Here is a 121,896-nt window from a genome sequence, read left to right as displayed (position 1 = left end):
GACTTAAGGAAATTCGCTACTCAGTTTCAAAATAACTAGCTTTTCATAACACCAGTATATATTGATGGGGGATTAATAAAGGAACCAAAAGAGCGAGAAAAAAAAATATAGGTCCATGTGCTTGTTTTCGAGATATTAGCCATTGAAATTTTGACAAGTTTAAGTTCTCAAAAACTATTAAAAAATAAAAAAGATTTTATAAGACTTTTACATATGGCTTATAATTATATATGTAAAAGATTTATAAAAAGAAAACTGGGGGTTAGTGTGCAAAATTTTTTAAGGCATTCAAATGGATAAACCAGAGGATTCTGAAATCTGACAAAAATTCCAAAAACATGACAGGCGAACATCCTTAAATTGATTTTGAACAAATGTGTGTCTCTTAAAAGCAAGACTTGTTTTGCCTACAAAATTGGTAAAGTTCATGTTTAGGAATGAGAAACACCAAAAATCATTCAGATCAAAAATTAATATAGCAGTTGCACAATTTAATTTTTCATGAATTGAGGTAGTTTGGTGGAATTCTGTGAAAGCCTTTTTCAAAGACTTGATGATTAGCAGAGTATGATCAGACGACACAAGACAACAAAGGTGATCTGTATGTGTCGATACAGCTTTGACAGTTGACTGAGTAATGAAATAATAATCTTACACAAATTATATCTTTATTTAACTTAAACCTCTTAAATTCAGTCTTGTATAAGATTGACATACATAAGAGATAAAATTCATAACTAAAATAATTGAAACTTGAAAGTTTCCAAATTTGGCATTCTACAATACAACAATCCTTCTGCCTGAAGCAATGTCCAAAACTGGAATATCAGATAAATCTAAAGTCATGTTTTTCCAAAACTAGAATATCAGATAAATCTAAAGTCATGTTTGTCCAAAACTGGAATATTAGATAAATCTTAATAGTCATGTTTGTCCAAAACTAGAATATCAGATAAATCTAAATAGTCATGTTTGTCCAAAACTGGAATATCAGATAAATCTAAATAGTCATGTTTTTCCAAAACTAGAATATCAGATAAATCTAAATAGTCATGTTTGTCCAAAACTAGAATATCAGATAAATCTAAATAGTCATGTTTGTCCAAAACTAGAATATCAGATAAATCTAAATACTGTAGAAACATTAATTTTTTGTGGGGTCAAAATTTCGTGGTTTTGTCTCTATATAAGATTTCATGGGGATTTAATTTCGTGGTTTCCAGTATTTGGAAGTGATCTTATATTTAGGTTAAATTTTCGAGGGGGTTTTAATTTCGTGGATATATTCTTTCCACGAAATAAACGAAATTATATCCTCCACAAAAATTTCTGCTTTTACAGTAGTCATGTTTGTCCAAAACTGGAATATCAGATAAATCTTAATCGTTATGTTGAAATTTTGAATTTCATAAAGGTATTTCTCTTATCTGTTTTTACTTGGCCATTTTATTTTCTGGTAAAGTATATGGCTAACATGACACATGTCTTTGAAAAATCCAGGTTTGTTTTTCCTAAACTATACCTTTTTCATAGGATGTTATACATAAATAGAAAATCACTAGAACAGAAAATAAACTTGCAAAAGCAGAAGGAGTGTTGCATTACAATAACTAATTAGATTTATTAAATGTCTCAATTACTGTGAATATCTAAAAACCTTTTACTGGTTCAGTTGCAAATATCCATTACATAAACTTTCCTACATTCTCATTCAGATTTATAAAACAAAACTGATTAATGTGGAATTCATTACATTTTACTGATTTTTTATGAACTGTGTCTATGCTGAAAAAAAAGGAAAATGTGATAACAATTGATAAGGCTAAAAAATCAATCATCCTTCTGCGAGTTTGTAATGGTCTATTCTTCATACAAAACTGTCCTTTCAGTTTCAACAAAAAATTTGTGACAGATTAGGTTTAATAGACAATACAAATTTTAGTCTGAAATAGATTTTAAGCAAATTTGACTTTAAGTATTAAAAAGGTTTCTGGGTATGGACAGTAAAAGAAATACAGACTATTATTTCTTGTGCTTATCTAATATAAAATGGGGTACAAATCTGACAATTTTATGAAGATACCTTAAATTGATGCTAAAATAAATGGCACTACATAAAATTAAGAATTTATTAGGATTTTCTGAGTACAGAACATGATTCATTAACCATACAATGACAACATGTGAAATCAGTAACATGTTTTAATGATCACTCATCACGGAATCTCTCGGAAGCTAAAGCTAGCACTTAATTATCCCCCTTTACGGTGGTAGCACTGTAGCAATCACATGGTCCTGAGTCCAATGTTTATCACAGAAACATTTATTTGACACATTTCTCAATTTCTTGCAGAGGATGCTGAACCTGGTGCTATTGACATCTCTCCACCTTGGCCTCCATCTCTGGGCGGACTCTGAATTAAAAAAATCTGTAAAGTTGTTGATATATAATTATTCAAAAAAATCTGCATCTCATATGACCCCAGTCTTCTACTTCTATATACATATGCTGGGTGATGTGGTAACTGATTTTCATATTGTAGGACAACAATTTACCTTTTTGATGCACATGTTCTCAAAGCTTTTCAGGAAAGTAGGATATCATTTGAGTCAAAATTCATGTCAACATTATTTATGATTCATCATAGGTTTGCACCTAAATGTGCATTTAATCTTAATTTAAACTGATTACTATCAAACTGTACATCACATTCTGCAGAAAAAAAACTTCTTTGAACATAGAAAATGGTTGTTACTATGTGTTTCTTAAAAGAAATCTTTATGCAAAATACGGGGTTATGGCCTGCTCCAAAATTTGTGAGAACAAATTTGAAACTCTAGTGACTAAGCATATTTATCCAGCGTGTTACTGACTTCTTTTTAAAGGATGAGGTATGATAAAGGCAATTATTTGGCACCTGAAGTTGCAAAAAAAGTCTAATTATTCAAGCCTTTCAAAACTATGTTAATTTTAATGATAAATGAACAGGCCCATGTAATCTGGACATTTTAGTGCAGATTGTCACCTGTGATGTCACTATGACAAAATAAACATGTAGATGTTGACATATTTGACCTAAAATGGCCATTATACATTTAGTGTTTGGTCAAAATATATACGAGACAATGCCTTATCTAAAAAGATATATTACACACATTAAGATGTTTTGTAGCAAAATATGTTTTTGGGTAAAGCCTTGGCTCATATCTAAATATTAATGACAAGATCTCAAAATGATTCTATGTTGACAATTTTAGCAGTTTTGCACAACACAAAACAATTTGAAGCCCAATTGCTAATTGGAAAGACAAACTGTAAATATTTGTGAGTTGTGTTTGTAATGTAAAATAGTATAAAAGACAAAAGAAAATTAGCAAAACTGTACTTTCTGTCAGCTTTCCATCATTTCACTCAACTTTCTAACTGCTCAGCATTGTATAGTTGTACTTACTTTAACATGAACCTGGTTTTTCAGTATAGCTGATCGTAAAATCAAAGCCTGAAAAAAAATTAAAACAGAAATACAGTGTATCAGCATCACTTGATGTCCATATGCAACTGATAAATTGTCCTTGACACAAATCACTGGACAAAATAAAACCTAGGAAAAAGTAGCAAGAATACCTTATTGAAATTTTACAGACTAAACTTATTTGGCCTCTCATTACTTCTAAAAATGAGAATAATCAAAGTGCTTTTGAGTGCTTGTGAGCACTGAAGGATAAAGATTGCTTTCATTTTGCAATTTTGGGAAATTAAAATAAAACATGGAATTGTAGTTAGCAAAGGCAAATTATAAATTTGAGTTGGAGTTATCTTCCTTTGTTTGTAGTTTAACCTATTTTTAAAACAGATTCATAGTATGTAATTTTTTATAAGTATGGTGATTCAAATATGCATCATATTGTAACTTTAATATCTAAGTATAACATATCATTAACAAATTGCATGACATTGACTGGATAGGATATAAAGAATGATCAATTCACTGCACTATTTTGTTTGAACTTTCAGGGGTAGTGATAAACCTTGGGAAGTTAAAGATACCAATTCAGTACCATAAGGGTTACCCCAAAAACCAGATCATAAAAGTTTGACATGATTCACTTGATATAATACATCCAAAAACAGATGACACTAGTCAAAATGACATCTGTAATGTCTTTTGTTTATGTTTTGTTATATTTTCTTGTTGGTTTGCTTTCTCACTTAAATGTATATCCTACAATCCTTTTTTTTAATATGAACAATTCACAAAGTGAAAGTACATCCTAAAACATACAATACTTATGGCAATGCATAAACTAACTTAATCAAAACAAAATTTAACTCGGAGAAATGCCTTGTCTGTGTAACTAATCAGATCAATTATTATTGGTTTTCAGTCAAACTGCTGTATTCAACTTACAATAAGTGCTATACAAGAGACTGGAACTAAGAAGTATAGAAACTGAACGAATCACTGTTACGGATGCTTTGTAAAGACAGAAATTTGGGTAACAATCTTTCATGTATAGCATGAAGCAGTAAGACAATTAAAAGTTTTGTATAAAGCCAAACTAACTAATATCAAGTGTACCAGTAAGAGAGTTGAAACTTGTGTATAAGGCCATAGAAAATAATAAATAAAAATAAACCTTTTCAAGGCATCAACTTTCATAGTGAAGACACAAAAGAAAATTTGAGAAAATAAATGGGGAATGTGTCGACACGGATGATGCCCCCGCTTGCATATAACGTTATAAAGGGATATAACTCAAGAACTGTAAAAAAGACGCTACCCAAATTTGTACTTGATCTGAGTTTTGTGGTAATAAGCATTGTGCATAAGTTTCATAACATTTGGTTGAGGCAAACTAAAGTTAGAGAACAGAAACAAATATTTCAGGAATTTTTCCATTTGTAAAGAGGCATAACTCTAGAACGGTAAAAGTGACGCCACCAAAATAAACTTGATTTGTGTTTTGTGGTAATAAGCATTCTGTATAAGTTTCATAACATTTGGTTGAGGCAAACTAAAGTTGGAAAATGGAAACGAAAAATTCAGCAATTTTTCCATTTGTAAAGGGGCATAACTCTAGAACGGTAAAAGTGATGCCACCAGAATTAAAACTTGATCTGTGTTTTGTGGTAATAAGCATTGTGCATAAGTTTCATAACATTTGGTTGAGGCAAACTAAAGTTTAAGAACAGAAACGAAAAATTCAGCAATTTTTCCATTTGTAAAGGGGCATAACTATAGAACGGTAAAAGTGACGCCACCAAAATTCAAACTTGATCTGTGTTTTGTGGTAATAAACATTGTGTATAGGTTTCATAACATTTGGTTTAGGCAAACTAAATTTAGAGAACGGAAACCAATTTTGGGACGCACGTACGTACAGGTACAGACGGACAAGGGTAAAACTTAATGCCCTCTTCGCTACGGCGGGGGCATAAAAATGTAAAAACTTGTTCCTATTTCAGCCCATTGTAAAAACCCAGCTTGTCACATTCAACTTTTATAATAAGAACTGTCATGAAAATTTCCTATGTTATAACATCTATCTGTAGTAATCAGTTCAAGGCACTTTAGATATATATAGAACTCAAAAAGTTTAAAGCATCTATAACAGAATTACAAATTTTTGGAGTACAAAGAGACTGAAAAATGGTCCTGATTAAAACAAAACCCTAATTGCTTTGTAAAAATATCCTGTGACAAATATTTCATTTCTGGGGCCTTCAAACTAGTCTAACCTCGCCACATTCTGTATGTTCCTGTCCCAAGTCAGGAGCCTGTAATTCAGTGGTTGTCGTTTGAATTGTTTTACATATGTCATTTTGGGGCCTTTTATAGCTGACTATGCTGTATGGATTTTGCTCATTGTTGAAGGCTGTACAGTAACCTTTAGTTGTTAATTTCTATGTTATTTAGTGTCTTGTGGAGAGTTGTCTCATTGGCAATCAAACCACATCTTCTTATTTTATATAGTCAGGATGAATCATGATGTCATATCAATATATCATGCTTTGAACCAGTCCAACAAACTAACACAGATCTTGAATAAGCTAGGTCAGTCAACATATAGACATACAACCCTATCACAAAATATATGTATATTTACATTTCTGAGTCTAAGCCAACCAGTCTTTGTTAGAACTCCTAAGTGCTGTGTGCTAAGCAGACAAGCAGCAAATAACAATTTAAAGTCTTGAGTTTGTATTGGTCAGGAATCAAAGTTCTGATATTGACTACTGAATAGAACAAAATGTTGGACAAATCCTTCTCACTTTCCTTCTGGAGTGTCAGATCAAATATCTGCTATTAGCTTAATTTTAATGACTTACAGTCAAATATGCTTTTTTCAACTGATTTATTTTGTTTTTACAATGAGAAGTGTTTGCTTTAAATTAAAAATGCAATAAGTTAATTTTACCTTAACCAATTCAATAAATTTCCCCCAACCAACTCCTTTTTGAATTTAGCCAAAGCGGAACATTCAATACTGCTTTGCCGTAACTAATAGAATTAATACCTTTGTTCTTCGTTGATATTCTTTACCCATAGCTAAAGACTTTTCGAATGTACTACTTCGCTGATCAGTATCTTTGGCATATAGAATCTAAAATCAAATTCAAATCAATGATTAACACATACTCTATTTAAGTAAAGTACATTTTTTTACACAAAATATACCTCCAAACTCTAAACATTATCATTAAAACTTACCCATATTTAATTCATGTATAAAACCTATATATTAAAGGCATGTTGTTTTTCAAACTCTGTTTTTTTCTAATGTTCTTGAAAATTCAGATCTGCCAACAAAAGGGGCAATAACATAGATCATTGTGACAAACCTTAAGATGATTATATAATCAATATCCTAACATTTACCTCATTAAATTGCATTAGTGAGACTTGATTAAAATAATAGTCTCATGCATTTCTCTGGATTTCCCTTCATCAGGAATGCTCAAAGGCGAATATTTGAAATTTGTATTTTTATTTGTGTTTGTTTAGTTATACAATACACTTAAGAAGGCCTTAATTTAAAACATTGTAATTTTTGTATTCAGGCAAATTAATCAATGAGAGATGGATTTCTCTTAGAAGAAATTTAAAGGTCCCAGTTTATAAACTACACATAGAACAATATTATTGTATTTATTCAATGGGACAATAGAACTGACAAAAGTTTGAATACCTTGACCAAGAGGAAATGACTCTGTTGAAAAGTTTCATTTGGTTCGCAATAACTTGCCATCACCAGTTAGACTTCTCTATCCAAGTATTAACCTGTCATCACAAGTTAGACTTCTCTATCTAAGTATTAACCTGTCATCACAAGTTAGACTTACCTTATTATGTGACTCTTATCTAAGCATAAACCTGTCATCACAAGTTAGACTTCTCTATCTTAAGTATTAACCTGGCATCACAAGTCAGACTTACTTTATTATGTGAATCTATCCTAGCATTTATCTGACCATCTAATATTAATTGCATCAATTCATCTTCTAAATCAGTAATAGTTGTATTGAATGCCTCTGCCATCTTCCTCATGTCAGCTGATAAATATGGACTAAAATACTGAAAATAAATGAAAGTCATAATAATTATTACTAAATAATTTACTTTTCTATAATTTTAATAATACTTGGATTTTTAATAATAACACTATCAACAGTTACATAATTCAACTGCACTTTCTACATTAATTAATATTTTGTTAAGTATTTTCCTTTAAATGATTCTCTTAATTTAGATCATTTAAATCATTTCTACATCTTTTGTCTTGTGAATCTTTTAGATGATTGGATAGGCTAACATAATCTTAGTAATTGAATTCATCAATGTGGAACAATAACTGACCTTTGAAGGGAATGGTAGAACTCATATACCAGTAATCCTGTGTTCTCTTTGTTGTATTTGTTTTGTGTCTTTAATGTTATTGTTTTGGTGTTTTGTTTTGGAAAAGATTTTCAATCTATTTTCATAACCATTGTCATTTAGTTTCTTATGCTCTCCAATTGGTGTAAGCTACGTTTATTATTGCAGACAATTGAGTGTGCTTCAATTGTTGTGTTGTTGTATAAAGGTTATATATTTGGAATATTTTCTTAAGTGTATATACCAAATATCATTCTATTTTTCAAATATCAAATAATAATAAAGTCTTTCATCGAAATTTTTTTCGTAAGTGGGATTCCTTTAAAATTATTGAGGTCCAAAGCAGGAAGTATTAAAATCGTCATCTTAAACATTTAACAGAGAAACAAGTTTTACTATTTGGTCTGTTTATCAGGATATTTGTTCACTTTACATATGCATGCACTATGCTTCAAATAATAAATGTAACTTTTGCAATTTAGATTCTATTCTTATGTCTTATTTCACCTTATTGAGGGCCTCAGGGAAGATAAGTTCATAGCTTACTGTGTAACCCTCTTTAAATGAAAGAAACTTAGTGAGCGCGCTCACATACCCCACGTCCCTAAATTGTCATTGGAGAAATAAAATAAGTGTAAGAAAAAAAAATTGTATCAGAAAAAAAAAAATTGAATCATAATTTCCTGTAAATATGCACATCTACATAGTATGTCCTTATTATCTGAAAAGGTTTCATGAAATTCTGTAGTGTGGTTTGAGAGGAGTTGCGATGACAAAAGGTTGCAGTAGTATATTGGGCAAATAAGTTCAAAGGGGCGTAACTCCTGGAAAAAAAATTGAATCGTAATTTCCTGTCAATATGCATAACTACATTGTATGTCCTTATTATCTGAAAAGGTTTCATGAAATTCTGTTGTGTGGTTTGAGAGGAGTTGCGATGACAAAAGGTTGCAGTAGTATATTGGGCAAATAAGTTCAAAGGGGCGTAACTCCTAGAAAAAAAATTGAATCGTAATTTCCTGTCAATATGCATAACTACATAGTATGTCCTTATTATCTGAAAAGGTTTCATGAAATTCTGTTGTGTGGTTTGAGAGGAGTTGCGATGACAAAAGGTTGCAGTAGTATATTGGGCAAATAAGTTCAAAGGGGCATAACTCCTAGAAAAACAAGAGTGCACACGCTAAAATGTCTCGCCTTCTTTACTAATCATTGATATTATGTTGATAGTCCTAAATATAAAGCTTTATTACAACTGTCACATAAACTTAACATTAACCAAGTAAACTAAACATTGACCAATGAACCATGAAAATGAGGTCAAGGTCAGATGAACCATGCTAGGCAGGCATGTACAGCTAACAATTCTTCCATACAACAAATATAGTTGACCTATTGCTTATAGTTTAAGAAAAACAGACCAAAACACAAAAACTTAACACTGAGCAATGAACCTTGAAAATGAGGTCAAGGTCAAATAAAACCTGCGTGACTGCCAAATAGATCATAAAATATTTCCATACACCAAATATAGTTGAACTATTGCACATAGTATTAGAAACAAAGACCAAAACTCAAAAAACTTAACTTTGACCACTGAACCATGAAAATGAGGTCATGGTCAGATGACACCTGCCTGCTAGACATGTACACCTTACAATCATTCCATACACCAAATATAGTAGACCTATTGCATACAGTATAAGAAAAACAGACCAAAACACAAAAACTTAACTATAACCACTGAACCATGAAAATGAGGTCAAGGTCAGATGACACCTGCCAGTTGGACATGTACACCTTACAGTCCTTCCATACACCGAATATACAAGACCTATTGCTTATAGTATCTGAGATATGGACTTGACCACCAAAACTTAACCTTGTTCACTGATCCATAAAATGAGGTCGAGGTCAAGTGAAAACTGTCTGACGGGCATGAGGACCTTGCAAGGTACGCACATACCAAATATAGTTGAACTATTGCATATAGTATTAGAAAAAAAGACCAAAACTCAAAAACTTAACTTTGACCACTGAACCATGAAAATAAGGTCAAGGTCAGATGACACCTGCCCGCTAGACATGTACACCTTACAATCATTCCATACACCAAATAAAGTAGACCTATGGCATACAGTATAAGAAAAACAGACCAAAACACAAAAACTTAACTATAACCACTGAACCATGAAAATGAGGTCAAGGTCAGATGACACCTGCCAGTTGGACATGTACACCTTACAGTCCTTCCATACACCGAATATACAAGACCTATTGCTTATAGTATCTGAGATATGGACTTGACCACCAAAACTTAACCTTGTTCACTGATCCATAAAATGAGGTCGAGGTCAAGTGAAAACTGTCTGACGGGCATGAGGACCTTGCAAGGTACGCACATACCAAATACAGTTGAACTATTGCATATAGTATTAGAAAAAAAGACCAAAACTCAAAAACTTAACTTTGACCACTGAACCATGAAAATAAGGTCAAGGTCAGATGACACCTGCCCGCTAGACATGTACACCTTACAATCATTCCATACACCAAATAAAGTAGTCCTATGGCATACAGTATAAGAAAAACAGACCAAAACACAAAAACTTAACTATAACCACTGAACCATGAAAATGAGGTCAAGGTCAGATGACACCTGCCAGTTGGACATGTACACCTTACAGTCCTTCCATACACCGAATATACAAGACCTATTGCTTATAGTATCTGAGATATGGACTTGACCACCAAAACTTAACCTTGTTCACTGATCCATGAAATGAGGTTGAGGTCAAGTGAAAACTGTCTGACGGGCATGAGGACCTTGCAAGGTACGCACATACCAAATATAATTATCCTATTACTTATAATAAGAGAGAATCTAACATTACAAAAAATCTGAACTTTTTTTTCAAGTAGTCACTGAACCATGAAAATGAGGTCAAGGACATTGGACATGTGACTGACGGAAACTTCGTAACATGAGGCATCCATATATAAAGTATGAAGCATCCAGACCTTCCACCTTCTAAAATATAAAGCTTTTAAGAAGTTAGCTAACGCCGCCGCCGCCGGATCACTATCCCTATGTCGAGCTTTCTGCGACAAAAGTCGCAGGCTCGACAAAAATTGAATCGTAATTTCCTGTCAATATGCATAACTACATAGTATGTCCTTATTATCTAAAAAGGTTTCGTGAAATTCTGTTGTGTGGTTTGAGAGGAGTTGCGATGACAAGAAATAGGACTGACGGACTGACGGACGGACGGACGGACGGACAGACGGAATGGTCAAAAACATTATACCCTCCGCAACTCGTTGCGTGGGGGTATAATAAAGAATTATTATCATTATTATTATTATATCACCTCTTACAATCAAGGGTATATCATGACAGAATCTATATTATGTCCTACCTGACATAAAGCTCTGTTTCGTATCTGTGTGTACAGTGTATTCACATGGGATGCTAGGTACATATCTAGTAGTAACGTATCCTGCAAAACAAAACACAAAAAAAACATAGTATTTTATCAGTATGGCATCCTTCAATGTCCTGCTTTTGAAAACTATGTTTACGATTTATCAAGCCAAGAATTGGAGGACTAAATATGAAATATATAACTAACATGGGGATCACCCTCTTCAATCTTCAGCAAAGCTATTGGTATAACAAATAAACTGTTGACACAGCAATATATCTGTAAGTAATTTTGGTGGTTAAATGCAAATGTTGAAATTAAAAGGGCAATACTTTAATTATTAAAATGAGCATTTTTTAAAATCAATATTTAGAACAGCAATTATAACAGAATAATCATGATGGATGAATCTTTTCTTACAACAGCAATTGATTCATGCATTTTTGCTTCTATAACATGGTAACGTCATAAAAGTTTATTTATAGCTTTATACAAGAACTGGTTCACCATGTTCACTAAGTAAGACTTTCCAATTTGCTAACTTGTGAGTCCCCCTATATGGACATATTATTCTGACTTCTAGTCAACCAATCTTTTCTCTTACTTTTATTAATTAAATGATGTTTGCTTATCAACAGAGCAGAAATACCAATCTTATATCTATGGTTTGACTTAGCAGTGTATCAACCACCCCCTTCCATTATAGAGGTGTTGGCAGTTGATAGAATTAAAACCAGCATGCAGTATGCAGCTCATTATCCAAGTAAATAAAAATAAATAATTTTGCTTACCTTTATTTCAGTTAAAAGTCGTAAACACTGTGCATAACTAGATTCATAAAATTTGTGTATAATATCTCTAAGCTGTGGCTCTAATTCTAAGAACAATTTAAATGAACTGGAAAAAAAAAACAACATATTTAATATAACATTTTTAACATTTTTGTTTTGTTTTGTTCTCCTGCAATGAATGAATGAATCTTAACTATTTCAATAAAATGCTTTGCTGAGCGCAACCTGATACGACCGCAGTGGTCGAACCCTGAACAGTTGGGGCAAATTTGGACACAATATTCAAGCTTGATACTGTCTGAATTTGGATTGTGATCAAATTTTTTTTACATAATACAGGTTTCTTACACAAAATAAATGTGGTCAAAGATCTTACAAATTTAATGTGCAATACTGTGCAATTGAAGATTTCTTCTTGAAACTTTTATAAAATTTGAAATTTTGAAAATTTTGAAAAAAAAATATGAACCCTTTTAAAATAAATGTGGATAGTGTCCACATGTGGACACATATGATGCCCCCGCTTGCATATCATATAGTTATAAAGGGACATAACTGAAGAACAGTAAAAGTGACGCTACCCAAATTTGAACTTGATCTGAGTTTTGTGGTAATAAGCATTGTGTGTAAGTCTCATAACATTTGGTTGAGGCTAACTTAAGTAGAGAACAGAAACTAAAAATTCAGCATTTTTTCTATTTGTTAACATGCATAACTCTTGAACGGTTGTGTATAAGTTTTATAACATTTGGTTGAGACAAACTAAAGTTAGAGAACGGAAACGAAAAATTCAGCAATTTTTATGTTTATAAAGGGACATAACTCAAGAATGGTTAAAGTGTCGCCACCAAATTTCGTACTTAATCTGTATTATGTAGTAATAAGCATTGTGTATAAGTTTCATAACATTTGGTTGAGGCAAACTAAAGTTAGAAAACGGAAACAAAAAATTTGTACTTGATCTTAGTTTTGTGGTAATGAATATTGTGTATAGGTTTCATAATGTTTGGTTGGGGCAAACTTAAGTTATAGAATGGAAACTAAAAATTTTGCAATCTCTCGATTTATAAAGGGGCATAACTCAATAATGGTTAAAGTGACACTACCCAAATTCAACTTGATGTGTTTTATCAGTGGAAGTCAAAATTAAACATTGCATTGTATAAAGCATTGATTGTAGTTGATTCAACTATAATCATGGACAAAGGAAGATAACTCCAATTTTAATAAAATGCTCCGCTGGGGCGTAGCTTGATACAACCGCAGAGGTCGAACCCTGAACAGTTGGGGCAAGTATGGACACAACATTCAAGCTTGATACAGCACTGAATTTGGATTGTAATTAAATATTTGACACAGCATAGGTTTCTCACACAGAATGAAAGTGGTCTAAGAACTTAAAATTTTTTAATTTACCTATTCAAACCATATCATTATTATTTGCTTTTATATATAAATCAGAAATAACCAATTTAAAATGGTAAATTTAAAAGAAAAAAAGGGAAAAAAAAAAAAACCCAATTTTTTGAACCCCCTTATGATTCATCACCCCAAAACTCAATCACAGCTTTCCCTTTGTGGTATGGTACCTTGCAGTACAATTTCAGAGAGATCCATACACTTGAACACAAGTTATTGTCTGGAAACTAGAAAAATGCTTGTTTTTCTGACCCTATTTGGCTACAAATTCCTAAACGTTTAGGGCAATTACCTCCAAACTCAAACCCAGCTTTCCCTTTGTGATATGGAACCTTGTAGTACAATTTCATAAAGATCCATAAACTTACACACAAGTTATTGTCCTGAAACTAGAAAAATGCTTGTTTTTTTACCCTTTTATGGCCCCTAATTACTAAAATTTTGAGAGAATTACCCCCAAAATCAATCCCAGCCTTCCCTTTGTGGTATGGTACCTTGCAGTACAATTTCAGAGAGATCCATACATTTGAACACATGTTATTGTCTGGAAACTAGAAAAATGCTTATTTTTGGCCCCTTTTTCCTAAACTTTTTGGGCAATTACCCCCAAACTCAATTCCAGCTTTCCCTTTGTGATATGGAACCTTGTAGTACAATTTCATAAAGATCCATACACTTACACACAAGTTATTGTCATGAAACTAGAAAAATGCTTGTTTTTTCCCCTTTTTGGCCCCCAATTCCTAAAATTTGGAGGTAATAACCCCCAAAATCAATCCCAGCATTCCCTTTGTGATATGGAACCTTGTGATACAATGTCAGAGAGATCCATACACTTACACACAAGTTATTGTCATGAAACTAGAAAATGCTTGTTTTTTGCCCCTTTTTGGTCCCTAATTCCTAAAATTTGGAGGCAATTACCCCCAAAATCAATCCCAGCATTCCCTTTGTGATATGGAACCTTGTGATACAATGTCAGAGAGATCCATACACTTACACACAAGTTATTGTCATGAAACTAGAAAAATGCTTGTTTTTTGCCCCTTTTTGGTCCCTAATTCCTAAAATTTGGAGGCAATTACCCCCAAAATCAATCCCAGCATTCCCTTTGTGGTACAATGTCAGAGAGATCCATACACTTACACACAAGTTATGTCTGGAATTTACAAAAATGCTTATTTTTGGCCCCTAATTCCTTAACTGTGGGTACCATAACCCCCAAAATCAATCCCCACCTTCCTTTTGTGGTATTGAACCTTATGGTAAAATTTCATTGAGATCCATTCACTTAAACTAAAGTTAGAGTGTGAAAACTAATGTGTCTTCGGACGACGACAACGCCGGACGACGACGACGACGCCATTGTCATACCAATATACGACCGAAAAATTTTTTTTGCGGTCGTATAAAAATTACTTGATATTTAGAAGAAAATAAAAATTTTGCAATTTTCCATTTATAAAGGGACATAACTCTAGAACGGTAAATTCAAACTTGATCTGTGTTGTGTGGTAATAAGCATTGTGTATAAGTTGCATAACATTTGGTTGAGGCAAACTTAAGTTAGAGAACGGAAACTAAAAATTTTGCAAGGGTAAAACTTAATGGAAACCCCCCTTCCCCCAAAACTTTTTGAATCCCCCTTTTAGCATTAACCATCAAACTCAATTGTAGTCTTTCCTTTGTAGTATGGAACCTTGTAGTACAATTTTAGAGAGATCCATATACTTAATCACAAGTTACTATCTGGAAACTAGAAAAATGCTTTTTTTCAACCATAAAAGCCCATTTAAATACATCATAAAAGTATTAAAATAGAAAATGACATCATAGTCATGTCTAAAATTAAAAAACCTTCATCAGCAACTTTTAATAGTAATATCTAAAAATAAAATTCCTTCATTAGCATTTAAAAGTAACTTCTAAAAAAAATTTGACGGCTAGGACTTTACAACCATAAAAACCCATTTAAATACATCATAAAAGTATTAAAATAGAAAATGACATCATAATCATGCCTAAAATTAAAACACTTTCATCAGCAAAATTAAATAGTAATATCTAAAAATAAAATTCCTTCACATACATAATTATGGCTAAAATTAAATAATTTTTAAAATAGAAAATGACATCATAATCATGCCTAAAATTAAAAAGCCTCCATCAGCAACATTAAATAGTAATATCTAAAAATAAAATTCCTTCACATACATAATCATGGCTATAATCAAATTACCTTTATTAAACATTTTTAAAATAGTAACTTCTAAAAATAAATTGACAGCTAATCACCTAAAGACAATACATTTCTTCATAAATAATTTACAAGCAGTGTAAGGGAGGTAATTTGACAATATGTGTTTGAATTACCTCCCTAACACTGCTTTAAAATCATGTTTTGTACTTAAGTAATTGTCCATTAACGTGGAAAACCTTGTTTTTCCCCTTTTTCGCCCCTAATTCCTAAACAGTTTGAGCCAAAACCCCCAAAGCAAATTCTTACCATCCCTTTGTGATATGGTAACTTGTGGTATAATTTCAGAGAGATCCATACACCATTTCACAAGTTATTGTCTGGAAACTAGAAAAATGCTTATTTGGGCCCCATTTTGGCCCCTAATTCCTGAACTGTTAGGACCATAACCCCAAAAATCAATCCCAACCTTCCTTTTGTGGTCATAAACCTTATGGTAAAATTTCATAGAAATCCATACACTTAAACAATAGTTATTGTCCGGAAACCAATGTGTCTTCGGACGACGATGACGTGATACCAATATACGACCGCAAAATGTTTGCGGTCGTATAAAAAGATAATAAACAAATTTTGTATACAGTATGAGTTTTTCTCATTGTTGAAATCAGTTCATTGACCTTTAGTTGTTCATTTCCTGGTCTTTTGGTATTTCGTGGATAGTTGCTTAATGGCAATCATACCACATCTCTTTATTTCTATGTAGTAAAGATTTACTCATGACAAGATATTGTATGTTTTATTACAATTAAAATCATTGTCACAAAATAAAATCAACAAGAAATTTACAAAACCCTGTGTTGAAGGTACATGCAGACACTTAACATACCAATTAGATGTAACATTTTTCTGTAATTCTATAGAATACATACCCACTAGATATAACATTTTTTTCCGTAATTCTATAAAATACATACCCACTAGATATAACATTTTTTCCGTAATTCTATAGAATACATACCCACTAGATATAACATTTTTCTGTAATTCTATTGAATACATACCCACTAGATATAAAAAAAATTCTGTAATTCTATTGAATACATACCCACTAGATATAACATTTTTCTGTAATTCTGACCTATCAAAAGATGCTAACGCACACAATGCACCATAAGTGGCTACACTACTAGGTGATAATAACTCAGGGAAATCACAATAATCAAAGTTCGCTTGAAGGAAATATTTGGCGGCTGATTTGTATTTCTTTGTAGCCAGATCTGCAAGTCCTGCAGCACACTTTAATTTTGTTAACACTGATTGTCCACCATCTTTTGCATGTGAATGCTGGAAAAGATAACAGACAAATATGTAATGAATAATTTATCAAATATAGATACCTTAGAGTGGCAAAGAATTTGCAACTTCATGATTTGCTTGCCATTAAAATGCAGAACTCAGAAAAAAATATAGTTGTTGTTTGCAAAAAATACATTAAACACTTAAATGGAATAGATCTGATAGTGTACAATTGTTCTGCATCTTTACAAATTATTATATTATCATTACTAGACATATCATTAAGTAGCTTTTATTTTCTTTGCACACAATTAACTAGTACATACTAACCTCTGTCATTTCTGGGGTGCTCTCTGCTTTGTTCACATAACTCTGTACATGGGACCAGTTCTGTAAATATACACTAACCTGTGGAAAGAAAATGATGAATGATAATAGTTTTGTAACCATGTATAATGTAACCAAAAGTGATCATCTAAGATAAACAATAAACATAACATCTCACATTTTTCATACCCCTATGCTAGTGAGGACAAAGGCTCAGTTTTCAAGGTTATGGTTGTTATATTTGCAAATCTAGATTTTTCTCTTTTCTATTCTCCAATTAAGGTCATTGAAGTTACAGTAAATTGGTCATGTCACAGAGTTTTATAAGATTTTGCATACAACTGAAATATGTCAAATATGAACTAAAAATCAAAAACATAATTCATTTATCTCTACTATTTTCTGAAATATGATGCATGAATTGTTTCAAAATAGATGTAGATTTGTATAGAAAGCATGTGTAATTGATGAAAAACATTCTTGAAATCATAAAATTTCCAAAACCAATGCACAGATTTCTCTTCAAAATTGATATACTGTTGCTATATAAATTTGTGTTTGATAGATATAGTAATAAGAGGGTCAACAACTTGGCATTTGATGTAAAAGAACACACTAATGACATCACAAATCAGTTACTACATTGAATTATGTCTATTTTTAGCAAGCATTTTATGTATTTGTATTGTCATCTTATGAAATCACACTGTGAATTAGGTGGACAGTTTACTCTGTTTGCTATAGCTTTCCTTCTGAACCCGTTATCATTTCTTACTTGGTTTCTTACTATCAGACTTTTACTGTGAGCAGTTGGGTGTATGATGAGGGAACATAATTTTTTTTCCAGTTTTATTGAGGTGCTATTTGCCACTTTAAAACACCACCACTTTTCCCTTATTTGGATATTTTGTGTCATTTTTTCACTAAGAACATTACTATAACTGACATATAACCAATGAAGTTTACCTTTATTACATTTAAACACATATTAACCACATGTTTAGGACTGGTACAATAATCTCTAGCTCTGGAGTAACATTTTAATGCATTACTTAAATCTCCACAATCTAAATAATGATCTCCCAAGTCATCGTGGCCTCGTCTGAGATAGAAAGAAATGAACAAATTACTAATGCTCATAAGAGCAGAAAATTTAAAAGGTTAAAAATAGTCAAATATTTTGATCTTTTAAAATATTATAAATAGTCAAATGTACCCAGTAATCTTCATATGTTGTTATGTTGTGAAAAATATACTGATAATTTTTTGTTAGCTTACTGAATGTTATAACATACCATCAAGAATAAAAAACTTTGAAGGCAAAAATTATTCTATTCGTAACAAGGAACCTTTATATCAAAGCATTCCCTCACAGACCAATACAATCCAAATGGATGTTTCTACAAAATGCACACAAGTGACTTTTGATCTTGAAAGTAACTAGGTTGCAAGCTCTTCTTAAAAAGAAGCACAGGATGCTGTTAGATAGTGATTAGATGCTCTAACTTCTCCAAATGTTATGCTGTTAGATAGTGATTAGATGCTCTAACTTCTCCAAATGCTATGCTATTATCAACAAAGCAAAATATCTAATTTTAAAGTCTAAGGTTTGAATAGGCTTTGTATCAACCCAAAACTTCCATATTTGGGGTAAGCATACTTCAACAAGACCACAAGCAGTGGGATGTTGTAAGATAGTGTTTAGATGTAATGGACAGAGGTTGATATAAGATTTTATGAAAGCCAAGACTTCAATTGTTCATTAAGCAGTTTTACAGGCATACAGACATATGGAGGTGTAATACCACCATTGATTTTCCCCTATTAGTCTTTGTTAAAATTGCACTTTTCAAAAAATTGTGCAGATTTTATCTTTGTTTCAAATAAAGAAATACTTGGTATGAATAAAGTTTTATCCTGTCCAGTACTATAGAAAAAATTTCACATATTTCATTGCATATACATGATATAAGAAAATAACCATCACTGGAAGTTAACCAATCAAATTTTCACCCTTTTTCTTCCTGTGTACAAGCTTTAGTAACCATGTAACCTCAAGTTTCCAAAATATTCTATAGAAACTCCAAATAAAATAAATGGGGAATGTGTCCATGGGATACAGATGATGCCTCCGCTTGCATATAACGTTATAAAGGGACAAAACTCAAGAACTGTAAAAGTGACGCTACCCAAAGTTGTACTTGATCTGAATTTTGTGTTAATAAGCATTGTATATACATTTCACAACATTTAGTTGAGGCAAACATAAGTTAGAGAACGGAAACGAAAAATTAAGCAATTTTTCCATTTGTAAAGGGGCATAACTCTAGAACAGTAACAGTGACACTACAAAAATTCAAACTTGATCTGTATTTTGTGGTAATAAGCATTGTGTATAAGTTTCATAACATTTGGTTGAGGCTAACTTAAGTAAGAGAACGGAAACAAAAAAATCAGCAATTTTTCCATTTATAAAGGGGCATTACTCTAGAACGGTTTAAGTGATGCTACTAAAATTCAAACTTGATCTGTGTTTTGTAGTAATAAGCATTGTGTATAAGTTTCATAACATTTGGATGAGGCAAACTAAAGTTAGAGAACGGAAACCAACTTTGGGACGTACGTTCGTACGTACGTACAGACGGACAAGGGTAAAACTTAATGCCCCCTCCCCTACGGCTGGGGCATAAAAATAATGGTGCTTTGAAACACCCAAGATATATGTCTATAACTCAGATATTTTTTACTGCAATGAAAGGTAGGATAAATTTCCTACAACTGTTAAATTCAAGGGAATATTTTTTTTCAACCCTTTTTCGTATACAACCGGATGTGACGTACTATGATTTGGTGGTATTACAACTTGATAGAGATGACATAACGCTTGACAATAAATGGGTTGAGATGTCAAGTATATCCCATCCAACAAATTGTTGTGGTGTGATAAAAATTAGAAAAAATACCCTCTAATTATAATCACACTGTACAGTCAGGGATATAACTCTATAGGGTTATTAGAGAAAATAACATACATTTGTCATTGTGGACTAAAAACTCCAAAAATGTGATATAAACATGACCATACATGTATGGTCCAAATACTCATATGGTCCGGAACATTTATATTCTTTACGGTATGGTTTAATTTGTTTATCTAGTTACTGTATATCATGTAAAACATGTTTCAAAGGGATAATATACCCGGTACATCCTTTGTTTTGTTAAAATGTGTATTGAGTTAAGCTATTTCAATTGTTATTTTATAGTGTGTCTTTCTATGTTGTGATGTTACAATATTGTTTCAGGTAGGGTGAAGGTTGGCGCCTATTAAAAAACCCTGCTGCATTTGTTTGCACCTGTCCTTAGTCAGGAACCTGATGTTCAGTGGTTGTCGTTTGTTGATGTGGTTCATAAGTGTTTCTCGTTTTTTATATAGATTAGACCGTTGGTTTTCCTCTTTGAATGGTTTTACACTAGTCATTTTTGGGGCCCTTTATAGCTTGCTGTTCGGTGTGAGCCAAGGCTCCATGTTGAAGGCCGTACTTTGACCTATAATGGTTTACTTTTACAAATTGTGACTTGGATGGAGAGTTGTCTCATTGGCACTCATACCACATCTTCTTATATCTAAGTTCTGTTGATATTATTATTGTCTTTATGTATACTAAACTTTAAAAAGATATAATAGTTCATAGTTTGCCAATCATGAATAGTACACATGAATAGCAAAAATATGCCTGTAATAACTAAAGGGTGCTATTACAGCTTCTCTACATCACTTCAAAGCCTTTCATACTCAGACATATATCATGCTTAATTATAATGTATTTTGATTTATTGTAAGAAAAAATTATTAGAGCATGTAATAAGGTTCTGCGCATGCTTCCAAATAATTCCTAAGTGTCTCCTATAATAAGTTACATGCCTGTAATAACTAAGACTTGTTATTACAGCTTAGTTTATCGCTTAAAAGCCTTGTTTTATTGATTTAACATGGCTGATAAAAAATGTATTAATTTAATTGGAAAATTAGTTATTAAGGCTATGTATTAAGTTACTGGCAAAGTTTCAAGAATTCCCAAGTGCCCACTAAAAATTAAAATATTTATGATTTATTTAACAAATAACATGAATAACAAACATATGTTACAACAGATTAAGACAATTTTAGGAATTAAAAGAAGACAACTTATGAAAGTATCTGTAATAACACATGTACGACATTTTCTCTAATAACCCTATAGAGTTATATCCCTGACTGCTGTAAGACACTGACCTTATGCTTTCTTTGATGGAATTACTTTTGTAGTTTTTTAGATCTGTATCAAGTTTTTCTAATTTGAGAGCAGCTTTCTTTGACGTTATTTCTATCCACTGTGTATCTAAACCAGGAACATTGTGTACAATACCTGCCACTGCATCTGGTAAACTGGATGATCTAGGATTTAAATAGAATGAACACATATGAAGAAAGGTTATGATGTCATACATGTACATTTTTGAGATTTTCACTCCACTTTAGCTCAAACATGAAAACCTTTGTGAAGGAGAAGGCTACTTTTTTGCCCCTTGAATTTGAATATCAAAAAGTTTTATAAATCTACCAAATAACATCCTTCAGGTTTTCATTTAATCTGACATTTATCAGTATTTATAGTTTTGAATTTTGTCTCACATCTTTGCAATAAGGCTTCAAACTTCTTGAAATTAGTGCAAAAAAAAATGTGCTGAAAGTTCCATTTTGAGATACATGTACTGTCATCAATTCTTAAATATGAGAAAATGCTTTACCCAAAATGATATTTTGCTACAAAATGTATTTTAAAGAAATGGTGTGTAAAATACCCAAAAGTGTAATTTGTATATTAATAAATGAAAACAATTATGGCAGGCAAACAACCACAAGCACAACCACTGGACTATCAGCTCCTGCTGGAGTTTCAATCAGCACAACCACTGGACTACCAGCTCCTGCAGGAGTTTCAATCAGCACTGTCACAGGTTAGGGACTTCCACTTTTACTTGTTAAAAAACAGTAGGTTTCAAAGAATAAGGGACAGATAAACCTTAATGATCAAAAGCAAGATTTCGACAAAAGATTAAAAATTCCACAGGGACAAGCATGAACAAATCTTTTTTGCAAATACATTGCCCATGGTTGGATTATTACAAAACGTCTGACTTAGTGTAGGGAAATCAATGATGGAAAGTGAACTACAAGTAGTTAAAGGAAATATTTTTGTCATGGTTGATTAAATAAAATTCAAGAAACAACCACTCAACCAGCATCTGTTATGGGCCAAACCTTAATTTTTTTCAAAGTAAATTTGAATCCCTGCTCCTGACTCTAGTACAAAATCTTTTGTGAAGTTGAAGTTGAAAATGTAATTGTAACAACTCATGACCTGTAGCACAAATATACTAAAAAAGAGAGGCGAAAGATACCAAAAAGACATTCAAACTCATAAGTCAAAAATAAACTGACAATGCCATTGCTAAAAAAGAAAAGACCAACAGACAACAGTACACAAAACTCCACATAGAAAACTAAAGACTGAGCAACACAAATCCCACCAAAAACTGGGGTGATCTCAGGTGCTCCAGAAGGGTAAGCAGATCCTGCTCCACATGTGACACCTGTATTGTTGCTCATATAAGTACAAACCCAGTGATATATCTAATTCGGTAGGTCACATTCGGGGCGTAACCTGTGAAACAGATATTCAATAACGGTCAACCAACTCGTGATGGCATCCATAAAACTTTACGAAGGGATGGTTTCAACTTCATCACTTGGAACTTTTGGTTTAATAGCTTCCTTGTGAGCAGCAAACCTCTTTCAAGGAATTCGAAATCATGATAGGAAATACAAGCCCTGGAATATCCAATCAAGTGGGAGATATATACTTCGTATGCAGGCACATATATACTAACAGTCAGAGTAAATACATGTAGAAACTTCTTAATTCAGCACAATAAATTTGCTAATGAACAATTTATATGAAGTACTGTCTGTTGTGACACCATTGCTGATAAATGCCTTTATACTTACGAAGATACTGCCTCTTGGAGCTTTCTATGGACTTGCTGATAAAGATTTGTATTGTATGTTGTGAGGACATAAGACAAAGCCATTCTAAGTGCTTCAACCTTTAATGGTGGACAGTGATCAGATATAAATAGTAATCTATTAAGCTTGGCTAATCCTGAATACTGACTGGCATACTGCTCTAAATCCTGGAAAATATAACAAAGAGATATGTATATTACATGTGTTTAATTTATCTGGTTTACAGATTATGATTTTGTTTTTACTTCAGAACGGTAAACCTTGCATTCCATAAGTGCGTAGTAGTACTAGATATTGTTATAGCTGATGTTACTTAATAGTTTTCTTTAATAGGCAAATATATACTATAACAAAATGCTTGATACGTCCGCAGAGGTCGAACCATGAACAGTTCGGGCAAGTATGGACACAACATTTGATCTTGATACAGCTCTGAATTTTGGATTGTAATTAAATATTTAAGACAGCATAGGTTTCTTAAACAGAATGAATGTGGTCAAAGAACTGAAAAAAATTTGAAATTGGACTTCTAACTATTATGATCCCATATCCAAAATCTAAATACATAGTTGAATTCAGCATATCCAAGTAAACCAAGAATTTATTCATTTATTAATTGACAATATTAGCTAAGTTTTTAAAGGGGTTCACTTCATCAGATAAAAAATATATATAGCAATCTAAGAGTTAATCTATTCAGAATAACAAACAAACTACCATCAAAAAATTTACAAAAAATATGAAAAAAAAAAACAATTTCCAAAATATCATTCCTCATGAATAAAATTTGTAAGGGGTTCCAAGGAACACTGTGTCTCGCCTACAATTGCTGCTATCAGTGGAAAAGCGTATTGTTGACTTAAAATGTGAGTCCATTTATCAGTAAAATACAGAATATAAAAAAAATTCAAACTTTTCTTTAGATGCTATATCTTGGTCGTGAAGATTAGCTTCTGTCCAAGTTTCATAACAATCCATGAAGGTTTACAAACTTATCATGTCAAAATAATTGAATCCCAAACAACAAAGTTTAATTTTGGACCCAATGTTGACCAACTTGAAAACTAGGCCCAAAATCAACAAGAGGCTGTCAGAGTGACAGCAAACCAGATTTCCTGCAGAGGTTGATCCCTGAACAGTTGAGCAAGTATGGACACTACATTTAAGCTTAAAACAGCTCTGAATTTGGATTGTGATTGAATATTTGACACAGCATAGGTTTGTGACACAAAATGAATGTGGTCAAAGAACTGAAAAATTTGAAATTGGACATTTATCTATTATGGTCCAATATCCAAAATCTAAGTACATTGTTAGAAGCAGCATATCAAAGATCCCCAAGAATTCAATTTTTGATGAAATCAAACAAAAGTTTAATTTAGGACCCTTTGGACCTCAATGTGGACCAATTTGATAAAGGAGTCCACAATCCAAAATCTCTAAATACATGGTTAGATTCAGCATTTCGAAGAACCCCATAAATTCAATTTTTGTTGAATCAAACAAAGTTTAATTTTGGACCCTGATTTGGACCAACTTGAAAACTGGGCCCAAAAATCTAATATTCAAATACAGGTTTAGATTCAGCATTTGAAAGAACCCTATATATATTTAATTTATGTTGAAATGAAACACAGTTTAATTTTATCCATATAATTTTCTGTTCAAAGGGAAATAACTCAAACTGAATAAATGTTAAACACATAGTGATATGATTTAATCACTACAAAATAGTTCTTTAAAATTAGATATGATGTTACACAATGTATATCTATTTTCAAATTATAATCAAATATAATTGATAGTTCCAAATATTTTTTCTTTCATTTGTCACAAACTAATATAGATCTGAAACTTATCTATCAATGTCAACAAATTTATCTACACAATGTAATGTAATGAAATATATCCTTTAATAAAAATAGATTATGATCTAATTAAAGGAGTCCACTTCATCAAAAAAAAAAATTATATATATAGCATCCAGAAAATTAGTTTATACAGAATAACAAACAAACCTATCACAAAATTCTTCAAACAATTTACCAAAGAAAAGAAAAAAAATCCAAAATTTCATTTATCACTAATACAATGTCTTTTAAAAATCTTTTAAAAAGTGAGTTATTTCCCTTTCAACAGAAATAGAGTAATTATTAAGTATTTCATCAAAAATTTAATCCTTGGGAAAGGGCTATAACTCAACAACGAAAAAAGCTAAAATCGTGAAAATTGAACTTGACCTTCATTTAGTTACAGGAAACAATATATCTAAATTTGAAAAAATTTCGTCAAAGGGTTTCATGTTAATGAACGGACACCGTTTGGCAGCCGCCACCTGCCGTACATCCCCAAATCAATACCAATTTTTCCTTCAAAAATCTGGTTGATAAAATTGAAAAAAATGATGATTTCCTGTTATTTGATACAGAAAGAATCCCTTAAATAAATCCTGAATCAATCGTAATGCAGTATTAACTTGAAACTTCTGTTTTTTTCTTCTTCTTTAAAATCTAAAGAAACTTTAGAGATTCCTGCGAAATTTACCGTTTTTTAGTCATTAAAATCAATTCAGTTTTAAACTGTTGCATTCCATAAATCATTTTTGAACACATTAGAAACTTCATGAAGTTAATGCAAAGAAACCATTCAATAAAAGTTCGTTGATGCCATGAATCTAGAGGGTCGAATTTTGACAAGTTTGAAAAGAAGACCTGAACTTTCATCCACTTCATTTGAACTTGGGTGGATAGTTGTCTCATTGGCAATCATACCACATCTTCTTATTTTTATATCTCAAGTCATCTCATAATGACTGAAATTGTGTGAAAAAGTTTCCTGATCCCGGGAGCTTGGAATATTATTTTCAAATGTTCAAGCCAAACATATCCATGTACAATAATCATATTTCATATGTATAATATAACTATCTTAAGCAAATAAGGATTAATCATATAACAAGGATTGCATTGATCATATAGTAATACAGATTAATTCTTCATCACTATCATGTTAAAATTGTTATGCATGGTTCAATTTGTTAAGTAGGCTATGGAGTTAATGATAAAGATGACCTAAAACAAAAATTCCCTACAAGACAGAATATTCTAATGACAAAGACATCTTGTCCATAGGACTCATGGATAAGTCTTAACTTAAAAGTCTTTCGAATTCAGTATCACTGTATGCATGTAATAAAGCTTATGCTTAAAGCATGCAACTTTTAAATATATAAAAATAAACTGCTTCGCCTAGCGCAGCTGGATACGACAGCAGAGGTCCAACCCTGAACAGTTGGGGCAAAAATGGACACAATATTCAAGCTTGATACAGGTCTGAATTGGATTATAATTAAATATTTCACTCATTATAGGTTTCTGACACAGAATAAATGTAGTCAAAGAACTTGAAATTGGTTATATGATTTGAATTTATATTCATTTGAAGATTTCTTGCTTTTGTGCAATACACTGTGCTGTTGCGCAATACTTAGCAAATCTGTTTTCAGACTAAAGAATTAGCAAAATAAATTGTGACCCCCAATTTTTCTGTGGAAAATTGACAATTTCTTAAATCTTGAGGAAAAAAAATTGACCCCCCTAAAAAAAAATAATATCTGAAGAAATCTTTTTAATTTCTTAAATCTTGAGGGAAAGAAATTGCCCCCCTCCCAAAATTTTCTTTTGCCTCCCCCCCCCCCCCCCACCAAGTTTTAGACCCTTTTTGGCCCCTAATTTCTGAACGGTTTGGGCAACTACCCCCAAAATGAATCCCAATCTTTTACTTGTAGTATTGAACCTTGTGGTACAATTTCAGAGCAATCACAATACTTATACACAAGTTATTGTCCTGAAACTAGAAAAATGCTTGTTTCCGGCCCCTAATTCCTAAACGGTTGGGACCATCACCCCAAAAAATAATCCCAACCTTCCTTTTGTGGTATTGAACCTTATGTTTAAATTTCATAGAGATCCATACACATAAAAGTTATTGTCCAGAAACCAAATGTCTTCAGACGACGACGACGTGATAGCATTATACGACCCCAAAATTTGTTTGCGGTCGTATAAAACATCAGTCACTAATGTAAAGGTACATTGTGTACATGTACATGAAGTACATTATAGATGATCATGATGATAATAAATGAGATATAATCAATTAGACAAATAATGTATTGGTGGACTAGTTTACTTACTATAGAAGAATTTTCAACAACAAACTGATCTTCCTCTACATTATCATTTTCTTCCACCTGTCCATCTACCTGCATTGGTTCTGCAGCTCCCTAAATTGAAGGAATGTCATTTACATTTATGTTTTGAATAGACCTAAAATATTTCTATAACTGTTATCCAAGCTCATTTATTATAGGCCACTTCTTCATTTTAAATTTCGTCTGTTTCCAACCTACCAAATCCTGATGATTTCGACAGTTCCAGAATAAAATTTTGAACATCTAGTTTGTTAGAGCAAGTAACAGAGAGTAGGACTCTGTGCATCTTACTTACACTGCAACTAACAGGATAAAAACATTACGGAGATACAAGTAGTCATGAACAATGAAAATATATTCAAGAAACCAAATTGCGATTATTATTAAATGTTCAAAAATATTTTATTCTTGATTTGGGGGAAAACAACAAGTCTATAACAATTAATAACTTATAGTAGTGGTCAAGTTTCTAGAAAGTTGCTACATGTACATTGTACTTGTATTCAAAAGTTGAATTTTCCAATATTCTCTCAATAAAACACAACTTTTTTTTTGCATATTAAATGTATATATGTTACAGTGAATATGTAACATCAGGGATTATGTAGACAAAATTAATCTTTCTTTATTATAAACTGCCCATAATCAACATGTTGTTTTATTTTACAAGATTTGCATGATTGAAACCAATATTGCAGTAACTGTTAATATGGGGACAAAGTTCCCAATTACAGTAGAAAAATCAATAAAAAAAAAATATATACCAGCTAACTTTGTTTGTCACAGGACTTTGCATAAAATGTACGAAGGTGCATCATATTGTTTCCCGCAAATTTGTTGTTTTTGATTACCGAAAGAATACTGCCAGTTAAACAGTTAAAATAAATTCCTTACATTTAAAAATGAGTCTGGAGCTCATTCAACATACGATTTTATAGCAAACAAAATGTGTTCTCTTGGGAAAATCACCTGATTAATCAGTCAGATTTCAGTATCTGATAAGAATAACAAGCCTACTTGGTATCTTCATCGTTTAAAGATATAAATCATAACAATTTCAGTGATGCAGCTAATCGTCGGACCTGTCGGACCTAGGGCGCAGAATTTTAGTGGGTTAGGCAAACGACGTCTTCATGTCAGACCCAATAACTGGCAAATATTTTTACTGTTTAGGGCCGTCAAAATTGAGATTTCTGTTGGTCCTTGTAACCTTGGCTTCCAAATTAATAATGTACATGTAGTTGAAAGGCATTGAAAACCAAAAGTTCAAATGAAAATATTTATTGCCGGTAATACATGTAGGTAAACGTGCTGATGTAAACAGATTTCGATCTTCTCTGCGTTTATCCAATTAGCGTAAGTCATGTGATCACAGTTATTTTTCGAATTTCTCCGGATTTATTATTACACATAGCAAGGAAAACAAAAGAAAATTTCAAGTAAAAAATTGAGTAGAAGCATGTTTTCAGCTTCTTTTTGATAGGTGAGGGATAATTCTGATGATTACAAGACTCAGCAAGTGTATTCCACACACCAGCACCTCATAAGAAACATTTATGCCATGTTTTGGTTTCATTCCATTCAGTGCACCTCTAGAAGAAGCATTTGTATGTATTTCCCATAGGGTCTTATGTTAAAGGAAGTCCCCCCATTGGCGGCCATCATGGATGAAGGATCAGCTTCAAAGTAACAAAACTTAGTCAGCACCTCATAAGGAACATTCATGCCATGTTTGGTTTCAATCCATTCAGTATGTGGTTCTCTAAAAGAAGACATTTGTATGTATTGTCCATAGGGTCCTTTGTTAAACATTGTCCCCATCTGGCAGCCATCATGGATGAAGGATCAGCTTCAAAGTAACAACACTTGGTCAGCACCTCAAAAGGTACATGCATGCCATGTTTGGTTTCATTGCATTCAGTGGTTCTCTAAAAGAAGACATTTGTATGTATTTCCCATAGGGTCCTATGTTAAACTAAGTCCCCCGCTGGCTGCCATCTTGGATGATGGATCAGCTTCAAAGTAACAACACTTGGTCAGCACCTCATAAGAAACATTCATGCCATGTTTGGTTTCATTCCATTCAGTGGTTCTCTAAAAGAAGACATTTGTATGTATTTCCCATAGGGTCCCATGTTAAACTAAGTCCCCCGCTGGAGGCCATCTTGGATTATGGATCGGCTTCAAAGTAACAACACTTGGTCAGCACCTCATAAGAAACATTCATGCCATGTTTGGTTTCATTCCATTCAGTGGTTCTCTAAAAGAAGACATTGGTATGTATTTCCCATAGGGTCCAATGTTAAACTAAGTCCCCTGCTGCCGCCATCTTGGATTATGGATCAGCTTCATAGTAACAACACTTGGTCAGCACCTCAAAAGGAACATTCATAGCATGTTTGGTTTCATTCCATTCAGTGGTTCTCTAAAAGAAGACATTTGTATGTATTTCCCATAGGGTCCCATGTTAAACTAAGTCCCCCGCTGGCGGCCATCTTGGATTATGGATCGGCTTCACAGTAACAACACTCGGTCAGCACCTCATAAGGAACATTCAGACCATGTTTGGTTTCATTCCATTTAATGGTTCTCTAAAAGAAGACATTTGTATGTATTTCCCATAGGGTCCTATGTTAAACTAAGTCCCCCGCTGGCGGCCATCTTGGATTATGGATCGGCTTCAAAGTAACAACACTCGGTCAGCACCTCATAAGAAACATTCATGCCATGTTTGGTTTCATTCCATTCAGTGGTTCTCTAAAAGAAGACATTTAAAATTGAGAATGGAAATGGGGAATGTGTCAAAGAGACAACAACCCGACCATAGAACAGACAACAGCAGAAGGTCACCAACAGGTCTTCAATGCAGCGAGAAATTCCCGCACCCGGAGGCGTCCTTCAGCTGGCCCCTAAACAAATATATATACTAGTTCAGTGATAATGAACGCCATACTAAACTCCAAATTGTACACAAGAAACTAAAATTAATAAAATGCTTCGCTGGGCGCAGCTTGATACGACCGCAGAGGTCGAACCCTGAACAGTTGGGGCAAGTATGGACACAACATTCAAGCTTGATACAGCTCTGAATTTGGATTGTGATTAAATATTTGACACAGCATAGGTTTCTGACACAGAAAGAATGTGGTCTAAGAACTTCAATTTTTTTAATTTACCTATTATGGTCCAATGTCCAAAATCAAAATACATGGCTAGATTCAGCATATCAAAGAACCCCATATATTCAATTTTTGTTGAAATCAAACAAAGTTTAATTTTGGACCCCAACTTGGACAAACTTGAAAACTGGTCCCATAATCAAAAATCTAAACACATGTTTAGATTCAGCATATCAAAGTACCCCAAGAATTCAATTTTTGTTAAAATCAAACTAAGTTTAATTTTGGACCCTTTGGACCTTAATGTAGACCAATTTGAAAACGGAACCAAAAATTAAGAATCTAAATACACGGTTAGATTCGGCATATCAAAGAACCCCAATAATTCAATTTTTGATGAAATCAAACAAAGTTAAATTTTGGACCCTTTGGACCTCAATGTGGACCAATTTAAAAACGGGGCCCAAAATCCAAAAACTTAATACACGGTTAGATTCAGCATATCAAAGAACCCCAAGAATTCAAGAATAAAACCCCATTGAAATTGATCAAGAAATAAGCAATTTATACGAAGTATCTTCTTTTGCACAATACTGTGCAATTGAATATTTCTTGCTATTGTGCAATACTGTACAATTGACAATTTCTTGCTATTGCGCAATATTGTGCTTTTGGATATTTCTTGCTATTGCGCAATACTGTGCAATTGAAGATTTCTTGCTATTGCGCAATACTGTGCAATTGAAGATTTCTTGCAATTGCGCAATACTGTGCAATTGAAAATTTCTTGCTATTGCACAATACTTATTATATAATAATTTACACATCCTGTTTGGTGTGTATCTCCTACCATATCATTATTATTTGCTTTTAAATATTAATCAGAAATAACCAACTTAAAATGGAAAATTTTAAAAGAAAAAAATAAAATGCTCCGCAGGGCGCAGCTTGATACGACCGCAGAGGTCGAACCCTGAACAGTTGGGGCAAGTATGGACACAACATTCAAGCTTGATACAGCTCTGAATTTGGATTGTGATTAAATATTTGACACAGCATAGGTTTCTGACACAGAATGAATGTGGTCTAAGAACTTAAAAATTTTAAATTGGACATTCACCTATTATGGTCCAATATCCAAAATCTAAATACATGGTTAGATTCAGCATATCAAAGAACCCCAAGAATTCAATTTTTGATGAAATCAAACAAAGTTTAATTTTGGACCCTTTTGATCTCAATGTGGACAAAAATGATAACAGGGCCCAAAAATCAAAAATCTAAATACATGGTTAGATTCAGCATATCAAAGAACCCCATATATTCAATTTTTGTTGAAATCAAACAAAGTTTAATTTTGGACCCCGATTTGGACCAACTTGAAAACTGGGCCCATAATCAAAAATCTAAATACATGGTTAGATTCAGCATATCAAAGAACCCCATATATTCAATTTTTGTTGAAATCAAACAAAGTTTAATTTTGGACCACGATTTGGACCAACTTGAAAACTGGGCCCATAATCAAAAATCTAAATACATGGTTAGATTCAGCATATCAAAGAACCCCATATATTCAATTTTTGATGAAATCAAACAAAGTTTAATTTTGGACCCTTTTGATCTCAATGTGGACAAAGTTGATAACGGGGCCCAACAATCAAAAATCTAAATACATGGTTATATTCAGCATATCAAAGAACCCCATATATTCATTTTTTGTTGAAATCAAACAAAGTTTAATTTTGGACCCCGATTTGGACCAACTTGAAAACTGGGCCCATAATCAAAAATCTAAATACATGGTTAGATTCAGCATATCAAAGAACCCCATATATTCAATTTTTGTTGAAATCAAACAAAGTTTAATTTTGGACCCCGATTTGGACCAACTTGAAAACTGGGCCCATAATCAAAAATCTAAATACATGGTTAGATTCAGCATATCAAAGAACCCCATATATTCAATTTTTGTTGAAATCAAACTAAGTTTAATTTTGGACCTTTTGGACCTTTATGTAGACCAATTTGAAAACAGAACCAAAAATTAAGAATCTAAATACACGGTTAGATTCGGCATATCAAAGAACCCCAATAATTCAATTTTTGATGAAATCAAACAAAGTAAAATTTTGGACCCTTTGGACCTCAATGTGGACCAATTTAAAAACGGGGCCCAAAATCCAAAAACTTAATACACGGTTAGATTCAGCATATTAAAGAACCCCAAGAATTCAAGAATAAAACCCCATTGAAATTGATCAAGAAATAAGCAATTTATACGAAGTATCTTCTTTTGCACAATACTGTGCAATTGATTATTTCTTGCTATTGCGCAATACTGTACAATTGACAATTTCTTGCTATTGCGCAATATTGTGCTATTGGATATTTCTTGCTATTGCGCAATACTGTGCAATTGAAGATTTCTTGCTATTGCGCAATACTGTGCAATTGAAGATTTCTTGCTATTGTGCAATACTGTGCAATTGAAAATTTCTTGCTATTGCACAATACTTATTATATAATAATTTACACATCCTGTTTGGTGTGTATCTCCTACCATATCATTATTATTTGCTTTTAAATATAAATCAGAAATAACCAACTTAAAATGGAAAATTTTAAAAGAAAAAATAAAAAAGGAAAAAAAGAAAAAAAAAAGAAACCCCCCCCCCCCCCCAAAATTTTTTGAACCCCCTTATGATTCATCACCCCCAAACTCAATCTCAGCCTTCCCTTTGTGGTATGGTACCTTGCAGTACAATTTCAGAGAGATCCATACACTTGAACACAAGTTATTGTCTGGAAACTAGAAAAATGCTTATTTTTGGCCCCTTTTTGGCCCCTAATTCCTAAACGTTTCGGGCAATTACCCCCAAACTCAATTCCAGCTTTCCCTTTGTGATATGGAACCTTGTAGTACAATTTCAGAAATATCCAAACACTTACACACAAGTTATTGTCATGAAACTAGAAAAATGCTTGTTTTTTGCCCCTTTTTTGGCCCCTAATTCCTAACATTTTGAGGCAATTACCCCCAAAATCAATTACAGCCTTCCCTTTGTGATATGGAACCTTGTGGTACAATGTCAGAGAGATCCATACACTTACACACAAGTTATTGTCTGGAAGTTACAAAAATGCTTATTGTTGGCCCCTTTTTGGCCCCTAATTCCTTAACTGTTGGTACCATAACCCCCAAAATCAATCCCAACCTTCCTTTCATGGTATTGAACCTTATGGTAAAATTTCATGGAGATCCATTCACTTAAACTAAAGTTAGAGTGCGAAAACCAATGTGTCTTCGGACGACGACGACGACGACGACAACGACGACGACAACGACGACGACGACGCCAACGTCATACCAATATACGACCAAAAAATTTTCAATTTTTGCGGTCGTATAAAAAGGAAAAAAAGAAAAAAAAAGAATCCCCCCCCCAAATTTTTTGAACCCCCTTATGATTCATCACCCCCAAACTCAATCCCAGCCTTCCCTTTGTGGTATGGTACCTTGCAGTACAATTTCAGAGAGATCCATACACTTGAACACAAGTTATTGTCTGGAAACTAGAAAAATGCTTATTTTTGGCCCCTTTTTGGCCCCCAATTCCTAAATGTTTCGGGCAATTACCCCCAAACTCAATTCCAGCTTTCCCTTTGTGATATTGAACCTTGTAGTACAATTTCAGAAATATCCAAACACTTACACACAAGTTATTGTCATGAAACTAGAAAAATGCTTGTTTTTTGCCCCTTTTTTGGCCCCTAATTCCTAAAATTTTGAGGCAATTACCCCCAAAATCAATTACAGCCTTCCCTTTGTGATATGGAACCTTGTGGTACAATGTCAGAGAGATCCATACACTTACAAACAAGTTATTGTCTGGAAGTTACAAAAATGCTTATTTTTGGCCCCTAATTCCTTAACTGTTGGTACCATAACCCCCAAAATCAATCCCAACCTTCCTTTCGTGGTATTGAACCTTATGGTAAAATTTCATGGAGATCCATTCACTTAAACTAAAATTAGAGTGCGAAAACCAATGTGTCTTCGGACGACGCCGGACGACGACGACGACGCCAACGTCATACCAATATACGACCAAAAAATTTTCAATTTTTGCGGTCGTATAAAAATAATACAAGACTGACAAAGGCTAGAGGCTCCTGACGTCGGACAGGCGCAAAAATGCGGCGGGGTTAAACATGTTTATGAGATCTCAACCCTCCCCCTATACCTCTAGCCAATGTAGAAAAGTAAAGGCATAACAATACGCACATTAAAATTCAGTTCAAGAGAAGTCCGAGTCTGATGTCAGAAGATGTAACCAAAGAAAATAAACAAAATGACAATAATACATAAATAACAACAGACTACTAGCAGTTAACTGACATGCCAGCTCCAGACTTCAATTAAACTGATTGAAAGATTATGTCTTCATCATATGAATATCAGGCACAATCCTTCCCGTTAGGGGTTTAGTATCATACCATCATAACATATATGAGAAGAACATAACCCGTGTCATGCCAACAACTGGTTTTTAAATAAATGTGTTTAGTGCCGATGCAAAGACCCTATAAGTGAATCAATATTAACGCCAAAATATGCAATCTTTAATGACCTGACAACAGTATCGTAACTATATCCCTTCTTAATAAGTCTATTTAAAGGTTTTGTTAGCTTCAGAGGTGAATACTGACATTTTTGTGCTTTATAAAGAATATTTCCATAAAAAATTGGATGTGAAATACCTGAACGTATAAGAAGTCTGCATGTTGAGCTATATTTACGAATGATGTCCTTATACCGATGTTAAAATTTAGTAAATGTTTTGACTAGTTTGTGATATCGAAAACCCTGGTGTAATAATTTTTCAGTAATACATAAATTTCTCTCGTTAAAATCTAAAACATTGTTACATACACGAGCGAATCGTACAAGTTGAGATATATAAACACCGTAAGATGGTGACAAGGGAACGTCACCATCTAAAAATGGATAATTAACGATAGGAAATGAAAAATCATCTCTTTTATCATATATTTTAGTATTAAGCTTTCCGCTAATGATATAGATATCAAGATCGAGGAAAGGGCAGTGGTCATTGTTAGTATTAGCTTTATTTAAAGTAAGTTCAACAGGATAAATTTCTTTAGTATACACACTGAAGTCGTTATTATTGAGAGCCAAAATATCATCCAAATATCTAAAAGTATTATTAAATTTGTGTATCAGATGTTGTTTCGATGGGTCTTTGCTGATTTTTGTCATAAATTGTAACTCAAAGCAATACAAAAAAATTCGTAAGGGTTCCGCGGAACCCAGTGTCTCGCCTACTTTTGCTGTTACTCGCAGGCTCAACAAAAATGAGGAAAAAAAATCAATAAAAATACTCCTTTAGATACTATCTTTTGATTGTAAGAAGCTTCGAAATTCTGTCAAAGTTTGGTATAAATCCTGGATAGTTTATGAATCTAATAAATGTTTTAAAAACTTTAACTGCAGACTGTATTTAATGTTAACAGGAAGAAAAACTAAGTCCATTTATAAGTAAAATACGGATAAACAGGTACAAATTTTAACAAAATTTCCTTCTAGATACTAGCTTTTGATCATAAACAAGCTTCTGTCCAAATTTGGTACAAATTCAGGATAGTTTAAGAAAGTTATTAAAATTTTAAAAACTTTAACCAGAGTGAAAATATTGTTTCCTGGCAGAAAAACTAAGTCAATTTATAAGTAAAATACGGAAAAAATGAATTTTTTTTTTAACAAATTTACTTCTGGATACTATCTTATGATCATAAACAAGCTTCTGTCCAAGTTTGGTACAAATCAAGGATAGTTTAAGAAAGTTATTAAAATTTTAAAAATTTTAACCACAGAGTGAATGTATTGTTTCCTGGCAGAAAAACTAAGTCCATTTATAAGTAAAATACGGAAAAAATGAAATTTTTTTTTTAACAAATTTACTTCTGGATACTATCTTATGATCATAAACAAGCTTCTGTCCAAGTTTGGTACAAATCCAGGAAAATTTAAGAAAGTTATTAAAATTTTAAAAACTTTAACCACAGAGTGAATGTAATGTTTCCTGGCAGAAAAACTAAGTCCATTTACAAGTAAAATACGGAAAAACAGGAATTTTATTTTTACAAAATTTACTTCTGGATACTATCTTATGATCATATACAAGCTTCTGTCCAAGTTTGGTAGAAATCCAGGATAGTTTAAGAAAGTTATTAAAATTTCAAAAACTTTAACCACAGAGTGAATATTTGTGGACGCCGCCGCAGACGACGACGACACCGACGGAATGTAGGATCGCTATGTCTCACTTTTTCGACTAAAGTCGAAGGCTCGACAAAAAGGTCCGCAATAAGTGGTGCACAGTTAGTCCCCATTGGAATTCCGATAACCTAACGATATACGGAATCTCCAAAGCGAACAAAAATGTTATCTAGTAAAAATTCAAGGGCATATATAGTATCAAAGCATGTCCAATTGACATAGTTTTTTTGTTTATTGCTACTAAAAAATGACCTAAAAGAGTTTGAACATATATATTCACATTCTGACTTTTTAAATGCCCATTTAATTAGGTGTGTGAATTTTTTCTTAATGAGAATGTGAGCTCGAGGCAATGTGGTATATAGGGTAGAAAAATCAAAACTTTGAACAGATTCAAAATCACCAATATATGCATGCAATTTATCAAGTACTTCCAACGAGTTCTTGACACTCCAAAAGTAATTAATTCCACTATTTTCGAAGGCCTTATTTGAACAATTTATTATCAGGTTTTTGATTGTACCAAGTGTACTGGTAAGAAGAATAGACAATTTAGTAGTGGAACAATGGCTTGAAGACGAAATGAATCTATATTTGTATGTATTTCCCATAGGGTCCTATGTTAAACTAAGTCCCCCGCTGGCAGCCATCTTGGATGATGGATCCGCTACAAAGTAACAACACTTGGTCAGCCAAGTGATGAGAAAAGCTCACTTGGCCCTTCGGGCCAGGTGAGCTAAAAATGGAACAAAATTTTAACAAAATTTTCTTCTGAATACTAGCTTTTAATCATAAACAAGCTACTGTCCAAGTTTGGTACAAATCCAGGATAGTTTAAGAAAGTTGTTAAAATTTAAAAAAACTTTAATCACAGAGTGAATGTAATGTTACATGTAACTGGCAGAAAAACTAAGTCCATTTATAAGTAAAATACAGAAAAAATGGATTTTTTTTTTACAAAATTTACTTTTGGATACTCTCTTATGATCATAAACAAGCTTCTTTCCAAGTTTGGTAGAAATCCAGGATAGTTTAAGAAAGTTATTAAAATTTCAAAAACTTTAACCAGAGTGAAAATTTGTTGACGCCGCCGCCGACGACGGAATGTAGGATCGCTTTGTCTGGCTTTTTCGACAAAAGTCGAAGGCTCGACAAAAAAATAGACTTACCTGATGACAGTGTTTCTTTGTTTACATTGAAAATAACATCACAACTAAAATCCCTAACAGCACCAACATCAGAAACGTTTCCCTATTTCAGTTTCTTTTTTAATAGATTCTGATTAAAATATGCTTGAATTCAAAAAATAATTTATACAGACCTCGTCCCCTTTCACAAGTTACACCTGCATTATAAATAGTTAGTGGTGTCAGACTTGAGACTTGCATATCTCAAGTGATTTTGCTATAGCAATATTTGGAGGCAGATTGTTCCAGTCCTTGACAGTGCAAAGAAGAACCAAATCCCAAAAATCTTTTGTTACTGGGCTAGGTTAATGGCTTGTACAGCTTGAAGTAAAAAAAAATGCACCAATAATCTTTGGGAGCTCACATTCTGCTCATCAGGGAGCACCTGCCTCATATCATTGAATTTAAATGTGCTTGTTGAATCAAATTTCATATGCGAAATATATGCTTTTCATGCCTATATATAGAACATATATAAATAGTTTGAGGTTGAGGGCAATCATGTACAATGTATGCTCATTTTAGACACTTTATTCTAACAAACCCTAAATACAAATCAGTTTAAATCATATTTAGCCAGCCACTTCCAACAAATCATGTGTGGTATGTAATGTGTAAGGGCACCCACATTTCTCCACAATATATGTATATATTCCTACACCAGAAATACTTACTTGTACCTACATTTAAGGTTATACATGCTTTGGCTCTATCAAAGGCAATACCTGCCAAATATATCGTGTTTTTTTTTTTGAAAAACAATAACACTTATTTAGCTCTATTTTATAAATTGTTGATATAATTTGAGGAGTATGATACCTCGTGCAAGCTTATTAAACATATAATTTACAGTTTTACATCAAATTTTCGGACTATGGTATAACCATAAACATTAAGGTGATAATAAAACTGTTCTACGCTTAATGTGCTTGCTGTAAGTTACAATTTACCTGCAGTAAACCTTGCTGAAATGACAGCGGCATTTTTCCGGAAGCTTCTTCTGTAAACCGGAAGTGAAAATGCGCATATTCAAATAAAATTTGACCACAAACCAGCATATATTTTTATTCAATTTCAGAAAATAACGGCCATGTAAATGTGAGACCACAAACAGATGAATTTGACACTAGGGTTTGAAAACTTCATATATGCAAAAAAAATTATGCCACTGTCAGCTCACAGTTAAAAATACCCTTTTTGCTGATTTTAAATTTCAATTATTTTAGTGTTTTTTCTGTGTTATACCAGAAGTCCATTACTACTGAGTCTAGTAATGGACTTCTGGTTATGCTTACTTAAGTACACTAGAAACACCATTTGTTATTATTATGATGACATGATATTATTTTAATACACTTACATTGATTTCATTTACATTGAAATCCATGTCAACTCGTACCTTTGCCAACTCGTACTCAACCAACTCATATCCCAATATTTACCAACTCCATTCAGAAGAGCAATTAAGGGCATCGGCTTTTTAAAAACAGCAATTAAGACTGCGGCATTGGCTCCAAACAGCAATCAAAGGCATTGGCTTTAAACAGCAATTAAGAGCATTGAGTTTAAAGAGCAACTGTAAGAAAAGCAGTACACCAGATTAGAAAGCAGATAAATAAGGCATTTTCCTTGGCATCTATCGTCAACTGTTATAACCTTGGTTACTTTATTGCGGACAAGAATCCATTAAGCCCTTGGTGTCCATCGTTCATTGTAGGGGGACGAAACCACTTATTCATTCGATTCCAAAATGCTACCAGTAATTTAGCCCTTGCTGTATCCGGAGAAATAACTGGTACGAACTCCGAAGAGTACCTTAATTATCTGTATCCCCGGTACGTGACACTTAATTTCTAGTTTACTATCCACAGCGGTCACTGATAATACTAATTACTAGTAATGCACTTCTGATAAGATATCAAGTTATTTATATATATAATTCGTCTCAAAGTTAGCCCAACAATGTTATATCTTCAAATTTGCGTTAGCAAATTTTTGTACTTCCCTCAGCGGGATTCGAACTCTTATTTCTGTGACATCGTGGCAACACCACCTGAACCGTGTCCAGCGCCCTAGACCACTCGACCACCTAGGCTATATAACATATAGCTTTCTCTGCATGGTCGTGTAATGCCTTTCCTCCGTTCGGCTTTATATAGGGCTGTAACACATGTAGGACATGATGTATAGTGGCAAGTAGATGGTGTAACTTTCAGATCAGCTATTATTTCTGTCCGTAAAGGATGATAATGTTAATTACCATGCCGCCACATCAATGATTTTAATTTTATTATACACGCCTAAACATGTGGAACCTGATGTTCAGTGGTTGTCGTTTGTTGATGTGGTTCATAAGTGTTTCTCGTTTCTCGTTTTTTATATAGATTAGACCGTTGGTTTTCCTTTTGAATGGTTTTACACTAGTCATTTTGGGGCCCTTTATAGCTTGCTGTTCTGTGTGAGCCAAGGCTCCTTGTTGAAGGCCGTGCTTTGACCTATAATGGTTTACTTTTACAAATTGGGACTTGGATAGAGAGTTGTCTCATTGGCACTCATACCACATCTTCTTATATCTATATGTGACAACTTTATGACCGGCAGACATTGTCCATCGGATAACACGTGGTTATACAGGGCTAACACCATAATATATACATATATATTTAATTTGTCTCAAATTTAGCCAAACAATGTTAGGTCTTCAATTCTTTTTTCTTCCCTCAGCGAGATTCGAAGCCTTGCTTCTGTGACATCGTGGCAACATCGCCTGCACCGTGTCTAGCGCCCTTTTTTCTCTGGATAAAATTTTATTCAAATATGTACCAGCGTCCTAGACCACTCGACCACCTAGGCTATATAAAATTCTTGTTGTAAATATAATGGAATTTTATGCGACTGTCATACAAGTGAGAGGTTAGCTAGCTATAAAATCAGTTTTAATCCACCATTTTCGACATAAGGAAATTCCTGTACCAAGTCAGGAATATGGCAGTTTTTTTTCGTTCGTTTGATGTGTTTGAGCTTTTGATTTTGCCATTTGATAAGTTTTGAATTTTCCTTGGAGTTCGGTATTTTTTTTATTTTAACTTTTCGCTATACATCATGCACTGTGTTACAACCCTAGATAACCGACGAGGAAAGACACTACTCGACCAGCGAAAGCTATATTTTCATACAGTTTTGATTATATGAAATGTGCCTGTTTTTAATTCTGTTAAAATTACACTTTTTTTTCATCATAAGCTAGTAAATTTTTTTATCCCAGTGATATCTATTTTTATACAAGTGTCTTTATAAACAACATAACTACTAAGGGTCACTTATGCAAGGTCATTCAAAACATGACGTCATACAGAAAAAAACTGTAGATTGCACGATTAATTATTTATTGGTCCAAGCATACATAAAACTATCATTTATTAGGAAGTATGGCTTTAACATATTCAATATAAACACGTCTGTCAACTCGTAATAGCAAAATTGTGTTTGTAAAGTTAGAGTTATATTAATTAAGATTTATTTTCTTTTGTTTCTAAATTATTTGTATAGACCTCATCACTTAAAGTTGGGTGCATACTCTATTCAAGTCTGTCTGTTTTTCCATTCGTCTGCAACATTTTTAACAAACTTTCTTTCCAAAAATCTGTTAAGGCCTCACAAATGACATACAATTATAGTGACTTACTATAAAAATATTAAACTTAAAAGCGACAAAAATAAATTCTATATCTCTTTCTTTAAAAATGAAATCGACTGTATATTTCCAGTTTAGTTCTTATATTCAGCATTAAATAAGAAATAAGAAGATGTGGTATGAGTACCAATGAGACAACTCTCCATCCAAGTCACAATGTGTAAAAAGTAAACAATTATAGGTCAAAGTACGGCCTTCAACTGACGGATCCTTGGCTCACACCGAACAGCAAGCATTAAATTGGCCGACTGACTACAGATTCTTTGCAGCGCATTTTTGTAGAACAATAATGTAAATTAAAATGATCGCACCTGCGGTTTCTTTATAGGATTCTTACAATGTAGCGTATGACTTAGGGGAAGAATCATATCAAAATTATAGAAAACGTACAGTTTTTATAAAAAAAAGCATAATTCTATGCGAAGTTCGGTTAACACTATTATGCTGTAAATATCATATGTATACAGGTAAATTTTGCATAAGTAGTTTTCATTAATCTATTATTTAGTTATTGTTGGATACATTTTCGATAAGTTACCTCCTTCCCATCCCGAATTTAGATTGTTGTACAAGTTAAAGTGTGTATGTATGCTGGCAATTTATGTAGTCGGTCATCCATATATGTATATAATATATATATATAAATTGCCTAACAATGTAATTTTAACACACTATTGAGTATGTAAATATTAGAATGTTTAAAATATTTACAACGCCATAAAAAATAAACACAATATTTCGCTAGACAAACTAGCTTCATCAAGCGTGCATCTATCCAGGTGAAATCGGATGTAGATAAGAAACTTTTGCAGCTCTCTGTACATAAATTTAGCTGTCTTGTAAAGAATTCAAAATTTGGATGAAGTTCAAGATTATTTACAAAATTTGTGGTTGAAGTTTGCAAGGTCTATTGGCCAATATCACAGGATAAAAAGAACGATGCTGCGTACTAAATTATTCTTTATCTTTCCTGTATCTTTTCTCGTCTTTTTCATTCAGACTCTAAAGTGTGGAGCTGGTGGATCCAAAAGTTTTCTCTTCTCCTTCTCGCCGTGGTGTCCCACTCGGTGTTGACTTCTATGATTTGGAAAGTAACATTATCAAAAGGATGTTTCTTTGAGCGAAGATGTCTTGTGAGAGGACAGTTTTTGTTGGTTTTGTACCATGAACGATGGTAGTTAAGCCGAATATTAAATTTATCCATTGTTTCTCCCACATACAATTCAATTTAGACTTGTTCATCATACATATATATATATATATAAGTCTCAAGATATGCACAACGGTACTAGTCTAAAGATATCTTTAGACTTGTATAATTATTTCCTTATCTGCGCAGTAGCGTCTATTCTAGACGATCCGGTACATATTAAATTTGCTGGTTGTTCCTTTTTATAGACTTCTATATATATATATAAACAAGTCTAAATTGAAAACAACGTTCAAAACTATGATTGCGTTGGATAAAAACCGCAATTTTTATACGTGTGCATGTAAAACAAATTTCTTGTTAGAGGGGTCTAAATACAGCACAAACAACATTTTTCAAAAGACCAAAAAAGTGAAAAAGTATATTTTAACAAAACGCATTTGACTAACAGGTCGAACAACAAATGTTCTTAAACCCTGCCGACTGCCATTGGCGATCGCCAAATAAACGGATCACCAGGTGTAATAAATTGGATCTTATTTATAAATTAATACCAAACAGAAAACAATAGACTTGCGGCAAAGATGGTATACCGCAAACAAAAGGTGCAAAGATGTTTGTACACTGTATGATGAACTTATACAATAATATTCGACAAAAAAGAGTATCATTTGTATAAAAATAAGGAGACGTGGAGTATTGTGGTAGGATTACCAATGAGACAACTATCCACCATGCAGAGTTCAAAATAAAGTGGATGTAAGTAATTAAAAGCAACCGTACGGTCTTCAACAATGAGAAACCCTCATACCGCATAGTCGGCTATAAAAAGCCCCGACTGCATAGGGTGATGTCCTCGCACTAAATAATTCAAAGCTTGGTCATAGCGAACAAGTTGTTTCGGAAATATATACACCGTAAGAAAGGACCAAAGGAACATCGCCGTCCAAAAAGAGAAAATTAACAACCGGGAACGAAAAATCGTCTCTTTTGTCGTAAGTTTTTTGCATAGTTTCCCTATCTTTCTATCTTCATATTTCCGCACTCAGTCACAACTTCGACTATTACGTACCGTTGCATGCGTGGCTTATGTACAATTCAAAAGAAATAATCATTCCAGTAATATTACGTTACATTGGTGAACAGAAAAATAAAATATATTAATACAGTGATTTAATTAATTTTTGGTTGTGGATTGCTATCCTATGTATATTATTATGTTGTTATTGTTGTCTTCTGCAAGGTCCTGTATGAAAGATATTAATTGTGTCTCACATGATCGTTTAGATCGAAAGCAATGTTGTAGATCATATAATATATTGGGTTTTTTTTTCCAAGACGTTCTATTATTTGACTAGCTATGATATGCTCCTTTACTTTGCAAAGTATACATGCAAGTGAAATTGGCCTGTAATTTATGGCATTGTGTTTGTCTCCTTTTTTGAGGACAGACTTTTGCATGTTTCCACTCTGTAGGTATTTTGTGAGTGTTAATTGACTTTTGGAAGATGAGTGTGATGACAGGACTAAGATGATCTTTCATTTCTTTTAATACCTTTCCACATAGTTCATCAGGGCCTGTGGCTTTATTTGGATTGATGTTATGCAGTAATCCCGTGTGAAACTGAAATATCTAAATTTAGAAAAGGAAATTATTGCTGTCTGTATAAGATTTATTTAAAGTAAGTTCCTTTGGGCAAATTTCCTCAGTCAGAATCCTGTTTTTCAAATCTGGGAATAGTATACCAACCAGAAACTAGTCAATATACTGATTATGTCCCAGTTCATAATCGTTCATACGGATCCAGAGATCATTTTTAACAACTCTAACTAAAAATGTGGACAATTCTATGTTAAGGGTGTCTTGACAGCTTCAGACCTGGGACATCAAATTTTAGTATAATAGTCCCAGTTCAGACATACTAATTTTTTAATCTTTTGTAACTGGACCAACTTACTATCTTCCGTTGATATCAAAACTTTTAAAAAATAAAAAAGATTAACACCCTTACTTGCTATTTGAAGCATAAACCATAATGAACCATGAAGAAATAGATTGGGAAGGAATATGAAACAAGTTGCTTTAAAAAAAAAAAGACAATACGTGAACCTTGGAACTTTTTTATGCTATTTATTAATTCAACTAAATTAAAAATTATATCTCAGTGCTTTCATGGCCATGTGTGGAGGAGGATATTTTCTTTTTAAATTATTGTAAATCATGACAATATGAGAGTGGTGTTAATTTTAAAGTGAGATGAAAATAAAAAGGGAATGTGTCCATGGGACACACGTATACATGATGCCCCTGCTTGCATATCATATACAGTTTTAAAGGGACATAACTGAAGAACGGTAAAAGTGACACTACCTAAATTTGTAGTTGATCTGACTTTTGTGGTAATAGGTATTGTGTATAAGTTTCATAATATATGGTTGAGGCAAACTTAAGTAAGAGAACGGAAACTTTTATGTTTGTAAAGGGGAATAACTCTAGAACAGTAAACGTTACACAACCAAAATTCTAATTTGATCTGTGTTTTGTGGTAATAATCATTGTGTATAATCTCATACCATTTGGTTGAGGAAAACTAATTAAAGTTAGAGAACGGAAATGAAAAATTCAGCAATTTTCATTTGAAAAGGGGCATAACTCTAGAACTGTTAAAGTGACGCCACCAATTTCAAACATGATATGTATTTTGTGGTAATAAGCATTGTGTATAAGTTTCATAACATTTGTTTGAGGCAAACTTAAGTTAGAGAACGGAAACCAACTCAGTTAAGGGTAAACTGACGTAATGTCCCCACCGCTACGTAGGGGGCATAAAAAGAAATGGATTCCCAGACGTATACTTTCTTAAAGAATGATAATTATTCAAAACATGGACACATGTACCTTCTTTCAAAAATTCATAAAATAAATCTAGACATAATTAATGATCGAGGCATTTCGAACTGGTCAGATAGTAGGAGACATTAAATGTTCCTTACCGACCAATTATCAATAAGTGTAACTCTCCCACGAGACGCATTGGGAGACTTCTTGATCTAATTATAAAACCATTATTGAAGAGGCTTAACTTTTACATTCGAGATACAAAAGATTTCATTTGATTAATAAAACTGAGTCACACGAGGTCAAAAAAGCATATAAACGCATGCCAACAAGAATACATTGCGAGGTAGTAGTTGGGAGACTTTTGAAAAGGGACCCATGCTTAAACAATTTTAAGCAAAAAATCCTGAAACACTGATGAAATTCTGAATTATAGGCAACAAACATTTATTTAGTTAGCGAAAACGGTTTAAAGTCTTGAGATTTATTACGTATATTGGTTGAAGGAACCGCATTTTTTAATAATTTTTAATTTTAAAACACAATTTCATAAATTCAGATATATTTATTAAAAGAATGTTGGTCTCAGTATAATATGTATTTCCAATCTTAATTCTTATATTGCTATATAATTGCTTAAACAAATACCCGAACGTAAGATCAAATACACTCTTTTTCTAACTTTCCAATGTTTACAGAATCCATTGTATGCTTATTCAGTGTAAAAATCTAGCGTTAATTGTTTTGTGTATTTGTATTTTTTTCTTTTGCATAACATATTTTTAAAAGACCTCATGAAAGATTAACATGCAATTGTTAAATCTATTTCCTTATTTAAAAAAGTATATAATATATTTTTCATTATTAAGAATATGATTATTTCCTGGGAATATTAACAAACAGTTTTTACTTTATTTGTTTTATTTTCAGTTTTTGAAACGGACATTTTTGTTTATCTGATTTGTCAAAATGACATGTGCATAAAACTTATTGTTACAAATCAACAAATCCCAAAGCCTACTAGAACTCATTATGTAGAAACCACAACACCATTAATATCTGGCACTGATGTTCGATACCATAGGTCGTTAAATCTTGACCATTTAACTTTCACTTGTTTATCAAACGTTGCAACTGTCAACTTTGCTCAAGTAAACACTTACGATGCATAAATATAGCTTTAACATACATGTTTGAAAGTGATATATAGATACATTTAGTTTATTATCATATATCAGATAAGAGAATAAGCGATTTGTGACAATTTCTTTATTGCGACGTTTTAAATATCTCAGATACCCCCGTATGGAGGTGCTCTTAATTGCAGGAGGCTAATACAGATAAGATGAATAAGTGTTCTGAATGAAGAATAATTTAGCTTCCGAATATTCCTCCATAGACTATATTTCTAACAAATTAATATGCATGAACCCTCAGGGGTTCACGCAAAAATGCACTGTCCTAACTATGAACTATATTTTTAAGACAACGAAAATCAAAAGACAACAACTTCGTTCCCGGACCAATTGAAATTCCGGACCTGTTATTTTTTCTCAAGGATTTTTTGTTCTTCTGAAGAAAAAAAATACTCAGTCAATTAACTTTGAAACTCAAGATGAATCGTATTGTGTCGTTAGCTTTTTTCCTCACTCAGATAAATTTCCATTTTATTTTATATTTAGTTAGTCGAAGATGTTATCGGACGAATTGAAAACTTTGAGCTAGTAAGTGTTTATGCAAGATAGGTAACTAGTGTTGTATTGGTTAATACAGTTCGTTACTGTATGTTATAGGGAAAACGGTACTATTACATTTTTCACTATACAAATCCTTGCATTTTCCCAGCATTAGGTTGGCCTTTTGTGTACCCAAGGCAGGTGAAGGAAGTCAAATTAGGAGCGCTGTGATTGGATGTAAGGGTACAATATATTTTTTTTATTTATCTATGAATAACTGCAGTGTGTATATTTACAATATAAATTTTAATACCTATTGAAATATTTTCTAGAGAATTATTTGAAAAGGCTTCCAAAATTTCATAAATTTGGTGTAAAATGACGGTGGGCATGGATAACATAAACAAGCTCCGTTGGAAATTGGTCATGATACTATTTGGCTTCAATTTTTAAAATAGAATAATAAAGTACTAACACCACACATAACTGTTTTATCCAGGTTTTTATTATAAAAAGTGGTAAATTTAGAAAATGTTAGTATTGTCGCCTATGGCAGAATAAATAGTACCGTTTTCCCTATAGTTCATGAGCCTTTTGGTTATTGGTCAGGTAATTTTGCATCTCGCAAACGATTATTATCAGCCAGACGCTTGTATTGAAAAAGAAAGTAGAAAACGTGTTTTCTTTTGTATTGAAAGCTCCCCGGTTGAGTCAGCGTTTGCAAAATTTTTAAAAAGCAAAACAACCAATTAGTTGAAATTAGGTTGCCATATTTTACTTGAGCACAGGTTAGAATAGTTTTATAAATGTATGCCTTCTTTCTGGCTGCCTTTATATTTTGTATGTCACTCTGCTGAGCTTTTTGCTATTAATTGAATGCCATGTCTGTATATGTATCTGCATCTTTATCAGTATGGGTATGTTGTAGAATCCTTATGAGCTTTACTACAGCAGGGACATATAATGCAATTAGTCCCGATTGTGGTTATATAGTACCGCTTTAAACAGGTAGGGAACAGCCCCCTAAATGAGGGACTGTCCCCCAGTCAAGGGGTCATTTTGCTGTTGTAGAAAAGAAAAAAGAAAACCTTAGCTTTTTTAACTTAAAAGGGGGAAAATTCATTATATATGGAACAACTTTTCTAAACATGCTAAAAGAAGGGTCCACTTATTTTTATAATAAAGAAGATATAAGTCCATGAATATTACAAAATTCTTGGACATGTTTTGACCATATAATACCAGATAGATGGGTATCCGGTCGTTCCGTCCCCAAACCGATCCGGCCCCAAGTCGATCCGGCCCAAAGTCGATCCATCCCAAGTCGATCCGGCCCACGTCGATCCGGCCCAAAGTCGATCCGGCCCCATAATAAATTATGAATAAACTATATTGACTTTGGAGGATTTTGTGACAAATTTTAACAGTATAAATGGAATTTGCAAAAAGTATCGATTGGTTTACCAGTCAAAGAATTATTTTAAATCGATACGAAAGTGAGTGTGATTGTGTCTGTTTGTATAGCAGCTTCAACATATTAATATGAAGTTATTTTCCATGATAACTTTGAATGTCATGGCGATTTTTATTTTATTTAATTCACACACAGAATAGCTAAATAAATATTTACAGTCCAGTGGAACCTATAAAATTTAACTCATCATATAATGACTTGTTTAATCAAATCATTAGTCTATAATTGGTTTGTTTATTCAACAATTGTCTGATGATTGTGAACTAAGGTAATGCCACTCGTAATCACTTAATTCAATCAAATCCTGATTGATTAAAGTTACGTAATCAACAAGGTCTTTATAGTTTGATCTTTTGTTTGGTGTTATTTGTTATAATAATTAATTGTATTTTTTTTTCAGGTAACATCAGAGGCTTCTATATAACACATGTTTTTTTTTTTTTGTAATATCGAATATAGTTAACATATTTTTTATTTAAGTTGACAATATTTTGAATAGTTCTGTATAGATAAAAAACAAGTTATATGACTATCCATTATTCTTTATTGCAAGATAATAACAAATTAATTACACTGAATGCACATTTTCACTCTCTAAAATATAATATCAGCACTACTTTAATATAACAATAAATTCATACACACTAACAAACACTCTATCTCTGACACTCACATAAATATATATAACTTTTTAATCATTTACACTAACAGTTACACTGTCACTTACATAATATAAAAGGGGTCACACTTGCAGCACTACAATAACATATACAGTTACTATCATACGCAGTACATATATAATATATAGAACAACTAACAGCACTATACTTGTTCAATTTGATTAGCTCACCAATTGCAAGAACAAACGCACTATATTAGTCTAAACATAAAGAATTCTGGTTCAGGTTCAGGTGCTGCTTCTGGTTCAGGTGCTGCCTCTGGCTCGACTGGCTTACGAAGATCACATATATTTCTTCATTTATAAAGGAATTACAAAAATAATAAATATCTATCTTTATTATGTAAAATTCAAATATATGATACAACTTCATGATGCAAATATATAATACAAATATATGATGCAAATATTAAAACTGATAGTACGCTTTACTATTTTCGTTAAAATATTTTATTAATCGAAATACTCTGTTATGTTCAAAAAGTCAAATAAGAATAAATAAAGCAATCTTTATTTAGAATTTATAAGCTTTTTACCATTTTACACCTGAAAACATGCAAATTAATATTCCCAGATTTAAAACAAAACTATATACTTTTTTTTTCATATTTATGGTTTAATGATGAAAGCAAAAAAAAGATATTTAAGAATTTTATACAAAATTACAGTTTGATTATATTAAAGCAAAAAGTGAAAATAGAAATTCTGTTATATACGTTTGTATTATAATTATACCCAATCATCTTGAAAACTTGTAATGAAAACATAATCAATCTAGAGTGGGTGGCGCATATTCGCCTTGGACACATTTTCGCCGTTTTGCTATTTTTTCTGTAAAATTTGTGTGCCTTTACCCAATACTTGCCTAAATAGATGGTAAAGGCTGGTTGTAATGTTACAACTGTTGATATTCCTGTTTACCCCATTTCCAAGGTTATTCGCACATATTGAGAAATACACAGGTGTTTTTAAATGATTTTGGCAATTATGTAAGATTTATATGGCAATCATGCGCAGTCTTAAAGTAAATATTTGTGAGAAAAATCGTATAGGATTGATCTCTCAAGCTAATTCATGTAATTACAAACATTCGTTTTTATAATATACCAGGATAATGAGGATGGTCATATCATACATTGCGGCGAAAATGTGTCCCCCATGGTACACGAACAACTTGATTTCCTCTGGAGTTAGAACAATTAACCAATGTTTTGAAGATAATTTCTTTATCAAACAATTCATATGGCAAAATCAAAGGTACTTTATTTAAATCATTTGCACCACGTGACTTTATCCCTTTTGATCAAATTACTTCCCTTAGCTTAAGATTGAAAATATAATTTATTATAGATTTGCGGATAATCCAGTCCTTTTCCGTCATGTATCTAAAACTAATGTATCTTTAAAAACTTCCTTTGGCGGATATTTACAAAAATGCTGTGTAATTCTAAGGGAAAATGCTTAAAATTTGACTTTTTACGAAATGGGAAGGTTGAAATCATCATGTTTTTAAAAGAATTTGGCCGAAAACTTAAGAAAGCAGGTAAGTTAAAAGTTATTTAACTTTAAAATTCAACCTACAAGGTGTTTCCCTATATGCGAACAAATCATGTATATATCTTCTTGCATGTGTATTTCTGTTTTGAATCTTGCTATTTTACGATTTTACGTCATTTTATTTGATCTTATATAGCAATTACACAATGGTTACGCTTCCGATTTTTAAACTAAAAAGGCCGAAAGATTTCAGAGTAGACAATGTCCATTTGTACACGGACAGAAGCCTAAAAACATGTACAATTCACCTATATGCGAACAAATTGTTCATTCGAAATAGGTATTTGCATATTGGCATTTTTATTAAAAGGGCTTATATAATCCTATTGTAATGGCTGCCGTTATGAGACGGCAAAATGGCCACTATGCAAATTAGCAAATTACCCCAAATTTTGCCATATGTTTTTCATTTAGTTAAATTTCTGAAACCTTCATAAAAAGTTCCAAATATTCGAATGTAGGTCGGATGTAAGTGGAAATGAACGAATTATGCGGCGAATATGGGTCTCTCACTCTACTTGTTTTATACTCATCTAAAGAAAATATTTGTCAAAGGCCACTTTTTTTACCGTACACCTTTTACATTATAATAAAATTCATAAACCTTTATGAATTACAATTAATATATATCTTTATTTTTATTCCTTATAAATATATATTTTTTATTGGGGCCGGATCGACTTTAAATATGGGCCGGATCGACGTTGGGCCGGATCGACGTGGGACGGATCGACTTGGGCCGGATCGACGTGGGGCCGGATCGACATGAAAGCGATAGATGTATAGTTCTTTGGGAAAAGTTTCTTCAAATAATATGAATATGTGCCCTTTTGTTTAACATAATTAAACCATCATAAACACTTCAAACAAAGTATTTTTATGATTTTAATTTGTGGTTTAAAAAAGTGGATCATAATCTATCAAAGTTTCAATTTTTACGACACTTGACCCAAACAGGAAGTTGTCTAAGTGACTGTTTTTTTCTGGATTGGACTAAGTAGCGATAAGGTATATTTAGATTCCTGCTCTTGATGTGTAGCAAAAAAAGCCATAGATAAGTCATGTAAGTAGAGGGGAATACAGCCCTTATGCAAATAACTTCCCCAATTAAAAATAAAATAAGCAATTAAAATCTTAAAAAAAAAATTTTTTTCAATGTACATGTAATTGATATTAGAATCTACTAGTTACATGTATTTGAAAATGTTAAAATTGTTCACAGCCATTTATATGATAAGTCAAATGTTATCCACAATCTACATACATTATTAAAATCTATAAAAGCTCTTCGTTTGGATATAATTGATACTAGAATTAGGTGAGCACCAAGTTAAATTCATGGAAATGCTAAGGACTCTAAGGTACTAAGGATGCATGTCAAATGGCAGTCATTTATTATAAGCTGTATGCATAATGCCATATCTTGCCATAAATTTCAATAATATTTCTGAAAAAAATCATAGAAAAAATGTAGTTCTGGTGTTTTTATTTTTTCATATGCATCTTAATGTAACATGCCTATTTTTATGCCCCCGCCGTAGCGGAGGGGCATTAAGTTTTACCCTTGTCCTTCTGAACGTCCGTACATCCCAAAGTTGGTTTCTGTTCTCTAACTTTAGTTTGCCACAACCAAATGTTATGAAACTTATACACAATGCTTATTACCACAAAACACAAATCGAGTTTGAATTTTGGTGGCGTCACTTTAACCGTTCTAGAGTTATGCCCCTTTACAAATGGAAAAATTGCTGAATTTTTCCTTTCCGTTCTCTAACTTTAGTTTGCCTCAACCAAATGTTATGAAACTTATACACAATGCTTATTACCACATAATACAGATCAAGTTTGAAATTGGTTTGCATCACTTGTACCTTTCTTGAGTTATGTCCTTTATAAACATAAAAATTGCTGAATTTTTCGTTTCCGTTCTCTAACTTTAGTTTGCCTAAACCAAATGTTATGAAACTTATACACAATGCTAATTACCACAAAATACAGATCAAGTTTGAATTTTGGTGGTGTCACTTTTACTGTTCTAGAGTTATGTCTGTTTACAAATGGAAAAATTGCTGAATTTTTCGTTTCTGTTCTCTAACTTAAGTTAGCCTCAACCAAATGTTATGAGACTCATACACAATACTTATTACCACAAAACTCAGATCAAGTACAAATTTGGGTAGCGTCACTTTTACTGTTCTTCAGTTATGTCCCTTTATAACTTTATATGATATGCAAGCGGGGGCATCATCTGTATCCCATTATCACATTCACCATTTATTTTAAATGATTCTTTAGTCACACTTAATTTAAGCATGCACCATTTCTGGAAATATTACTGAATAGTTGTTCTTTTTTTAACTTTCTTAGGCTAAAATGATCAAAATCTTGACACTTGTTCTAGTTAGAGATGGAAAGAGAATTTTACTTGGAATGAAAAAAAGAGGATTTGGTGAAGGAAGGTGGAATGGATTTGGTGGAAAAGTCGAAAAGCAAGAAACTGTTATTGATGGTGCAAAAAGGTATAAATTGATCTTTTTGCTAATTTTCTACTTCAAGAAACAATGATAGACATTTGTTTGATACAATTGCTAAAATTCTTAATCCAATGGAGGACCAATTCCTGCTTAAATTTATGGAAATGATGCAAAGTTGATGCCAGTTGATAACCTACAGGGCTATCGAACAGTTGTCTGTCATTGTTTCTTGAAGTAAAAGATTAGAAAAGTTTAATGGGAGAAATTTGGATAAATCTTCAAAAAGACCAATTGCTGCCAATATGGACATGATGGAAATGATCCAGTTACAATCACTTGTAAAATTCTACAACTCTAACCAACAGGACACATGGCTGGAACTAGAATTTAAAGTTGAACATTTAGTGGAAACAGTTTGTTAAGTTTAACTTCTACAAACCTACAATGTACAGGATACTGTATTTCAAAAAGGCGTTTATTGTATGCACATCATACCAAACTTAATAATAGATATCTGAATTATTGGAAAGAAAATATTTTTTGTGATGATAAATCAGTGAACAGTAATAAGCTCAGAACATATTATAGACAGCTTAAAGAAAATTACAAATTGGAAACCTATTTAATGTTAAGTATTGACAAAAAAGTAATAGGATGTTTTGCCAAAAATTCGCACAAGTAATAGTGTTCTTAAAATTGAACAAGGTCGACATACTAAAACTCCTTTAGAAGAAAGAATTTGTCCCTTGTGTCTTTTAGAAGTAGAAGATGGATTTCATTTCACTATGAAATGTACAAAACTAAATACAATTAGAGAACAATTATTTTCTAAAATTAGTAAAATAGTTCCCTCTTTTTTAAATATGACTAATGAAGCAAGATTTATATTTTTGCATACGTGTGGTGAGAATGATATAATTAGAATTATTATAAAATTCATTAGGGACGTTTACAATTCTAGAAATGCTTTATTGAGTATTAAATAACTTTGTGTTACCACTTCCTCAGCAGAAATTAGATACATATACTAATGTAACAATATTATTTTTTAATAATGGAGGGGATATACAAATTTAAATATACAATATTTATAAATGTGGACAGATATATGTTTTATGTTTATCATTTATGTATAGCCAATGTTTATTGTCTTTGGTGGCAATCCTGTAATTTTGGATTTTAAACCAATAAAATATCTGAAACCATTGTCGTGACATCAGCCTATTCATTTACCGTGGATTCTTTTTCTAGAATCAACACTTCCTAAATCTGTCGCTGAAATGGACTCACCAGATTATATTCAATTTGTTTCCTTTGTGTGCCTAATTTCATTAAGTTTGAATTGGTTAATTTACTGATTTCTGTTCACTAATGGAATTAATTTAAAAACTTACCTTTATTTTTTGCAATTTTTATATGCCTTCACTGGGAATCGAACCCCTCATGGAAATCTGTTATGTGTGACTGACATCAACACATCAACTCAGTTACCAATGAATGGGTTGCAATTTAGATGTCTATTTTATATATATAAATGAACATATGATACACATGGGTATAACGGACACACAGGGCTTGTACCTTTATATATGCATAATAGTATAGTATAAGTTGGTAGCCGCGAGGTTAGCATGGTTAAGATCAATGAGTTAAAGTGCCAAGTTAAAGGTAGAGACATGTCGGGTTAGGTTCGAATCCCTGTATTCTCTTTGTTGTCCCTATTCTTTAGTTTTTATACGCCCGTTTACGGGACGTATTATCGTATACCGCTGACCGTCTGTCTGTCCGTCTGGCCGTCCGTCGTCAACATGTCGGACATTAATTCAAAAATGCTTTAACCAATATGCATGAAACTTTGGTGAATTGTTTATATCTATTGACGTGAGCTCCCTTTCCTTTTTTATAAATTTCAGACTTACCATTTCCGAGTTCTGGGGTTTTATTCATTAAAAAAGGGGGGATTTTCCAGTTTTCGGACAATAACTCAAAAACAATTTCACCAAATTGCATGAAACTTTTTGTGAATTGTTCATATCTATTGACGTGAGCTCCCTTTCGTTTTATATAAATTTTGGATTTACCGTTTCCGAGTTTTTGGGTTTTATTCATTAAAAAGGGGGGGATTTTCAAGTTTTCAGACAATAACTCAAAAAAAATTTCACCAATTTGCATGAAACTTTTGTGAATTGTTCATATCTATTGACAGGAGCCTCCTTTCATTTTTTTATAAATTTCAGATTTACTGTTTCCAAGTTTTGGGGTTTTATTCATTAAAAAAGGGGAGATTTTCCAGTTTTCAGACAATAACTCAAAAACAATTTCACCAATTTGCAAGAAACTTTGGTGAATTGTTTATTTCTATCAACATGAGCTCCCTTTTGATTTTTATAAATTTCAGATTATACGTTTCCGATTTATGGGGTTTTATTCATTACAAAAAGGGGGATTTCCAGTTTTCTGACAACAACTCAAAAATGCTTTCAGCATTTTTTATGAGACTTTGGTAAATTGTTTATATCTATTTTTGTAAGCTCGCTTTGGATTTTTATAAATTTTCGATTTTACATTTCAGAGTTATAAGATTTTATTTGTTTAAAGTCTGACAACCGATTTACTAAGTATTGCGCAACAGCACAGTGTATTGCACAACAGCAAGAAATCTTTCATATAACCAATTTCAAGTTCTTTGACTACATTTATTCAGAAACCTATAATATATCAAATATTTAATTACAATCCAAATTCAGACCTGTATCAAGCTTGAATATTGTGTCCATTTTTGCCCCAACTGTTCAGGGTTGGACCTCTGCAGGCGTATCCAGCTGCGCTCAGCAGAGCAGTTTATATAAATTTAGGATTTACCATTTCCGAGTTTTTGGGTTTTATTCATTAAAAAAGGGGGGATTTTCCAGTTTTTCGGACAATAACTCAAAAAAAATTTCACCAATTTGCAAGAAACTTTAGTGAATTGTTCATATCTATTGACGTGAGCTCCCTTTCGTTTTTTATAAATTTCGGGTATACCGTTTCTGAGATTTGGGGTTTTATTCATTAAAAAAGGGGGGATTTTCCAGTTTTCAGATAATAACTCAAAAACAATTTCACCAATTTGCACGAAACTTTGGTGAATTGTTTATTTCTATCGACATGAGCTCCCTTTTGATTGTTATAAATTTCAGACTATACATTTCCGATTTATGAGGTTTTATTCATTACAAAAAGGGGGATTTTCCAGTTTTCGGACAATAACTCAAAAATGCTTTCAGCATTTTTTATGAAACTTTGGTGAATTGTTTATTTCTATCAACATGAGCTCCCTTTTGATTTTTATAAATTTCAGATTATACGTTTCCGATTTATGGGGTTTTATTCATTACAAAAAGGGGGATTTCCAGTTTTCTGACAACAACTCAAAAATGCTTTCAGCATTTTTTATGAGACTTTGGTAAATTGTTTATATCTATTTTTGTAAGCTCGCTTTGGATTTTTATAAATTTTCGATTTTACATTTCAGAGTTATAGGATTTTATTTGTTTAAAGTCTGACAACCGATTTACTAAGTATTGCGCAACAGCACAGTGTATTGCACAACAGCAAGAAATCTTTCATATAACCAATTTCAAGTTCTTTGACTACATTTATTCAGAAACCTATAATATATCAAATATTTAATTACAATCCAAATTCAGACCTGTATCAAGCTTGAATATTGTGTCCATTTTTGCCCCAACTGTTCAGGGTTGGACCTCTGCAGGCGTATCCAGCTGCGCTCAGCAGAGCAGTTTATATAAATTTAGGATTTACCATTTCCGAGTTTTTGGGTTTTATTCATTAAAAAAGGGGGGATTTTCCAGTTTTTCGGACAATAACTCAAAAAAAATTTCACCAATTTGCAAGAAACTTTAGTGAATTGTTCATATCTATTGACGTGAGCTCCCTTTCGTTTTTTATAAATGTCGGGTATACCGTTTCTGAGATTTGGGGTTTTATTCATTAAAAAAGGGGGGATTTTCCAGTTTTCAGATAATAACTCAAAAACAATTTCACCAATTTGCACGAAACTTTGGTGAATTGTTTATTTCTATCGACATGAGCTCCCTTTTGATTGTTATAAATTTCAGACTATACATTTCCGATTTATGAGGTTTTATTCATTACAAAAAGGGGGATTTTCCAGTTTTCGGACAATAACTCAAAAATGCTTTCAGCATTTTTTATGAAACTTTGGTAAATTGTTTATATCTATTGTTGTAAGTTCCCTTTAGATTTTTATAAATTTTTGATTTTATGTTTCCGAGTTATAAGATTTTATTTGTTTATAGTCTGACAACAGATTTACTAAGTATTACGCAACACCACAATGTATTGCACAACAGCAAGAAATCTTTCATATAACCAATTTCAAGTTCTTTGACTACATTTATTCAGAAACCTATAATATATCAAATATTTAATTACAATCCAAATTCAGACCTGTATCAAGCTTGAAATATTGTGTCCATTTTTGCCCCAACTGTTCAGGGTTGGTCCTCTGCGGGCGTATCCAGCTGCACTCAGCGAAGCAGTTTATTCTGTTTTTCTGTTTATTTGCAAATCCCTATGCGAGTAAAACGTGATGTGCCTAGAATTAGGCTTCTTGCTAGAAATTTCGGTAACATACTTATTATATATACTTAGAAATAAGTTTGAATATGTCTTATTTTGTACATTAAGGTTAATATTCAGATGCCTGATAATTAAAGACAGACGTGTTATGTAATATTTGTATTTCTTTAACCAATTAATTGTGAACTAAGTATATGTAAGAGAATGTTAATCTCTTTCGTCATGATTAAGTACGATTGGTTGTATTCAAGAATTAGTTTCATTGTCATTGCAATGTTTATAATTGATGCATGACTTCCTTTTTCAGCATTTCATTTATGGATTAGTTTTAGTGATGTAAGGACTTTCTTATAATTTGGGAAATATAAAAAAAAAAATGCGTTATAGACATTAGGTCACACAACAGTACAAAGAAAAAGTAGGAATTGTATATGTTTCCTGATGTGAGTATGACTGTAAATCATGTAATATTTTAGTGAGGAATTATCCTTTTTTTATTTACAGTTTAAATCAATAAATACTTTTGAGTTACAACTAATTTTATTTCACAGGCAATATTTTGGTCCGGCTTTTTAAATCAAATACTTTTTCATTCAGTCAGGGGAATGTTCAAATAAAATGCCTTTAAAAGTATTAAACATATTCTAAACTTAAATTAAATTCCTTTTTTTTTTATTTTATCGGAATATTGGAAATAACTATTCTTCACAACCGCTGGTCCAGTAATCAGAATTTGGGAAAACTAAAGATTTAGGTTATTTTTTATTTAAAACTTTTTTTCTTTTTTTGCATTGCTTTGATATTATTCAATTTTTTAGTAATTTGAAGTTATTAATATTTTCATAATAAAATTAAAGGTACCAATTTTACTGCACCAGTAAGTTTCAACTTATTTTTGATTTTTATGCCCCCGCCGTAGCTGAGGGGGCATTAAGTTTTACCCTTGACCGTCTGTACGTACGTACGTCCCAATATTGGTTTCCGTTCTCTTACTTTAGTTTGCCTCAACCAAATGTTATGAAACTTATACACAATGCTTATTACCACAAAACACAGATCAAGTTTGAATTTTGGTGGCGTCACTTTAACCGTTCTAGAGTTATGCCCCTTTACAAATGGAAAATTGCTGAATTTATCGTTTCCGTTCTCTAACTTTAGTTTGCCTCAACCAAATGTTATGAAACTTATACACAATGCTTATTACCACAAAACACAGATCAAGTTTGAATTTTGGTGGCGTCACGTTAACGGTTCTAGAGTTATGCCCCTTTACAAATGGAAAAATTGCTGAATTTTTCATTTCCGTTCTCTAACTTTAGTTTGCCTCAACCAAATGTTATGAAACTTATACACAATGCTTTTTACCACAAAACACAGATCAAGTTTGAATTTTGGTGGCGTCACTTTAACCGTTCTAGAGTTATGCCCCTTTACAAATGGAAAATTGCTGAATTTATCGTTTCTGTTTTCTAACTATAGTTTGCCTCAACCAAATGTTATGAAACTTATATACAATGCTTATTACCACAAAACACAGATCAAGTTTGAATTTTGGTGGCGTCACTGTAACTGTTCTAGAGTTATGCCCCTTTAGAAATGGAAAAATTGCAAAATTTTTATTTTCTTCTAAATATCAAGTAATTTTTATACGACCGCAAAAATTAAAAATTTTTTGGTCGTATATTGGTATGACGTTGGCGTCGTCGTCGTCCGGCGTCTCCGGCGTCGTCCTGCGTCGTCCGAAGACACATTGGTTTTAGCACTCTAACTTTAGTTTAAGTGAATGGATCTCCATGAAATTTTACCATAAGGTTCAATACCACGAAAGGAAGGTTGGGATTGATTTTGGGGGTTATGGTACCAACAGTTAAGGAATTAGGGGCCAAAAAGGGGCCAAAAATAAGCATTTTTGTAACTTCCAGACAATAACTTGTGTGTAAGTGTATGGATCTCTCTGACATTGTACCACAAGGTTCCATATCACAAAGGGAAGGCTGTAATTGATTTTGGGGGTAATTGCCTCAAAATGTTAGGAATTAGGGGCCAAAAAAGGGGCAAAAAACAAGCATTTTTCTAGTTTCATGACAATAACTTGTGTGTTAGTGTTTGGATATTTCTGAAATTGTACTACAAGGTTCCATATCACAAAGGGAAAGCTGGAATTGAGTTTGGGGGTAATTGCCCGAAACGTTTAGGAATTGGGGGCCAAAAAGGGGCCAAAAATAAGCATTTTTCTAGTTTCCAGACAATAACTTGTGTTCAAGTGTATGGATCTCTCTGAAATTGTACTGCAAGGTACCATACCACAAAGGGAAGGCTGAGATTGAGTTTTGGGGTGATGAATCATAAGGGGGTTCAAAAAATTTGGGGGGGGGGGGGATTTTTTTTTCTTCTTTTTTTCCTTTTTTTTTTCTTTTAAGATTTTCCATTTTAAGTTGGTTATTTCTGATTTATATTTAAAAGCAAATAATAATGATATGGTAGGAGATACACACCAAACAGGATGTGTAAATTATTATATAATAAGTATTGTGCAATAGCAAGAAATTTTCAATTGCACAGTATTGCACAATAGCAAGAAATCTTCAATTGCACAGTATTGCGCGATAGCAAGAAATCTTCAATTGCACAGTATTGTGCAATAGCAAGAAATATCCAATAGCACAATATTGCGCAATAGCAAGAAATTGTCAATTGTACAGTATTGCGCAATAGCAAGAAATAATCAATTGCACAGTATTGTGCAAAAGAAGATACTTCGTATAAATTGCTTATTTCTTGATCAATTTCAATGGGGTTTTATTCTTGAATTCTTGGGGTTCTTTAATATGCTGAATCTAACCGTGTATTAAGTTTTTGGATTTTGGGCCCCGTTTTTAAATTGGTCCACATTGAGGTCCAAAGGGTCCAAAATTTAACTTTGTTTGATTTCATCAAAAATTGAATTATTGGGGTTCTTTGATATGCCGAATCTAACCGTGTATTTAGATTCTTAATTTTTGGTTCTGTTTTCAAATTGGTCTACATAAAGGTCCAAAGGGTCCAAAATTAAACTTAGTTTGATTTCAACAAAAATTGAATATATGGGGTTCTTTGATATGCTGAATCTAACCATGTATTTAGATTTTTGATTATGGGCCCAGTTTTCAAGTTGGTCCAAATCGGGGTCCAAAATTAAACTTTGTTTGATTTCAACAAAAATTGAATATATGGGGTTCTTTGATATGCTGAATCTAACCATGTATTTAGATTTTTGATTATGGGCCCAGTTTTCAAGTTGGTCCAAATTGGGGTCCAAAATTAAACTTTGTTTGATTTCAACAAAAATTGAATATATGGGGTTCTTTGATATGCTGAATCTAACCATGTATTTAGATTTTTGATTGTTGGGCCCCGTTATCAACTTTGTCCACATTGAGATCAAAAGGGTCCAAAATTAAACTTTGTTTGATTTCATCAAAAATTGAATATATGGGGTTCTTTGATATGCTGAATCTAACCATGTATTTAGATTTTTATACGACTGCAAAAAAATTTTTGTGGTCGTATATTGGTATGACGTTGGCGTCGTCGTCGTCGTCCGGCGTCGTCCGAAGACACATTGGTTTTCGCACTCTAACTTTAGTTTAAGTGAATGGATCTTTATGAAATTTTACCACAAGGTTCAATACCACAAAAGGAAGGTTGGGATTGATTTTGGGGGTTATGGTAATAACAGTAAAGGAATTAGGGGCCAAAAAGGGGCCAAAAATAAGCATTTTTGTAACTTCCAGACATAACTTGTGTGTTAGTGTATGGATCTCTCTGACATTGTACCACAAGGTTCCATATCACTAAAGGAATACTGGGATTGATTTTGGGGGTAATTGCCTCCAAATTTTAGGAATTAGGGGCCAAAAAAGGGGCAAAAAACAAGCATTTTTCTAGTTTCATGACAATAACTTGTGTGTAAGTGTATGGATCTTTCTGAAATTGTACTACAAGGTTCCATATCACAAAGGGAAAGCTGGGTTTGAGTTTGGGGGTAATTGCCCTAAACGTTTAGGAATTTGGGGCCAAAAAGGGGCCAAAAAACACATTTTTTTCTAGTTTCCAGACAATAACTTGTGTTCAAGTGTATGGATCTCTCTGAAATTGTACTGCAAGGTACCATACCACAAAGGGATGGCTGGGATTGAGTTTGGGGGTGATGAATCATAATGGGGGTTCAAAAAATTTTGGGGGGGGATTTATTTTTTTTTCCTTTTTTTTCTTTTTTTCCTTTTTTGTTTCTTTTAAAATTTTCCATTTTAAGTTGGTTATTTCTGATTTATATTTAAAATCAAATAATAATGATATGGTAGGAGATACACACCAAACAGGATGTGTAAATTATTATATAATAAGTATTGTGCAATAGCAAGAAATTTTCAATTGCACAGTATTGCACAATAGCAAGAAATCTTCAATTGCACAGTATTGCGCAATAGCAAGAAATCTTCAATTGCACAGTATTGCGCAATAGCAAGAAATATCCAATAGCACAATATTGCGCAATAGCAAGAAATTGTCAATTGTACAGTATTGCGCAATAGCAAGAAATATTTAATAGCACAGGATTGTGCAAAAGAAGATACTTCCTATAAATTGCTTATTTCTTGACCAATTTCAATGGGGTTTTATTCTTGATTTCATGGGGTTCTTTAATATGCTGAATCTAACCGTGTATTTAGTTTTTGGATTTTGGGCCCCGTTTTTAAATTGGTCCACATTGAGGTCCAAAGGGTCCAAAATTAAACTTTGTTTGATTTCATCAAAAATTGAATTATTGGGGTTCTTTGATATGCCGAATCTAACCGTGTATTTAGATTCTTAAATTTTGGTTCCGTTTTCAAATTGGTCTACATTAAGGTCCAAAGGGTCCAAAATTAAACTTAGTTTGATTTTAACAAAAATTGAATTCTTAGGGTTCTTTGATATGCTGAATCTAAACATGTATTTAGATTTTTGATTACGGGCCCAGTTTTCAAGTTGGTCCAAATCGGGGTCCAAAATTAAACTTTGTTTGATTTCAACAAAAATTGAATATATGGGGTTCTTTGATATGCTGAATCTAACCATGTATTTAGATTTTTGATTTTTGGGCCCCGTAATCAACTTTGTCCACATTGAGGTCAAAAGGGTCCAAAATTAAACTTTGTTTGATTTCATCAAAAATTGAATTATTGGGGTTCTTTGATATGCCGAATCTAACCGTGTATTTAGATTCTTAATTTTTGGTTCCGTTTTCAAATTGGTCTACATTAAGGTCCAAAGAGTGTAAAATTAAACTTAGTTTGATTTTAACAAAAATTGAATTCTTAGGGTTCTTTGATATGCTGAATCTAAACATGTATTTAGATTTTTGATTATGGGCCCAGTTTTCAAGTTGGTCTAAATCGGGGTCCAAAATTAAACTTTGTTTGATTTCAACAAAAATTGAATATATGGGGTTCTTTGATATGCTGAATCTAACCATGTATTTAGATTTTTGATTTTTGGGCCCCGTTATCAACTTTGTCCACATTGAGGTCAAAAGGGTCCAAAATTAAACTTTGTTTGATTTCATCAAAAATTGAATTCTTGGGGCTCTTTGATATGCTGAATCTAACCATGTATTTAGATTTTGGATATTGGACCATAATAGGTGAATGTCCAATTTAAAATTTTTAAGTTCTTAGACCACATTCAATCTGTGTTAGAAACCTATGCTGTGTCAAATATTTAATCACAATCCAAATCCAAAGCTGTATCAAGCTTGAATGTTGTGTCCATACTTCCCCCAACTGTTCAGGGTTTGACCTCTGCGGTCGTATCAAGCTGCGCCCTGCGGAGCATTTTATTAAAATTGGAGTTATCTTCCTTTGTCCATGATTATAGTTGAATCAACTACAATCAATGCTTTATGCAATGCAATGTTTAATTTTGACTTCCACTGATAAAACACAGATCAAGTTGAATTTGGGTAGTGTCACTTTAACTGTTCTTCAGTTATGTCCCTTTATAACTATATGATATGCAAGCAGGGGCATCATCTGTGTCCACATGTGGACACTATCCACATTTATTTTGTTTGTTTCACAATTCAACTTTTAGTCAGTTTCAATCACTGTGTGATAAATCCTTTCAATCTGATGAATGTGCTTCAGGGCAGTTGTAACTCATTTATAGAAACTCTTTGTTTTGAACTGTAAATAGACCTAAATAATAGGATAATCCCTTACTAAGAACATGATTTACATTCATTCTTCACAATTAAGAGACATCAAATCCTACAATTTCATTGGTCGAGAGCACTTTGCTATATTCTAACATTTATTAATGCATTGTTAAACATGATGACATGTTTATTTAAACTCACTTACAATACCTTCTAATTAAGAAAAGGCTTTAATTTTGAGAAGACATCAACACAATAGTTTAAGTTAGAGATGCAATGGATAAGCGTAAATTTATGAAAAACAAACCATTCGGCTTCCGGGTTCATGGTTTCTTTTTCAAGAATCAATGCTTATTCATTGTATCTATAATACTTATCTTATCTTAAAAATGTACATGATGTATAAAAAATTCATAGATTTTATGACGCTGTAAGAATTTGGGTTTACAGCCTTATCTTCCATCACCCATTGCTGCCTCTGTTACTAAAAACTGGAGGGTCTATTAAAAGAGCCTGTGTCGCCTTCACCTTGGTCTATGTGCATACTCAACAAAGGACACCCTCCAACATTGTAGACGAGAATAGAATTCATGACAAAAATCTCTGTTTTGTTGATCTTGTATTGCTGATCATTTAGTCTGTTTAGTGTCCCTATATCTTCTGTAGTTTTTGCTCAAAACACAAAAAAAAAACCTAATTTAAGGGCAATCACTCGTATAAAGAGTGACAGTTTACTAACTATATCAGCAAAATTTGACTTGTTAGTAAAACTTGCCTTGTTGATCATTTTTGTGATTTAAAGTGTCTATTTATCTATTATAATTTTTAACTTAGAAGGCAAAATGCAAAAAAATGGTAAAAATGGCCATTAAAGGGCAATAACTCCAATAAGGAGTCGTCGAACAATTTCCGCCATATTGTCTTAATTGTAGATCTTGTCTTGCTGATCATTTTTCCTTATTTAAGTTTCTATCTATTATAATTTTTGTCAAGCCTGCGACTTTTGTCGCAGAAAGCTCGACATAAGGATAGTGATCCTGAAGGGGAGGCGGCATTAACTAACTTCTTAAAAGCTTAATATTTCAGAAGGTAGAAGACCTGAATGCTTCATACTTTGTATATAGATGCTTTATGATATGAAGTTTCTGTCTGTCATATGTCCATTGTCCTTGACCTCATTTTCATGGTTCAGTGACTACTTGAAAAAAAAGCTAAGATTTTTTGTAATGTTCTCTCTTATTATGAGTATTAGGATAACTATATTTGGTATGTGCATACCTTGCAAGGTCCTCATGCCTGTCATACAGTTTTCACTTGACCTCTACCTCATTTCATAGATCAGTGAACAAGGTTAAGTTTTCGTGGTAAAGTCCATATATCAGATACTATAAGCAATAGGTCTACTATATTTGGCATATGTAAAGGTTGTAAGGTGTACATGTCCAACTGGCAGGTGTCATCTGACCTTGACCTCATTTTCATGGTTCAGTGGTAATAGTTTAGTTTTTGTGTTTTGGTCTGTTTTTCTAATACTGTATGCAATAGGTGAACTATATTTGGTGTATGGAAATATTTTACAATGTACATGTTAGTCTAGCAGGTTTTATTTGACTTGACCTCATTTTCACAGTTCATTGCTCAATGTTAAGTTTTTGTGTTTTGGTCTCTTTTTATACGACCGCAAAAATTAAAAATTTTTTGGTCGTATATTGGTATGACGTTGGCGTCGTCGTCGTCGTCCGAAGACACATTGGTTTTCGCACTCTAACTTTAGTTTAAGTGAATGGATCTCCATGAAATTTTACCATAAGGTTCAATACCACAAAAGGAAGGTTGGGATTGATTTTGGGGGTTATGGTACCAACAGTTAAGGAATTAGGGGCCAAAAAGGGGCCAAAAATAAGCATTTTTATACGACCGCAAAAAAATTTTTGTGGTCGTATATTGGTATGACGTTGTCGTCGTCGTCGTCGTCGTCGTCGTCTGGCGTCGTCCGGCGTCGTCCGAAGACACATTGGTTTTCGCACTCTAACTTTAGTTTAAGTGAATGGATCTCTATGAAATTTTACCACAAGGGTCATTACCACAAAAGGAAGGTAGGGATTGATTTTGGGGGTTATGGTACCAACAGTAAAGGAATTAGGGGCCAAAAAGGGGCCAAAAATAAGCATTTTTGTAACTTCCAGACATAACTTGTGTGTTAGTGTATGGATCTCTCTGACATTGTACCACAAGGTTCCATATCACAAAAGGAATGCTGGGATTGATTTAAGGGGTAATTGCCTCAAAATTTTAGGAATTAGGGGCCAAAAAAGGGGCAAAAAACAAGCATTTTTCTAGTTTCATGACAATAACTTGTGTGTAAGTGTATGGATCTTTCTGAAATTGTACTACAAGGTTCCATATCACATAGGGAAAGCTGGAATTGAGTTTGGGGGTAATTGCCGAAACGTTTAGGAATTGGGGGCCAAAAAAAGGGGCCAAAAATAAGCATTTTTCTATTTTCCAGGCAATAACTTGTGTTCAAGTGTATGGATCTCTCTGAAATTGTACTGCAAGGTACCATACCACAAAGGGAAGGCTGGGATTGATGATGGGGGTAATTGCCTCATTATTTTAGGAATTAGGGGCCAAAAAGGGGCAAAAAACAAGCATTTTTCTAGTTTCAGGACAATAACTTGTGTGTAAGTGTATGGATCTTTCTGAAATTGTACTACAAGGTTCCATATCACAAAGGGAAAGCTGGGTTTGAGTTTGGGGGTAATTTCCCTAAATGTTTAGGAATTTGGGGCCAAAAAGGGGCCAAAAATAAGCATTTTTCTAGTTTCCAGACAATAACTTGTGTTCAAGTGTATGGATCTCTGTGAAATTGTACTGCAAGGTACCATACCACAAAGGGAAGGTTGGGATTGAGTTTGGGGGTGATGAATCATAAGGTGGTTCAAAAAATTTGGGGGGGGGATTTTTTTTTTTTATCCTTTTTTTTCTTTTTTTCCTTTTTTTTTCTTTTAAAATTTTAAATTTTAATTTGGTTATTTCTGATTTATATTTAAAAGCAAATAATAATGATATGGTAGGAGATACACACCAAACAGGATGTGTAAATTATTATATAATAAGTATTGTGCAATAGCAAGAAATTTTCAATTGCACAGTATTGCACAATAGCAAGAAATCTTCAATTGCACAGTATTGCGCAATAGCAAGAAATCTTCAATTGCACAGTATTGTGCAATAGCAAGAAATATCCAATAGCACAATATTGCGCAATAGCAAGAAATTGTCAATTGTACAGTATTGCGCAATAGCAAGAAATAATCAATTGCACAGTATTGTGCAAAAGAAGATACTTCGTATAAATTGCTTATTTCTTGATCAATTTCAATGGGGTTTTATTCTTGAATTCTTGGGGTTCTTTAATATGCTGAATCTAACCGTGTATTAAGTTTTTGGATTTTGGGCCCCGTTTTTAAATTGGTCCACATTGAGGTCCAAAGGGTCCAAAATTTAACTTTGTTTGATTTCATCAAAAATTGAATTATTGGGGTTCTTTGATATGCCGAATCTAACCGTGTATTTAGATTCTTAATTTTTGGTTCTGTTTTCAAATTGGTCTACATAAAGGTCCAAAGGGTCCAAAATTAAACCTAGTTTGATTTCAACAAAAATTGAATATATGGGGTTCTTTGATATGCTGAATCTAACCATGTATTTAGATTTTTGATTACGGGCCCAGTTTTCAAGTTGGTCCAAATCGGGGTCCAAAATTAAACTTTGTTTGATTTCAACAAAAAATGAATATATGGGGTTCTTTGATATGCTGAATCTAACCATGTATTTTGATTTTTGATTATGGGCCCAGTTTTCAAGTTGGTCCAAATCGGGGTCCAAAATTAAACTTTGTTTGATTTCAACAAAAATTGAATATATGGGGTACTTTGATATGCTAAATCTAACCATGTATTTAGATTTTTGATTGTTGGGCCCCGTTATCAACTTTGTCCACATTGAGATCAAAAGGGTCCAAAATTAAACTTTGTTTGATTTCATCAAAAATTGAATATATGGGGTTCTTTGATATGCTGAATCTAATCATGTATTTAGATTTTTGATTATGGGCCCAGTTTTCAAGTTGGTCCAAATCGGGGTCCAAAATTAAACTTTGTTTGATTTCAACAAAAATTGAATATATGGGGTTCTTTGATATGCTGAATCTAACCATGTATTTAGATTTTTGATTATGGGCCCAGTTTTCAAGTTTGTCCAAATCGGGGTCCAAAATTAAACTTTGTTTGATTTCAACAAAAATTGAATATATGGGGTTCTGTAATATGCTGAATCTAACCGTGTATTAAGTTTTTGGATTTTGGGCCCTGTTTTTAAATTGGTCCACATTGAAGTCCAAAGGGTCCAAAATTTAACTTTGTTTGATTTCATCAAAAATTGAATTATTGGGGTTCTTTGATATGCCGAATCTAACCGTGTATTTAGATTCTTAATTTTTGGTTCCGTTTTCAAATTGGTCTACATAAAGGTCCAAAGGGTCCAAAATTAAACTTAGTTTGATTTTAACAAAAATTGAAATTTAGGGTTCTTTGATATGCTGAATCTAAACATGTATTTAGATTTTTGATTATGGGCCCAGTTTTCAAGTTGGTCCAAATCGGGGTCCAAAATTAAACTTTGTTTGATTTCAACAAAAATTGAATATATGGGGTTCTTTGATATGCTGAATCTAACCATGTATTTAGATTTTTGATTTTTGGGCCCTGTTATCATTTTTGTCCACATTGAGATCAAAAGGGTCCAAAATTAAACTTTGTTTGATTTCATCAAAAATTGAATTCTTGGGGTTCTTTGATATGCTGAATCTAACCATGTATTTAGATTTTGGATATTGGACCATAATAGGTGAATGTCCAATTTAAAATTTTTAAGTTCTTAGACCACATTCATTCTGTGTCAGAAACCTATGCTGTGTCAAATATTTAATCACAATCCAAATTCAGAGCTGTATCAAGCTTGAATGTTGTGTCCATACTTGCCCCAACTGTTCAGGGTTCGACCTCTGCGGTCGTATCAAGCTGCGCCCTTCGGAGCATTTTATTCTAATACTGTATGCAGTAGGTCAACTATATTTGGTGTATGGAAATATTTTATGGTTTACATGTCAGTCTGGCAGGTGACATTTGACCTTGACCTCATTTTCATGGTTCATTGCTGAATGTTAAGTTTTTGTGTTTTGGGATTTTCTAATACTGTATGCAGTAGGTCAACTATATTTGGTGTATGGAATGATTGTAAGGTGTATATGTCTGTCTGGCAGGTGACATCTGACCTTCACCTTATTTTCATGGTTCATTGGTCAATGTTCAGTTTTCCTGGTTAACTTGGGTCTTAGATACTATAAGCCATATGTCAACTATATTTGATACATGGAATGATTTTAAGGTGTACATGTCTGTCTTGCAGGGTTCATCTGACCTTGACTTCCTTTTCATGGTTCATTGGTCAATATAGAATTTACATGGTTTGATCTGTTTCTTTTATACTATAAGCAATATGTCATCTATATTCTGTGTATGGAATGATTGTATTAAAGGTGTACATGTATTTCCGGCTTGGTTTATCTGACCTTGACCTCATTTTCTTGGATCTTAAATGTTAATGTGATATTTGTAGTAAAACTTTATATGTAGGACTATCAACATAAAATCAGTGTTCAGTATAGTAGGGGAGACATTTCAGCGTGTGCACTCTTAAGATATAAGGCAAAAAAATTGGTAAAAAATCATCATCAAAGGGCTATAACTCTAATAAGGAGTCATCTGACGATTTTGACCATCAGACTTATTTGTAAAACTTGTCATGCTGATCATTTTTGCAATTTAAAGTTTCCTCTCTCTATCAATTATAGTTTTCAAGATGATAGGCAAAAATGAGAAAAAATGGTAAAATTTGTTAGTTAAGGGCAATAACTCCTTTAAGAAGTCGTCTGACAGTTTTGACGTATATGAACAATAGGTAGAGCTCAACATTCTGAACATTCCAGCTCCTGTCAGATTTTCTCTATTTATAACAGTTTTCAAAATAATAGACAAAACTTGCATTTTACTCCTATGTTCTATTTTTAGCCATGTCGGCCATCTTGGTTGGCAGGCTGGGTCATAGGACACATTTTTTAACTAGATACCCTAATGATCATCGGGTGTGGTAAAATTTGGGCTAGTACTTTCAGAGGAGAAGATTTTTGTAAAAGTTAACAAAGACGGAAGACGACGACAGACGCCAAGTGATGAACTAAGGAAACTAGAGAGACAAATTTATCAGAATAATGATTAAAACCCAGGAAAGGGCAAGTTGATACCAAGCTTTCAGGATATATGAAGATTGTCATATCACTTAACATTTATGACCAACTCCACCTGCAATCAAAAAAAGGAACAGCAAAGTGGACCATCTCTTGTCCTACCCTCATACTTTGAATGTCTGATATCCAGTTTAACTGACTTTTCTAATTTTACCTTCAACTCTGCTTGTCCTACATAATTATATATCCCCTACTACAAATGATACACCACAATACAAATTGAAGTAACAGGGGTATATAGTTTTTGCACCATGAGTCAGTTCTTTTGTCAGTCTGTCAGTCATTTTCATTTCCATGTGCTAAATATTGTATAACAACTTGCAATCTTACTTTGATATATGATCACATATAATGAGAGAAAGATCTCTATTGATTATGAGTCAGAGGTCAAGGTCATCGTAACTAAAAATAGACCAAAATGTGTGCAGAAAAATGGTTTCTGGATGCTTAATCAAATACAACATATGGGATTGCAACCTTATTTGGATATAATGTCACATATAATGAGAGAAATATCCCTATTGATTTTGAGGTCAATACCTCAAAGGTCAAGGCCAAAGTTACTGAAATTTGTTCAGAAAAAGTGGTGTATGGATGCTAATTCAAATACTACACATGGGTTTGAAAGCATTTTGTACTTGGATATATATATATACTCTTATATAAACACAGGAAAATCCCTATTGATTTAGAGGTCAATTCTCAAAGGTCATAGTTACTTAAAATATAACGCAATTTGTGCAGATAAGTGGTTTCTAGATGCTATTTCAAATAATAAATATGGGATTGAAACCTTACTTGGATATATGGTCACATATAATGAGAGGGAGATCTCTATTGATTTTTAGGACACTACATGTAGTCCTATGTCTAAGTTCAAGGTCAAAGTTACTGAAATAGATTTGTGTAAGACTATATGACTGTTTTGAAGAATAACAGAATAGAAGAATACCTTAAGGTAAGCATGAAAAGCTATGCCTTCAGGTCACTAAAAGCTTTTATATAGGAGGAAAGGGGTATGTGAGATTGCTCACCAAAGGCTTTTTATCTCACCTTTCCAAAGGAAATGTGGGCTTTTGCCATCACTAGGCGTCCGTCGTCGTCTGTCGTCGTCCGTCCGGTGTAAACTATTTCAAACATCTTCTCCTCTGAAACTACTGAATCAATTCCAACCAAAGTTAAGCTGAATGATCCTTAAGGTATCTAGAATAAAGTTTGTGTTTTATTTTCTGTTTCATCAAAAAACATGGCGGCCATGGCTAAAAATAGAACATAGGGGTAAAATGCAGTTTTTGGCTTATATCTTTGAAACCAAAGCATTTAGAGCAAATCTGACAGGGTAAAAATTTCATAAGGTCAAGTTCTATCAGCCCTGAAATTTTCAGATGAATCTAACAACCTATTGTTGGGTTTCTGTCACTAAATTGGTAATTTTAAGGAAATTTTGTAGTTTTTGGTTATTATCTTGAATATTATTATAGATAAAGATAAACTGTAAACAGCAAAAATGTTCAGCAAAGTAAGATCTACAAATAAATTTTATTACCAAAATTGTCAATTGGACCCCTTAAGGAGTTATTGCCCTTTAAGGACAATTTTACACAATTTGTTTATCATGTTTTCTAACTTTAAAAAATCTTCTCCTGAAACTACTGAACCAAATTAAGCCAAACTTAAGCTGAATGATTCTTAGGTTATCTAGAAAAAAGTTTGTGTTTTATTTTCTGTTTCCTCAGAAAACATGGCCGCCATGGCTAAAAATAGAACGTAGGGTAAAATGCAGTTTTTGACTTATATCTCAAAAACTAAAGCATTTAGAGCAAATCAGACAAGGAGTTAAAGTATTCATTAGGTCAAGGTCTACCTGCCCTAAAATTATCAGCCAAATCGGGTATCTGATGTTAAGGTTATTGCCCCTGAATTGATGATTTTAAGGAAATTATGCAGTTTTCGGTTATTATCTTGAATATTATTATAGATAAAGATAAACTGTAAACAGCAAAAATGTTCAGCAAAGTAAGATCTACAAGTCAGTTTTATTACCAAAATTGTCAATTGACCCCATAAAGAGTTATTGTCCTTTAAAGACAATTTTTCACAATTAGTTCATCTAGTTTGCTTACTTTAAAAAATCTTCTCCTTTAAAACTGCTGAATCAATTTCAGCTAAACTTGGGCTGAATGAGTTTCAGAGTATCTAGTATGAATTTTGTATTTTATTTCATTGTGCGTCAAGAAACATAGCCACTATGGCTAAAATGGAACATAGGGGAAAAATGCATTTTTTTGCTTTTGAAGAGAATATGACAGATACAAAGAACATTTAAATGGCATTTTTAAGCCACTCGTTAATATATATTGAAAAGCAAAAATAATCATTGATGAAAGATTTAAGCAAAAAATTACAGGTGAGCGATTCAGGCTCTTGAGAGCTTCTTGTTAAATGTTAGTAAATTTGTATATTTCCACAGTTTATGGCAAGATGTTTTATCTTTTAGAGAATTAAGAGAAGAATGTGGTCTGGTAAGTAATATCCTGGAGAAGATAGGTTTGTTGAAATTTGAATTTGTTGGAGACCCACAGCTATTGGAGGTCCATGTGTTTACAACAGAACAGTTTACTGGTACAGTAGAAGAATCTTCAGGTACCTGTTGTTATTTAATCCCATAATTCAACTCCCTAACAAAGATATTTCATATTTTTTCGCATTGTCGGTGATGCATGCATAGCAGGAAATTCTTACCTTGTTGTCACACATGGCATCACTTCATTTCGAGTTTTTTGTTTTTACCTTTTATGAAATATTTACATCAGTATACTTCTGTTGCCTCTTCCTTAAGGATATTCACTTCTCTGTTTCAAAATAACAGGGATTTTTTAAAGACTTGACACATTGTTAGTATATGAATTAAGAAACTAAAAAGTAAAAAAAAAAATGAAAGGTCTGTGTTCTGGTTTTTGAGATATAATCAATTGAAAATTTGGCAGGAAATGATTCTCTCTAGATTTTTCATACAATTTTTATTGGAACTAAATGGATAAAACTAGAAGATTCGGAATATCTGACAAAAATTCAAAAACAAGAGTAGGGAACATCCTTAACTAAATGTCATAAAATCATATATGTGTCACGGTTCTGCTGACTTGCTGCAGTTTGTATGATTATTTAGGCCAAATTTTGCATTTGACAAAGATATGCAAATTATAATATGCTCAGATTGAGTAAAAGGAATTTAAAAAAAAAAAAGTCGAATAAATTTTGTACACTTTATCATTATTCTATTTTTGCATTATACATTGTAGTTTATTTGATTGGAAATATTGTAAGAAATATTTAAATGTCTTTTTTATTTGAACAACAGTATAAACACAATTTCTAAATTTTGAATGAGATAGAAAAAAAATCATTCTCTTGGCCTACTAGTGCTTCACAAGGTAACTTTCCATTTAGCTGATAATAGGTTACATGGATCAGGTGCCATTGAAAAAAACAAATAAATGAAAAATGCAAACAGGATCGATAATTTACTCTGAAAAGTAATTTTAGTTTCAGCTGTTTATTCCTAATAAAAAAACAAAGGATATGGGGTATCCATCCATAATTCTTGTTCATTATCTTTGAAAAAACTGCCTATTTTGGTGAATGTGCTGCTTTTCCCTGAATGTGACCTACCGAATTAGACATCACCAGGTCTGTACTAACATGAGCAACAAAACGGGTGGCACATGTGGAGCAGGATCTGCTTACCCTTTTGGAGCACTGAGATCACTGCCAGTTTTTTGGTGGGGTTCATGTTGCTCAGTCTTTAGTTTTCTATGTTGTGTTTTGTGTACTGTTGTTTGTCTGTTGGTCTTTTTCTGTTTTTAGCCATGGCATTGTCAGTTTTTTTTTCGACTTATGAGTTTGAATGTCCTTTTGGTATCTTTCGCCTCTCTTTTATTAGTGCAATAGATTGGAAAATGCCTTATCTGGCTGATTTATGGTAGCAGAAGACTATTAATGATGGTCAGATTGCCTTTTGTCTAATTATGTAAAATGTAAATATGATTTTTTTCCCCATTTTGAACAACAAAAAACAATTGGATTGCTATTCAAAAAGGTAACATTTCATTCCTTCAACATCATGAAGAAAACACATTGAACCACTATATTCATTATATATCTATATGTAATATCATTTTTTATCCATTTTCAGAGATGAGACCAGAGTGGTTTGATACCACTAATATTCCATTTGATAAGATGTGGCCTGATGATAAATTATGGTTTCCACTGTATCTAAAGGGTCAAAAGTTTTCCGGTTACTTCCTGTTTCAAGGTCATGACAATATACTAAAGTACACATTAGATGAAGTTGATGACCTCTAAAATTGACTCCCTCAGATTATGCAGATGAACAGTCATGTATTTAGCAAACTAAGTGAATTTAAGATTCAGGTATAAAAATGCCATGATGTGAAAGACTGTGTTACATAATAAGTAAACGGGAAGCTTAAAGAACCAACCAATAGCTACATTACTGTTATATCAAAGTGATAAACAAGCTGAACTGTATTGTAAAAAAGCTGTCTCAGTGGACATGTACTTGAAAAGAGGAGGGCTTTGAAATAAATGTGTAAAAGTACAGAAACTTTAACAAATTTATCTTAATTTTTTTCCATGGATTTTAAGAAAGGAAATCTTGCAACAATAATTATTACATGGTTTATTGAATGTAGATGAAACTTAGTACATTACTAGATCCATGTAGAGTAGAGATGTATATTTGGTTGGATGCTTCTAGAAGTAGGAGATTAATTTCTACTTAACAACTTAACAGACAGTTCAAGATTTATGTATAGTTCAAATGTAGTAGCTCACACATTGTTTTAGAATACTTGAAAAGTATGGATTTGATATATACATATTAACCTAAAACCCCTACACACACTTGACAAACCTTAAGAAAAGAAACAGTACTTTTATTCCTGTTCTTCATCTCTAAGTATTTATGAAGTCTTCCACAGAGATCAAAAACTAACACCTCACTGAATGCAATGATAAGGGTGGAGTTCTTATTTTTTTAAATTAGTAATGTTACACTTTTGCATTAAAGACTGACACTGAGGTGAGTAACTTTCAACAGTTAATAAACATATTTCAGTTTATAACAGGCAATGCAATTTAACAAACACTTTCATAATTAAATAATATCTTTGTAAAAAAAAAAATGCAAACAATCACAGGGCACATCAAGATATATTTTGGATAACCTGGCAGATAATAAAGTTTGGTTTGGGCAAATTAAGTAGATGGACCACATAATTTCAACATGTCGTGTCATGGGTGAGTTAGGAGAATTACAGAAAACGGTACTATTAAAGTTAATATTTTTTATTCTTTTACCACTATGTTATACAATAGTATAGGTGTATAAAATGAACGAACAATAACTAATAAATAGATACAAACAAATAAGAGGTATAGTTATTTATATATCTAAAGTAAGTAAATATAGTAAGTTTCTAGAGTAAAATAATAGTAATGCTGATATCAATAGTTTGCTCAACAAAAGGCAATTCTCTCAAAGGTTCACCAAATTCATTCACATTCATGATATCCAGACATGCATCCAGGCTGATAGTCTACTTTTCCACAAAACTGACATGTCTGTAAATAGAATAATAGAATATAAATACTGGTTAATTTATTTCTCAAAACAGAGACAAACAGTTTGTACTACATGTCTCTGCTCATAACAACAAGGTTATCTCAAAGTAAATCTGTAGGATAAATCCAGTTAAACAGGCAGCATTTTTTGTAGGATAATTGCCTGTCTACTGAATGATCATTTTGCATTTTGGGTGTAAACTATAGAAGTGGTGAGAAACTGAAAAAAAGCTAAAATTATTAGCTAGACACTTAACTACAAATCAGTTCATATGCATGAAATTATCAGTCTACTCCTTCTATGAGGTGTTGCCCTTGACGGGTGATACTTTTTTGCTGTTTTTAGTCCCCTACTGACGAAGTCGATGGGGACTTTAGGTTTGCACTCTGTCCGTCTGTCCGTCCGTCCTTAACAAATTGTGTCCGCTCTATATCTAGAGAACCGTTATGATTTCAAAGTTTATACTTGACATGTATTTTAACCAACACCAGAGGGTGTGTCATAATGTATGTACAACTTCCTAGGTCAAAGGTCAAGGTCAAAAACTTTGGTTTTTGTTGACAACCCCATGTCCTATGGTAAAGATCGTGTCCGCTGTATATCTTGAGAACCGTTATGATTTCAAAGTTTATACTTGACATGTATATAAACCAACACCATGTCAAATGATAAAGATACAAATTTTTGACCACACATTATTCACAGCGGGGCCCACAGAGATGGCCCATCTCAATGTTATCTAGTTTTATGTAGTTTACACCATGACAAGTTATAGATCAAGTTAGAATTTCGTTCCATTACAATGAATTTTTAACCGGTAGGGGACTATGTATTGCCATGCAATACTCACAGAATGCTTGTTTTATCTGGAAACTATTTGAAATATTCTCATTGTATTGTATCAATTTTGTGCAAAATTGACAGGTGAGCGGCACAGGCTCCTTGAAGCCTCTAGTATTGAACACTATACACTGATAGAGAGGAACATAGACTATTATCTGCATACTTCATCACCCTAGGACAAGAATCTTGATTTTATCCCCTTGAAAACAATTTCTTTAGGTGGGTGTATTGGAATGTCTGTTCGTCTGTATGAACCACCATCTTTCCAAATTTTTCTTTGAACTTAGAAAAAAAGACCAGTTATCATGAAATGTAATAAGCATCAGGAGCAGGGTATAAATTAATCTGACTAAAATTTGGAATGATGCTTAAGCTGTTGGAAATTCTAAAATATCATGCTCCATATGCATACTATTATGTGAAAAGTACCGAAAATTATAGTATCAAGAGGAATACATTTATTGATTAGATAATGATGTTCTGTTGTTGAACAACCGTAATCTGAATATAATGGAAGAGGGCAATTAATACTTACACCCTAATTGGTTGTGATGTTGAACAGCAGATAATATGAAAAAAACAAAAGAAAATAGTTAAATTGAAACACAAATTATTTCATTTATTTACATTTACATTTATTCAATTGAATATTTCACTTCATATATACTAGATCTATGTTAACAATCAAACATTACACTGTAAACTTAACTTCAAGTCGTATGTGGACTACTGCTATATATTTTTACATCGCGATGACCGTGAGGGCATTCCGATGTATTGTTGCCACAGATATTTGACTTTCGTTTTTGACTGGTAACCGATCGTATTAATACGCGGACATTATCGAGAGCAAAATAGCATTCCTTATCACTTGTTATAAATTCATTTCTTCAATGAATACTCATAAAAATATTTTTTTTAGAACATAAATTAATAATATGAAAATGTTTTGTCATTAGAAATATATATATAAGTAAAAAAATCATTAATATCTATGCACACGTACAGAAAAATTGTGTTAACGCATGCGGAAGAATATCTGAAGAACGTTTTGCGGGAAAATATGAATGCCTACTCAAATCCAATCTATTAGAAAAATCGAATTATTATTGAAGAGTGTCCACCATTATCTTGCACTGCACTATTATTAGAACAGTAGAATAGAATTATATACAAATGAATGAAAATTATATATAGATGTAACTGTTATAAATTATACAAATATTAATATGATATATAACAAAAAACCAGAGTATGCTGATTTGTATCACTACAATAGTTATTACGGTGAGGTTGAATTCCCTGTCATTTATTCATCATCCACGCACGAACTGGTCTCAGAAAAAAATATATCTCTGTACATTAACCTAACTTTCAGGTATAGAGATGTGTTTTTTTTTCTGAGACAAGTGCTTGTGACGGCCATCCACAAGAACTTGCAGTCATCCGATGCTCAGTACTTCGGTACTTTGATTAACTGTTGTCCTTCATCACATGCCGACATCTTTCATCTATTGTTTGAACCAGATAAAAATAAATCCCAAGACCAGGGTCAAAATCACTGTTTTTAAACATTATTTTCATTTAGGATCGATCATGATGTTCCCATTGCTCTACGTGTATATATTCTAAGTTAGCCATAGAATATCACAAGGAAAGGGGGGTAAAAGGATGTGGATGTATAAGACAATGCCATGGAACTAGGACTCAATTATTTTACCCATTACCACAATTCAATTTTATCGTAAGTGAAGGGCTGATTTCGGAGACAGATGTTTAGTTATACCAAACTGACACCATGATACACACACCTACTGTTATTATTTATAGGAAATATCACAGAAACAAATTACACCATTGATCTGCAGTGTTTTCTAACAAATAAACGTTCTAATGACTGCTCTCTGGTATACTTTGTGCATATGTTGCCCCTTTACCTCTGATATGGAAAGTCATTAAGGTCACTTCTTTGTAGTTATTAAAAGTTTTATCAAAATCGCCAAAAAATCCTTGACTTTCGTATGTGTATCATTACAGAAAGGTTTGGTTACATGCACCCCAGGGCTCTTTATATTTCATCGTTAGAGCAGACACGTCCAATTACAGCTAACATGCAAGTTGCATTATACATAAAAAGTAAAATCACAAAAATACTGAACTCCGAGGAAAACTGCACACTGGACCCATAGCTGGTTGTGTGTATAAAAGTATGCGCAAGTTTGAAACTATTTTGTTATAAATTATGACGATGGTTAACACTAAATGTTAGTTTTTACTATTTTGGCAAGAAAAATATGGCGACTCGTGTATGATTAACAAATATGTTGGCAAGCATCTTGTGTTCAATTTGACATTTAGTGTATTCATTTTTTTTTTATTTTTAAGATGTTTTCAAAAAATTGAATATGTAAATTTAATTCAGAGTTGAAACGATTTTTTGCTTTTCTTGTACTTATCATACCATTTTAATCTTAAAAAGATTTGCATATAAATTTTACATGACGTAATTGGAATTTTATATGTTTAAATATGATTGAAAAAACGTTCACAGAAACGAATAAAAACTTACCCCCTGTTGATGAATTCATAGGAACAGCATATGAAAAAAATAAAGGAAATATCAGTAATACTGTATTGTTACACTTGTCACACTCAGAGACTTTGAACTATTTACAGATTATGTTTCCAATTTAATATAGAATGTACTTTTGATTGTAGAAAATGTCTGTTTAATATATTTTTAAACTTTGTTCAAATCGTACATTTGATTCATAAAATAAATTGCTGTATATTTGTATATATAAATGGTGATATTGTATACCCAACATGATATGTTACTGAAAGTTAAAGCTACTCACAAAAAGCTGTTTCGTCAGTCAGATTCAGTGGAATATGAAATGAAAGAGAAAAACTTAGACATTAATAGTCTAAAGATGTATCTCTATCTTTACTGAATACTATGTTATTTTCATATGACAGTAAATAGTCAAAATCTTTCAAATGACAAATGACAAAATTTTATGTGCATACGTATCATATTATTTTTTTTGCAACTGCAAAAACTTATAATATTAACTTGTATATATATTATTTTAAGTAAAGTCTTTAAAAAAGAGACTTGTAAGATACCAAAGGATTATTCAAACTCATGAGTCGATAACAGACTGACAACGCCATGACAAAACAGGAAAAACGACGAAAAGATAAAAAAAAAGTCTACAAAACACAACATTGAAAACACTAAACACTGAGCAACACGAACCCAACCAAAAACAGAAGGTGGTCTCAAGTGTTCCTGGAAGGGTAAGCAGATCCTGCTCCACGTTTGGCACCGTAAGGTTTATCACAAACGGTTACATATTGCATTTTCAATTTCCCATACTAAAGTTTGTTTCATCTCCTTTCAAGGAGGATGATTTTAATCTCCTTATTTTTATCAAATTACAGTCAATTGCATGTTCAAATTAACTACAACTAGAGTTCAACGTTGATCGATCAAAGTTCACCTTTTTATATGCATTAATTATACCCTCGATCTATATTTCATACTTCAAACAGTTACGTGTTTTCCTGTCCAGGTGTTTGCCCTGGGGTATTTCTGAAGAATTTCATTTTTGAAGGACACGTATTGTACATCCAAGTTAGTGTCAACTCCATGTATGGTGTTTCAAACTTGGATGTTAAAACAGGCTATAGGCAAATAGTAATCAGGTGCCGCTGCCAATCATATTACATTATGGTAACTTTCCATTTAGCTGATAATAGGTTACATGGATCTGGTGCAATTGAAAAACACAAATAAATGAAAAATGCATACAGGATCGATAATTTACTCAGAAAAGTAATTTTAGTTTCAGCTGTTTATTCTTAATAGAAAAACAAAGGATATGGGGTATCCATCCATAATTCTTGTTCATTATCTTTGAAAAAACTGCCTATTTTGGTGAATGTGCTGCTTTTCCCTGAATGTGACCTACCGAATAAGACTTATCACCAGGTTTGTACTAACATGAGCAACACAGCGGATGGCACATGTGGAGCAGGATCTGCTTACCCTTTTGGAGCACCGAGATCACTGCCAGTTTTTTGGTGGGGTTCATGTTGCTCAGTCTTAAGTTTTCTTTGTTGTGTTTTGTGTACTGTTGTTTGTCTGTTGGTCTTTTTCTGTTTTTAGCCATGGCATTCAGTTTTTTTTCGACTTATGAGTTTGAATGTCTCTTTGGTATCTTTCGCCTCTCTTTTATAAGTGCAATAGATTGGAAAATGCCTTATCCGGCTGATTTATGGTAGCAGAAGACTATTAATGATGGTCAGATTGCCTTTTGTCTAATTATGTACATATGATTTTTTCCCCCATTTTGAACAACAAAAAACAATTGGATTGCTATTCAAAAAGGTAACACTTCATTCCTTCAACATCATGAAGAAAACACATTGAACCACTATATTCATTATATATCAATATGTAATAAAATTTTTTATCCATTTTCAGAGATGAGACCAGAGTGGTTTGATACCACTAATATTCCATTTGATAAGATGTGGCCTGATGATAAATTATGGTTTCCACTGTATCTAAAAGGTCAAAAGTTTTCCGGTTACTTCCTGTTTCAAGGTAATGACAGTATACTAAAGTATACATTAGATGAAGTTGATGACCTCTGATATTGACTCACTCAGATTATGCAGATGAACAGTCATGTATTTAGCAAACTAAGTGAATTTAAGATTCAGGTATAAAAATGCCATGATGTGAAAGACTGTGTTACATAATAAGTAAACGGGAAGCTTAAAGAACCAACCAATAGCTACATTACTGTTATATCAAAGAGACAAACAAGCTGAACTGTATTGTAAAAAAGCTGTCTCAGTGGACATGTACTTGAAAAGAGGAGGGCTTTGAAATAAATGTGTAAAAGTACAAAAACTCCTAACAAATTTATCTTCATTTTTTGCCATGGATTTTAAGAAAGGAAATCTTGCAACAATAATTATTACATGGTTTGTTGAATGTAGATGAAACTTAGTACATTAGTAGATCCATGTAGAGTATAGATGTACATTTGGTAGGATGCTTCTAGAAGTAGGAGATTAATTTCTACTTAACTTAACAGACAGTTCAAGATTTATGTATAGTTCAAATGTAGTAGCTCACACATTGTTTTAGAATACTTGAAAAGTATGGATTTGATATATACATATTAACCTAAAACCCCTACATACATTTGACAAACCTTAAGAAAAGAAACTGTACTTTTATTCCTGTTCTTCAACTCTAAGTATTTATGAAGTCTTCCACAGAGATAAAAAAACTAACACCTCACTGAATGCAATGATAAGGGTAGAATTCTTAAATTAGTAATGTAACACTTTTGCATTAAAGACTGACATTGAGGTGAGTAACTTTCAACAGTTAATAAACATATTTCAGTTTATAACAGGCAATGCAATTTAACAAACACTTTCATAATTAAACAATATCTTTGTAAAAAAAATACAAACATTTAGACAATCACAGGGCACATTAAGATATATATTGGATAACCTGGCAGATAATAAAGTATGGTTTTGGCAAATTAAGTAGATGGACCACATAATTTCAATGTGACGTGTCATGTTGAGTTAGGAGAATTACAGAAAACGGTACTATTAAAGTTAATATTTTTTATTCTTTTGCCACTATGTTATACAATAGTATAGGTGTATAAAATGAACTAACAATAACTAATAAATAGATACAAACAAATAAGAGGTATAGTTATTTATATATCTAAACTAAGTAAATATAGTAAGTTTCTAGAGTAAAATAATAGTAATGCTGATATCAATAGTTTGCTCAACAGGAGGCAATTCTCTCAAAGGTGCACCAAATTCATTCACATTCATGATATCCAGACATGCATCCAGGCCGATAGTCTACTTTTCCACAAAACTGACATGTCTGTAAATAGAATAATAGAATATAAATACTGGTTAATTTATTTCTCAAAACAGACACAAACAGTTTGTACTACATGTCTCTGCTCATAACAACAAGGTTATCTCAAAGTAAATCTGAATGATAAATCCAGTTAAACAGGCAGTATTTTTTAGTAGGATAATTGACTGTCTACTGAATGATCATTTTGCATTTTGGGTGTAAACTATAGTAGATGGTGAGAAACTGAAAAAAAGCTAAAATTATCAGCTGGACACTTAACTACAAATCAGTTAATATGCATGAAATCATCAGTCTATTCCTTATATGAGGTGTTGCCCTTGACGGATGATACTTTTTTCCTGTTTTTATCTGGAAACTATTTGAAATATTCTCATTGCATTGTATCAATTTTGTGCAAAATTGACAGGTGAGCGGCACAGGCTCCTTGAAGCCTCTAGTATTGAACACTATACACTGATAGAGAGGAACATAGACTATTATCTGCATACTTCATCACCCTAGGACAAGAATCTTGATTTAATCCCCTTGAAAACAATTTCTTTAGGTGGGTGTATTGGAATGTCTGTTCGTCTGTATGAACACCATCTTTGCAAATTTTCCTTTGAACTTAAAAAAAAGACCAGTTATCATGAAATGTAATAAGCATCAAGAGAAGGATATAAATTAATCTGACTAAAATTTGGAATGATGCTTAAGCTGTTGGAAATTCTAAAATATCATGCTCCATATGCATACTATTATGTGAAAAGTACCGAAAATTATAGTATCAAGAGGAATACATTTATTGATTAGATAATGATGTTCTGTTGTTGAACAACCGTAATCTGAATATAATGAAAGAGGACAATTATAATACTTACACCCTGATTGGTTGAAATGTTGAACAGCAGATAATATGAAAAAACAAAAGAAAATTGTTAAATTGAAACACAAATTATTTCATTTAATTACTTTAATTTTACATTTATTCAACTGAATATTTCACTTCATATATACTAGATCTATGTTAACAATCAAACATTACACTGTAAACTTAACTAGATTTTAAAGTCGTATGTGGACTACTGCTATATATTTTTACATCGCGATGACTGTGAGGGCATTCTGATGTATTGTTGCCACAGAGATTTGACTTTCGTTTTTGACTGGTAACCGATCGTATAAATATGCGGACATTATCGAGTGCAAAATAACATTCCTTATCACTTGTTATAAATTCATTTCTTCAATGAATACTCATAAAAATATTTTTTTTAGAACATAAATTAATAATATGAAAATGTTTTGTCGTTAGAAATATATATATAAGTAAAAAAATCATTAATATCTATGCACACGTACAGAAAAATTGTATTAACGCATGCGGAAGAATATCTGAAGAACGTTTTGCGGGAAAATATGAATGCCTACTCAAATCCAATCTATTAGAAAAATTGAATTATTATTACAGAAGTGTCCACCATGCACTTGCACTGCACTATTTTTAGAATAAATAAAGAGCTGCTGAACCAACGCCTCCTATGTTTTGTGCTGGTAGAGTTCCCTTAAGTGGATACCAGATAGTATGCAGGGTTGTCAGATAAACAAGCTGAACTGTATTGTCCTGATGACGCCGGTATAATCGGAGAAACATGTCAACAATAAAAGATGCAGTTTACTTAAGTGTTGTTGTCAATGTAGCGGTATTATTAGAATAGTAGAATAGAATTATATACAAATGAATGAAAATTATATATACATGTAACTATTATAAATTATACAAATATTAATATAATATATAACAACAAACCAGAGTATACTGATTTGTATCACTAAAATATAATAGTGATGAATAAATGACAGGAAATTCAACCTCACCGTAATAACTATTATATTGTAGTGATACAAATCAGTATACACTAGTTTGTTGTTATATATTATATTAATATAACAGTTACATATATATATAATTTTCATCCATTTGTATATCATTCTATTATACTATTCTAATAATAGTGTAGTGCAAGTGCATGGTGGACACTCTTCTGTAAAAATTCGATTTTTCTAAAAGATTTGATACGAGTAGGCATTCATATTTTCCCGCAAAAACAATTACAGAGTTACCGGTCCTTGCCGGGATTGTCGCAAAACGTTCTTGAGATATTCTTCCGCATTCTATAACACAATTTTTCGGTACGTGTGCATATATATTATCAATGATTTTTTACTTATATATATATATATATCTAACGAAAAAACATTTTCATATTATTAATTTATATTCTAAACAAAAATATTTTTATCAGTATTCATTGAAGAGATGTATTTATAACAAACGATAAGGAATGTTAATTTGCACTCGTTAATATCCGCGTATTTATCATGTTTATAGATCGGTTACAAACCCAAAACGAAAGTTATGTAATGGAAATCTAGGCGATAGCAATACATCGGAATGCCCTCACGGTCATTGCGATGTAAAAAGTATGCGCAAGGTTGAAATTATTTTGTTATAAATTATGACGATGGTTAACACTAAATGTTAGTTTTTACTATTTTGGCAAGAAAAATATGGTGATTCGTGTATGATTAACAAATATGTTGGCAAGCATCTTGTGTTCAATTTGACATTTAGTGTATTAATTTTTTATTTTTATTTTTATGATGTTTTCAACAAATTGAATATGTAAATTCAATTCAGAGTTGAAACGATTTTGTGCTTTTCTTGTACTTTTCATACCATTTTAATCTTAAAAAGATTTGCATATACATTTTACATGACGTAATTGGAATTTTATATGTTTAAATATGATTGAAAAAACGTTCACAGAAACGAATAAAAACTTACCCCCTGTTGATGAATTCATAGGAACAGCATATGAAAAAAATAAAGGAAATATCAGTAATACTGTATTGTTACACTTGTCACACTCAGAGACTTTGAACTATTTACAGATTATGTTTCCAATTTAATATAGAATGTACTTTTGATTGTAGAAAATGTTTGTTTAATATATTTTTAAACTTTGTTCAAATCGTACGTTTGATTCATAAAATCAATTATTGTATATTTGTATATATAAATGGTTATATTGTATACCCAACATGATATGTTACTGAAAGTTAAAGCTACTCACAAAAAGCTGTTTCGTCAGTCAGATTCAGTGGAATATGAAATGAAAGAGAAAAACTTAGACATTAATAGTCTAAAGATGTATCTCTATCTTTACTGAATACTATGTTATTTTCATATAACAGTAAATAGTCAAAATGATCTTTCAAATGACAAATGACAAAATTTTATGTGCAAATGTATCATATTATTTTTTTTGCAACTGCAAAAACTTATAATATTAACTTGAATATATATTATTTCAAATAAAGTCTTTAAAAAAGAGACTTGTAAGATACTAAAGGAATATTCAAACTCATAAGTCGATAACAAACTGACAACGCCTTGACAAAACACGAAAAACGACGAAAAGATAAAAAAAAGTCTACAAAACACAACATTGAAAACACTAAACACTGAGCAACACGAACCCAACCAAAAACAGAAGGTGGTCTCAAGTGTTCCTGGAAGGGTAAGCAGATCCTGCTCCACGTTTGGCACCGTAAGGTTTATCACAAACGGTTACATATTGCATTTTCAATTTCCCATACTAAAGTTTGTTTCATCTCCTTTCAAGGAGGATGATTTTAATCTCCTTATTTTTATCAAATTACAGTCAATTGCATGTTCAAATTAACTACAACTAGAGTTCAACGTTGATCGATCAAAGTTCACCTTTTTATATATATTATAAATTTCAATATTGTATTGTTGATGTTAGAGACTGCAGTTAGCAAACAACTATTTGTTTACAAAGCTGGCGTATCCACGTCAGAAAAATATTGATAGCCATAAAGTAATGTCTATCCTTACAGATTATAAAACCTTTGTTTTAATTGATAAGTGTTACCTTTAAACATTGTGTTTATGAGAGCTTACTATAGCTTAATGATATTATTAAGTTGACGCTGTGGTGTTATATATTTTTCTAGCAGTGACTTCTCGCAATAGTCCCAGTTTAATCAATAATATTACTGATACATTGACTTACCGGTACCTGTTCGTAGCAGGATATGAAAAAGAAAATATATAATTCATTACCCAAATTTGGTATAACAATATTCCATAAGATATACAGTCTATAGCTTACTTCTAGTACTGGAAATACGACAATTTGATTGACAATTACTTGGTTACTCAACGGTCATTGGTAAATATCTCGTTCAAATCTATATCCAAAGTAAGGATGTGTGTCTATACGACACCTTACCCCTCTCACACTATCACACACATTTCCATAATCAGTGAAACCGAAAATCTGGGTCAAAACCATATTTTAGTATATATCTTTTTAGAAAGTTCACATGTTTATCGATGTTCAAATCTCTTTAATTCATTAAGAAGACACTAATCAAGGTAAAAAAAAACTAAGGAATTCGCGTGACCTTAAAAAAAAAGCGAGACCGAATGCAGTAGTGTAGATGTATCCTGCTATAAATGAATCACCCGCCATGCGAATCCACACTCGGGAATATGACATAATCAGTAAATTTACCGATCAGACGATTTTTCTGGTACATACAGATAAAAGGCCGCTAAAACATGTCGCTGGTTAGTTTAGACATTGATATATCTATGCATGTAACTAATTTGTGATAGTGACCGTTAAGTTAATGTACGTAGTGCATATCGCTTTTGTCGTTCTTCCTCATAACTCTATTGGACCAGTGTTTGTATCAAGAGCACATCCCTGTTAATGACGTCCATGCAGTCTGAACATGCACGATCGTAATGTTCTAATGCGCAAAGTGAGATATGTGAGCACTATAAGATGGGGCAGAGGGTAAGTTGCTACGTAGAAACGGGATACATTGATACAATTATTAAGCAACCTTAAACGACACTTTACCATGAGAATATATTACTTATTTCACAATAATACATTTCCATGTTCAGTGAAACCTGGATCAAATCCTAATTTGACACATATTTTTAAAAAGCTCACATTAGAATTCACTTGTGTACTAAGGTTAATTACCTTAAACCAAAACTTGAACTTGATACTGTACGGACAACCGAGCAAAGACGGAGGACAAAAAAAAACATAACGCTCCCAACTATCGCTGAGGTGGGGCATGATAATGCTTGGCCATGTGTTTAATTGTAAACGCGGTTTTTACCTTTTCAATGGAGTAAAAGCCCAAAACATCCATTAATAAAAGTTAAATGGTCATACTGATAATGCATAACATTTCTGTTGCCCTCTTTAAGTTGATTATTTAATCAGAATTATTCTGAGTAAGAACCATTTTTGCAATCAAGTGGAAAGCATAAATTTATGTTGTCTCCATCGTTGTATATAGGATTATTCTGATGTTAAATCTCATGTGAAATATTCACATGAAAATTGTTGAAATTTATTTCGCTTAATTTTCCTAGTTCTCATACAACTTGTGTTCAAGAACAATAAATAATCTGCGAGTAAACTTGAAATGATATTCTCTTGTCAGATGGAAAGTTCCTTGAACAATTTACAAGGATGTTATAATCCTTTACTAAAGAAAAGATATACGAGTTTTGTAAAAATACTTACAATCTGTATAAGTCGTCAATTCAAGTAACATGAAAGAAAAAAAAATACACGTTAATACTAATAGACATAATAGGTCTTTGCATCGGCACTAAACACATTCATTTAAAAACCAGTTGTTGGCATGACACGGGTTATGTTCTTCTCATATATGGTATGATACTAAACCCCTAACGGGAAGGATTGTGCCTGATATTCATATGATGAAGACATAATCTTTCAATCAGTTTAATTGAAGTCTGGAGCTGGCATGTCAGTTAACTGCTAGTAGTCTGTTGCTATTTATGTATTATTGTCATTTTGTTTATTTTCTTTGGTTACATCTTCTGACATCAGACTCGGACTTCTCTTGAACTGAATTTAAATGTGCGTATTGTTATGCGTTTACTTTTCTACATTGGCTAGAGGTATAGGGGGAGGGTTGAGATCTCATAAACATGTTTAACCCCGCCGCATTTTTGCGCCTGTCCCAAGTCAGGAGCCTCTAGCCTTTGTTAGTCTTGTATTATTTTTAATTTCAGTTTCTTGTATACAATTTGGAGTTTAGTATGGCGTTCATTATCACTGAACTAGTATATATATTTGTTTAGGGGCCAGCTGAAGGACGCCTCCGGGTGCGGGAATTTCTCGCTGCATTGAAGACCTGTTGGTGACCTTCTGCTGTTGTCTGTTCTATGGTCGGGTTGTTGTCTCTTTGACGCATTCCCCATTTCCATTCTCAATTTTATTATTAGACATCCAATTAATTTAAGATACACATTTCTTTTTCAGCAAAATAATATTACAGGTTACGTTGCCAACTATCCTATTAAAGTAAGGAAGCTATTGAACAAATGATTCCTAGTGGTAAAACTGAAGTCATCCCTTCGGAAGTTTACAGCCGCCATCATGAGGTGTTTGACCGTTTTGGTATATCTGTGTCATAGTTGACCACGGATATATCAGATTTTGAAGTCATTCTTCCCCGATTGTGACATCACCGAATGAGACTCAACACCGAACTTTTAATTACCATGTGCAAAACGTAAGGTGCCATATGTGAAGCAGAATGGGTTAACCATTCCAGAGTACCTGATATTGACCCGGGGTTCATGCTGGTTAGATTTTAATTTTATGTGTAGGATTTTGTATACTGTTGTTTTTGTTTTTTTTCGTTTTTTGTTGTTTTTCTTTTTGCCACGATTTTGTTGGTCTCACTTTGTGAGTTTTGATTTTCCTTTGGTATGTTCTGCCTCCTTTTTATGCATTTGTAGTTTTCTATTCTTTGAAGAAAAAGAGTGGCCGAGTTATCTCAGTAGTTTATCTACAGCAATGACTAGCCTGTCATCACTGAGGTTGTGAGTTCGAACCTAGCATGTGGCAGGTATGTTCGACTCCGATCTTTAATGCTTAACTGACTAGGAGTACCAGTTTTCCTGCCGTAGATCAGTGGTTCTCTCCGGCATTTCGGCTTCCTCCACCAATTAAAATTGGCCGCCACGATATAGCCAATAGTGCTGAAAGTGGCGTTAAACACTAACAACCAATTAATCAGTCTTTGAGGAAAATGAAGACATTTTTTTAGATGTATAATTTAACACAATTACACTTATTTTATGTATATGATAGTTCCAAGTGTTTATATGTATTTTTCATTTTCATTGAACTAGTACACATTTTTGTTTAGGGGCCAGCTAAAGCCCGCCTCCGGGTGCGGGATATTCTCGCTGTGTTGAAGACCCATTGGTGGCCTTCGACTGTTTTCTGCTCTTTGGTCGGGTTGTTGTCTCTTTGACACATTCCCCATTTCCATTCTCAATTTATTGAATTTTCCAAGCCTTGTATTATGCATACCTCAGTAATCGTTTTGTCTATTACTTGTGTTGATGCTGATGATTGCATAAAAATATTCATTCGTCATGTCATACTGAATAATTTTCTCACATCTGTCATCTTAACTTTGACTGAGTGTTGGCGTTTCGATCTTGTTCATAAAACCAAATGACTTGCCCGTTTAATGTCGTTTAAAAACCAACAATTAAATAGACACAATATGTGATAATACTTTTATGACTTTTACCAAATAGATAGTAACTAAATTGGATAATTTTCACCACAGACGCTTTATTCATAGTACAGGATAAATATGTGTTTGGCAAAATTATAAATAAACTTCTGTCGTCAAAATTTATATGGGTTTAATTGAAGCATTAAAGGAGACTTCAGACAATACATTATACTAGTATATGGTTGTAATTTAATTTTTGAACTATAACAGAAAATCAGTTTGAAAATATTAAAAACAAATGCAAAAATAAAACATAATTAACCTCATTGGTAAATTCAGATGGAACTAATTACTTATGTAAAATAAGATAAACATAAACTTACCGGCTGTAGAATACATGAAAAGAAAAAGAATGAATATTTTAAATTGAAGTAAAAAGTAAAATAACAAAAATACCGAACTCCAAGGAAAATTCATCATGGAAAGTTCCTCATCAAATGGCAAAATCAAAAGCTCAAACACATCAAACGAATGGAAAACAACTGTCATATTCCTGACTTGGTACAGGTATTTCCTTATGTAGAAAATGGTGGATTAAACCTGGTTTTATAGCTAGCTAAACCTCTCATTTGTATGACACTGAGTCGCATTTTTTTTACATAATCGACTGAATGGTTTGTCTTTCTACAACAAAAAACATAGTATCAGAATGTAATATTTGAAACCCTTTAGATGCATTCTACTGACAATTAACAACGTGTGAGATGTTTGATCATTACAAAAAATATTTTCGAAATGTATACGTACCCCTTCATGCCACCGACAAGAATTTCCATGGTTCTTTCCTGGGAAGAAATGCTTAAGGCACCTATCACACTGCTGTGATCCAACCGTAGATCTAGAGTGAACAGGAGTTGAGGATAAAGACTTATCTTTGTTTTTCAATTCTTCTAGGTCGGTCAAGAAAAAACTGTCTTCAGATTCACTGTTTATGGCATCATTATTGTTTTGTGAAAGCAGTAACTGATGGAGTTTATGTTTTCGTTCTTGGAGATAACGGGCATGTTGGAGTACTCTCTTGGTTTGTTCTATGTCTAGGCGTATATGATCTCTTTTGACATTTGACCTGTGGTTTATTACTTCGTGATGAGCATGTCTTAATTCCCTTATAACTTGTTGTTTAAGCTTACGCTCTAGACATTTTTTTCTACTTTGGTGTGTGAAAAGGTCTTGGAAAATAGTTACATGCCCACATGCTTCACAAGTTACAACTCGAAAATTGCATTCGTCAATGTGTTTATTCAGATCACACCGTTTCACCTTTTTCTTACATCCTTTGATCGCATTGGGACATGACACTGGTGCTTGTTGACATTCGTCTTTAAGATGTTCTGGTAGATGCGCCATTTTAATTTTCATGCCACATTTGTAGTTACATATAGCATTAAGGTTCAGTAGTTTTAACTTGAATCCCTCGTCAGCTTGTCTACAAGAAGGCCCATGGTAAGGCGTTTCGCATGTTGGACAGATATCAGCCTTTAATTTTGCAGATCTGCGTACTAAGCACGCGCTGCAAAACATGTGGTTACACTGCAAAACTCTTGGGTCAAGGAAAACCTCGTTACAGAGAGAACAGATGACGTCATCTGGAAGTTCTTCAAAAAGACGTTTAAGCAGTCCCATGTCTTCTTCTTATCTTCCTTTCCCTAGATAATGAAACAGTGCTATACAAATGAGTTGATACACAAAAACAACTACAAATAAACCAATAAAAATCCATGGCGGATCCAGTGTATACTGTATATTAATTTCTCGACCAAAACTTATAAATGCATAATTTGACGTGTATGCAATAACTGATTTGCTTCTTAATATGGTGGTACATTCTCTAAATTATTACTTGCATATCAGGACGTGAATATGTTATTAGCAATATGAACCCTGCTTTGTACTATACAGACACACTGAGCAGGATTTGTATCGTACTGCTAGTAGTTCACAAGGTAACAGTCCACAGGAAGACATATCATACCAGGATACATTATGAAATCTTATAAAATTCTTATTTTTTCACAGTTTTTGAAAGAAAAAAGGTGCCAATATTAAATGTATGGAAAATCTAGAGAGAATCACTTCCCGCCAAATTTTTAATGGCTTATATCTCGAAAACAAGCACACGGACCCTTAATTTTTTTCTGCTTTTTTAGTTCCTTTATTTATATACTCTCTATTTATAACAATCTTTTCAAATGCTTGTTATTTTGAAACAGAGTAGCGAACATTCTTAAGCCTAAATGCTACGTGCTAAGCGGAGAAACAGCTAATTCCAATTTTGAAGTCTAGTTTGACCTTGCCGGAGCCCGGGGACAAATGACAAACGACTCGAGGCAAGTTTGAGTGGTCGTTTGAATTGATGCAGATAACTGACAAGAAGATGTAAATGCGATATGAATGTCTCCCTATTTTTTTGTACAAGTCGAATTATAAGCTTGTTAATGTTAATAGGGCCCGTAACTTTAGAAACGATCCATGTTAAAGAGAGGAGAAAGATACCAAAAGCGACATTCAAACTCACAAGTCGAAAATAAACTGACAACGCCATGGCTAAAGAAAAAAAACAACCAACAGACGAACAACAGTACACAAAACACAACATAGAGAACTAAAGACTGAACAACACGAGCCCCATCAAAAACTGGGGGTGATCTCATGTGCTCCGGAAGGGTAAGCAGATCCTGCTCCACATGTGGCATCGGTCGTGTTGATCATGTTAGTACAAACCGGAGACAATTCTAATTCGGCAGGTCACACTCGGGGAAAGGGGAACGGGATTGTAGTTATGACAATTGAAACATATCATTTGTCATCTGTGAAACAGATATTCCATAACGGTCAACCAACTCGTGATAGCGTCCGTAAAATGATCTAAATTTTACGAGGGGATGATTTCAACTTCTACACTTGGAATTCTTTGTTTAATAGCTTCCTTGTGAGCAGCAACCCTCTATCAAGGAAATAATGATTAGTTGATAAAAGCCCTGGAATATCGTATCAACTTGGAGATATAAACTCCGTATGCAGACTCTGCTGGAATGTTGCTACATAAAAATGGAAAGTTCACAATTGGGAAGCTGATTTTTCTCAAAGTTTTGTTTTCAACCGACCCTCATTGTCAATTTATAGATGTAAGTCAAGATATGAGGCAGACTTTACTGTATCTGTTGTATCCTTTATCTCAAGTTCGATGGGATGAATGCGTTGAACATAATCACCAAATTTTCAATTATTTAGTGAGAAAACATCATCTATATAGCGGAAAGTGAATTTAAAGAATACTGTTAACTTCTTTTCTTTCTTCCTAAGAAGTTCCTGAATGAAGTCAGCCTCATATGAATAAAGGAACAAGTCGACAAGACGAGGAGCACAGTTAGTTCCCATGGGAATGCCGATTCATCTTGATAATGTCAGTTCAGATAATTGTTTGTTTGAATCAGAGTGATTTTTTCACATAGTACGAATTGTCCCTCCCGAAGATAAGATACTTGTATCTACGTTGGCCATTTTTTTTTTATGAAACATAGCAGGACCAACTCTTTCAATTTGTATTTTAGTTTGTAATGAAGAATACTTGTGTAAAGTGATGAAAAGTCAAATGTTTCAATATTATTACAAGCTGAAAGAGTCTTAGATTGTATTTACTCTAAAAGATCTTAGGAATTTTTTAGCATCCGCATCTAGAATAAGTAGTTGCACAATAACTTTTGAGAAAGAGGTTTCGTGGAGCACTTGGAAGACCCAGGAATATAACGTTGTTTGTAAGGACACTTATGTAGTTTAGGTATCCAATACAGTGCAGGAAGATCTAGTTCTTCGTCTTTTTTGGTTGAAATTCCAAATGAACATAGAACAGACCTATGATTATCCAGGATTTCTTCCTTGGTAAGTGTCGAGGGGTATATGTTGATTTTGCAATTAAATTGTCAATACCTAATTCATTTATCAAGCAATTTATGTAATGTGATTTACACACGAAAACGATATTGTTTGGGGCTTTATCTGCGGGAACAACAACATATTTGTCATGGTGGTAGGACAGGTGTTTTGCAACATTTGGGTCTTTAAAGATTGATGTAGCATGGGCATTCATAGACCCATTCAGTGTCTTAATTCTGATTTGTATCAACGACCCCACAGCCTTACTCCACTCGGAAAAAGTATCTACGTCTTCTTTCTCGCGTGTAACTCATTGCCTGACATAATCCTCGATTGAACCAATCAGTGTTTTGAAGTTGTGTTTCCAATTGATGGATTTGGGCTCACTATATTTCGGGCCTTTGGATAACATATTTCGCAGAGAAGTGTTATTGTCAATGTTTAGGTCATCAGTAATAACGTGGCCAGTCGGATTATATATGAATGAGAACTAGCACAGGTGCAACCAGGAGGTACCTTTAGACGTGAAGTCGTCAATATTGAGATCATGCAACAAGTGTTCGTAGTTAAAAATCTTAGTTGCAATTGGATTGGTATAGGTATAAGAAATGATAGGTACAGACTGGTCTTTAAAATAGGGAGGTATTTTCGAGTGAACTGATTTATGATGAAGGATATTGCCCAAGTTGATGGCTCGAGACCTTTGTTTGCAAAGGAAAGTTTTAGAAAGTGGTTTCCAAACATAAGTTGTACAGAGAATTAAGTTTTGAAAGTGGTAATGAATAAAGCTTCGTGCGAATGTGATGAATACCTATTATAAACGGCTTTTGTATAAATGGCAGCAGATCTTTAATAGATACATGTTGGAGAGTAGGTGATGTTTAATGTCGATGACCATGACTGTGTCTACGTCGAGGAGTAGAGAAGAGTTGATGAGGAGTAGAGTTGAAATGTTAAGAGTTAATTAACTGATTGAATCTTTAAATTAACGTTTCTGAAATGTTATTATAATCTATCAATGTTGCTAGATTTTTGAATATTGTCTATCGGTACTTACATCGATTTTGTTCTTCATAAATTAAAACATAATAAAATATAAATGTACTGCTATACAGCTATGAAAATGTATGGTCACACATATAAATTTTGCACAATGTCATGCTTTTCTGAAGCATGTAAGTCTTGACGATAAAACGGTTGGATTGGACTGATTGATATTTTAGTCTGGGAAAACATGATTTATTTATGTGTTGTAATTTGCTTTGAATTAGCTAGTAACTGCGGTTGTTCTTATGTCGGTCTCATATTAATCCACATTACATTATATATAATTAGTTATACGTCTGTCCAAAGCCAGCAGTCGTTGTTCAGTCATTGTTGTTGTTGGATGCTGTCTGCCATATATGTGTATGGTGTATTGTTTAAGCATAGATAAAGGCCATAAAAGTTAACAGATTTTCAAATTTTCAAATTACATAAATCCGATACGAAGATACAAATCAAGTTAATTAACAAAAACAGAGCTTAACATATGGTATGGGTTTTTACTCATTGTTAATGACCGTACGGTGACCTATTGATGCTTACAGCTACGTTATTTTGTCTTAGATGGAATATTTTTTTCATCGGGAATCAATCATACACCTCCTTTTCAATATAGATCACAAGAAAGACATACATCACACTGAACTCGTTAGTCTACTCTAACTCCTGAATGTACAACAGAGAGCAGAAAATATACCTTGGCTATTTATTGGTTTGCGTACTCTGACCAAACGTGGTACCACGAAACCAAGAAGGTGGTTGTATTCCGCTAGTAAAAACGTAAACAAACAACTTTTTTTGGCTAGATAGTCTTATTGTTACTTGCATAACATTTGAATATTTTACCCCACGAAAGAAATTGTGATATTTTATTGTGTTCATTTAGTAATGGTGTGGTGCCATATGGAACTCTTGCCTGTGGTGGGATTTAACGAGTTTTTCTGCTCTCACTATTTTTACTAATTTAGATCATATTAGCACCATAACTAGAACATCAAGGATAAAAAAGGCTTTTTCATGAACACCGCTAAATTCTTTCTTAAATTAATATAGATCAATTCTTTCCTGTCTACATTATTTAATTCTCTCACCACTGATTTCAATAGACGCATTAAAGTTCAAAATAAGACATATTATGGATACGTGACAAGAAAGACCTCTTAAAAATATATTAAAGTCTATTGAAAGTATAAGTAGAATTAAAGTACTTATTATTGAATACTGTAAAAAGTAAATTGAACTTTTATTCCAAAGAAAATTAATCACATTAACACTTGCCAAGAGTCATGTTATTTCTAAATGAATTAATTAACGACTTAGATTATATAATTCATTTACATGTACTAATATGAAAATTATCAACCACTGGTGGCATTTGCCTTTAAAAAATACTACTATTCTTCCTCGTTTTTTTTTTATTTAATGTTTATTTTTAAATATAGTCGATGATTGAACGGTAGTCTCGTGTTTTTGTCGATCTTTCATTCTACCCCCCCCCCCCCCCCCCCCCCCCCCCCCCTAAAAAATAATAATAGCAAGAACAAAAACTAGTTTCCTACGTAAAATGAAGTGTCTATGACCTATCACCGCACATAGTTTCATTCACTAAATATTTACAATATAAGGTTTTATTGTATTTGTATTTTTTGTTTCATTCTATTTATTTTTATTTTTAGAGAAACATTTCATTTTTTAACAGTTCTAATGGACCTCGTGATGTGCGATGCCCTGCTCAATTATTTGATACTGAAACTCAATACTAAACTAAAACTGAGACTACTATAACACTGTGTTATAGTAGTCTCAGACTAAAAGGATTTCTCACTATGATTTGATTAATTTCTTCTTGTTTCGGAATTTCAAAAGATGTTATACGTAATATATCATCAAAATAATATAGATTCTTATATAATGACCATTTGAAGAAATGAAAGCAACGTAATAATTATACTCTATAAAAAAGAAAACGATGTGGTATTATTTCTATTAAGACATAAAATATGTGTTTACAGTAATAAAGGTGTAAAACATTAAGTACAATGTAAGTAACATACCTACTGTTCCTAGTGACTGTTTATTCTGTGCTATCCTATCATAATTATGTACATAGAGACTGTATTACACCTGTATAAAATTACCGTGTAAACAGATACCCCAAGTTTACCTGGTCAAAGGGAAAACTATTACTGCTATCAATACCCAATTTAAAACCGTTAGTCTTCGCTTCATTAATCTGCAGAAAAAATGGAACAGTTAGAATTTCAATCCAATGAATAGGGGATCGTAAATACAAACAGACTTTAATTCTGTCAATTGATATTAAATGTTGAAATGAAAACTTTTAATTTGAGGTATTTGTCATTGAACTGAAATGTTTAAATACCATTTTAACTTAAACATGGACAGGTACATAGAAACTTGCAAAATATTGTAAATAATGTAGAAATTGTTCTGTGTTGTACACAACGGAATTTAAATACCTACACTGTAGCTCTAATAAAAAGTACTTTTGTTTTTATTGATACCAAAGATCGAAGTGTCAACAGCTATATAACTCAGGTTTCAAGTAATTGTCAAACATTTTTTTATATATTGTTTGAAGTTATTGATTACCGGGACATTAAATAAGAAGTTTGCGTGTCCCCTTTGCCAAATTCAGACATTTGAAAATGTTTCAACCGCTTGACATCCTTTTATGTCTAGTTACAGTAACAAGGGTGATGTCACAGATTTTAACAAGATGTTGCATACAACTTCGGCATGTTAAACTTTAATTAAGAAATCGATCACAAGACTTTATATAGATACATATAAACATCTTATATTTTCTGACACATAGTTGAATAAATATTCCTTTACATTTGAATAAAATGCAATTTGAACTTAAAATCTGTTGAAATAAATCTTTGAACTGTCTTAAATCTACATATTTCCAAAATTTGTTCATTGATAATTCTAAAAATTTGAATGTTTTTGCTACGCAGATTTTCGTTTAATTGACGTAAAATAATTATAGATATAAACATAAAGAGATGGAGTATGATTGCCAATGAGACAACTATCCACCTACGAATGAGAATGCAAACAACTTTATAGATTGACATACGGCTTTCAACAATGAGAAAAGCCATATCGTTAAGTAATTTTTAAAATGCTCCGAAATGACAAAATATGAAACAATTCTAAAGAGAAAAAACAGATGCCTAATTGACAATAAAAATAAACGAAAAGCATATGTCAAGCAGCAACCAACGACAACCACTGAATCACAGGCACATAAAGAATGTGGCGGGTAAAGAGCGCTCAATTTCCCCCCTATCCTGTCAAGTTCAATTGCCAGGCAAAATTAGTCCAGCTGTGTCGCAGATTTCATAAACTTACATCTAATGGCAGTTAAAGGACATCGCGAATCAAGTTATTTTTTAAAACGTACAAAATAATGTATGATATAAAAGAAAGAGGATTTGGTATAAATGCCAATTAGACAACTATCCACCAGACACCAAATTACGCAGCAGTTAACATATGTAGGACCTGCAACAATGATCAAGAACTTATACAACATAGCAAGCTATGACAAATGTAAAACGGTTCTAACGAGAAAATTAACGGCCTAATGTATGTATTTGTTATCTGTAGGAATCCAACAAGCCAACAATTCGTGATGTTCAGTAGTTGTCGTTTGTTCATGTGGTTCATAAGTGTTTCTCGATTCTCGTTTTTTATATAGATTAGACCGTTGGTTTTCCCGTTTGAAAGGTTTTACACAAGTCATTTTTTGGGCCCTTTATAGCTTGCTTTTCGGTGTGAGCCAAGGCTCCGTGTTGAAGACCGTACTTTGACCTATAATGGTTTATTTTTAAAAATGTTGACTTGGATGGAGAGTTGTCTCATTGGCACTCATACCACATCTTCTTATATCTATTTAACAAGAAATTTGTTTTGCATGCACACGTATAAAAATTGCGGTTTTTATCCAACGCATAGGTTTGAACGTTGTTTTCAATTTAGACTTGTTTATATTTTTTCGTTTGGGCTTGTATTATATTTGCCTTCGGGTTTATATGATCCGTTCATCCTATTTTGACTCCTCAAAATTCAAGAGTCTATCCTAAATTGAGGTAAATTGTATGGCTTTCCAAATACCGTTTCGATTCCTAACATCACTGAAGAGACATTAATTGTCGAAATTCGGATATGGTGTACAAAACCTTTGCACCTTTTGTTTGCGGTATACCATCTTTTTCCGCAAGTTTATTGTTTTCTGTTTAGTATTAAATTTATAATTAAGATCCATTTATTACATCGGTGATCCGTTTATTTGGCAATCGCCAATGGCAGTCAGCAGGGTTTAAGAACATTTGTTGTTCAGTGTCATTGTTAAAATTATTGACACTGACGAAGGCTATTTGTTTAGCCGAAATATATATATATATATATAATTCGTCTAAATAACAGCCCAACAATGTTAGATCTGTATTCCGCAATTTTTATATATATATATATATATATATATATATATATATATATATATATATATAGATTGCCTAACAATGTAATTTTAACACACTATTTAGTATGTAAATATAAGAATGTTTAAAATATTTACAAAATGATGAAAATAAACGCAATATTTCGCTAGACTAACTAGCTTTATCAAGCGTGCATCTATCCAGGTGAAATCGGATGTAGATGATAAGAAACTTTTGCAGCTCAATGTATATGTTGCACTTGAATTGAGCTGCCTTGAAAATAATACATAATTTGGATGAAGTTCAAGATTTTTACAAAATTGGTAGTTGAAGTTAGCAACGTCCATTGGCCAATATTACAGGATAAAAAGGACGATGCTGTGTACTAAATTATTCTTTATCTTTCCTGTATCTTTTCTCATCTTTTTCGTTAAGACCATCAGGTTCTAAAGTGTGGAGTTGGTGGATCCAAAAATTTTCTCTTCTCCTTCTCGCCGTGGTGTCCCACTCGGTGTTGACTTCTATGATTTGGAAGGTAACATTATCAAAAGAATGTTTCGTTGAACGAAGATGTCTTGTGAGAGGACAGTTTTTGTTTGTTTTGTACCATGAACGATGGTTATTGAGCCGAATATTAAATTTGTCCATTGTTTCTCCCACATACTGAATGCCACATGTGTCACATGTTAATATATAAATTGAGTTCTCCGTTTTACAGTTGGAATTTGAGTAGATGGTATAATTTTGTTTAGTAACGGAGCTGATGAAAGAACTGCTTGTATTGGCAGCTTTACAACACAAGCAGTTCCTTCGACCACATTGTTTGTAGCAACCGGGAGATGGAGTAGGCTGCTTTGCTAATACAGATGTCACTAATTTGTCACGGATGTTTTTAGGTCTTCTGAAGGCCATGACTGGTGGTGAGGAAAATACTTTTTTAAGATTTGCATCATTTTCTATAATTTTCCAATGCTTCTGAACAATGGAAGACACATTTTTAAAATCAGGATGGTAAGTGAGTACAAGGGGTGTTCTGTTAGCTGCTTTATTCTTATCTTTGTACTCTAGAAGTTCTTGGCGACTAGTTTTGTTTGCTCTTTCGAAAGCGCTATCAATGATGTTGTTATTGTATCCTCGAACAACTAGATGTTTACGTAGTTGTCCAAGTCTAGCATTTTGCGTATTTTCAGTAGAGCATATTCTCTTGATTCGCAATGCCTGGCTGAATGGGATGCCACGGGAGCAGTGTTTAGGATGGCAACTTTTAGGAGAAAGGAATTGATGTTTGTCCGTTTGTTTGGTATGAAGGTCCGTTATAATGGTTCCGTTCTTGATGTAACTCGTAGTGTCGAGGAAGTTTATTTTCTCCATAGATGATTCATATGTAAATTTTATTGAATGGTGGAAAGAGTTACAGTGTCCTAGAAATTCATTAAGATGTTCTTGTGAATCTGTCCATTTGAAATCAATATCGTCAATGAATCGGAACCATGATAAGGGCTGGTATGGAGCACTAGCCAAGAGGCGTTTTTCAAGTTGGCCCATAAATATGTTGGCATATGACGGGGCCATTTTTGTGCCCATACTAGTAACGTCTATCTGGAGATAATGTTTTTCATTGAAAGAGAAGTTGTTGTTCTCTAGCACTAGTTTCAGAAGTGTAACAAGGCACTCAGTTGGAGGATTTTTTTCACTACGAGTGTTCCATACCTCTTCACACGCTGCTATTCCTTCGTCTTGTGGAATGTTGGTATATAAAGAAGACACGTCCATGGATGCAAGTATAGTATTGCTTGGTAGAGGATTGAGGCTTTCCATTTTCTTTAGATAATCAGTCGTATCTTGGATGTAAGAGGGTAGTTCTTTCACATGAGGTCTAAAGAACTTACACGTGCTGAAGAATCTCTTTTAAGTAAAGGTTTAAACTTCTGTCCTATCCCATCAAGTGTAAATAACTTTCAGCTAGACGAGGACTTAGACCAATTCGCTAGACGTTTACGCTTGAAAGATTTTTTCTACAATAGGGGCAAGAAAAACCTTGAAGAAGCTGGATTAACAGATTCAGATACTGACACCAATGAAGAAGTCACGCCCATCCCAAAATTTAAGAAAAAAAGTTCATGGAAACCACCTAAGAGTAAAAATGATAACTTGGAGTCATTCATTAACTACGTGAGGTCTGATATAAAGTCCTGTATAACAAATACAGAAATTATAATTTATCCAAGTCAGAAAGCATTGCTTTGAAAGCGTTAAAAGATCAAGAGGATATCGTAATAAAACCTGCCGACAAAGGGGGCGCTGTGGTTGTCATGAATAAAACAGATTACATAGCAGAGGGAAATCGCCAACTTTCAAACTCCATTTTTTATAAACAATTAACCACAGATCCAACACTTAATAATATTCGAAGGATCAACACCATCCTTCAAGAGATGTTCGACAAAAAGCATATAGACAATGACACCTTTGATTATCTCCGACCTCTTGAGAACGAAGCAAAGGCCGGAAGATTCTATATGTTGCCTAAAATACATAAAACGGGCAATCCAGGTCGACCAATTGTTTCAGCAAATAGTCATCCAACTGAAAAGATATCAGAATTTTTAGACCATCATCTAAGACCTCATGTGAAAGAACTACCCTCTTACATCCAAGATACGACTGATTATCTAAAGAAAATGGAAAGCCTCAATCCTCTACCAAGCAATACTATACTTGCATCCATGGACGTGTCTTCTTTATATACCAACATTCCACAAGACGAAGGAATAGCAGCGTGTGAAGAGGTATGGAACACTCGTAGTGAAAAAAATCCTCCAACTGAGTGCCTTGTTACACTTCTGAAACTAGTGCTAGAGAACAACAACTTCTCTTTCAATGAAAAACATTATCTCCAGATAGACGGTACTAGTATGGGCACAAAAATGGCCCCGTCATATGCCAACATATTTATGGGCCAACTTGAAAAACGCCTCTTGGCTAGTGCTCCATACCAGCCCTTATCATGGTTCCGATTCATTGACGATATTGATTTCAAATGGACAGATTCACAAGAACATCTTAATGAATTTCTAGGACACTGTAACTCTTTCCACCATTCAATAAAATTTACATATGAATCATCTATGGAGAAAATAAACTTCCTCGACACTACGAGTTACATCAAGAACGGAACCATTATAACGGACCTTCATACCAAACAAACGGACAAACATCAATTCCTTTCTCCTAAAAGTTGCCATCCTAAACACTGCTCCCGTGGCATCCCATTCAGCCAGGCATTGCGAATCAAGAGAATATGCTCTACTGAAAATACGCAAAATGCTAGACTTGGACAACTACGTAAACATCTAGTTGTTCGAGGATACAATAACAACATCATTGATAGCGCTTTCGAAAGAGCAAACAAAACTAGTCGCCAAGAACTTCTAGAGTACAAAGATAAGAATAAAGCAGCTAACAGAACACCCCTTGTACTCACTTACCATCCTGATTTTAAAAATGTGTCTTCCATTGTTCAGAAGCATTGGAAAATTATAGAAAATGATGCAAATCTTAAAAAAGTATTTTCCTCACCACCAGTCATGGCCTTCAGAAGACCTAAAAACATCCGTGACAAATTAGTGACATCTGTATTAGCAAAGCAGCCTACTCCATCTCCCGGTTGCTACAAACAATGTGGTCGAAGGAACTGCTTGTGTTGTAAAGCTGCCAATACAAGCAGTTCTTTCATCAGCTCCGTTACTAAACAAAATTATACCATCTACTCAAATTCCAACTGTAAAACGGAGAACTCAATTTATATATTAACATGTGACACATGTGGCATTCAGTATGTGGGAGAAACAATGGACAAATTTAATATTCGGCTCAATAACCATCGTTCATGGTACAAAACAAACAAAAACTGTCCTCTCACAAGACATCTTCGTTCAACGAAACATTCTTTTGATAATGTTACCTTCCAAATCATAGAAGTCAACACCGAGTGGGACACCACGGCGAGAAGGAGAAGAGAAAATTTTTGGATCCACCAACTCCACACTTTAGAACCTGATGGTCTTAACGAAAAAGATGAGAAAAGATACAGGAAAGATAAAGAATAATTTAGTACACAGCATCGTCCTTTTTATCCTGTAATATTGGCTAATGGACGTTGCTAACTTCAACTACCAATTTTGTAAAAATCTTGAACTTCATCCAAATTATGTATTATTTTCAAGGCAGCTCAATTCAAGTGCAACATATACATTGAGCTGCAAAAGTTTCTTATCATCTACATCCGATTTCACCTGGATAGATGCACGCTTGATAAAGCTAGTTAGTCTAGCGAAATATTGCGTTTATTTTCATCATTTTGTAAATATTTTAAACATTCTTATATTTACATACTAAATAGTGTGTTAAAATTACATTGTTAGGCAATCTATAATTTTATTTGTGTAATTGAATTAATCTCTGTACTGATTAATCCACACTCCCATAGATTTGTATGTCATGTGCTGCTATTTATAGGCACTTATATATATATATATATAAACAAGTCTAAATTGAAAACAACGTTCAAACCTATGATTGCGTTGGATAAAAACCGCAATTTTTATACGTGTGCATGCAAAACAAATTTCTTGTTAGAGGGGTCTAAATACAGCACAAACAACATTTTCCAAAAGACCTCTAACAAGAAATTTGTTTTGCATGCACACGTATAAAAATTGCGGTTTTTATCCAACGCAATCATAGGTTTGAACGTTGTTTTCAATTTAGACTTGTTTATATTTTTTCGTTTGGGCTTGTATTATATTTGCCTTCGGGTTTATATGATCCGTTCATCCTATTTTGACTCCTCAAAATTCAAGAGTCTATCCTAAATTGAGGTAAATTGTATGGCTTTCCAAATACCGTTTCGATTCCTAACATCACTGAAGAGACATTAATTGTCGAAATCCGGATATGGTGTACAAAAACCTTTGCACCTTTTGTTTGCGGTATAACATCTTTTCCGCAAGTTTATTGTTTTCTGTTTAGTATTAAATTTATATTTAAGATCCATTTATTACATCAGTGATCCGTTTATTTGGCAATCGCCAATGGCAGTCAGCAGGGTTTAAGAACATTTGTTGTTCGACCTGTTAGTCAAATGCGTTTTGTTAAAATATACTTTATCACTCTTTTGGTCTTTTGGAAAATGTTGTTTGTGCTGTATTTAGACCCCTCTAACAAGAAATTTGTTTTGCATGCACACGTATAAAAATTGCGGTTTTTATCCAACGCAATCATAGGTTTGAACGTTGTTTTCAATTTAGACTTGTTTATATTTTTTCGTTTGGGCTTGTATTATATTTGCCTTCGGGTTTATATGATCCGTTCATCCTATTTTGACTCCTCAAAATTCAAGAGTCTATCCTAAATTGAGGTAAATTGTATGGCTTTCCAAATACCGTTTCGACTCCTAACATCACTGAAGAGACATTAATTGTCGAAATCCGGATATGGTGTACAAAAACCTTTGCACCTTTTGTTTGCGGTATAACATCTTTCCGCAAGTTTATTGTTTTCTGTTTAGTATTAAATTTATATTTAAGATCCATTTATTACATCGGTTATCCGTTTATTTGGCAATCGCCAATGGCAGTCAGCAGGGTTTAAGAACATTTGTTGTTCGACCTGTTAGTCAAATGCGTTTTGTTAAAATATACTTTTTCACTCTTTTGGTCTTTTGGAAAATGTTGTTTGTGCTGTATTTAGACCCCTCTAACAAGAAATTTGTTTTGCATGCACACGTATAAAAATTGCGGTTTTTATCCAATGCAATCATAGGTTTGAACGTTGTTTTCAATTTAGACTTGTTTATATTTTTCGTTTGGGCTTGTACTATATTTGCCTTCGGGTTTATATGATCCGTTCATCCTATTTTGACTCCTCAAAATTCAAGAGTCTATCCTAAATTGAGGTAAATTGTATGGCTTTCCAAATACCGTTTCGATTCCTAACATCACTGAAGAGACATTAATTGTCGAAATCCGGATATGGTGTACAAAAACCTTTGCACCTTTTGTTTGCGGTATAACATCTTTTCCGCAAGTTTATTGTTTTCTGTTTAGTATTAAATTTATATTTAAGATCCATTTATTACATCGGTGATCCGTTTATTTGGCAATCGCCAATGGCAGTCAGCAGGGTTTAAGAACATTTGTTGTTCGACCTGTTAGTCAAATGCGTTTTGTTAAAATATACTTTATCACTCTTTTGGTCTTTTGGAAAATGTTGTTTGTGCTGTATTTAGACCCCTCTAACAAGAAATTTGTTTTGCATGCACACGTATAAAAATTGCGGTTTTTATCCAACGCAATCATAGGTTTGAACGTTGTTTTCAATTTAGACTTGTTTATATTTTTTCGTTTGGGCTTGTATTATATTTGCCTTCGGGTTTATATGATCCGTTCATCCTATTTTGACTCCTCAAAATTCAAGAGTCTATCCTAAATTGAGGTAAATTGTATGGCTTTCCAAATACCGTTTCGACTCCTAACATCACTGAAGAGACATTAATTGTCGAAATCCGGATATGGTGTACAAAAACCTTTGCACCTTTTGTTTGCGGTATAACATCTTTCCGCAAGTTTATTGTTTTCTGTTTAGTATTAAATTTATATTTAAGATCCATTTATTACATCGGTTATCCGTTTATTTGGCAATCGCCAATGGCAGTCAGCAGGGTTTAAGAACATTTGTTGTTCGACCTGTTAGTCAAATGCGTTTTGTTAAAATATACTTTTTCACTCTTTTGGTCTTTTGGAAAATGTTGTTTGTGCTGTATTTAGACCCCTCTAACAAGAAATTTGTTTTGCATGCACACGTATAAAAATTGCGGTTTTTATCCAATGCAATCATAGGTTTGAACGTTGTTTTCAATTTAGACTTGTTTATATTTTTTCGTTTGGGCTTGTACTATATTTGCCTTCGGGTTTATATGATCCGTTCATCCTATTTTGACTCCTCAAAATTCAAGAGTCTATCCTAAATTGAGGTAAATTGTATGGCTTTCCAAATACCGTTTCGATTCCTAACATCACTGAAGAGACATTAATTGTCGAAATCCGGATATGGTGTACAAAAACCTTTGCACCTTTTGTTTGCGGTATAACATCTTTTCCGCAAGTTTATTGTTTTCTGTTTAGTATTAAATTGATATTTAAGAAACATTTATTACATCGGTGATCCGTTTATTTGGCAATCGCCAACGGCAGTCAGCAGGGTTTAAGAACATTTGTTGTTCGACCTGTTAGTCAAATGCGTTTTGTTAAAATATACTTTTTCACTCTTTTGGTCTTTTGGAAAATGTTGTTTGTGCTGTATTTAGACCCCTCTAACAAGAAATTTGTTTTGCATGCACACGTATAAAATTTGCGGTTTTTATCCAACGCAATCATAGGTTTGAACGTTGTTTTCAATTTAGACTTGTTTATATTTTTTCGTTTGGGCTTGTATTATATTTGCCTTCGGGTTTATATGATCCGTTCATCTTATTTTGACTCCTCAAAATTCAAGAGTCTATCCTAAATTGAGGTAAATTGTATGGCTTTCCAAATACCGTTTCGATTCCTAACATCACTGAAGAGACATTAATTGTCGAAATCCGGATATGGTGTACAAAAACCTTTGCACCTTTTGTTTGCGGTATAACATCTTTTCCGCAAGTTTGTTGTTTTCTGTTTAGTATTAAATTTATATTTAAGATCCATTTATTACATCAGTGATCCGTTTATTTGGCAATCGCCAATGGCAGTCAGCAGGGTTTAAGAACATTTGTTGTTCGACCTGTTAGTCAAATGCGTTTTGTTAAAATATACTTTATCACTCTTTTGGTCTTTTGGAAAATGTTGTTTGTGCTGTATTTAGACCCCTCTAACAAGAAATTTGTTTTGCATGCACACGTATAAAAATTGCGGTTTTTATCCAACGCAATCATAGGTTTGAACGTTGTTTTCAATTTAGACTTGTTTATATTTTTTCGTTTGGGCTTGTATTATATTTGCCTTCGGGTTTATATGATCCGTTCATCCTATTTTGACTCCTCAAAATTCAAGAGTCTATCCTAAATTGAGGTAAATTGTATGGCTTTCCAAATACCGTTTCGACTCCTAACATCACTGAAGAGACATTAATTGTCGAAATCCGGATATGGTGTACAAAAACCTTTGCACCTTTTGTTTGCGGTATAACATCTATAAGATCAACTTTATCTAAGGGAATCGGATGCTAAGTTTCTTAGTAATTTTTTAATTTATCAACGGCTCATTGTAGAAAATAGTTGTTATAAATGTTGTCAGTACAGAAGCACTGACTACTGAACTGATGATACCCTCCGGCACCAATAGTCCACCAGCAGTGGTATCGGCCCAGTGCTAGTAAATGTAAAATAACACTTTACAAATTTCGTGCGTCCGAGACGTTTCTCTGATTTTCATGAAATATTTTTAAATTATAAATCTAGAAGTTGAACCTTCTTTTGTTTTGTTAAGTATATATAGAGAGAAACTCAGAGAACAGCAACCATTCCAGTTTTAAATATTTTTCTATGTTATTACTTTTATTTATGGATTGAATATATTCATCATTTTTGGGCATACTAGTTTTGATGAATATCATCATTACTGATGGACTGAACATGGTATATGTTGATAATGCCTGCTTGTCAACTAATAACTATTGAATTTATCAAAATGTGAACTTTGGAATTAACATTTTTCATTGGAATACTTGCATTATAATCTTAAAAATGTATTTGGACTGACTGGAATCAACAAACTATACAGTACACAAAGAACTTTCGATTTTTATAAAACGTATTACTGCGAGTCCTTATTTCATATAAATATTTGTGAAACTAGATTTTTTTTTGTATAATTGCTGATTTTGTTCTTTTCTGTGATGCCTTTCTAATGGAGTGGAAACCGTAACCTATAAGTTAGATATTTACAACATCGGTCATTTCTTTAAAAATTTGCAAGAGATTATGTAATAACTGGGTGTGCTTAGAATGACCTTTCTACCCTATCGTTATTGTCTTATTTACCTGGAGATGGGGTTATTTCTCTCTCAAAGGTTGTACAAATCTTAAAAAACATCCACAAATCTATTTTATATTTTTTATCAATCTCTTACTTGCAATCAGTAGATAATTAATCAACCAATATTTCGATCTGCAACTGCACAGCCTGCGAATGAGGAACGACCGTTTAGTTCAGAAGTCAGATTTCATTTTCATATTCCATTTCACCATACAAAGAATGTAAGTGTCAACAATTTACAAAATAACCTACGACAACAACTAGAAGAATACCTCCAAACCAAGAAAACGTCTAAATTTCTAAATTATCTTATAAATGTCGAAAACAACTCTTTCTTTCACTATCTTTTTATCCTAAAAATAACTTCACTTTCCGCACTGCTAATCTAAAGTCAACCGCGTCTTAACGGCAATGGACTAATACGCTGAATTCAGAAGTTAAATGACACCAATCTAGTGGACTACTTGTACTAGATATCACATACTAGTACCCAATATTGTTGACCCACCATATGACAAATTGGGTTTATCCTTCATAAAGGCTACAAGGAACAGCAACTGGTCACCTGGAACCCTACGGAATATTTTGAACAAACTTGTATGTTGTTGACCTTTTCACATCCATGTTAGTTTTCAAGATACTAGTTGTCAAAAACGCCCTACAAATTGCATGACTACTCTTACTAGCAGTCACCGTATGAGTTGGTCATGTTTGGCCTTTGCAGATCTTGTCTTGCTGATAATGTTTGCTGTTCACATTTTTCTTTGTCTACTATAATAATCAAGATATTAAGTAAAAAACATAGAAAAAATGAGGAAATAGTTTTTTAAAAGTCATATGAGACTTGTAATTATAATGTCAAGGAAATGAATTTATCTCCCTCCTGCAAAGCTCCGATTCCATGCCCGACTTTGGATATATTTTATGTAGTTTTTGGTTTTACCAGCTCTTCAATTTTTCTAGAAAATTTTGGATTTTCAAATATTTTGGCCTCGAGCATCACTGAAGAGACATTAATTGTCGAAATGCGCAACTGGTGCAGTAAAATTGCTGGCATTAATGTTGTTGAATCAATGCATGCATATTTACTTGTCCTCTATGCACATTTACTAGTATTTTACATTTACGAATCTATAACGTTTATATTTACAAAATATATTTTATTCAGTGATTGTTGATCGCAGGCTTATTAACTTTCGAGTTTGTTGCCGAAGTCTACCTGACAGACATTGATAAACAGTCAACACAGAATCATGGAGCACGTGAAAAATACTTGAATTGATAGAGCTATGTTATTTTTATCAAAATTTCCCCTCGCACTTGCGCTGGGCGGTGGCCGAAGTCCTAACGAGAGGTTTCGTAGTTACACTGCATGCGGGAAAATATTGGCGAATTAGAGAACGAGAAGACAATAATTCAATAGCAGAACATTGCTGCAGATTTTGATAGATTATAGATTTTCTTTTTCAAGAAAGTCTACGTAAACTTGTTTTATAGTAAAGCTTAGCCATATAAGTACACAAAACATATTCATCTTTTGTTTAATTTGAAGGGGCAATACCTCCGAAAGTAATCCATTAATATTTCAGTCACCTATTTGTACATCTTGTGTTGATGATCGTTCTCCTTGCTCATTAAAGTGTCTCTATTCATTATGATTTTCCAAGTCGACAAAATGGGCAATAACTAGTGAGAAGTCCTTTGAAGATTTCTGTCATATGACCTTTACTTTTTGTAGAAAGGAGAAGATACAAATGGTTGCAACAATAAGTTATAAGTCCAGGTCAAGAGTTTAACAAACAACAGTTCACATAATACTACTAAGCAATTAAAATTAGAGCAACACGGACCCCTAATCATGAGACATCACAAAATTCATACAACCAAAGGTCATGTAAATTTCCATACCAGAAACCTAATCGATTGTGAAAGTTTCAAATAAAAGTACAGCTCTTCAACTTTATTGAGTTTGCCTTCAAACTTGTTTGATTTGAGCGCCAGTGCTGAGTTTTATGTAGACAAAATGCGCGTCTGTTTTACTAAATTGTAAGCCTGGTATCTTTGATGAGTTTTTCCAGGACCAAGTATAGACAAGACTATTACCGCAAGAAACAAAACAGGCATTGAAAAATAAATAGCACAACATATACCACTGTAACAAGTGAAATACATCCGTGGTTACCTGTATCACAGATATTTCATAACGATAGCGTCCACAAGACTTTCAAAAGAATGACTTCATATTTCCGTTCGGAATCCTTCATTCAAGCAGCAACACTCTATCAAGGAAACGATAATATAAAAAGCAAACCCTAGAATATCGTATCAAACGGGAGATATATTCCCATATGCATAGACTGCTACAATGTTGCAACAGAGAAAGATCCGCTATTGGAATATCTAAACTATATCTTTTGTCATACAGTTAAGTCCTCGCCGACCATCATTGTAATTTTCGAGATGAGAAGCAGACTGGTGTTAATATGTCTTTTGATTGAGTTAAGCCATTTCAATTGATATTTCAAAGTGTGTCTTTCTATGTTGTGATGTTACACTATTGTTTCAGATAAGGGTGAATGTTTGGTACCATTAAAACGTTTAAACCCGCTACAATTGTTTGCACCTGTCCTAAGTCTGGAATCTGATGTTCAGTAGTTGTCGTTTGTTGATGTGGTTCATAAGTGTTTCTCGTTTGTCGTTTTTGTCGAGCCTTCGACTTTTGTCGAAAAAGCGAGACATAGCGATCCTACATTCCGTCGGCGTCGTCGTCGTCGTCGTCGTCGGCGGCGGCGGCGTCCACAAATATTCACTCTGTGGTTAAAGTTTTTGAAATTTTAATAACTTTCTTAAACTATCCTGGATTTCTACCAAACTTGGACAGAAGCTTGTTTATGATCATAAGATTATATTCAAAAGTAAATTTTATAAAAAAAAAAATTCCATTTTTTCCGTATTTTACTTGTAAGTGGACTTAGTTTTTCTGCCAGTTAACATTACATTCACTCTGTGGTTAAAGTTTTTAAAATTTCAATAACTTTCTTAAACTATCCTAGATTTCTACCAAACTTGGAAAGAAGCTTGTTTATGATCATAAGATAGTATCCAGAAGTAAATTTTGTAAAAAAAAAAATCCATTTTTCCGTATTTTACTTATAAATGGACTTAAGTTTTTCTGCCAGGAAACATTACATTCACTCTGTGGTTAAAGTTTTTGAAATTTTAATAACTTTCTTAAACTATCCTGGATTTATACCAAACTTGGAAAGAAGCTTGTTTATGATCATAAGATAGTATCCAGAAGTAAATTTTGTAAAAAAAAAAATCCATTTTTCCGTATTTTACTTATAAATGGACTTAGTTTTTCTGCCAGTTAACATTACATTCACTCTGTGGTTAAAGTTTTTAAAATTTTAACAACTTTCTTAAACTATCCTGGATTTGTACCACACTTGGACAGAAGCTTGTTTATGATCAAAAGCTAGTATCTAGAAGGAAATTTTGATAAAATTTTGTTCCATTTTTTCTGTATTTTACTTATAAATGGACTTAGTTTTTCTTCCAGTCAACATTACATACATTCTGCAGTTTAAGTTTTTAAAACATTTATTAGATTCATAAATTATCCTGGATTTTTACCAAACTTGGACAGAAGCTACTTACAATCAAAACATAGTATAGAGGGGAATATTTTTATTAATTTTTTTCCTCATTTTTGTTGAGCCTGCGATTAACACCAAAAGTAGGCGAGACACTGGGTTCCGCGGAACCCTTACGAATTTTTTATATAGATTAGACCGTTGGTTTTCCAGTTTGAATGGTTTTACACTAGTAATTTTTGAGGCCCTTTATAGCTTGCTGTTCGGTGTGAGCCAAGGCTCCGTGTTGAAGACCGTACTTTGACCTATAATGGTTTACTTTTATAAATTTTGACTTGGATGGAGAGTTGTCTCATTGGCACTCATACCACATCTTCTTATATCTATTGTCTGTCTTTGTGGTATCCTTAATTTCTAGTTCAATTAGATGGATGTGATTAACATACTAGAAGTCATCAAACTTAATGAATGAATTGAAGCTATAAAACTTTCCAGAGAGAAGACATCATTTAAAAAGGATAATAAGAGCATCTGATCGTCCTTCTTGAGAAGCTCCTGTATGATGATTAAAGAAGATGATGTGGTATGATTTCTAATGAGACCACTATCAACCATGAAGTCTGCCTCAAAAAAATAAAGGAACAAAACGGCAAGAAGAGAAGCATATAGGCAATTAATTCCAATATGAATGCCGTTTGTCTAAAGAAAGAATCATGCGTCCTTCAAACGTTACAAATCTAGTTCGATAAATAAATCAAGCATCTTGAAGATATCACTTTTAGAGATTTTTTTTTTAAACACAATGTTTTTTTCTCTCAAAAACTATGCTTCTTCCCTTTTAAAAACATGATGATTGTATCTACGTTAAATATTTTTTAAACAAAGTTTGGCTTATTCAATCAACCTGTCTTTATGTTTTGAATGAAGAATACTAATCTAGAGGGTAGAGAAGTCGAACTATTTTATATCATTGTACGAGGAGAGGATTTGAGATTATACTCTGACAGATTTTTTAATTTTTAAGTACCAATTTCAATCCCATCACAGGTAGCTTCATATTATCTCAGGGATCCGGGGTTAATTGCTGATAAAATAGATGTTTATAATTTGGAAAGAAGTTCTTGGGGCATTCAACACAATCTTATTAAAATAAGTTCACATCACTTGCTCCTCGATTTTTTATATGTAGCCGTGTCGACATATAAAAAATCGAGGAGAAAGTGATGTGAACTTATTTTAATAAGATTGCATTCGACAAAGCATTATAACGTTGTTTGTAAGGACATCTTAGTGATTTAATATCCAGTAGTGAAAGAAGATCCAGTTCTGCATCTCTGGGTTCCCAAATGAAGAAGCAATACCTAATGTCTTTATCAAGCGGTCTATGTAATGTGTTTTGCGAACATAAACGGTATTGGTTGGGGCATTTTTGGGCAGAAACAACGTATTTGTCAAGAAGGTAGGACATGTGTTTAGCAACATTTGGTGGTTTAAGATAAACGTAGCTTGAGTGCTCATGGACCCAGTACGTTTTTTGTATTTTATTTATATCAACGACATAACAACCTTATTCCATGCGGAAAGAGTATCTACGTCTTCTTTCTCACGCTTCGACTGAATCTACTAGTATTTAAAGTTGTGTACCTAGGTTGTGAGTTTGATCCCCATTTTTCGGCACTTTGGTTAACACATTTTTTGGGAAGTGTTGTTGACAATGTTAGGGTCGCCAGTTATAACATTGCTGAGTCCGAGGAGCAGAGTTAGAAATATTCATCACAGGAGGGACTAGATATAGCACCCGAACCACCAATTGCGTCATTACATTTTTGTAACTCTTCTATTGGTAATCATTATTGATGTTTACAATTTCTGTCTACCTATTAGGATTTTTATTACAGCTATAATTTAACCGTCATAAATTAATTTAATAGTCCAATTGCAACTCACATGAACTGGAAAACGACAAAATACAAGAGAAACCTCTCCTAGGCAATTTACCTGTTTGTCCTTTACTTTCCAGGTAGGGTACAGAAAACAATCCAAGGAAGGGTTTCTCGATTACTGGAAATTGACAACTTTCAATGGTATAACTAACTAATAAGTGTTTTTTTTCTATTTCTTGGGCTGCTGTGTTGCATATACAGGCGATTAATGTATATATAGATATTGATATCTTTTCAGGCATGAACAGTCGTAGAGAAGGGATAGATTTTGGTCTTTCCCTCTTGTGGCTATTCATCACCTCAAATGAATCTTTCGAATAGGGACTTGAGTTACAATTCAAAGTTACCCATATCAGTTGCTTCGTCCATAGATGTAAATGTGAATGGTTTCAGACAGGTCCTGGTTCCTGTTGTTTTCGGTCAGGCTTCTCGATCTAGATTGTCTTTAAACTGCTATCATCTACCTAACCAATACTTGGATGTTTTGGTCCATCTTTCTGGTAAAGGGGTACGGTTATTTTTGTCAAGTTAGTCCTTCAGATTCTTTTATTATAAAATTGATAAAGGCATTGACTAATTCTATGACTCAATTTCATGCAACTGAAAATACCTTGAATTGGGCAATCGTCTTTCTGTACTTGAAAAGAAAGACCATCTTTTTACCACCACCGAGGCCAACGGAGTCACGGATAAACAAATTGACGAGGCGTGTAGTTTTTCTCTGGCACCTAATTTTAAATCAATTGATGGTGATTGTTCTTAAGATTATACTAGCAATCTCTTTCATTCTAGTGCTATTGGTGGGCAGGTAGGAGTTACCCTATTAGACGTAAACTCTATTCACAATGCCTTTTTGTTATATACTTGCCCCTTCTGACAATTTGTCTTGCTCAGGTTTGGCGAAGGATGCACCCAAGAGTATAAATCCTTTCCAGATTCTTGGCTTACTAACTCATCCTTTGAAGTTATGAATGAATCCATTTTAGAATTTAATTTCAGCAAGGGGACAGTGAACAAGTACAATGATTTAAACCTTTAATCTCTCATTATCAGACCAATGGATTTTGGGTGCACCCTTTACCAAACCTTAGCAAGACATAAGGACAGAAGGGAGAAGTCCATGGAGAAGACATGGGATATATTCTAGGGAATGGGAATCAGTCCTGTCATAAGACATTAACTGCATAATTAGGGACAAACACATTATAGATACTGGTTAACCACTCCTACAGGTCTAGTTCTTAAGACTAATTTTCTATGGCTGTGGACCTTGGTTCAGCGGAGTTTTTTTCAAAGAGTAGTTCGTAGCACTCAAGTGTTTTTTTTCCAAATTTGGACTTCTTCTCAAATCTTTTGGCCAGGAGCATCACTGAAGAGACATTGTCGAAATCCCCATCTGGTGCAGTAGAATTGGTACGGTCAACGTTAATACTAACAATGGGTCAATACCTCTGCTGGTGGACTTCAAGTATCCGAGGGTATCACCAGCCCTGGAGCAATACTTTGTTTCTGGCATGACAATACGGATATTATGTTATTCAAATTTGCTGTTTTAAAACTTCAAAATTATTTTCAATTCAGGAATGTCGAAATGTGCACATGGTTCAGTATTTGTTATTAAATGGGTACCTTATCCAAATTCATTCCATCAAAGCGACAGATATTCGAGAAAAAGAAAGTTGCTATATTTCGGTAGCATTTAGGAACTCTCCCTTAAAACTAAGGACCACATTTAACATTCATATCATCGCATCAGATCGGCTGGTGGTTCTTGAAATTCTTCGACAGGTTAAAAAGCAAAAGTGGTAAAGGGAAAAAGTCTAGTATATGTTTCGCCCCTTCAGCATTTCTACCAATGATGCATGCATACATGCCATTTCCTCATTTTTTTGTTTTTTATCTTGATTTGTCTTCTAAAGTCAACTTCTTCTGCCTTAATCAATCTATCATCCAGGGAAGATGCGTTTTTGCCAGCACCTTTTACTCTAATTCCAGAGGAAGGCAGACAAACGCTGTTCCTTGATCAGGGACATCTGATCACTTGGTTTTTGTTGGTACTGCGAGAGAGTTGGAAACCAGTTTCACAAACCGCCAACCTTTTCTCCAGTTCCTCATCAGAGCTGATTAACCGTTAAGATTTAAATTCAAGGATCATTATTTAACATACAGAACATGGTTTTCCAACAGAGATTTTTTTTTTTTTACCTTTTCAATCACGTGAACCATATTATTCAGTTATTAGTTGTACAAGCTCGCCAACATTCACAGATGACAAAATCATCCTTTATGTGCAAGAACTATCAGTTGTCTAAAATTTTTGGTCCAAAAAAATGGTAGGTAAATCTTAACATTCTCAGCATTTTTCTCCCTAGTAGAGCTTCTATAGCTTCAACAGTTTTCAAGATACAAGACATTTATTTTTATCTACCTCATGTTCTCAGTTTGCCAGGGTGGCCCTGGTATTTGTTTGGCAGGTATACGTGACACATTTTGAAACCTACCCTTAGGATGGATTATTGTTGCAAAATTTGGTCCAGATTGACCTGATGGTTTTAGAGCAATCTTTTTTAATGTAACCACAACAGACAACAGATGCAAAGTTAATAATTGAAAGATGAAATTGGGATTATAGTAATATAACCAATATAAACATAATAATAAATACATTTATATTTGGCCAATCAATTATATAATGAGAAAGAATTAATACAATAAAGTTTAGTTTGAATCTCCTGAGTATGGCAGTGAAACTAAGGTCATGCGACATATGTCTAAAGGATATAGCTATTCACACATTAATATGCAGTCTATCTATCATGCAAAACCTTGTCATTTAAACATGAAATCAAGGTTATGTAAAATGAGAAGCTCAAAAAGTTGCATTCTACCCACAAATTCGGTAAACCTAAATGGAAGAGGGAATAAGATATACTGGTACAATTATTAACAATTGTTTTAAACACAGTAGGAAAAGTAAAAGTAATCTATATCATGGCAAAATTTTGTTTCAAGAAAGAAGAAATCTAATATATAGTGTTTATTTTCCACTTTTTATTATATTTATCTATAAAGCATAACCAGATCTGATCAACAATATGAACCAAATAAGAATACAACAAACTGATGGACTAGTACTGTTCCAAAAATTATAATTAAGTATCATTATTTATCATGCAATGTGTAGCAATATCCATAAAGTTATCTAGTTCAAAAAATTTCTCATTAGCTTAATGTGCCACAAACCATAATTCACTTCTTCTTTTCTTTGTTTTTTAAAAATGGTTGTATTTAAGAGTTTTGGAACAGACACTATGTATATATCAATGATATTTCTAATATTAACAAAATAAAAAAATAACAATAGAGTCAACAGTATAAACTTACTACTGGGTATATCTTATACCAAACTCATTAGAAAGTAACTCTAGCATCATAATAACTATTATATATCTCTGAGTAATACTGTACACTTAGTTGACAACTGTAAACTCAGTCTTAGAGTATGCAACCAACGCAAAATTTTAAATTAAATTACAGATGTATGCAGTATGGTACAATTCTGTATAGTCCGTCTTAAACCATTTTTTCAACATCATTCAATTTCTGTTAAACATTTAACTAGAAATTCACCAAAATATAATACCTTTTTTTTTCTAGCTATGATTTAAAATATGCAAAAAAAAATTATGATATCAAATTATAAACTTGTTTAAGAAACAGTTGAAAATGCTTATTTACAATCTTATGACAAATAATAAAAAAAAATAGTGAAGACAATCTTCTGATAATTGAAAATAAAATGCTTCTTTTTGAGCCATCATATTATACAGCTGATAACTTCTCTTACTGTATTACAATGGTAAATCATTAGATAAGGGTAAATAACTCTTAACAATCAATATTAACCTCATTTTAAGCCTTCAAACAATTAAAACAATAAACAGATATTTTATTCCTGCGATTTTCAAACTCAAAACAAACTTCAATGTCATATGATGTAACCCATGTAACAAATGTCATTGGAAGTAACAACTGTGACCTTCTACAATACTAACTACATATGCCTAACGGCTTGACTTCATTTTATTTTACCCTTTCAAGATGTACTTTAAAATATGACTGAGTCAATGTTATTCCATAGTTGTAAAGGTTTCACTAAAATTTACCTCCTTTTCATTAACATTCAAGAACAATTCCTCTACAATTGGATAAGTCAGGCAAAGATGAAATGTTTAGGACATTTTCTTTTAATGTTCTTAATTGTCTTATGTACACTAAAATATTTATCGTATATTACTATAAGAAAAGTGTTTGTGAATACGATCATGTTAAATCAGCCTTTGATGTATGGACTAGTTCTATATACCAATATGAGCTTGTTATCTGGAAATACTACTCAAAAAGTATGACAGGAGTCTGTTAAAATGACAGATTAAGTTTTTCAAGACATGTAAGTGTCATTGTTTAAGCAATCAAGGGACATAACTCCTAACGACCAAAGTGAAAATTGTCATATCAAATTTGAACTCCAATTTGTCATTAGTCACGACATATTAAAATTTGAAAAGCATTGGTTGAAAGGTTCATTAATTATTTTACAGATACAGCTAGAAACGCCTGCACAAAGACCTGTCCACCCGCCTGACAACCCCAAATCCATAACCAGATGTCCATAAAAAAATTAGGTCAAATCAATTAATATTTATTTTGATATTAACATTTTTTCATTTAAAACAAAGGCACCTTATACAAGTGTTACAATATATGCAAGAATAGAAATAGAAATAGAAACTGTACTAATTACCATGGTATATCAAAAAAATATGAGTCCAAAAAACAAGGAATTTATTACCCTATTCCTCATGGAATAAATGTTTGATGACTGTTAAAGTTGTATTTCAAACTTGACAGAGTCAATGTTAACATGCAATGTGCTGCACAATATGACAAAAACTAGAATGTGCATTAAAACTATAAAAAAAAAACATGTCAACAATGAAAACACTCCAAAAGAAAAGAAAATATAAAACTGATATGTTTTCAAAATGTGGTTAAAGTTAAATATATTATTCATGTATTAAATCCATTTTAAAAGTGAAAATCATCAAATTTTAAACGTAACATAAATAAGTTATGTTGAAACTTTCACAATGTTTGAAAAAAAAACCTATCATATTCAAGTTATACCAATAACTAAAGACACAAATTTGTGGATGGAGAACAAAAAATACTGTAGGGTTCTAGTTGCTCTAATGATTTGGTCACTTTCAACCTTTTCTTATCTAAAAAGGGCTTTAAAGAGCAAGAGGATAAATTTTCCATATCAAAACAAATAAACTATCAGTCACTATTCTTAAAACTGCCATCAAATTTTCTGAGCACTATTAGCTATAAAATGTAATTCTTAAATAAAAACCACCTCAATTTATTCTATTGCATTACATTTTCATCAATTTTTGTATAACTGAATGGATCAGATAATCTTCTTTTTTCTTTTAAATTCCTATTTCTTCAGCACTTTGAAACACTTAAAATATTTTCTATAATTTCTTTATATTAATAAGTTATAAAATTCTAATGGATAAGGAAACAAGATAGATGTTAAGTTTCATTATATTTTCAAAAAAAACTTAAAAATCGATCAAATTTAGTAACTAAGCTAATCTAAGGACACTACTCCCATTTTCAACACTATCCTTGAGTGACTGCAAGCTTTTTCAGATTTTTTTTTTTTAATTGAAACATCTGCTTTAGTGGATACTCATCAAAGCTTAGCTGACCTATAGTTTCAGAACAGAAGTTTTAAAACATATATTGGTTGGTGACAGGGTAATAAAGCAAAGATTTTAGGTAGAAATTTTAGTTTCTCCAGCCATTTTGGAACAAATTAACCTAGTGGTTTTACCACAGGATTGTTTTGTCGAAAATACCTAACTAGCTCTTTGAAGCATGTATTTTAAAGCAAAAGTAAGAGTTGCACTTCAGAAATTGCAAAAACAAAACAATCAATAAAAAACAAAAAAACAACAAAGAAACAAAATAAAAACAAATGCAATTGTCAAGGAGTTTCAAGTTTTTTTAACAACAGAATATCAGTCAGTATTTTACAAGATGAGAAACATTGAGCTGATTTTTTGGGTGAAGAATTACCAACCCAAATATAAAATGTATATTAGTTTTTAAAACACACTAATATTGATATTTTCATGTCCTTTTTTCTAACCAGAAATGTTTAACTTTAAAAATAGTGAAAAAGAATACAGAACTTAAGCAGGCTTTTGACATTTTTAGAAGAAGAAAAAACATCATGTTACTTAATATAACACCTGAAATGTAAAAATTTCATAGCTGAACCTCTTAGTCTTTTCTTATATATTTGGTTTCTTATTACTTAAAAAGTTTTTAAAAATGCACTTATAAATGTGAATTAACACAACACACAATGACGATCAAATACCTATATATGTTACTTACTTCAGTGACATAAACAAACATGTAATTCAGTAAAACTTACAAATGATATAAACAAGGTTTGTAATTATTAAGATCTGGATATTGAAATTATTTTTAATAATGATCTAGCAATTTATTCTTTCAGCATTTCAAAAATCCTCTTAGTAATTCTGGTACTAGGCAAAGTGGTCCTGCTTACATAAATATAATAGAGCAAAATACTCCAAGGCAATCATGACAATAGAAAGCTTATAAATAAACTTCCACTTTGAAGCCTCAGTTTATTTACTCATCACATTAGAATGTATGACTACATTCACAAGTAAAATTTTAAAATTGCTCTCAATGATGTTATATCTTTAATACATTTTTCAAATTCATAAGACAAAACTGATACTCATGACCAATACAA

The 121,896-nt window shown here is 32.9% G+C and overlaps 4 protein-coding genes and 3 long non-coding RNA genes across 10 annotated transcripts in view; 2 read left to right on the top strand and 5 right to left on the bottom strand.

Annotated features, from left to right (window-relative positions):
* Positions 1-651: 651 nt before the first annotated feature.
* On the bottom strand, positions 652-39,236 carry LOC127708688 (COP9 signalosome complex subunit 1-like). 2 transcript variants are annotated; one of them, XM_052213801.1, is made up of 13 exons: positions 39,179-39,236; positions 27,601-27,690; positions 23,388-23,572; positions 21,612-21,773; positions 18,302-18,437; positions 17,339-17,416; positions 16,818-17,056; positions 12,094-12,199; positions 11,297-11,377; positions 7,440-7,577; positions 6,520-6,606; positions 3,453-3,500; positions 652-2,429 (listed from the first exon to the last, which is right to left on the bottom strand). In XM_052213801.1, exons 1-13 carry the CDS (start codon positions 39,209-39,211, stop codon positions 2,340-2,342), a joined length of 1,473 nt encoding a protein of 490 aa, XP_052069761.1. In that variant the 5' UTR covers positions 39,212-39,236; the 3' UTR covers positions 652-2,339. The 2 variants fall into 2 exon arrangements, with proteins under 2 accessions (XP_052069761.1, XP_052069762.1); XM_052213802.1 differs by having other exon boundaries at positions 652-2,414.
* Positions 39,237-48,231: 8,995 nt separating this feature from the next.
* Positions 48,232-82,430, top strand: LOC127708740 (oxidized purine nucleoside triphosphate hydrolase-like). 3 transcript variants are annotated; one of them, XM_052213871.1, is made up of 4 exons: positions 48,232-48,375; positions 53,665-53,816; positions 73,422-73,567; positions 75,120-76,342. In XM_052213871.1, the coding sequence occupies exons 2-4, from the start codon at positions 53,671-53,673 to the stop codon at positions 75,290-75,292; spliced, it is 465 nt and encodes a 154-aa protein (XP_052069831.1). In that variant the 5' UTR covers positions 48,232-48,375; positions 53,665-53,670; the 3' UTR covers positions 75,293-76,342. The 3 variants fall into 3 exon arrangements, with proteins under 3 accessions (XP_052069831.1, XP_052069830.1, XP_052069829.1); XM_052213870.1 differs by lacking the exons at positions 48,232-48,375; positions 75,120-76,342 and adding exons at positions 48,460-48,504; positions 81,910-82,430; XM_052213869.1 differs by lacking the exon at positions 48,232-48,375 and adding an exon at positions 48,460-48,504.
* Positions 59,833-62,749, top strand: LOC127708770 (uncharacterized). Its single transcript, XR_007985379.1, has 2 exons — positions 59,833-60,187; positions 62,039-62,749. It is a non-coding gene; the product is annotated as an uncharacterized LOC127708770 (long non-coding RNA).
* Positions 76,379-85,067, bottom strand: LOC127708750 (uncharacterized). The gene is made up of 2 exons (XR_007985355.1): positions 84,219-85,067; positions 76,379-76,573 (listed from the first exon to the last, which is right to left on the bottom strand). It is a non-coding gene; the product is annotated as an uncharacterized LOC127708750 (long non-coding RNA).
* A 574-nt stretch (positions 85,068-85,641) lies between these two features.
* LOC127708765 (uncharacterized) lies at positions 85,642-91,343 on the bottom strand. The gene is made up of 3 exons (XR_007985373.1): positions 88,983-91,343; positions 86,475-87,446; positions 85,642-86,188 (listed from the first exon to the last, which is right to left on the bottom strand). It is a non-coding gene; the product is annotated as an uncharacterized LOC127708765 (long non-coding RNA).
* A 307-nt stretch (positions 91,344-91,650) lies between these two features.
* Positions 91,651-98,162, bottom strand: LOC127709558 (TNF receptor-associated factor 3-like). Its single transcript, XM_052215163.1, has 2 exons — positions 98,002-98,162; positions 91,651-92,672 (listed from the first exon to the last, which is right to left on the bottom strand). The coding sequence occupies exon 2, from the start codon at positions 92,647-92,649 to the stop codon at positions 91,651-91,653; it is 999 nt and encodes a 332-aa protein (XP_052071123.1). The 5' UTR covers positions 92,650-92,672; positions 98,002-98,162.
* Positions 98,163-118,060: 19,898 nt separating this feature from the next.
* LOC127708706 (RNA demethylase ALKBH5-like) overlaps positions 118,061-121,896 on the bottom strand; it is a 10,856-nt gene continuing 7,020 nt past the window's right edge. The window contains exon 3 of the mRNA XM_052213825.1: positions 118,061-121,896. This exon is cut by the window's right edge and continues 1,382 nt beyond it. The gene's annotated coding sequence lies outside the window, so the exon portion shown is untranslated.

This window comes from Mytilus californianus, unplaced genomic scaffold (assembly GCF_021869535.1).
Source record: "Mytilus californianus isolate M0D057914Y unplaced genomic scaffold, xbMytCali1.0.p SCAF_7, whole genome shotgun sequence".
Taxonomy (NCBI): Eukaryota; Metazoa; Mollusca; class Bivalvia; order Mytilida; family Mytilidae; genus Mytilus; species Mytilus californianus.
Note: the sequence above shows the minus strand (reverse complement) of the source record. Positions and strands in the feature narration are given on the sequence as shown.

Coding starts and splice junctions, on each gene's coding strand:
- LOC127708688 (XM_052213801.1), bottom strand. CDS start 39,211: ATGCCGCTGTCATTTCAGCAAGGTTTACTGCAG. Junction 18,438..21,611: donor TCCATCAAAGAAAGCATAAG/GTCAGTGTCTTA, acceptor TTTCTATCTCAG/ACGAGGCCACGATGACTTGG. Junction 11,378..12,093: donor GACTTTTAACTGAAATAAAG/GTAAGCAAAATT, acceptor TTTGTTTTGCAG/GATACGTTACTACTAGATAT.
- LOC127708740 (XM_052213870.1), top strand. CDS start 48,469: ATGTCTGTATATGTATCTGCATCTTTATCAGTATGG. Junction 48,505..53,664: donor CTGCATCTTTATCAGTATGG/GTATGTTGTAGA, acceptor TAACTTTCTTAG/GCTAAAATGATCAAAATCTT. Junction 53,817..73,421: donor GTTATTGATGGTGCAAAAAG/GTATAAATTGAT, acceptor TTTATCTTTTAG/AGAATTAAGAGAAGAATGTG.
- LOC127709558 (XM_052215163.1), bottom strand. CDS start 92,649: ATGGGACTGCTTAAACGTCTTTTTGAAGAACTTCCAGATGACGTCATC.